Source organism: Strix aluco, chromosome 7, assembly GCF_031877795.1.
Source record: "Strix aluco isolate bStrAlu1 chromosome 7, bStrAlu1.hap1, whole genome shotgun sequence".
Classification (NCBI taxonomy): domain Eukaryota; kingdom Metazoa; phylum Chordata; class Aves; order Strigiformes; family Strigidae; genus Strix; species Strix aluco.
The window spans coordinates 20,406,728-20,519,613 of record NC_133937.1 but is presented as its reverse complement, the minus strand read 5'-3'; the positions used below and the strand labels follow the sequence as shown (position 1 = coordinate 20,519,613).

The window sequence follows — 112,886 nt, the reverse complement described above, 5'->3', positions numbered from 1 at the left end:
TGCAAATCACCCACTTGGAGCTCTGGTGGTGTTTTTATTAAATGTGATATATACTTTGAAGTCTGGTGCTTTTCTGGTAGAAGCTGCTTCCTTACACAGACTGAGCAGTGCATTCTGCTGGGTCACTGCTTGCAAGTCACAGAAAATGGGGCTTACAAAGATAGATCATCTGAAAAAGAAAAATGGTTTATTTTACAGTGACTGAAGCTCTTTGGATATGGTGCACGTATATATTTGATGAGTAGCCTCACTTCTGGACTTACTTCCTTCTCTCTTAACTCACAAAGAGTCAGGGCTTTAACACTGTATGGTGCTTGTTCAGTGTTGTAACAGCTTTCAGGTGCCTGCCATGCAATTTCCATGCATCATCTAAATTCTTTCAGTTCTAAGCTGTTGCCATTTACTGTAGCAGAATACAGTTTTCAGACAGCGAGCATCTTTCAGACATCACATGTCTGAACATTCCTGGTTATAACATTGATGTTCTGGGCTGGCAAAGAAAGGAAGTGGTAGTTGCTCCTTTCCTATTCTTGAGGGAATCAGGAAAACATTTAACTCTGTATTCTTGAAACAATCTCAGCAAATAATTTTCTTCCTAAAATTGGCAAGAAAGATGCATGTAGTTTTCTTGATGTTCTAAGGGAGAGAATGGGAAAAGGTGCTCCCACCTGTCCTGTAGGGCAGACTTAAAAACAATGCTGTGTGAAGCACATTGATAACAAGTTTTAAGGAATTCCAGATCTTACAGAGGTAAGTTCTTTTCTCTCCTTTTCCTTTCAGAACCTAAAATGGTCTCCGTATGAATGAAAAACAGGAAGGACGTAAACTTTATTTTTAAAATAATAGATTCCATCTTTCTACTTGAATTTATATCAGTTTCATATCATTCATATCATATCTTCCCCTAATGCTCCTCTTTTTTCCTTCTCTTACCAGAAGGGTAGTTCCTGCACAGGCAGAAAACAGCAGAGCAACAGTGCAGGAAGGAGTGAACCCTGGGCTTACCTTCCGTAAAGCTAGGGGTCATCAGAGAACTTTTGGAGACATTCCCTTAATCTCTGCCAGTAGTGTATGTAGAAGAGAGGGAACAGATGGGACAACACCCAGCTTAGGATACGCAGGTGGAAGGAAGTAAAGAACTGAGCTGCCTTGGAGAAAAACTAGCAAAGAAAAAGCCTTAGGAGCACATTCTGTCCTGTCTGCATGCATGTCACGTTTACGCGTGTGAGCACATAGGCATATGTCTGGATTTAAAGCTTCCTAGTTGTCAGGCTTACATTCTTTTCTTTTAGTAGCTGTTATCCAGTCTAATAGATGTGTTTCTCTACATTTTAAATTGATAGCCACAGATTCACATACATGCTCATTCATTTCACGTGCATGTATGTACTTCAGTGCATGAAGGCACTTACACCTGCCTACTCTTTTCAAGGGGTCTTTTGGGGATGTGGATCTTAGGGATTTACAGTCTCCCATCAGCCCCTCACATAGGTGTGATCCCCTGCAAGACTTCTGGGGATGCTTCCAGCCCTGAGTCCATAATGGCTGTTCTGATTACAGTGATAGAAGATTGCATGGTTTTGTACAAAAAGCTGCAAGGAAGTGTTGCAGTTTCTTAAGATGTTAACAGGAGACTGGTATAGCTCATTAAATATATGGTAGCGGTAGTTTCAATTTATACTTGGAAACAAATTTTCCCAAGAAAAATTTAAATAACTTTGTAGACCCAAACCACAGTGGAATTCTAAGGTAATCCCCTAAAGTATTGTGGAGTTGCTATGGAAACATGCAGGTGCTCAGACTGATATTGTTGAATAAAATCATTTTATAATTATCTGGGGAAAAAATAATTATTCTTCTCCACGTAACTACTGTATGTATTGTCATAACTAAAGACAAAACAAAGAGGGCACAGTTGTACAATAGTTTTTACTATTTGGGGTTTCTGCCCCACAATACTTTTCAGGTCTTCTACTAAAAGGAGTAAAAGTATTTCTGAAAAACATAGTCTTAATAACTGTGCTAGATCTGTGCTGCTTCTAGAGAGAATTGGAGTCTCCTGGGCACAGAGGTACTTCTGCTGTTGTGACTTGAAACAAACTGAATTTATTGTTGATGGCAAGTATTTACAAAGGCCACATGTGTACGCTCACAGTCCAGATCCTGTGTGCAGGGCACCCAGGCAGCTCTTCCTACAGACCCATCAGTATCTTCAGCTAAGGGTGACATGCATTTCTAGGTGCATATTCCCTAACTACAGTTCTCCCTTAACTTTGAGCCATAGATGGCTAGTTAGCAAAGTGGAGAAGTTCTGTTCCCATAATTTTTTTAAAACCTTGTATCTCCTAGCCAGCTAGAAGAATTTAAGATTTCCATTTGACTACTGGCCTTTAGCTTAAGTTTATTCTTTCCTAGTTTTTAAATTAGCTGTAAATTGGGGGGGGGTGTGGGGTGTGTCACATTTGCAGAAGCTTAGGTTTGCATTTTGTACTGAGGGCTGTGAGGCATGCAGGGAGGAGTTCCACAGTAGTGCTTGCTCTTCAGCATTGAGGCTTTAGTTCTAGCTCTGCAGTCCTGCGTTCAGGAGGTTGTTCCTGAGACTCAAGAACAGCAATATGTCTTAAAATACTAGACAAGATTTCTGGGGAAACATAGTAGGCTGTGAAGTAATAATTACAAAACACAGGAAAGGCTTAGATATGCAAAGAAATTTAAACACTTTGCTCCCCTTGAGAATTAAGGGTGTTGTACTGGTGGCTTATTGCAGCTTCTTTCATTCCAGGCCAAATCATTAGTTACTCTAGTTTGCCTGGAAAATCTGCCCTCTGTGCAACTGTATTTCTGTATAATTTCTACTTCTATTCCAGTTGTATCTACAGGCCCATTTCCTAGTCTGGCACACAGTACTGGGTGGTGAGCTATGCTGTTCCCACAGTGGGATACAATCCTAGCCTGACAATTTTTAAAAACCACAACAAAATGGACTGGGGGTATGAAGAAAACAGCCTCCTCTGAGGATATCCCTGTGGCCACAAGGTAAGGCAGCAGTAGAGCTTGGGATGGAAACTGATTCTCTTTACAAGCCAGCATTACCATACACTGCCTATGAAGAGGATGTGAGTATCTATCACATAGGCATGTTAGCATACCTTATCATAAGGCGATACAATCTAAGTATCTTTTTTTAGCTTCAGTCTACACAGGACTAAATAGGAGTTGTAGACACACTCTCCTCTTCCCGGGAAGACCCACTGTGTACTCTGGGGGGGGTGTTTCTCCCACCTCCACTACATGGGTGTTCCGAGTCCTACCTCTGAAATGTATTGACAGAATTTCAGCCCAGCTTCTCTGTGTTCCGAAAACCTATTGTAACGTCATTTTTCTGTAGGGGGTGGTTGTACTCTGCATCAAAAGGAGTCACTCATTTTATGCTTTTCTCACTGTTCTCTAAAGGCACACCTCCCCGGAGCCCTGTAAATTATTGATGTGAAAAAGTGCATCTTCAGCTTAATAACCTTGACTAGGTTTAGTGAATGAACTTGTGTGTCAAGTCAGGAGCTTTTGTTGTTTTCTATCTTTCTCTTAATAGTATCTGCTTTCTTGTCTGTGCTGCACTGACAGAAACAGTTCAGTGAGGCTGCCTGGCTGCCTGTTCTTTTTCACTTATTCCCAAGTGGGATAGATGGTATGTCTGGACAGAGTAGATCTCTCCGTTTGCATTTTCTCGTAAAACTCTCACTTTGCTTTTTTCTCTGTATAATTCACCTCAATACATACACGTGCATAGCATACAAAACACCTCATAAACCATACATAGATTTTTTAAAAGTTAAATGGCATCTTATGGAGCTAGTTTAGCTGTTTTCTTCTAATTCTGCTAAAGAGCAAGCCCTTTTCCCTGCTCAGAAGGAGGCAAGGATGAGAGCAACGCTCAAATCAGCTAGAGACCACTCGCTTCGCTGCTGATTTTCACCTCTCGGTTCCCGGTAAGTCGCTGCCCCTGCCTGGCCGCGGCCTCCCCGCTCGCGCAGGTGCCAGGAGCCCTCCCGGCGCCGCGGCGGCCGCTGCGAACACGCGCGGCGTGTTTGTGGTGGAAGGTGCCCCGAGGACCAGGGAGGGGGGCGTATCTCCGCCTCCTAAGAGCAGAGGAAAGCGTAACCGGGAGGCGGCCGGGCCGGGCCCTGCCCCGCCGCGCCGGAGGCAGCCGCGTCCCGGGCGCGGGGCGGCCGCCTCGCTTCCCCGTCCTCCTCCGGGCCATGGCGGCGGGGGCGGGCCGGGGCGGGGCGGCGCGCTGACAGGCAGCCCGGCCGGGGAGCCGCGGTAAACAGGAGCCGAGCGAGAAAGCCGGGGGTGCCCCGGCCCCGCAGGAGCCTCCCAGCCCGTCGGCGCCACGGCCCGCCGCCTCCCGGCCCCCCGCCTCCCGGCCCCGGGCATGGGCAGCAGCAGCCGCCGCAGCCGGAGGAGGAGCCGCCGGCCCGGGCCCTGTGCGGGGCACCAAGGTAGGCTCGGCCGCCGCCCTGGCCGTGGGGAGCCGCCGCCGCTTGCTCCGCCGGGTCCGCCGGCCCTCCGGCGCGGGGAGCGAGGCCGGGCCGCGGGGGTGGTTCGGGGCGGGGCTGCCCGCCCGCCCGCGGGGCCGCTCGGCTGGCGCGGGGGCCGCCTGCCCCGGGGGGCGCTGCCCTGCGGCCGCCGGTCGTCCCGCCCCCGTGGGCACCGCCTCGCCCCTCGGGCACCGCCTCGCCCCTCGGGTCCGGCGACGGGACCGCCCGCCCGCAGGTGAGGCTCCTCCTGGAAGCCGGCCGGTGCCGGCGGCGAGCAACAGGCAGCTGTGCGGGGGCGGCGCGGCCCGGCCCGCGGCTGCCCGCTGTGGTACCGGCCGCCGTGGCGTGGCGTGTCGGCCGGGGCAGGAGGGAGCGCGGCGCGGCCGCGGGCATCGCCTCCGCCGGCCGTGGGGCGGGGGCTGCGGCGGAGCCTCCTGTGGTTGGCCGATGCGGAGGCTGGGCTCGGAGAGTTCCGGGCCGTTCCTCTGCCAGAGCTGAGGAAGAGTCACCTAATTCACCGGTAAGAGGCTTTCCCACCTCCGGCGTCTTTGTCTGCTCAGCCTCAGCTCGGCTGCGTGCGCGCTGGTGCTGGGAGCACTGGTATGGACTGGGAGAAACCGAGCGCGGATCAGCCGGGTGGGAAAGGCGCTGTGTTGGCACTAGGTGCTCGGTTTGGAGGAGGACCCGAATTTGCATTCAGTTAGCGAACTGAAGGGAGATACACCAGAGGTAGAACTGTGCGCAAGACGTGCTGGTCACGACGTGTTCCTAAACGAATCGTGAAGTTTCACGGTAGACTGAGAAATAGCCCGAATTCCTTCATGCTTCCCGGAGCTACCTGGCAGATAGAGTAATGCTCGAGTTGTTCTGACCTGTAGCACTTTTAACTTTTGCTCTTTTTAGTACGCTAGAAGTACATGCAACACTAGAATTATAACATGCTAATGAGAAATCAGTTTGTTTCAAGCTGCAGTGCAAGAGGGCACACAGCTCAGGCTCTGCAGTTGGTGAAGGGCTTGTGTACTTCTAAGCACAGCGAATTTGTGAAATAACTCAGCAGCATAAACACAGAAGGGACGATTTAGGTGGAACTTGAGTGGAGGTGGAAAGAAATCTTGGAAGGAAGATGGGGGTGGAAGAGGAGAGCTGGCCTGACAGTAACACTTCAGCTGAGGCAGCAGCACTCTTTATGAACTTTTGGTGCTGAAATTAGTTCTGGAGTAGTGTCAGATGAGGCTGAGGTTGATCCAGTAATAGACTTAGTCAAAAATTTTCAGAGAAAGTAAGTTTTCTTTGAAAAATGCTTGTTTATCAAGCCTAAGATGTTTTCTGTGAAAACTATCAACGCTGATGAATTCCCTCTGATGCAGAGTTCTGCCGAGGCTGCTTCTGACCAGGATTGCTGGAAACATCAAGGGTCCTGGCTCAAGGGTATGCTCAGCACCCAGGGTAATACCTGCTGAGGGGTGTTGGCAGCTTCTCAGCTGTGACCCAAACTGTTTGGTGCCAGACTCCCCCAAGCACCCCTGTAGCTGCTCGGAGAAAGTGAGACAAACGTTGCCCAGGATTTAATTTCGCTATGGTTGCTGAAACTAATAGGACGACTGAAGTCTGAACAACTGCCCCTTTGCTGGGAACTTCGTGTGACTCTGTGAACTTAAAAAATTCACAATTCACCGAATATTTGTTGTTATGGTGTTGGGTTTTTTGTTGTTGTTCTGATTTTTTAACTTGGCTTTCCGCTAGCCCTAGTCAGCATTTTTGCTTATAGGGGTAAACGAGCTGAAAAGAAGTGACTTTCTGTTTTGGGGTGTCACATTGGAAGAAAGGCTGCAACCCTTTTATGCCTCAGTGTATGGATATGTGGCCAGAATTGGTTGAAGTGTCCAGACAAGGCAGCTGTGATTCCAGTGCTAGAAAATCCACCTGTTCCCTGGCTGGTTTTGCCCAGTCTTAAGTGTTATGAGGATAGATTAATTCAGCACGCCAGATGAGCTTTCTATATTTTCAGGATGAATTTAAAAAAAAAAAAAAATCTGTTATTTTAGGCCTAACCTTTTGGACTAGCAACTCTCCTGTGTTCAAGGGTGGAAGGACTGAATCTTCCCAGCTGCTGAGTCTGTCACGCATACTTTGGGCAATGTACCAAAGTCTCTTCTCTGCCAGCCTGATTTCCTTATTGCTCTTCCAAACACTGATATTAGTGGGGGATGCAGGTCATAGCAGGAGTGTGGCAGCTCCCAGTAGTAATGCTGCTCAAGGAAGGGGTGAGAGGTGGTTCTTACAAGTCCTGAATTGATTCTGCTGCCTAAGAAAAAGGAGTGTGCTGCTATGGGTCTTTCCTGCCATACACCTCAGAAGCAGTCAGCCCTAATGTGACTGATAGCCAGCTTCACAAATGGTGAAGAATAGAGTGAGCATGACCATTTACCAGGAAAAACGAAAACAAGAATGAAGCGTCCTTTTTTTCTTATTTATTTTATTTTTTGCTTTGTTTTGCTCTGATCCTGCCCTTCCTCCCCCCCACCCCCCCCAAATATAAGGAATGCTTGATCCGGTAGAAGTGTCTTAACTAGTATTCTGTATGAGGCTGCAGCTGGGCTACTTTAAAAAATGAACAGGCTCTGAAGGAAGGAGCTTGCAGGAGCCCTGAACATCATTGTGCTTGGACTGTGTCTGCATATGACAGACAGATAGTGAATAACAAAGCTGTAGAAGGCTCTAAAGAATGGAAAACTTCAAGTCCGGGAAAAACTTCACTTCTAGGGCAGAAGGTATTAGAGGGGAAATCTTACTGGGAAATAAGCTATCTCGTTCCTGCCTGCTCAAGTTCTTTCTCTGGAGTGTCTAGTCCTAGCTGCTGCAGGAACTGAGCAAACCACGTAAACCACACATCTAATTCACTGTATTAATTTCCATAATGAAACAGAACTCGTGCAGGGTTTACTGTGACTTCTGATTTGCTGACTTGTGCACTGACTGCAAAGATCTGGTGGCAGCTTGCTTTGGCATAGCAGAGCTGGCATTAAACTTGCTGGGTGGGCTTTGTTCATTGTGAAGTTTCACGGCGTCAGGTCCTTGAAACCCTCTTCACTAAGTTAAGGCTAGTTTTATTAGTTCTGTTGTCTGGCTTTTAATGAAAACACCACTTGTCCAAAGAACTCATCATTTCCAAAATAGACCCTTTTTCAATGCTTCCTACAGTATTTTTGTGGGTCTTTTATAAAGATGTCTAACCACATTCATGTGGAGCATTAAAAAAACAAATAACAGGTTACGTTGTGTTTATTGATTGTGTGTTAGGTAAATGGCTAAGAGCCCTTGAAAGCAGAGTCTTTTTGCAGTTAAAAATGTGCTTTAAGAGCTGTGTTATTCTTAAGTGTAACTCATCACCAGACAGTTCACAAACAGCAACAGATATCTCAACCATTAGCAGTTTCTAGTGCTTGCAGTTTCTTTCCCCAGGGACCAGGGGGAAGGTTGGTGTTTATTATATGCCCAGCTGGTTATTGGGTTTGGGCCATTTTAGATGAAAGATATATGTAAATGTCAGTTGAACTTCTCTTTTAAAATAGACATCTCTCTGGAGTTCACCTTTTGTACCTGCTAGGCAAGTAGGGGAGCTTGGCAGCATGTATTGAATTTAACCAGAGACCTGGCAGAATGTCCTGGTTGACTGAACTCAACTGAAAAGAGTGTTGGAAATTTTGATGCCATGATACATCTAATAGGTGGAAAATACTAAAAGAGTCTAGAAATTGTGGCTGAGATTTTTCCATAGTTTGATGAAATCAAGTCAACTAGTAGATGAGCACTTTATTCCTGGAGACTTGTTTAAGGATGCCAGTTGTAAACCTTGCAGAATATGTGGCCAAAAAAATATAGAATATAAATATTGTATATTTTGGGGTAGGTAAATCCTACATATCAGTTAAGTATGCCTTGATATTTGCCCCTTAAAGCTTCTGTGTGTCCTTCAGAAGGCATCAGGAGGACAGAATCCAGGTTACCAGTCCAATCTGCAGGTGAGGCTGGTCACGAACAGCTGCACCAGAGTTTCTCCTTGGGAAAACAAGCATTGGATTTAGGAATGTCATTTAACGGGTGACTGAAAACCAGTAAGGGTGAATTTGTCTCTCAGTTTGGTTGCGGCTTCAGTAAGATCATGTGTTTACACACCATCAAGGATAAGAGTTTCATTACAAGGAATAAAAATATTCCCAGCTGTTTTTTCCCTGAGCAGGTAGCTTGACTCTGTCATGTTCTGGACACAGGATGAAAAACATTTGTCTTTGAATCAGAGGGTCAGTTGGATAAGAGAGAGGGGAAGGAAAGAAAAATAGAAGGATCTAGGGTGACAAACCAAAAAATAAGAAAAAAAAAAAAAAAAAAAAAGGAAAAAAACCCCAACTTTGTGTGTAATCTTGCACCCCAACTTTTAAAAAAGCATACAAATCCTTGGTGCCTCTCTTCCTCTCAAATGTACTTTATTTTTAAAAAGCCTTTCAGTTCCTCTTTATTCTGTGTACTGATCCTGCAAGGAAAAGTATCTGTAGAAAAAAACCAACACTTCTTAATAAACAAATAGGCTTCCCCTGGGTCTGATCTCCTGATTCTAATGACCAGAATAATTTGTCACTCAAGACTTACTTACTGCTAATAACTCTGTGCTAGCAGTACAGCTTGAGGAGGGGGGATGTGCTTCTGGTCTTGTTGCCAGAGCTGGGCTTTAAGTTCCTCTTTCTTGTTACACAAGAATTTGTGTGAGAATGGCAGTGTGGGTTCACGTATTGCTGTGACTCCTGGCACCAGAGGTTACTGACTTCTAGACACGGCTTTTGGGTGAATTTTGCCTGTAGAGAATCATTTGAGTAGTATTAACTGAACAGAAAGCAACAGACTCGCTGTGTACCACCTGCCCTATACCACTAATTAAGTACTGAGGAAGTATTCAGTCAAATCTTGGTACCGTTAAGTGCTTATCTTGGCAGCAGGGCTGAACCTGGCCTTTACCTTGCTGGGAGAGGGAAGGTGATGTCACGGGGATTATTAGTGGGAGCTCCTCCTCTCCCAGTTGCTGCAGGGCTTACAAAAGGGATGCCTTTGTTTCATTTCATTTCATTCATAATGACCTCTTAAGGCATCTCTTGGTGGAAGAGCCTCCTTCAAAACTAAAGGGGGCTGTAGCAAGACAAAGTGCCTTCTCTGCTTATTTGTATTTGCTTTCACTGTCACTGGCTTCTCATGTCATCCAGGACAGAGGATTAATCTCTCTGATCCCTCTATTTCTAGTTGTAAAAGCGCAGTGTACTCTTGAGGGTGATTCACTACTAGGCCAATCCTTGTTATAATCTCTTGTAACTGCAAATGCATCAGAAGAGGAAGGCTAATGGAAAAATGTGACATATTTCTGTATGTGTACATATTTACATCTTTTCTGTGTGTGTATATATATATTTATGGGAAGATTGATGGATTGAAATACAGGGAGTGATGCAATACAGGGCTCTGCCATGCTTTCATAACACGGGCCACATTATAGCAAGAAGTTCTTGCATATGCCTCCTCTTCCCCTACCTGAGTGTGTTTTTATCCACTTCTCACCTGTTTCCCATGGCCTCCTTCAGCGAACCACTCTTAAGGGACTTGCACTTAACAACATGATGAACTCTGCTACAATAAATAGAAAGTGAAAGTTGGCAGTGACTTTTCTGTTCTTTATAAGCCTGGTGAAGTCTGACATACCAGAGCAATGTGAAGAGCACTAGGTAATAGTTTACCGTAGGTGATGACAGGGAGGAAAATACACATGGGAGCAGTCTTGTTCTTTCTAAAGTTAACAGTAGGCTTTGTTTTTTATTTCCTTTCTGGTAAATGAAGTGAGTTTCCCTTGTAGTTGTGCATACAGAATGTTGTTCGATTAAATGTAATTATTGTGATCATAGCTTTCAGGATCACTTTCATCTGGACCTTGCCTGCCAATTCTGAACTAGAAGTGTCAGGACTGGAAAGTACAGTTGTTGTCAGTGTTTTTTCTCTAGCACAATCTGTGACCAATCATTTACATTGAAGCTGCTTCTATAAGATGTGTTTATATGTGTGTGTGTATATGTGCATCCATATAATACATAAAAAACAGGTAGACTGAAGACTTGCCAAGGAGCTGCTACCCTTTCACATTGCAAATGATCTCTAGATGAGAGGTTTTCTTATATCAAACAGCATAAATGCATACTGAAGTAAATGCTGTCTTGCAAAAAAAGAAAAAAAGTCTGCTTAGCTCTAAGAGGAAGAGGAAGTTCACTTACAGCTAAAGGTTTGTTGTGAGAGACAGGAAATCTGAGTCTGGTTCCTGCTTCTGGCCTCTATTTTCTGGTTTAAGCTACTTCACCTATGCGTACCTTAGTTTTCTGCAACTCAGTTGTCATCTGTATCATGTTTTTTGTAAGGTTCTTGTATTTTTTTTTAAATCTTTTTTTTAGCCTGCTTTCCAAGAGGAAGTGGGCTTATGCAATCACACTGCAAGCAACTTCTGAACCTGTTGGCTAAATGTCAAATATTTGTGGGAACTTTAGACAACACAGGAAGAAGGGAATGTTAATTGCAATGTCACAACTTAGAGCTGCAGCCTCACCCTGCGCCAAAGCCTGTGGAGATAGCACTGTTTTAAACACAAGATAGTTCATGTGGGTGAGTGGCCCTTACAAAGCCTGTAACCATAGAATATCAAACTGTAGGATATCAGACTGAGCTAATCCTTCTATCCCTGGGATGGCCTTCTGAGAGCCTAGGGGAAAAGGTTAAGTATTGTTACTAAATTAGAGGTGGCACAGTGCAGCAGACTCTTCACAAAATTAATATGGCACGGTGCAGCAGACTCCACAAAATTAATGTTTGATAACATAAGGGGGTGGAGGGAGGAGAGATTCCCTTGTGAAATTACAGGAGTCTTGTCAGGCTGGCTTGATCTTGGGAGTTAACAAAAAAAAAGTAGCATGTTTGATTAAAAGATGGAAGGGGATTTTAACTTTGCTCTTGGCATAACAAAGCAGAAGCCAATAAAAATGAGATCAAATTTCAGCCTTCTAAATGCATCAGTGTTCTTACACAGTGTAGCCTTGAAATATTGCTTTTGGACATGAAAACTCTATATATTGCCTTTTAGCAGTTCCTTTGCATGAGGTGTGTATCTTGTTTCTGTGATTCTCGTGACAGCGATGTTCAGCTATTTTCTACCCTTCATCCTAGGGTTAGAGAGGATAACTTCTGACTGAGACCGCTAGAGTTAAGTCTTTCAAATATTGCAGAAATATCCACCAAGTTGCTTTCATCACAGAATTGCAAGGCTTGAAATGTCTCTGTGTTGTTCTGTACAAGCTGCTACATGCTTTGGCAGGTGTGTGAGAAAAAGTCCTGCTCTGGTGCACCTGCGGAGCCCTGGAGCTTCCAAGGCCTTTTAGAAACGAGATTCTTTTTATGTGCCTTCCTGGGAGTGTAGGCAAACTGCACTGTGATGGTTTTTAGGCAAATCACTGAGAAGGTGGGGTTCACAACTCTATTTTACAAATGACAAAAGGTTCAAAATCATTCCTATTTGACCCTTCCTGATCCATCTGATTACTTTCTTAAATGAAATGTGTGGCTTTGTTTCTAGCGAGGCAATGTGATAGATTAGAACTGCATCTTCAAAGCTATGTGTTCAAAGCAGCAGAAGATGGCCCTGCCAGAGCCCTGTGCTTTGTACCAGGGTTGCCTAAGTGCTCCTTGCTTTTTACCCCTGCTCAGTAAGGCTGCATCTGAGATGCACATTCTGAAGTGTGGAAGCATCTCCTCTACATACCTACATGCCAAATGCAGCAGGATTAGTTTGATGTATGCTTTGTAGTCTTTTGTGTGGTTTTCTTCCTCTCAGGATCACAGTCTCCCATGGTCAACATCTGGTATTTTGGGGACCCTGAGGGACTTACATCTGCACCAGGCCTAGCCTTTTATTCACTAGTGGTGTTGATATCAACTTCTCCAACCACAAGGCTGTTGTCAGTTGCTGTTGAACATGTTTGAATCAAGATAAGATTTCTCACTCACTTTCCTTAGTTAGTGATACCCTGGCAAGAAGCAAACATAGCGTTGTGTGGTCCAGCTGCCTGAGAGCAAGAAAGCTGACTCAGGATCAGTTCCTTATATAGAAAGGGAATTAGATACATCATGCATTTTATTCTTGGCTGTGATCTTCCATTGTGTCTGTTAGACATTTGTTATGCTTGTTTGCTTTCTCTGTGTACTTGAGCTCTACTTGTCAGCTGGGACATGTGTTCAGTCTGTCTTATCCATCTCTGAATGCCTACTGGGAAGTTTTTCAGTTGACGTGTTCTTATTGTACAGTGCTACAGGTGATCTGCACAGACTTGGTAGGCTGTGATGCCCTGCAGGCATCCTGCTGGTAGGCTGATGGTTGGCTGCTTGTCAGCTGCCTTTTCAAGTCCTCCATAGCTCCTGTATTTAGGCTCTCCAGTTTGTAAGACCTGCATGGGTTTGACTTAGCCTGTCTTTACTGGCCATGCCTGGTACAGGGGTTGTGGGAGGAAGCTGCAGGGATGGTTCTGCTCCAGGGTGGATGCTCTTCTCAGGGAAGGTATGTTTGCCAGTTGCATCTTGGTACTTTGGTATTATCTGCCTTTCCATATGACCCCACAAAGCATATGCTTATCCCTTGCCACACAGTTTTCATTGCTGTTTCTGTGAATAAGGGAGGAGAGACTCAGACAACTGATGATCCAGCCTCTGACTGGCCTCCTTTGAGCGGTATCCTCTGTGGCTCATGGACAGGTCTTCATGGTTGATGTAATCTAACTAATGCATATGAGAGAAATCTGAGCCAGGAACAGGGAATTTAATAAGATGATGAAACTTGGGTTTCAAGACTGAAAGTAATTGTCAGCAGGGGATGGGAGTGGAAAGCAGCTTGACTGTACACAGCACATCCCACTGAGGCCAGTAACATGGACATACTGCAGCACAGACCTGTTTTTCTGAGATGCTGTTTATCCTCAGTCGCCAGCAACCCCTGTGAGTCAAGGAGAGTCAGCAAGTTTTTGAGCTGAGCCTTTCTTCCCTGGGCCTCTTCTTCTTCCCTTATTGGAACGTGACAGAAAAAGAAGAAAATCACTAGCAGGCTAAGTCATGCTTTAACCTGGTGAGCAATAAAACAGCACAGTATGCTGTTGCTGGGCCTTCTACAACCGCTTCTATAAAAGATGCCACTCTAACATGACAGCTGTCAGAGGGATGAGTTACTTGAGCTTGTATCTTCACCACTGGTGTGTGAAGATGGCAGTGCCTTTCCAGACCTCTTCATCTCCCCTTGCCATTCTTTCTAGGCTTTCAGTGAGAAACCTGAAGATCTTAAGAAGTCTCTTCTCAGCTCTATGATAGCTGCTTCCTCTTTCCTCTCTTCCCTGCAAGATGACTGATAGATGATGGCTTTTGAAGAGATACTAAATGTTGCATTGGAAGTTGGTGTGTAAAATGTAGTCATAGAAAACACAGTGACTAATTTGCAACTGACTGCAGCTCCAGCTCAATCAGACAATTGCTAAAAATAATGCACCTTCTAATTCCACAGTTGATCTCTAATTAGAGAAGTATTCTAATTCATAACCTGCAGATAGGACAAGATCAGAGACTGAAGTGATATCTCAGTTTTGCTAGTTGGGAAAGTCTGGGCAGAATCAGTGTTTGGAAAGGAATTTCAGGGGTAAACCAGGTGCTGTAAGGCTGATGGTACTGACTTTGCGCTGGATTCATGCTGCGCCTTCACCCCAGCTAAATGCTGTAGGGTGCAGTTTTGCCAGCAGTGCCTTTTTTTCAGGCAGAGAAGATGCCCCTTCCTAGGGACTTTTTTTTTCTTTAAAAAAACACCACCCACCCCAAAAAACCCTATCCTTGAGCACACAAATGATGATGTTGTTTCCTGCTTGAAGCTGTTAGGTAGCATTGGTTGCGCATTGTAAGACAGCTGCCTAGCTTTGCTGCAGAAGCGGCACAACAAGAAAGAGCAGGAGCCTTCCACCGAGATATTTAACATTTCCTAAGATTGGGGTCTGAATACTTTTTAGCCTCGTTTTGGTTTCATTTCTAAGTTAGATGGTTACTGTCATCAGCAACAGGGCAATGAGAGATCAGCTGCCCTTGCTGAGCTGTGAATCTTCTGTTAACTCTGCAGGAAATGTAGTTGATATGAGATTCTATCAAATTACTTCTTTGACAAAGGATAGTAATGGGAGCTTTTGCCATTGCCAGGTAATATAATTCGCTGAATAGCACGTGTCCGTGTAAAACAAGAAGCGTAACTTCCTCCAGAACCAAGGCTTTTTGCCTCATTGAGAGAGAGCACAGCTAATGGAGAAGGACTGTGACAGGCATGAGGTCACTTGTGACACAGAGGGGACTGTGCCTGTTTCTAAGCACAGTGCTGCTTCTTCTAGAAGTCAGAGACTGAAGGGAGTGATTTGGTTCTCCAAGGAGAAAGCAGCAGTGTTTTGGTCACTTGTGGATTCTGTCACTTCAAAAATAGCAGAATTCATATCCTTTGTCTTTAAATACTTTATAACCATGTTGATGCTGCTGTACGCCCATGTGTGGAAGCCTGTGCCAAAGATGGGACTGCCTGTGGAGTAGAACATGCCAACTGTTTTAAGTGAGCAGAAAACTGATGAGATTTTGTCTTGATTTTCTAACATCTGTTGCATTTGGAGTAGGGAGTAGTTTTCTTTCAGTTAAAAGAAAAAATAAATCTTGCATTTGCCATTTAAAAATGGTTAATAAAGAAATATGTCCTTATCTCTCCATTAGCCTAATTCAGCAGACATTCAAATTATTTGTTTGTAGTAGTTTTTATCTACTCTTTGGAAGAGCAAACATCCCTGAATATTATTGTAATTGTAACTACTTAGAGAAGGAAACCGCATGGTCAGCAGGTATGGATCCTGGTAAATATGAAGGAGAGTAGGGTGAGGTCAGGTGGGTTTTTCTCACTGCAGCTCTGAATGCAGTTAATGCAGAATTCTGTTGCGACCTCAGCAGGTTTGATGCTCCCCTATTTCCAACGGTACATTTTCGTCCAGGACTGATAAGATTTTTAGCTTAAAAAAAAAAAAAAGTTTTTCTTCTTACCTTTGATTTCAACAGATGCCTGATAGAAACTGCTGTTCCTTCCAGGTTTTGTCTTCATGAGTGTTTCAGATTTTACAATAGTGCTCATGTGCACCTAAATTGCAAGGGCCTTATTTAGCACACTTGGCTCATCTCTCTGGCTCCTGTCTAAACTAATTTAAAACAAAGAGCATCTGTTAGGGGAGAAGACAGAAAAGCCACTTCTAAATGTGGTTGGGTTGAAAAATGTGTATCACTGATGTGGCCATGATCCTGAATTTTATTTTAAGCCTTTCCCTGTTTGGACAACTTTCCATATCAACTTCTTTTACTTGCCCAGTGGATATGCAACATTCTCCCAGAATCCATTTCACTGTGTTGTCCCAGTTATCACCAGGTTCCTTCTAAACCATCTTTTGAAAGAAAAGAAAGGACTAATACTGGATGGGACAGAAAGGGTCAACACTTGATTACTGAACTGAGAACAAGGACGAGTGAGGATGCAACTGCTGGATGCTGGTTTCTTGTCCATGTAAGAAGGCAACAATTTAAAGGAATCCACAGTCATGTATTCATCTCGTGATCACATCCAGTGTCGATTTTAAGTTCAGTGGGGATGAATGGCCCTTTATAGACTGTGGTAAGGGATGCCTTGTCTGTGGGGTTCAGTAATGCCAGTCGCTTCTTTTCAGGTGGCACAGAGCACTGTTGTGGGGGGAAGACTAGCAGAACTGACATACGCGTGCCAGCACGCTTGTGTGAAATAATACCCTAATGAAGGGAAACTGTTTGTGCTGATGCTTCTCCGCTGCCAGCGCATGTTGGTGTCGGTGCTGGAGTGGGGAGCTGGGATAAGGGAAGCCAGGCTGTTTGACAGCCCTCTGAAATCGGTTGCCTGGCCTTTACACCAGGGGCACTTGCGATAAGAAGAGCACATGCATCCTTTCTAACTACATAACATACCCCATGATAAAGTTGCAGCTGGAAGAGGCCGACTTGTTCTGGCACTAGAGGAGAATTAATTCTGTTCACAGGCATGGACTCTGTCTATAAGCTATATACAGCTTTACTTTTTAATGATAATGCTGTGACACAGAGGTTCTTAAACTGTTCCTAGCATGATTTTCGTGTTGAAATTGATGAGAAATACCACGTTCATCTGGCTAGCAACTGTATCAAATCAAGATCTGCCAATTTTTGGTGAGAATGCAGGTATGAAACTGAAGGAGCGACTCAGATGTGTACTGCTCTTACTGTGTGTATTACTGTAGCACTTTAGTCTGTGCTCTGGGTTGTACCAGGTACCATACATTGCCATGATAAGGAGCAATGCCACCCCCACAGAAGCTAGCTGTGCGGCTGTTTCAGGGGTAGAGGGGTAAGTGTAAGTACTGTTATCCTTCCATTGCACAGAAGTGACTAAACTGAAGAACTTAAATGATTTGCCTTACTGAACCACAGCCAGTGAGCACACCTCTGTACTTGTGATACTTGGAATAAAATTAAATTGGCTTTATGTCTATGGGGCTGTGGACCCTCCCGCCCCAGCTGGTTATTTCTGCCTGGAGCACAACTTCTTGTGCAGCCGGCGGTGCTGGTCCTTCTCATGTTGCCCTCTGGAGAGGGGGTTGTTGGACACTGGCAAATGTATCAAGAAGGTATCAGCATGGAAAAAGATGGAAACAAAAAGCCATAAAGTGGACATGCTATGCCTGAATATACTTCCTTATAAAAAGCTCTCACAGTAATCTGTTATACTTAAATGACTTGTAGTATTCCCCTGTATTTAAAATGTATTTAAAATCTGAAAGTTTTAACTTTGGGGGACAGCAGATTACTTCTGATAGCTAGTTTTGCATCAGAAGTTCAGATTGCTTTAAAATGTGAGAAATTACGGTTGAAAACATAATTACCGATGTCAGTCAAGTTTGGAAGAATTGGGTACAGCATGCTTGGTACGTTGCCCTTTTTACTCTGTGCTTAAACTTTAGAAATTGGGTTTGGACTCTCCAATTGCATCACACAAGTCCTGAAGAATGTGGTTTATACCTATTTCCTCAGAAAGAGTTAAAAGGTTTGTCATAATGATCCAGAAATCTAGATTTTATTAAGACTTCCGAGCAAAGATATGCTGTAACTTAAGCCTGTGAATAAAGAGTTACCTGACATTTAACTCATAAATCATTCAAAAGAAATACATTCTTATGTGCACCACTTTGGAAATTTCTCACCCAGAGACAAAGGAGGAATGATTTCATACTTCTTCAAAACACAGAATCATTTAGTCAATAGTATATTCTTTTTACTCTAGCTTAAGAGGAATGTTTTGCCTGGTGGCAGTTAGACAATAGTGAAGAATGTTGCTTAGGCGCCTGTTGTTCATAAATAGCTTTTACAACTGTTAGCCTCTGATGTAATGGAAAGTAAGTGATGTAGCACAGGATTTTCCTAAAAATGCATCATTGTTATCAGTGTACAGTACAGAATGTGAGCAATGTCCTCACTGAACAATGATGAGATTGTTTTGTTTCATCACTATCTTCTGTTGTAAATATTTACACTGTTTGAGAAACACAGGCTTTCATTGTCTTCGATGTAAATGTATGCATTTGTGTTAATAGTCCTTATTGATTTTTAAGATAAAAATACAGAGGAATTTTTTGCTGGGTTTCGGAAATGATTTAGTGTTTCATGAACCCCAAAAGGATTATAGTAGAGAATGGGAAGTGATTAAAAATTATCCATAGGTGTTACAATATCATGTTGACTTGTCCTAGACTAGAAATTTGCCTGCAAATATATGTTGATGCAGATTTCTCTCATGGTCTATACATGTATTAGTATGTCCCTCTTTCCATTTGATTATAACCTTCGCTAACATTTTCTTTTAAAAACTTACCAATCATCATACAGAGTGCTTTGCCAAATCATAACGATCGTGTGAGCGTTTTCCCCAATAGATTTGCTATTATTCTGGAGGTCTGGGGTGTTGCCTTGTCCTTGACATCACTTGCTGTCTTTCCCTGGCATGTCATAGTTTTGTGGGTTTTGGCTTTTGCCCATGAATAGTGGGGAGGGGAGTGTTTTTTGTATCCAGAAGATGTACTGTGGACACTTCTGTGCTGACTGCAGGGTGATCTACAATTGCAGGGGACCAGCTGTGGCAATCTTAGTGGGCCATTCCCAAACCTGTGTTCACAGTAATCTGACCTTTTTTATTTTCCTTTAATTTAAGAATATCGAATTGTATGAAACCCCATCACTGTGCTCTCTAACCCTTTCTGTGTGTTAGTAAGGAAAAGATGCATCAACCATTGCGTCACCAGTGTGCACAGTGATGGAATCCATGTAGGTTATTGCTGTGCAGTGCTTTTGGACATGTGATGAAGAAGGAAAAATAGCTTTTCTCCGAAACTGTAGCAATAGGTACTGTGACATGTTGTCATCTGACAATGAATATTATGAACGAAGTCATCATCTGTATCTTTAAGAAAAATTTCATTTGAGCCATGTGATTAAGACAGCCTAATTTTTGCTCTGCAGCTTGGCTTCAGTGCCACATCGGAGGGAAGAATGCCTCTTCTGGAGAGGGGCATTTATTTCTCAGGAAGCCAGTCTCTGCTCATTGTGGGAGTTGATGGGATCATGGCTAAGAGTGATAACAAGGCAAGTCCGGTACATGCTGTGATATTACATCCTGCTTGCAGCAAATCTGTAAAGATTCACAGCTTGTGGTGTGATTCATGTGCTAGACCTGCTCTGTTCAGAAGCACCTCGGGGCAGGAAGATGTGTTTAATGTGAAGGGGTGAGGTGAAATGGTGATTATCTAGGCGAAAGAATTATTGTCATCCCCTTATGCAAATGGATTTGGAAATTCAGTGGAGCAGGTAGAGCAACTTGCTGGCTGAGAAGACAGCAGCCCTGACTGTTGACTTCTCCCAGGCCCCCACCATTAGGGCTTCCCAGTGTAGGGAATGAAACTTCTGCTTTACCTCTGTTTCTTTTTTTGTGTTATAGTTACTGTCCCAGGGTTTATTGCTGATGTTGTTATGGACTGTTTCATCAACAAATATACAGGGGAGTACTTAAAAATGTGTATTACCTAGCAGACCACTGATGTAGTTAAAGAAGTTTTGCCTCTGTAGCAGGAGCTTACTGCTCATGTGTGTGTGGAGAGCGCCTGGTGCTTTGTTCTTTCCACAGGACATCAGGAATGATCATGATGCTTGCTGATGCGGGTAACTTGCTATTAGTAGCATAAGCAGACACAAGTAATTTCTTTTTTCTCAAGGGACTGTAATGACTATTATTTTGTTATCAGAACAGAGGGAAGTGACATTTTCTTCTGAATGCTACTAAGCTAGTTTATAATTGCATTTAGCAGCTGCTTTGATTTGAAGGGGACAGATTTTAAGGAATCTGTTTTTCAGAGGTGCAGATCCTGCTCAGCTTCCATTAAAATCAAGGGAGGGTTGCTGAGAGCTCTGGGACCATTATTATTGATGCTGTAGTTTAACAGCTTGCTTGTCAAGTTGTATTATGTTTGTAAAAACAATCATATTCCTATTTTGAGAGGAGTCAGCCAGATCCGGCAGATACTTCTGTTTCTCTGTGTTGTGTGTAGTCTACAGCTATATATTCCTGTACATTGAGAAACTTGCAAAGGGAACGTGGGTAACATGCAGAAGGATCTCTTGTCCCATTTCTAAGCCTTTCTTTTGATTTCAACTACATAACATTTTTTTAAAAAAATTATTTGAAGAGAAATGTTTTTAAGTCTTGAAGCTGATTATTTTTAGGACACTTAACAGGTGGAGGAAAGGAGGAACTGAGATAATAAAGGGAGAAGTTGCAGCTGAACTAGTAAACAATGCAAGATACATGGGCAGAGGCATAGCTGTAAATAGCAATAATCCAGAATTATATCTTCCTGCTCTGAGTACAAGGGTTCTTTTCACTTCTGATGTTGTACTAGCCCTGAAATGTGAAAGGTACTGCAGGGAAAGAAGTATTAGTTTCTCTCCCTTAAGCTTCCTTGATTAGGTTTGTTTGTCAAGTTGACAAATGCATGTGAAGTGTATGAGGCTTGATAACATCTCCTAAATAATGCTGTTAACAAAGTACTGATTAAGCTACAGTAAAACAAAATGAGATGCAGATGCAGGATCCTCTTTTTGAAAATGCACATCTGTCATCTCTAGAAAAGGATTATGTAAGCTACACTAGTAGGGGAGGAGTCTGGACAAGCTCAAAATACAATAAATAAAAGCTTCAAACTGGAGCCAACACAAGCTAATAGGATTGGAAATATTTGCAAATATGGAAAATGTAGCATCCAGAAAATAGACATAAGCTATATCCAGCTGAAATGTCAGGGTAGGTAAGGAAAGTTAAGATGCACACAGGAATTTGCTAAGGTCACTGGATGAGGGCTTCTGTTACCTTCAGAACAACAACAACAAAAAAAACCCAAACCAAACCTTTTTTTTTTTATGGGGCTTTGAGATTTCACATCAATACCTCTAGCAGAAAACCAGATTCCAAATCTGCGTTAATAGATTATTTCAAGTCTCACTAGGAGAAGGAAAGCCAGCTGATGAAGACAACACCATCTAGCAGCAGTCAGAGGTTTCTTCAGAGGGTTTCCATTCCTGTTTGGGTTGGTCAGTCTTTGTGCTACATAGAGGGGAAGTTTCAGAAGGCCAGGCACAGCAGTGGTACACGAAGCCTCTGGATGGCACTTTCCAGCCTGCAGCTGGTAGGTCCCCTGAAGTCCAAAGGCTGCATCCATTCCATGGCAGGATTGTCACAGCAATGCACAGCGCTGCAGTGTCTGGATTATATGGGTATCAGCAATCTGTTGCTTTATTTTTAACCTGCCCACCCTGCAACAGATTATCAGACCATTGACCTATGTGGTACAGCTTGCTGTCATTGATGGGGGCTAGGGGAGTTGAAGAAAAGTGTAAGAAGCTTTGGGGCAGACCAGAATGACTCACAGGTGAAATTCCTTCCAGTTCCCTTCTGTTAGTGACTATCCTCTTGCTTCTGCCACAGGTTCCAGGGTTTATCTTTCAAGCACATGAAGACAGATTCTTTTATAATCCAGAATACCTATTGTACTTTAAATAGGAAAACAACTGACGTATCTGACTGCTATTTTTTTTCCCCTCCTATGAGTAATGCAAAGCATGTGTACACACCTACATACATCCTCAGGATGCTTTTCTTTTGGTAAGGCCTGTGTACATCTGCAGCCAGTGCCACTACATCTCCAGAGCTTCTGCTGAAGTTCTCCAGCATATGCCATGGAGCAAGGGAATACGGTGGAGTTTCTGAAGTGTAAATGACCTAATAAAATCTGCAGTTCGTATTGCATATTTTACATTCTGGTATATACTGAACCACAGACAGGAGACCATGATTTGTGCTTACTTGACCCAGTTAAGCTGGGAATCTTTGGCAAAGAGCAATTTAGCCTTTATTTTGAAACGTGTAGTGGGTAGAGAAGCTGCAGTGGATGGCAGGTGAGAGACGACAGAATAGCTTCCTCCACCTGGATTCTTCCAATGGCACTTCTCACTGTAACAATCCAGCAATTTACAGACTGTTAGGTTCATCTCGTGGTGGATTTATGTTCTTGTTTTGTCACTTGGGAAACTGAGGTCCTGACAAGGTGGATGATGGAAGTGGAGTTTCAAGTGGTCTCCCTCCTCCTTCTGCTATAGTGAGGTTACCTGTTGTTGTTGGTTGTCCCTTCTCATGTACTTAATACTGATAACCCCAGGGGAACCTAATTTTCTGCTTCTGTTGCTGTCAGGAGATTTACTGCTCAGGGGAATGCCCCAGCCACCAGGCCCAAGTCACGTGCATGCTTTTCTTTCCTTTTTTCTTCTTCTCAACTACCTTTAGAGAGTCTTTGTCTCATTTCCTCTGAATCTGACAGGTCTTGCTGCAGCTTCATTGTTCTAGCAATGTAATGAGGACCCAGCTGATGTGGTTCTAGGTGTCTGCTGGCATTTTTAGTAACTGTTTTGCCTGCCTTGCAGAAAGCAAAACTGAACTACCTGGGTGGGCAAAATCTTAGCTGCTCTGAGGCCAGGATTTTGACCTCTTTTGTCTTTTGAAATGGTAGTAGTTTCTGAAGGCTCTCTGCAATGGCAATATGGCTGGAATCCATTTTGCAGGAACCAATGTGGCTATAGATAAGGGGATCAGTAGAGCTTCATGCTGTCCTCTGTCTGGCATTTCCATGTGTCCCAGCCAGGTTTGCAGGAAACCTCCCTAGTCTGTATTTGTGGCTTATTGACTGTTGGCAGCATTAGAAAAGAAATCTCTAAAGGGTCCAGCTATGAAAACAGGCTTAACTTTTATTATAGTTTGCTGAATGCCCAAACTCCTAAGAGAGGTTTTAAGTATTTTACTCCAGTGAATGATATGTGAACAGTCATGAGGGCAGGAGGAGAATAGGATCCCTCCTCCTTCACAGGCAGATAGGACCTGTCTATGGGACCTGGCTGGTGCATGTGCCCTCTCTTCCTATCCTTTCATCCCACAAGTACTTCAGCATTCCAGGCAAAAAGGAGCTGGAAAATCCTTCCTCTGTGAACAGAATGGCATCTACACCAGTGGTCATGGGACTTCCCTTGCATGTGTGGTTTATGAACCAAATACCACACATGGGAGGAGGAAGTTGAGCCCTTATATGCCACTTCCTGGGTGAGTTTACTCAGCTGTTGGGTGGAGTTGCTGTAGTAATGAGGAACCCTCACTTTGTGTGGGGGATGGCCTGAACATCTGACTGGAATCCTGAAAAGAAGGGAGTATCTAGGAGCAGTCCCCTTACCTTAGCATTTCTTCCCTGGAGGCCCTTCCCTTTTTGTGAGGCCCCCAGTTTGATGTGCTTGAAGCTTGGAGCCCTATTAATGGGTGCCCAACTCCTCACCCCTGGATTTGAGGTGCATGTGGTGTTAATTTAGCTGTGAAAAATGTCCTGTGGAGCTTGTCATAACTTGCTTTGTGTTGAGTGGCATTGCTTTTCTGGCATCCTTGTCTGTTTGTACTTGGTACTGCAGATGGTCCGTTGATTCATGTAACTTTATCCTTTCATTAGCGCTGTGGAGTTAACATGCTTCAGGTTGATACAGACAGGTTTTGAGTGTGTGCCTTGATGGGGACCTTCCAGATTGGGGGTGCTACAGTGTGGCATCTGGGTTAAGTTTAGAGTTTATTCTAAGCCACCCTTGAACAAAGGCAGGCTTTGTTAGAGTGTCTGCCAGGCTTTTTTTACCAGAGGAGGGCTGTTTCACATAGTCTTTGAATATCTAATTGGATTATATCTGCTGCTTGAGCTCTTTCAAAGAATTCTAACACTCTATCTTCAAAGTACCTGTAGAAAAACTGGTTTTACTTGTTGGTCATCATCAGAGGGGTTTAACTGTGTTTTCTAGTAATTTTCCGTGTTCTCTTTATGGTAATAATATGTCCTTGCCTGCAAGCCCAGAACCCTTTCTGAGGGGGACACAGACCAGGGTCCTTTCTCCTCCTTCTTGGCTCAGCTATCACTGGCAGTAGCACAGAACATATTATCTGGCATATTTTCATTGGAGCTTAATGTTCTCTGGATTTCATTTCCTTATGTTTTCTTGGGAAAATACCTTCCCTTCCTGCTTTGTTTATTGCAGTTTGATATTTCTGTCTCAGCCCACATTTATCTCTCCTCTGGCTTGGCTCCTTTAGAGGATGCAGCTAAACAGGTGTGTAGAGGACCTGGGGAGGTTCTGTGTTTTCTCTTTATGCTTTATAGTGCTGCTAAGTCCCGTGTTTCCCTCTGTCCTCCAATAAGGGATTGTCCTTGTTGTTGCTTGTTTATGCATATAGATGTGTTTTATTTTTAAAATCAGTAATGCCTAGAAGTTATGGAGGCATTGCCTTCAAAGCTTTCATGCATGCTTTATGATGCACTGTCTTGGCACTTATGGAATTATTACAAATCCTGACCACGTGTCAGTAAGGCTTCTGAATTTGGCTGAGCACTCCAATGGGCAGATAGCATCATCCAGCAAATGGAGTGTGTGATTGGGAAGCAGCAGGCATTGCCTGCATTTTTGTTTTTGCTCATGACTTGCTCTATGAACTTTGATAACTCTCCCCCTCAGTGCAGAGATGATACTGAACTATCATTCCCCGTATAAAGTGCCTTGGGATATGTAATTATTTTTTTCTTCTGTTTAATCAAAAGCAGTTGAAAGTTTTGATCCTGTTTTCATTTTACACAACTGCAGTGCTCTTGTGGAGTCTAACGGAAATAGAACCAGACTGGTATCTCTTACAGAATCAAAAACCTAGGAACCTTGGCCTATCTTTAAAACTTCCAATTAATAAATATTCAATAAGAAATGTGTGCAATGTAAGTTAAGGATATGTACTAAGTCCTAGGCTATACTACTTCCAAATTGTTAAGCAACATAATATATAGGGCCATCTATCCTCTGTTTTCTGCTTTCACAGATTCAAAATCAAAAAGTTGATATGTTATGGAAACAGAAGAACAGTGCAGTGCATCATCCAGGTGCCCTATTTAATACAGTCCCTGCTGTGTTAATTCCCCTCTAATCCTTTCTTTAAACGCAATTGATTGTGTCTCATTTGCAGCAGGTTACATTTCAAATAAACACTCCACGATCCTACATGTTTCAAAAAGCTTTTTATTTAACGTAACTTCACTAATCTAATAAAATGTTTGGCTAATTATGCCTGCCTTTCAGATTAGTGTTGCCAATTTTGGCTAATTTAGGTCTATCACTGTCTTTCCTATGTGTAATGCTTCCCTGTTGTATTAGTAAAAGAAGGATAAAGTGTGTGTAGTCCAATAGATTCCCGATTTCTAGCAAGGGATTTTGATTATATTATTCTCTAATAGCCTTAAGAAAGGAACAGCTCATGTGATGCATCTTCCTATTGCCAGCTGGTACGTGTTTATATGAACGACGGGAGCCAAATTCAGGCCATGGACTGTTTTTAACCACAGCTATGGCATTCAGCCTGATTCAGTATGATGCCTGAGGGGCAGTTTGGGAAACTACCTGCATGAACTTTGCTCTTTGTACCCCCAGGTAGCATGCTCCCACTGCTCAGCTTGGAGAGCTGCTCTTCCTCCTCCTCCCTATCCGTGCAGACGGGAGCATGATCCTTGCCCTCTGGCTTTGCTCTCGGACTACTTTCAGAACTGGTTGATAATTTATTTATGCATTAATTTGCATAAATTGTGCTCTGACCTGTCTAGTTCTAGCTCTTTAAAACTCCTGTGTCTTTTCTCACCCAGCCAGTGCACCAAACTCTCTTCTGTTCAGAATTCAGAGAGAAGATAAGAGGTGCATCTTGGTCCAATTGACGTCTTAGCTTTGATTTAGAAATAATTGCATTTCAAGCTACTTTAACATCACCTAATATTTTTATTTTTCAGGTGCAAGGCCTGACAATGGCACTGAATAAACACTGCCTTCAAGCCTCCTTCCTGTAAATGATAGGACCAAACAAGGCGGTGTGATGAACATGCCACTGCATCAAATCTCTGTCATTCCAGCTCAGGATGTTACCTCTTCCAGAGTCTCCAGGAGCAAGACCAAAGAAAAAGAGGAACAGGTACTGTCAGATATGCAGGAAGTTATCTAAGTATAAAATGATAGGGGTTATCAAATTAGGCCTGATACCATTCCAGAGCCCCAACTCCTTGCATGACTGCTGCTTTTAGTGAAGATGAATGTTACCAAATTATTTCTTTATTCTCATATTTACTATTTTAAAGCAGCTGACTGCAAAATTCTAGTGGTTGTTGAATAACTTCTGCAAAATGCAAGCTATGACCTTCTATTTTGCGTCAGAGTTCAAGGCAGATAGGGATTTTGGATGATGGCTCTAGTACTGTTGTCACGGAAACCTACAGGTGTATGTTACCTTTCTAAAAGAAAAATAATATGGGGTGTGAACCCCTATATGCAGCCATGGATCTTGGCAGCATTTAATAGCTGTGTTTGTGGTTCATATTGACTGGAATATCACAAGGAAGGAAATAGACACCTATATGTATACTTACTGTGCTGTTTTCTGGAGATATGATTTGTATTCTTAACTTGGGAGCATATGTGTGAATGCAATCATTTTGAGGTCTTGTTGTGGAGAACAGGAATGCAAAATTATCCCAAGTATCTAATGCTTTTAAGTCTAATAGAACCTAATTAATAGGCTACTTAACAATTTTTAATAGCATACTGTGTCTAGTCTTCACATGTCAACCTTATTTACCCCTGGACTATGTCTCTGATCCAGCCCAAAGACCGTAGTGTGCATCATGCTTTAGTGTACACTGTACTGCATTGAATTTTACATTATCTGTCAGTTCCACAGAAACCTCTTTGTGTTTTTTTAGCTTTACTCTAACATAAAATCAGGTCAAGAGAACATTCACATTATGCTACAACTGCTGGGCTTGTTTTGTGGACTGCTCAGCAGTGGTTACTTCTGAGGAGATGGAGGGTGATACTGAATACAGATAGAGTGTGGCTTAAGTATAAAGGACTAGAAAGGCACTGTCGTTTTACAGAAGAGGATTCACTAAGTAACTTTGGGTAGGATAAAAAGACGTTGCTTCTGATGTGTTAGGATCATCTGCCCTGGCCACCTTTCTCACCTGTCAGCTGTCCAAATTGTACCTACCAAAGTCACCAGTGAGTCAGTAAAAATAAATTGTCCCATTGTTGGTTTTTGGAGTCTTCTCCTTAGTAACATCTTAAAGTGGATTCTAGCCCTTCAGATTCTTAAACTAGTAATTAATTAGGCTGGCACTCTGATGCTTTTGGTTGCCAGGACTAGACAAGAAGTTATCTTCACAGATAAGGTGCTCTAAATCCCTAAAGCAACTGTCTCAGGAGTCTGCTGGAATCTCTTACTTCCCACCTATTGCATGTGGTCACTGTCTGGGCAGCTCTCTAGGTAAGAGGACTCTGCTGTTTCTTCCCTTTGGTCCCTTCCCACATGGAAACCGTATGTACTGAGAGAGAGTGAAACAGCCCCTCTACCAAATGCAGGGCAGTGCTGTGAATTAGCTACCCACCCCTGGGGCAATGGGGATTAGGAGTCATCAGATCAGAACAACTTGTGGTAACTGACCATGCAGTGAGCCCAGAAATGGGAGTCCCAAGTCTCCTTCTAAACCTGTTCTTCATTTCTGACACAGTGACTTCAGTGTTAACAAATCTCCCCTGTGTTTTCTTCATGATAACTACTTGAAATGTTGATTATTGTTTCCCTTGCCAGGCTGCTGTTGTGCTTTCATGCCTTGGGACATTTGAAACAGAACAGAATATTTATTTAAATACATGCAGTATTGCAGAAGAAATAATGGGGACAGAGACTATGCAAGCAATAGATTAGGCTAACCTGGAAACACTTCACATTTCCCAAGTCTTGTCCTTCCTGTCTCCATCAGCATATTCATTCATCCCCCACGTGTCCTGTATTCTGCCAAATTCACAACTGGAACAGCTGGAGTGCCAGGTGATCTGCCTGCTGTCCTTGATGCCCAGCTGTACTGACACTGCATCTGCTCCTGTGCACTCAAGCCACAGCCTGGCCCTCGTACGCTCTTCCCTGCTCCTGCAAACTGCATTACTTCTGGTGTTAACCTTTAGTGCTGGATAGAACAAATGAGCTGGAGGGCAGTCAAGTTGTTAATGTGCTGACTTTGACCAATCCAGTCAAATTTTCGTATTGCATCAGTTAGGACATTCAAGGCTACTTGCTAGTCAGAGTCCCTGTTAACTCTTGGATGCAATCAGGACCTGCTGGCCATGACTGTGAGTTTTGCTTATATTTAAAGTATATAGTAAAGGGGAGATAAGGTGCAATAGAAAGAAATTGTTGATTATTACTGCCATAGTTTTAATCACTTCAAAATGCCTGTTTTCTGTTTGAGATAGAAACCACTGCAAGATAAAGAGCAGCATGCAGAGCGAGCATGATCCTGTGTTGAGCAAATCTGCTGAGCAGTTGTAGATGACTTTTGTGCCCTAGGTAACATCTGTTGTACAAAGAGAAGGGCACTAGGTAAAACTGAGAAAGAAGGCATTTGCACTTCAATTTTTTACTTCATTACAGAGTCAGTGTAACTTCAGTACTGTCATATTTCAGTTGTGTGACTTTCCACTATCCAAGACAGCTTGCAGTTATTTCTTCATGTTGTGGATGGCCTAGACACAGTTCTCGTGGATTTCTGCAAAAACATGTAATAGTTTCTCAGGAGCAAGTGCAACGTTTAATGATTTGATTCAAGTTCCATGATTTTCTTACCTTATCTTTACTACGTATTAGAAACACTCCTTACCTTTTCTGTGTAGGAACAACAGTAAGCACCTCAAATACATACACTGTGGCCTTAACATGTTTTGAGTTGTACAGAGCCACTTGCCAATCTGAACAAAATCAGACAAACCCCAAACCACAATCAAAATCAATATTACTACCACAGAGATAAATATGTAGGTTTGCTTTGTAATACTAGGCTATGTTCTTAGACCAAGTGCATTGCCAGGTGTGTGCTTTGTAGACTGAGCAGACTCATGTACATATCTGCCCTGTTTATTACCAAGCTCTAGCTAAAGCCAAGGTGAATAAAGGTAGAGTGTCAACTAGCAGATGAAATTTTGTCTTGCTTTTGTTCTTGCTATTTCAAACTAGACCTTTGGCTTGTTTGTACCTGCATCATAAGAAGTCCTTCAGAAAAAAGGCTCAAGAAGCACAGCAGCAGATGAAGTACCAAAGTGCCTAGAGAGAGAACTTTGCCAGTCTGTGAAATATCAGTGTTTGTCCTATTTCCCAGAAGGAATATGCTTTATATATTGCTATGTTATCTTTTGTGTTTATGGATGTGTCTAATTGTCCAGATTTGTAGTAGAGGTGCAGAGGAAGAATTGTCAAACTGAACAGTTCAGATCTCTTACTATTTTTTCTCTTTCATGCTGCTGGTCAAGATGTAGCTCTTGTATTTCAGGTTAAGGCTTGACTGGTTTCAGTAACAGTTCTCCTTGCTACAAGAGCAAGTTTTCTGGGCTAGTGATTTGTGATTAACAGTGAAAACCAACAAGAAATCCTTACCACCTTTATCATTGCAATCCAGTTTCTCAAATTGGGTGATCTGTAGTCCCTAGACATGCCTCATGGCAGATTAACTTGCAGATTCAATACCTATAGAAGTCTGGGGCAAAAGTCCTACTGAATTTGAAGAGGTGGTAAAAGGCAAAGCTCCTACCTACCATTTCTGGTTTAAGTCCTCAGTGATATATATAAATAGCAGAGTCTGGTAGATTCTCATTCAGGTTAGTGTAATTTTCAAGATTTAAAATAGTTGAAAACTGGTTGACAGCAGTCTTTCATGAAATTTTGTCTATTTCCCCAGTAAAAATGGGGAAGGTCATAAAGGGATTATTACTCTTGCATTTAACTCAGATGAACTGTTAGCTTTAAGGGCTATTAATAACCATCATTAGCTTCTTACTTATCCTTCTCTAGGAATAGCTTCATACTTACCTGATTTAAAGGGAGAGTCACTCTATTCTTTGTGAGATGCTACAACCCTCCCATTCCTGTTTCATGGGTAACACACTGACAGTGATGTTTTCTAACGTATCTAAAAGCTAACAGCTCTCAGGATTTGGACTGGAAATGAGGAACCGACACTGGCATGTGGTTCAGGTGTTGCTCTGGTTTTGTTTTGTTACAGTACAGCATTGTCTATTTTAAGGGCTTTGTGCCTAGCTTGCTGAAGCGGACTGATGTGTACCACAACTTCTTAGTAAATGTTACTGTAGTGAGTGAAGCTCCCCAAGTAATAGCTTTTACCCTGCTCTTCTAAAAATGTGTGAGTAACTTCCCAACTGTGGCCTCCTGTGCTATGATCTCCGCACATCTCATAAGCGGATCAGGGATAGATGGGATCAGTGTGTTTGAATGAGAGATCATGAGATGTTGGTGCATGTCATTTTGGATGCACAGTATTCTTTCTTCTCAACAGTCTGGACCTGGGAAGCAATACTGAATTGTCATCAGAGATCATGTAGCATTTATCACAGAAGCAGGTGAACATTCTAGTCGAATTTAAACTTGCTAATTCCACTTGATCAACTGAAACTCCCTTCTGTCCTCTGCTCTGGAGGAACTACCTTCTTGTCTTCCAAGTGCTGTGTAGTATTACTGACTGCTATGTGCTCAGCAGAGATGCTATGATCATCTCAAACATTTCCAGGTGCATCTCAAAGCTGTCATCTTGGAGACACTGACTACCTAATTTGTCTGGATGAAATTATGGTGAGAGAAGTACGTTGTGCTGCGCCTTGCTAAATTTCTTCTGCCTTCTTAATGGTCTCTTGCATCCTGTAACAGGAAAGGCACTGTAGCCTATTGATTCAAATATGCCATGTCTTACTGCAAAAGCAGAACATGAAAAAGAAAAAAAAAAAAGGCAATAGATGCATTTGCAAGAATTTTCAGTCATAGATCAGTAGCGCAATATAAAGGTGCATGCTTTACATTGTTGAATCCAGTGTGACACTTTGAGAGCTATTATATTGTTTTTAAGGTACAGAAGCACTCTGTGACCTTTTCTATTCACTTTTTGGACTTTGAGCTGTGAATGTAGGCTCTGACTGGCTGAACTTGATCCAAACACTCAGGCATTTGTGAGGCTATGTGTGTGTGTTTGGTTTTGCTTGCCCATTGAACCAAATCATTCATTAAGCAGCCAGCTGCGAATCCTTTGAGAATTTCACCCCTTATTATTTTTATATTGAGATTTGTTTATTTATGTGTAGCTATGTCATGTATTAACACTGGGCCTGACATTTTTCCTTTATTAAATTTGCTTTGTATAGAAACTGGTTAACTATGGAAGACTTTTTGTCTGAGTATTGTTTAACTCTTCCATGAGAAGCAGAGTGTGTCTCCTGCTGTACTGCTTATAGGCTTAGCCTCAAAGTGGGAATTGCAAAGTCTTTTCCTGACAATTCAAACCTTGACTTTTACTTAGTGTGTTTTTCAATGTATCATAAAGCATTTTTCAGAAACAGTTGATGTCACACTTCCCACTTTTTAAAAAGTAGCAATTAGTCAATTTTTTGACAGAGCAGACAACCTGTGACAGAAGCACCCCTGAAGAGCTGCAGTGAAAATGCTTTTGTTTCTGCAGTCTGGGGCAGGTAGGAATATTTCCTAGACCTCGTCATTTGAGAATATGCCAGATGACTGAGACGATTGTAACGTCCTTCCTAATTGTATCCCTGCAGCAATGCTGTCGTGCTGAGAGCATGTTATTTCCATGGCTGATTTCTGTGCTACAACAGACATTCTGGTGCATGTCTGTGTAGGAGTAGGTGCTGAACATACTCCCACTCCGATTACCTTTAGCAGGTAAACAGTCTAGTGAGGAGCACTGAGTAGTTAGGAAAATTGCTTGAGAAACTGCTTAACGCCAAATGCCTCTCTCTACTCCACAGGTGCATTGAACACCACCCTGCTTGTGATCTCTCCTTTTGGTTATTAGGAGAGTTGTTCTTGTGCTTGTCAAGACAACAGTTAGTTGCATCAAACCCGTCCTGGGCACAGCGTGTTGCAGTTGCTGTCGAGTGCCTCTGTGAACGTGTTCTCAGGAGGCATTGCCTGTTTCTTTACTCCTATGAGCATCTTGGTGACTGACAGTGGTGTGGGTGCCTGAGGTGCTCCTGCCCTTGCCTGCCTTCCTTCTCCCCATATGCAGTCACCACTATTCCTGCCCCTTGCTACCTTCAGCACTTTCATCTTCTCTCCCACGTGTTCCTGCCAAGACCACCCTTCTGTGTGGTACCTGAAAAACTGGCAAGAAGCACACAAAGTGCAGCCAGGCCTGGATTAAACCAGTGGTCTGGAATTTGGGATTTCTTTGTCTCTTACTGCCTTGCTAGATGGTGTTGGGCAAGTCCCTCAGGTGCCTGCCCTATCCTTCCTCCCATCTGTGAAAGAGGGCAGCTAGCACTGCTGACTAGCCTTGTAACGGGCTTCAGGCATATGGATAAAAGCTGAGCAGCCGGAACCATTTGTCACTAGGTCCTTTGAGATGACTGCTTTGCCAGAGTCCCACTCTGCAGCCAGATCTGCTGAGCTGTCCCAGAGTTCTGCTGCAGAACGTGGTGGGCACAGGGTGCGTGGAGAGCAGAGGGGTCTTCCTCCTGCAGGTAGGCATTGATTGATCGCGGTCGTGGTGAATGTGCAAAATGATGTGACCTTCCCAAATCTGATCAGCTCTTCGTGCATAAGCTGGTCCTCTTGAGCCCTGCTCTTGGAAGTTAGAGCATGCTGCTTCCCAGCAAACCCCGGCGAAGGGGAAAGAGAGGAGGCAGGAAGTAGGTGGGAGGGAATGAGATGGGAGGGAGCTGCTCCCGCTCGAGCAGTCCTAACAAAAAAAAGTCGAATCATGCCGCTTGATTCTGCATTGTGTTTGTCTTGGAGTGTGTACAGCATGTGTGTGTGAGGAAAGGAGCAGATGGCTTCTAAGTGGAGATAAATTACGAAAGGCAAACTGTGGGAAGTGGTTTCTGAAAGGGATTTGAAGGAGAAGAGGAGAAAACCCTTTCTTTTAAAAATTCAGCACACATAAAAACTAACAGCAGTTGATACAGCAGCGCAGTTTTATGTAGTGATGCTTCAGAGAAGAAACTTTGGAAGTTTCAGGTTTTGCTGTTTACTTATAATCAGACTCGTTTATATACAATCTTCGTTTTGGTTTTGTCTGCTTATTGTGTGTGATCTTCTTGCTTTGGTGTCTCAAGACCAGCAACTTAGAGTTAATTATTATGATCTGTAGCTGTTGCATTAACCTGAATTTTTAAACCACCTCTCTGATATTAACACAATCTCTGTCTAGCTTTCACAAGCAGTTTGCTCAAGCAAGCAGAGAGTCGCTATTTGAAAAATATGATTTTTCTAAAAGAAATGCTGGTGCTGTTTAATTATGTGATAGCCAAGTATGTTTTGGTGGTGGTGTTTTGCAGGTCTGTTGATGTTTCTGGTGTGTGTTAATGTGCAACAGCTTTCCATAAAGGGAGCCCCCTGGATCTGAGCTTGTGATTTTAGAGTTTATATTTTCTCTTCCCTGGCAAAAGTGTACTTGCTTGTTTGCTTTCTGACAAGAAGTATGTGTGAGCCACGATCCCACCATGATCTGTATGTGCGTATAAATATCTATGTCGGTGCAGAGTGCCACTGAAATCATCGCAGCTCCACAAAGACATGAGTCAAGACTCTGATCGTACTTCGCAGTGATTTTTATCATCCAGTGGCTATACGGTTTCTTTAAAGTGATGCTGTCATGTTCCTGCTTTTAAAGTTCTTGGTTTATTAAAGGTAATTCCTGTAAATGAGAGACATGAGAGATACAGGGGTTTTTCCTCCTGTAGGATGTTTTGCCTCGTGCATTGATGCATAGTGAGTGACTTTGTTGGTTGGCTCTTTGACAGGTGTGTTTCTTTACCTGGTGAAATACTTAAAGTACATTGGGTTTTGGGTTGTTCCGGGCTTTTTTGGTTTTGCTTAGATATTTTTTTTGAGAGAAGAACAGACTAACAATTCTGCCATAGAGACATGCTGTGGTGTGGTACCCTTAAAGTACTTGAGCTTCAGAGTTTTTAAAACTGTGTCTAGCTTTCAGGTTGCTGATTTCCCTTTAAACCCTACATCCCAGCGGTTCTGAGAAGTTGTATGTAGACTTAGATTTGCACCCCTGAACTTAAGTAATTCTGCTTGGTCTTTATGCCATTTAGAAAGAATTCTTCACTGGGGCAGGGGGAATTTATTGTTTACAAATTGCTCCTCTATGTTTTGCTGAAATCTAACCTTTTAGTAATACAGCTTTCTGAGTCAATAGTCCTCACACCTAGAAACAAAATCCACCTTTGGGATCCATTCAGCTTCTCTTGGTCCCAGAAGTGATGGTCTCTCATCTGCTACTAAACATGTTTCTCTTTGGTAGCAGACATTGCTCCTGCTTTAGGAAGTTGCTTCTGGAGATTTTTGATGACAGCCACAAGTCAAAGCACGCTTTTATTACTGAGCAAGCCCAAATGTGTGTTCTGTGAGGTCAATGGCTGAAATTCAGAATTTCATTTTCTAGGAGTCAAGAACCGAGTTTTGATATCTTCAAAGACAAAGGGAAGAAAGGGATCACGTATTTGTGGAGGTTTATTTACAACCCAATTCTCTCTTCCTGTAAATAACCACTACTTTTGACATTAATGCAAATGAGTAAAAGTGATCCGTTTATAATTTTTTCATACGTTTAAATGTAGACTGCATCTGATTCCTTGTGGACCTAGCAACAGATGGCTGTGTGGGTCAGGGAGAGGATTGTCCTCACATCTCATCACTTGGCTTCACCCCTGTGCTAAGTGAGTGCTGTGTGTTTCCACCATGTTCTTTAAGGGTGCAGCATCTATGGTGTTCCTGGAGGCGAGAGTCTGGACCATGTCAGTAAATGCTTTGTATTCACATTATGCATCTGTCAGTGTAACTGCAAGTGTGCATGTCAAGCATAGATATTCATAAGCTCAGATTCTATGAGTGTGGAAACAGTTTGTGGTATAGTTTTAACATTAGAACATTTTCAGTAATAAGTTTGTATCTTATGCTTAGGTTTTTCAGGGACCTTATAGTAAAGAAATGGGATGTACATCTAAATTTTTTGTGAACCTACTTCAGTCTATCAGAACTGGATTTGGAGATGCAGATTTCTAGTGTGCCTCACTGCCTTGAAGAATAATTGCAATTCCTACTCTTAAGCACATATACCTTGGAAAAATCACTACTCTAGATCTCACAGACATTGAAGTATTTATGACTATTTATCTCTAAAAATTCAATCAGATTTTTTTCTAACTTTGAAGTCAAATTCACTCTCTGTGTTAACTGGAACTAGTGTGTGGTCGTGTTCATTTAGTTAAGTGTATTGTACTTGACCCCACAGGTTAATTGAGATATTTTTGGAGGAATTTTTAGCTCCGTTTTTATTTTTAAAGTACACTCTAAATTGCTTCAGGTGAGAAAAATTACTTGCTGCTTGATGTTCTTGAATCAGCTTATAAGCAGACACTTGTAGTTGTTACCTGTTCTCCTCATGCACTTCCGACATGAGATGAAACCTTAGAGATCTACAATATCTTCATATAAAAGTCAAAAGACTTCTTTTGCCTTTGCTTTCACCTTCAAGACCATTCTTCAAGGAATGAAGAAAAAAAAGTGTCTATGTTCTGTTCCTTATTTAATGGCTTTTTAGCACATTGTTTGTGCCAAATGTTTTTCCTTTAAATGGTATGCTGTAACATTGGAGAGTATATCATCCAGTCTACAGAGCATAGGACTGAGAGTTGTCTTTTGGTTGTGTCCTGGTTTAACCAGGATAGGGTTAAGTTTCCCCAGCAGTGGGGGGGGGAGCTCTAGCCGGGTTATTCAGATACCATGTGGACGTCACATCCTGGCAGGTCACATTTTTTCCTGGCGCGGGAGCACGGTGCACTCGTGGTTTTGTACATCGTGCTTCAAACTGCTGTATTTGGTAGCTATTTTGCTCTGTTAATTGCTATCACTATTACTGTTATTGTTATTGTTGTTTGTTGTGTTGCTATTGCACTGTTGTATTAAACCTTTCCTTATTTCAGTCTTGGGGCTTTGTATTTCACTCCCTTTGTGGGGGAGGGGCAGCGGCCGCGTGGTCTCAGACCCCGGCAGGGGCTAAACCACCACAGGTTGTGATTCTGTTGTGGTTTTGTAACCCCTATCACGTTCCTATTGCAAACAAACGCCAGGGATCTTGTCAATGGGGAGGGAAGTATCTTACTGGTCTTTCAATTCATTCATTCTTCTGATTGCAGGTTTAACTTTTATTGCAGAGGTTATATTCTAGGTTTGTACATTACTAGCAACTGTCTTCATGTAGGATTGTCTGTGCAAGGTACCCACAACTTTGATAGACATTTTGATCCTTCCACAAAGGAGACAGGTTTATGTGGCACGTCAACTAATTTCACACATGGTTACTATATGTATGTAGGGTTCTTTGTAACAGTACTGTGTTTACCCTTTGTCCCAACCTTCTTGGACAAGCTTTGGTATGTCCAGGAAGTGAGGCAACAGTATATAATCACATAATTAAATACCATCACCCACACATATGCAATTTATCCAAGAGATTGTCTGCTGCTCCAGGATGTACCAAATTGTTTCCCAACCTAGAGGTTAAGACTGCCAGTATAAATTTGGAGCGAAGAGGCACGTGATGCTTCCCTGCAAGCCAGGATTATCCCATTACTTCATAACGCAGTACTTTCCAGCACCCTCTAGGTTGACACTGAGTGGGAGCCCCTCCTGGGAGTCCCTGCCTTCCTCTGACACCAGCATCCAGCTGTGTGTAGGCCACTCGACACCTTCCAGCTCTGTCTCTCCAGCTCACATGCTGGCAGTCACCACTTCAACTAACTCACCCTTCAGATCTTTTGTCTGCACAGTTGTATCAGGAGGATTGTTCACATTAGCTAATATGTGTAATGGGCTTGAGATTCACAGACAAAGATACAAAGAGCAGTGGGTGACATTAGTAGGTAGGAAACTTGCAGAACAGAGGAGGTGGAAGAAATCCTTGAGATGCTGATCTTAGTTCAGGTGCACTTTTAAATGTACAGTCTCACAGTTACAGCAGTGAATTAGTAGATGTTGAGGGCTGAGTTGTGAATGCTGCACAGCCATGGTGGTAGATCAAAAGAGAGGTGACCTCAACCAGCAAGGCCAGGCTAGGAGCCATTTCAGCAACAGATGTAGTAGGCTTGAGTGCACTGGGAAGTGAGAACCCAGAATAAATATTAGAAACACCCCAGCACACCTGAGATTGTGGCTCCTGAGGATGCTGATTAGTTAGCTCTAATTTCTAGAAGTATGATTAAAGAGGACTTGATTCATGATGCTGGTGGAAGAAATGAGTACAGAAAGGAGGGATAGAAACATGTACACCAGTAATCAGGTGTGGACTTTCTTCCTTGAATTTACATTAGTCATGGAAATCTTTTGCAACAAAGTAGTTGATCTTTCTTCTGCTAGTGGAGCTTTGTATTACTGTTTAATTAATAGATTAGTTTCTATAGAGCTGTTAAAAATGGACATTAAAAGCTTGTCCATGTTATACTGCAAACCTGTGTGGAGGCAGGTTATTCTTAAATGATTTTCTGAGCCAATATACTATCCTTTCTTCAGTACTTTGTCACTAGGAAAACAATAAATGATTTAGAAGAATGGCACCCTATGCTGTCCCTTCTTATTTTCATGCTATTTCAGGACAGCTTTTCAGACAGTACCAGGACTCATTTCAGAGATGGCTATCGAGTTTGACCTATTGTGAAGCATCTCCCATGCTAGATTTGTGCTTCCCTGTGGGGGATGTTAACCTCTCTTAAATAGAGAAAACAATGCTTGCTAGAAACAAGAGACATATCTCTGCATATCTCGTAGTGTTTGGGAAGTGGTTGTATACAACGGAAAGTTGTAGTTCCATAGTTCAGTACTATCTTTTCAGGGCAGATACAAGCAGGCATGTCTGTAAGTCCTGAGGCCTTACAGGGATTCATACAAGAGAAGTTGTCCTGTCACTGCTGCAGTGTACGTTGATGACAAACTTTACCATACAGCCCATGGAAGTGACTAGTGTACAATACTTTTATTTTTTTCTTCTGTAGCTTTTCTATTCTCTTTCTATGCTGTATTTTAAATCCCACAACCACATGTTGATCAGAATTATAGATTGGCATCAAATTCTTAAAAGAAGTATGAGATTATACTTTCCTTAGGAATTAGAGAGAGGAGCCTAAAAAATACAGTTTAAAAGTTGTAGGGGCTGCTTCTGGCTTTTCTGAATACCAACTAATCAGTTGATTTTTATTTTTCCTTTAAAGTGGTCAAGGAACAGCCTTGTAACACATGGGTAACTTTTCCTGAATGGAAAGTTTCAGAGCAGGAAATGTTTTTGTCAGCTCTGACTGGATGCACAAACCCCACGTTAGTTGTAAAGTTTTTTCTGGCGATCATATGCCTGCCTATTTCCAGTAACTATTCCCAAGCAGTAGATGCCAGAGGAGGTGGTTTCTGGGTTGTCCAGTTTGAAACATCACTGTACCTTTCCCTCAGCAAGCAGCTTACATGATATTTCATCCCAGAGAATAAGAAAGAGTTGTTTGTTAGGTTTTTTTTTTTCCCCTTTAGTCCTCTTTAGTTATGCTTACTGTAATGCAGATTATCTGACAGCATATTATTTAGGTAAAGATTGCAAGGCAGGCTTGTATGCAACAAAGTGAAAAACATTCACTAATTTTTGCATCCTAGTATCTCTGAGCTGGTTAATGTAACAGTAGTTAAACCACTTCATTCCACATGAAATGCAGCAGTGTGACTTCCCCTTTAGCTGCCAACAAGCATCAGGTACTCCAGAAACGCTGGAGTTACTGAAACATCCACAGGCAGAAATGTGGAAGTGACCCCTAAATAGGATATTTCTGTTTTCAGACACCAAGGTTGGAACATTTGGGAAAAGGGAAGCACAGCTACTGCATACCTGTAAACTTTAAACCATAGCTATTTTAAGTTAAGCACTTAAAAGGGAAGCACTAGGGTACTTAATGGAGACATTTGCAAATTAGGGCCACTGGGTACTGCCAGTGTTAATTTGTGCTTAAACAAGTATAAGATACCCTCTCCCCTTACAGCTGGCAATAAAACTGAACTGGTTCTATTCTGCGATTAATACAAAAACCTTGACTATTGGGCTTATATTGCTTCAAATAGGCAAGTGAAAAATCTGTATCATCATGCAATGATGAATTTCATGTGGAAGAGGGAAAGGCATGTTGGAGCACAGATTAAATTTTTTAAAAGCAGCTATTTTGTATGTAATGTTTTAATATGCAAAGCAGAACATAGCTATCTAAAATAAAGTTATATTCATGTATTTCTAGGCACTGGTAATAAAGGGCTGATTGTCCCGGTTCATAACTGAAGTCAGCAGCATAAAAGTAGCACCTCCCATCTTCAAACCCTTTCCATCAGTCTGGTTGAGAACAGCTTGTTTTATTTTGATGACTCCTTTGAAGTTTGTGATGCTGAAGGCCAGCAGGGATGGCCACATCTGACTTGTAATGACCTGTATTACAGGCGTAACTAGATGCAACATACATTGAACCCAAACTCATGGTATTTGGAAGAGGCACTTTAGCCTCCAGCCTTGACTTGAAGGGTAAATCTTCTGTCTTCCTCGGTTATTTGTTTCCATGCCAACCACCATCACATTTTACAGAAACCACATTCAACTTTTTTTATTTTTTAATTCTGAATTTTTCTGGCTTCAGGTCCCAGCTACTGGTTGTTGGTGACTCTTTCTCCATTCATTGAAACAGGCTCTTAAATTGTGCTTTTAGACCTATTGGTGTGTTACAAACAAGTTAGGTCATCCACTTTTTAGATAAACTTACAGATAAAGTTGTTGAGTCTCTCCCAGTAGGGTGTTTCCTGCAGCCTTGAAAATGTTTAAGGGGAGTGAAGAATGGAAAAAGATCCTTTTCAGCCCCTTCTCCTTCTATTTGAAAGGAAGGACTGGGACACTGAAGGTTCAAGTGTCTTAATTTAAAAGGCAAGCTGTGCTACTCTTGCTTTTAGGGTTTTGGTGGTGTTCCAGTTGTCCTCCCTCAGTTCTCTTTCACCTACCTTGGCAGTGCTGAACTTCAGGGGGAAAACTGATTTCTACTTGCTGTAATGCAGGGATGAATGCCATTGATCCTGTCCTCAAGCCCCATTCAGGTTCTCATCTCCAGTCATCACTTCACTGCAACTTCCTAAATCCTTTACTGTACTCCTGCTTTATAGGCTGAAGCCTGTATAACTTTCGGTTACAGCTTGTATTACTTTGATATGGTGAAAATAAAATGCAGTTTGAGTAGTTTTCTTTCTCCCAAATGAATTTCAGATGCTAAGTGTCTGTGAGGTGGCTGTAAGCCTCATCATTTTACCACCCTGCTAAGCTTTGTGTGACCTGTGAATGTAACTGACAGCAACTTTCCTATGGTTCTTTTAAAAATTCATTTCCAGATGGTTATTGAAAATACTGACTAATGCCTGTCGTAACCAACGATCTTGTGGAACCAGCAGGAACATCTTCATTTGATTCTCTGTTGGCAAGACTAGCTTCAGATCTGTCAGGAGTCAGGTCTTCACCATTTAACATGTTTTCTATCAGTATCATTTGTTCCATTTTTAGATGGAAACATTTGGGAAAAGAAGTAAAAGGGAACACTCTACCATATCAGACATAGTAAAGGTGGGAGTTTTAGTGAGCTAAAACAGACTGCTAGGGAAATGTTAATAGGAGACAATAAGCTGGCAAAAAAAAACCCCCACCAAACAACAAAATCAACAGATGGGACGAGCATGTCTGCAGTGAGAGCGCTTTCTTGCAGTTGCATCCTGAGCTCAGTTGGTGTGAGGGATGTTTCTTCTGCAAGAGTTAGCGGGCAGAATTTTGGGAGTGAGTATGCCCAGGTATTGGGGCCGCCTTCTACACCGTTTGTTCTGTGTGTTTTGGAGCCTGAATAAATAATGCCATTTTGAAAGATTCTTTCTAATGGTTACTAGAATGAACTGACTGAAGTATAGGAGCTTGCAGTTTCCATGGGAAACTGAGCCTTTCCCAAGAATGCATCTAGGGAGAAAGACCGTCAACCTGCATGGCTGGGCTGTGTTGTGCCCCTCAGAGCTTTGGTTTCTGTTGTATCGTATCCTTGCCACACTTGTTTTGTTCTGGTTTTTTTCCCCTTACCATCTATAAATGTTGCTTCTGGGTTTATGAGCATTGTGAACTCCCCCCAGTCTACCCAGTCTCACACTGAGTAGGACTGGTGGCCGCTGCTTGTGTCCTGAAAGCATTCCCAGTTTTAGCCTCTGGCCAGCCCCACTGCTCGGCTTCCAAACTGCCAGGAATCATCCTGCTGTTCTTAGTAGAGATCAGGAATATGTATTGAATGTGCTAGACATCACCTCCAGATCCAAATACTTGCTTTCAGGAGCTCTAATATCTGGGTCTAAATGTTTTAGCAACTTTGTTGGTTTCAGTCTGACCTTTGCGACACAAGCCCACCTGTAAAGCAGCTAGCTAATCGTTACGAGAGCCTTGCAGTTCCTTGAAGACTTCTCTTTGACCTCTCCCCAGCTCTGGTACTACAGCTACTCATTCAAAGGAACTGCTTTAAAAGTGTCATTCCCCAGTACCTCATCCAGCAAAACCCAGGTATCTTTCTTCTGGTCCCCTCTGAAATGCACTCTCACGATTTATCCTCTTCCAGAAAATGTCCACCGTCTTTCTGCTCACACGTCCACTACCAGCAATTCAACAGCAGGCACTGATGCCCCCATGACATCTGTCCCCACAGATGATGTGGGGGTAACCAACTGGAACACAAGAAGTAGATTGCTGAAGTCCTTCTTTAAGATCGACTTCTGTCTGGCTACTTGTAGTAAACCTATCTGAGGCACTCACAAGTCTCGGTGGGTTACAGAGTGAAGAAAGGCAGATGAGATCAACCCATTTTTATGGCCCTGCTGTTTTTCTGTTCAGTCATTAAAACAGAAATAACTGTAAATTCTGAGATTCTGGTTTATAACCAGAATTTTTGGGGGTGTTTAATGCAGAGCCCTGACCCCCATGTCTGTTGCGTCCTTTCTGGTGAATTCCTCTTGTGCAATATTTAGGTGGGTTTTAGCTGTCGTGAGTTTTGAATCTGTTTTTTTTTGAGGAACATCTGAGGAAGCTCTTACAGTTCCTCTTTGTAACAAAGTTCTGGTTTTTATGTTTTTTTCTTAGATTTCTCAAATGTTTGTGAAAGTGTCTTAACAAGTTCCTGCATGTGCAGCTTTGTTGGGGAGAACTTGTGTGCAATCCACTATTCTGAACTTGGCTATATTTTCTGAGGCCAAAAAGCAGAACAACCAACCAAAACCGTAGATGTGAGGGGAAATAAAACCATTTAGGAAGCTCAATATGCCCCTTAGTTGCTTGGCCTTTTCATTTTATGTTCAATCACCCAGTTTTCTCTAGTCTGAAGTGCTTTTTGTGGATTTGGGAGGCGTGTCTGCAATCTACCTTTTAATGCTTTTTGAAAAAATTCTTCAGGCCATATTGTTATACCCCACTACTGTTTTGTAGGTGCATTAGTGACACCCACAGTACTCAGGTAAGCACCATTATATTGCTTTGCAGCATTGTCAATTTACTGTTGCAGTGACAAGCATTTGAATTATGCACAGGCAGCAGCCAAAAGTCAGCTCCTACCTGCAGGTACTGCTGTCTTTCTGCCTATTCCATGGAAACTTAGGATGTCATGTAGTATTTGTTAACACTTGGTACAGGGTTTGAATACTGGTGCTAATTTCCTTAAAAATAGATACAAAATCCTCACTTTTTTTTCCTACTGTGAATTCGCATTAGCTAGGAGAAACATCTGCTGGATCAGTCTGTTAGTTTCTTCAGTGTGTGCCTGATTGCTGCAACTCCCTCCAGCCTTGTTTGTTTGGAAAAAGTCTGGTGTAACATTGGGTCTGTGCAGCCTGCAGCATTTCACAAGCCAAAGAGCAGCAGTGCAGCACTTGCACAAGCATGATTATGCGAATTCACAGACAGAAAACACTGCTTGGTATTTAACATCTCCTTATTCCATCTTTCCCCCATTACGCTTTTGCCAGCCAAATTGGTTCTTCCTTCCCTCCACCTTCCTTTGGGGTTAGACCTGGGAAGTGCCATCAGTTGTTCCCAGGCAGTACCAACTGAGATAGTCACAAACAAAGTGCTTGGGCACGCAGAAACATTGGAGAGAATATGACAAGCTAAAAATTTAGAGATAGATTGTCCCTGGATAGTGACCATCCTTTCCTAACCTGTGGCCAGGGAGGACCATAAGTGCTCATCCCACTGAGGGTGTATCTGCTGCTTGAGATGCACTACAGAGAAATGACTCGCTTTGCTTTCATTATTTTACTGATCAGGGGATAATTAATCTTTTTGTACTGCAGGTTTCAGTTCAGAATAGTTGGGTTTTTTTTCACTGAGACATCAAAGAAGTCCTGATTGGCAGCTCGGAAATTTGCGTAAGGTCTGAAAGGAGGATTTATAGGAAAAGAGCAGATGGTCTACTAGAGAATTTCCCCAGGAGGTTGCAGTTATTTAAAAATGGGAGAAACTAAATAGACTGTTCAAAATTTGACTGTAAAATTAACTGGCCAGCCAGTAGCTAAATACTTAACAAAATGATTCAGCTTGGCCCCTAGCATAAGTGTGTAATGAAGTGATGTGTCTGTGAGCTGACACCGCACACATTATTTCAAGTTTCACCTAATAAGTGCACATGAATGAAAGATGATTTTGCTATGTATGGTTCTTGCTGTGGTAAGGCCTCTCCTGCATCTCTTCCTTTCACAGTGGCAACATGATTGTTCAGGCATGCAGGAGAATGCTACAAAATGCTGTTCATTTTAAATTAAATACAAAGCTGTTCAGCAGAACACCTTTACTTTTTAGCCTCGTAAGAATTAACATATTAGTTAAATTCCAATATTTGATTAATCAATTATTTAATATTTGAGGGGGAAAAAATACCAAACTGCTTTATTTTGGGGATGCAAGACTCCAGAGTATGTTAACCTGAAGTAGTCAAACATCACGTCACTTTAAAAAAAAAATCCATGAACTCAGGTCACTTGGGAGTTGTTTGGCATGTGACTTTAGACTTTCAAAATACATGTTTCCAATGTGTTTTTTTTCTCAAGCTGTGATACATAGAAGTTGGGGGATTTGTGTACAGTGGGTGTTTTTAAATCGACAGTCAGATTTTTAGTGCAAATCTCATCATTTCAGATGCTAAGGTTTTAAGAAACCCAAACTTTGTATGCTACGTTAAACGAACAGATGAATTCAGAAACTGAGTTCATTATTCTTTAAAAAGTTAGGAAAACATTTTTTTTTTTATTTAAATCCCTATGAAGAACCCTTTTTAGAAGATTGATACGTTTTAATTGTCTCATGTTATGTTTTAAATTGAATACCCAGTGGAGAGAACTGTCTGAAATAATAAAAAGTGTTTAATTACTCTCATGCTCATCTGTTTGTGTTCTGGTTTGCTTCTCCCAGAAACTTACTCATAACACCTGGTATCATGGGAGTAGTCCCATGAGCCATGTGCAGACATAGTTCTGCTGAGAGTCCACTGACGTAAGGCTGGTGCAGAATGTAATTAAACCAGATTTCTCTTCCAGCTTGCTGTGTTTGCATATTTCTTCATAATGGTAGTAATACACCTATTGAATTTAGAAACCAACCTTCATAACCTTTGACCTAACCTCCTGAAGTACCAAGAGGAAAAGGGTAAGTATCCAAAGGGCTATGTGAAATTCTTAACTGAGCCTAGATATGTTCTTCCCTATATATAAAGCCTTACGAGTGTGTGTTTATGGCAGATTTTCTCCCTCCCTCCTGTGATTAATTTTCATTAGCCCCAGAGTTAGAGCCTCTGGGGAAAAAAAAAAAAAAATCTCTGAATTCAACACTATCTTCCAGATATTAAAGAAAACATCTGGAGAGTGAATTCATGACAGTGTAGTTGCCCAGCTTGAGCCAAGGCAGAAATTTTGTTTGTGAAGGGCTTGTTCTCACTAGTCCCATATGAACCAAACCCAGGCAAGAGTATTCTGTTGTTTAACCAAAGCTCATCTGATATGAAAATACTTAGATGAGGTTTGAACCCTGCCACTGATAGAGCTAATCTTGCATCTTACTATTTACTATTTGCTGGGGTTACTGAAATTAAGTCAGTTGAATAGAAATGAACATAACATACCCTGTTTCAAAACTATTAAATGTGTTGCACTCTAATGATTTATTTCAGATGTTTATCCTGCTACTGTTTGTTTATAGTGTAGAATCTGAGTATGCCTTTCCTCTAACAAGATGTAGTTCTTTTTGGTTTCGTTTGCAGAAACAGAAGATCTCGCTATGAAGTCGTCCTCCTGCATGTCATATTCAGCCCTGTTGCTTATCTTGTAGTTCATGGTGTACAAGGCTGAGTTTATGCAGAGCCCCTGCCTTCTCACTTTGGGCAGCCCTTCTAATTCTCTGAAAGCTGCTTGGTTCCAATTTTTAAAATCATGGTGGAAGAGCTGAAGGAAGACATTAAGGCTCTGGATTTTAAATGTTAAGAACCTTTTCCTCCTTGAGGTTTATCCATAGGACATTGTAAGTGAAGTATTTCCATAGCTTTTGTTATGGATCTGATAATGTTTGTGTGGATTTGATTTTGTATTGGACTTTCCCTTTTTAAAAAGGAATATTCTGTCTGGGGGGAGGGAGAAACAGCAAGTTGTGCAGAGTGCTCAGGATATGGAACCAGCTGTGGTGGATGAGACAAAAGGTCCATCTAGCTCAGGGTGTTGTCCTTAACAATGAGTAAGGGAATATGAGAAACAAGGTATGTATAGAGTGGTCCTGGCCACAAGATTTGTACCATATAATTTTGTGGTAAAACTGAATTTTGAATGGGGTGCAGTCATCTGCAAACCTGTTTAAAAATGGATATGGCAGGGAACTGATGAAGATGAGAAGATGGAGTTTGTCTGGGAAAAAAGTGCAGTTGAAGAGAAAGGAAATACTCTCCTCTGCCTTGTGGTGTGTATAGCATTCCCAGAGTCAGAAGGTATCCCAGGGAAGGCATGACAGTAAATGCAACTGTCTGGATAATGTTGTCTGGAGAGTCCTAAAGTTAGCTTTGATCCTTGCAGGAGGATCACCCTTAGCAGAAGTGAAAGAGGAGTCCTTCGAAAGTAACAACAGGTCATGACTGAGCACTAATGTGTTGAATATCCCTTTCTCTTTGGTCTCTCTCAGTTGTCTTCACCTTTTATCTCTCATTTTCTGCGTAAGTCACCTGAGGTGGGGGTAAAAAGCAGGGATTGTCTCTGAGTTTTGATGTGACCTGAGAAATGCGACCTCAGAGATGTCTAGAGAGTTATGCCCAAACTGAAGAGCCACGGTTCAGGATTTAGGAAGCCACATGCACTCTCTCACTGTAAATGATACATTAAAGCTGCATTTCATTTACAGGGAAGTAAGGGCTTGTGAGAGCCTTGTCAGTTGTGTTTGTATGGCTGTGTCACTTGGATTGCAGCAGGTAACTGATAAAGAGGTGCCAAATAATTTGTTGTGTATGTAATGACAAAATCAAAGCAAAACAATTCTGAGAAATAGAACTGAATCTGCAAGTGGTGTGTATTGACATTTGCCTGTTGCAGTAATTGCACTTGCAAATAAAGTACTTGCAAATTAGTCCTGTGTTTGTTCACTCTTTGGAAGAATATCTGAAAGTAAGTGATTTTTGCAGTTAGCTTGCAAAGTTGTACTGACATAGCGGAATTTACTGCTCAAGAGAAGCAGCATGTGAATTTATCCCCCATATTCTTCCACCCACTAAGTTCTCCTAAGCAATCTCTTTTCTCTGTAAACAGTCAACTGAACTTGCCAGTTACAGCAAGCATTTTCTTTTTCCACCTTCTTTGTGCTGTATTATTTTCTGGTCTGTCACATTCTTTCTCTGTCTTTGGTTTTCATCTTTATACAGCTTCTCCTGCATCACAGACCTTAAGAAGAAAAAGTAATTACCAAGCAACTGAACTAGTACTGGGGTAGTCCAGAATATGGCTCTGCGCTTATCATGCTTTCTTTGACTTCTAGCTGCATAGATTTTTATCTTTAAAAAAAAAAAAATCATCAGATCTATTGGTTTGACTAATAAGTAGAGGAAAGAAAATGGATCTGGGAGAGGCATCCTCCTTGCTTTTTGGACATTGGGAGAATTTTTATGCTTCATAGCACAAAAACTGCTGGGGATTGCTTTCAAGAAGTGGGGAGAGGTGGACATCAGCTGCTGCAAGGAATGGAGCGTGTTCATAGGAGCTCTCATGCATTATTCATCACAAGCTCTTTTCACTGGGATCAGCTGGAGGAAGTAGTTAGTCTAGTTTGAGCTACACTAGTATTATATTTAGGGGGCTTAAACAAGCCCAGGCAAGTACAGCACCAACTCTTTCTCTTCATCCGCAGGCAAATGTAGGGCAGTTAGCAGCTCTGCTTACACAGCTCCGTCTCTTTAGTCTGGGTAACAGGAGTCATGCAACCAGGGGAAGCTACACTGAGGATACATATATGCATTCATGCTGGAAAATGAAGCTTCAGGTAGGAGAATGCCTTGTCTGCAGAGTATCTTAGCTTTACAGTTCATTGTAGGGATGCTGTTAAGCCCTGCAAAATAAATATGTACCTCAAGGCAGCCTGTCAAGAGAGGCTGCTGTAGAGGCTCATCATTAGAGTGCTACGTGAATGATCCCTTTTAGTGTGATACTTTGTTCAGTTCTAATTGTGAAGCAGCTTTTTTTTTAAGCACCTTTCCTTCATTCACGTTAATGTTCTTCTGAAGGTGCTGGGGATTGAAAGCAGAGACACAACTTGCTGGGTTTTGGAAATTTTTTTGATTGCTTTTATTTAAGCTGGCTTTTTACTTTTATTGGTATTAACACTTTTATTTGGGGGGATGTAACTATAAGAGATTCTGTTAAAACACAGCTGGGGGTGATAAGCCTTAAGATCCAATTGTGTCCTTTCAGAGTGTCTGCATTTGAATGGCTGCAGTATTTACTACCTTTTTTTTTTTTAATTTTCTGAATCAAGATGCTTGCAAATTGGGGCTTCTGTTTTCAAAAGCTTGTCTGTGTTTTCTAATGTTATCAATTGTTCTAAAAGAAATCTATATTCCTTCTCTGTACAAGCTTTGTATATTTAGATCATCAGGGCTTGAGCAACACTATTAGTTCAGTTTTAGACAAAGAAGGGGATTTGGAAAACCTTATGGAACAATAACAAAGGGTCTTTGTTCCGTTCTGTGAGCATTATTTGCTGTGTAATGTGTGGGTTTGTGCATGTGTGAGAGAGGAAGGTATACAAACACATAATCTCATTTGGCAAGAATGTTCAAATGTTATTTGCTTTGTGTGTCTTAAGTATGTATGCTGCTTTTGGCTGCTGACCGCACTGGTGCATGTGTGTGTGTCCTGCCTGCCTGCCTTCCCTGGTTGGGGGGTTTGTTTTGGTTTGAGGAGGATTTTATTTATTTATTTATTTATTTAGGTGGGCTGCTAAAAACCCCCGAGCTTGAAAGTGTAAAAATCAAGAGTCCCTGCTAGACAACTAAGATGAAATGGTGCTTTGCTGTGCAGACAAGTTGTTTTCTTTTCAAAATGATAGCTTGAAGTCCAATCCAGGGTTTAGTAAATAAGCATTACTGGTGGAAGCAGAAATTGTCAGCTTTATGTGAAATCCCCCAGGAGGAGATTAATAACCACGTGCTTCTGGTGAAGCTTAAAAGTACGCTGCCTGCCAGGATGTTGTCTTCCAAGATGACTTGATCACCTAAATAGAATTTGCCTGTACACAAGAACATATTTAGTGACATTTCTTTTTCCATTTGGTTAACAATTGGGAGTGACAATAGTTTGTCACAAACACTATCAGTCTGTGGCTTGGGGAGGGGCACATCAGTACCTTTGGGAGTCCTAAATAACTTGAAATGTTGACTTAAAAACTTAAAAAGCTCCTTTTGACTTTACATGTTAAAGTTCTTGACATTTATATGCTGTACGTACAGCAAGAATTGATCTGCTACTTGAATTTTGCACATGCTTCAATATTTGTTGTGAGATAAAGAGGTGACAGTCTAATACTCTTTTACAACAGATTGTATGACCTTTCAATGCATAAGATCCCTGTTTCATGGAAGCTCGCTAGCAGGATTCTTTATCTGATTTTATTAGACTTGTGAGGTCCCATGCGTTCAGTTAGTTGGTTGAAGTCAGTGGAATTAAGAGATGGATTTGGGATTATGTGATTTAAACTTTAAGATTTTTTTCTTTTCTTTTTAACATTAGAGTGTATTTTACTGCTTTACTACTCAGTTACACCTGGAGTCCAGAGTTGTGTTGTCTATAGCGAAGGAAGAATTGTTTCTGCGCTTGCATGTTTAATGTACTGGGTGGATGTGTTGATAGTTTAAAATTAAGTTTTCTAAAAGAATCTCTGTGGTGTTCTTTTTCAACTATCCACATTCAGATTTTTGTCTGTACTCAGCCCACCCGCCATCCACTCAGCTGATTTTTTTTTTCTTTTTTAAATAATCAAATAAAATTTAATACTATCACTGTAGCACAAAACAGAAATTACAGCTTTATTGGCACAGAGAGGACTCAAGCATATTCACCTCCAGATTAAACCAATTTGGGCCCAAATCAGAGTGTCATGTTTGACATGCCATCTGAAAGTTCTCAAGCTTATGCCCATGCTTCAGAAATTCCTCATGCAGCTGAAGCATAAGGGACCTGGGTGGACTGTGACACTAGATCATAAAATCTCACTCTTGGAGAAAGGAGTTTTATTCTGGTGTTAACAATTTTTTAAAATTCAGATTTTTTTATTTTTTAAAAAAGAACTTTCACATGTCTGGGAAATGTTCTGGATCGAAGTATCTACAAAAGTTGCCAAGCTCCATCAGCTAAGAGTGAGGAAAATATTTGGACTGAACAGAGCACTTCAGGCATTACTTACAGATCCAGGAAGGTGAGAGTTTGCACTGAACAAAAAAATCCAGCTAACGAATAAGAGGGAAGAAGGGCACAAATCCAACTTTTGGTTATTTTTCTGTAGATCACTGTGAAGAGCTGGAATCAAACCAGAACAGGAAACATAATACTCTGTGTTCAGACTGTGGCAGAGAGCAGGACTAAGACTTATTTGATAAAACTCCTTACTGGTTTTAGCTCTTATCTCAGTGTCTCTTTGTAATGGAATATAAAGGTTCCTAATGGCAGAGTCAGAAATACAATTAAAATATTCAGTATTTGGCAGCAGCAAGAAATTACATAAACTGAAATGAAGAGTATGCTTATGTTGGTATTAAAGAAGTGAATGGAAGAGGAGTTATCAGCCAGTTCTATGGTATAGGCAGCATCATATTGTAACAAGGTTTAAATTGAATGGTTGCAGCTGTGATGATGTCCTTGGGAAAAGTAGTGAAAAACAGGAAAGGCTAAGCATGGTGGCCTCTTTGTAGGACCTATGAAGCAGTGGAGAAACTTTGGGGGTTTTTATTTCTCAGCTGACAAGGAATTTTAAAGGTAGGTCTATGGTGAGAACAGATACAAGTTTGCATTTCTGGGGTTTTTTATTTTAAAATATAGCCAAAGCATAAATTTAGATTGAAAATCAATTTTTCAGTAGTGCAAAATGAAAATATTTTCAGTCCATGACCTTCTGCCACTAGGCTGTCTCCTAGAAACCTTAATGGTGGGCAGTATTCTGGTGCCATGGCGGGGCTGCAGTCAAGCTGCAAATGATGTAAAATTGATTTAGAGCATATATTACCATGTGTTCATGATGTCAGTTTTGTAGCCTGCTCTATGCCATCTAATCTTTTCTCAGTGTCAGCCAGCTTCCTTATGGTTTTGCGGCTCTCTCTTCCCCCAGAGAGGGGTGGCCCTCTGCCTACCTCCTTTGCCAGCAGTGGGGAGGGGACAGTGTCTGGCCTCCTCCCATGGATGTGGCTCAGGGGGAAAACAACAGTGAGGCTGGAGGAAGGAGGATCCTCTGCACCTCCTTGAGGAAGTGCAGCATGGCAGGCTGGAGATCACTGCACCTTGGTCTGGTGAAGGAGGGCAAAGGGGTGCCATCATCTCCTTGTGCTTTAGCCTCAACACCACAATGGATTTGGCCACTTCATCATGGGTATGGCTTGGCTACTGGTAACAAGTGAGGGTAAGAGACTATTTCCCCCCAAACAGAGCTCCCCAAACCTCTGAATCTCATTGCCCTAAAGGCACAGGATGTGCTGATACCTGAGCAGAAACGACTGAAACTGTTGTCCGCCCATTCCTGCCTCCTGGGAATGACTGCAGGGCAGGCAGAAATACAAAGCTTCCAGTAGGGATGTGACCCTGTGTAAGATTTGGTGGTGACAGAGGGATATCGGGCAACCACGTGCATCTCCATGGATTGACTGCAAGTCAAGTAAGTCAGGAGTTCACTGCCGATACAGACAAGCCCAGTCCAAAAGCGGTATCAGCATGTTAGTGCGGAGATGTGCCAACCCAGACATCACCTCTCTCTGAGCAAGTCTCTGGCACAGGGCTCAGCGATGTGCTATCTTGGCTATACAGCTCTGGTTTGGTCTGGTTTATTTGTGCATTCATATTAAAGTAACAGCAAATTAACAGGTTGGAGGTAAAGTAGTGTTTTGATGTTTTGCAAGGTTTTGTGTACAATAAATGGTAGTGTGTATTGCAGTTGTGCTTTGGAGCTCCCCAGTTGTGTATTTGCCCTTCAGCAATGTTTGAGAACAGTCTTGAAGTGAGATGACTGTAGACACACACAACATCCGAGCTTAAAGCTAACAGAAAGACGTTTCAACACAGTTTGTAAATGTTGGCATACAGATGTTTATGACCTTGGGCTTAGATACAAAATCATGAATACAGATAGGCCTGTTAGACCTCTCAGAGTCAGACCACCTAACGTGTTGATCTCTGCAGAGAGCTTTAGCTGTTGTGCCTTTCCCATGTGTCTGCAGGAGTTTGTGTGAAGCTAGTGAAGGCTGGCAGCCTGAAAGCACTGAGAAAGTGGAGTTCAGGAAGGACCTGATAGCAACTATTGCAGTCTGGGATCCACTTCTGTTTTGCCACCTTGCAGAGGGTAGCACAGTCCTCTTTACAGGGTCATCCTAGGGCAGTTTCATCTGACTGGATCCCTGCACTATAGGTATTTGATGCTCTGGTGGCATTTTTTTTTTCCCCTGCTCGCTTCCTGTCATGCATTGTTGTTTTTCTCATTTGCCTATTTTTTACTAAGGTCTAAATTAATTTTCTGTAGAGAATAGTCTCCTATATGGGAGTATGAAATAATGGGGGTTTTGAGCCCTTCAGCACTAAGTGCATATCTCATGAATGATGATTATTCCAGAGAACTGACACAAAGACCCAAACAGCCCCTTATGCTCACAATAACAGGGATGCTAAAGTTATCAACAAAGTCAAGATCATATGTAGAGTCGAGAACATAAGAATTGCTGTACCAGCTTGGACCAAAGCACTTTGTGGCAGTGTGCAACAGGAGATGCTTAGGGACTGGTGTAAAAACAGGCGTGTAATTATGTAATATGTCTAAAAGCAGGCATATCACCAACTATATAATGATGCCTCCCCACAAAGCTCTCCCAGCCTTTGCTGATTTATAGCTCAAGGACTCTTCTGTATTTGTATTTAATAGTTCTCAAGAGATTCCTGTTCCACTGATCTCTCCAATAGCTTGTTCTGAACCCAAATAAAACTTCAGTCATCCAAAACCACCTAAGGCAAAGAGTCCCACCATTAACAATGGACTGTGCAAAAAATAGCATCTTTTTTGTTCTGAAATGCTTGTTTCATTGGATGTTCCGTGTTTCTTTTACTGGAGAGATGGGAGATTGTTTCCTAGTGATTTTCTGAGTGACCATCGTGATTCTGTTATCTCTTTTCCATGTTGAAGAGCCCCACAGTCTATTTAGTCATTTCTTGCATGGAAACCATTCATACACTCAGTCACCCATTACCGTTTTTATATCCTTTTCAGTCTTATTAACTCTTGTTTGAGTTCTGTGGTATGAGAACTGCACACAGTATTTAAAATAGCATTTCTGGATTTGTAGAAGAAAGTGGTTTCCTGGTTTGTTTTTTTGTCCTTAATAATTACAAACACTTGGGGGTTTTTATTCCACTATCAAGCACTGAGCTGATGTTTCTGTAAAATTGTTTTTATAACCTGAAGATTGTATTCCTAAGTACCTGGACCCCAGCCTTGAATATGTAAAATTAAGATTGTCACCTGACATTTATCCAGCCTGCATGTCATCTGCTGTTTTACTAGCTGGTACAATTAGGTGGTTCTGCACCTTGTCTTGGCTAATGACAGAAAGCTGTACAGGAAGTAAACTTTGCCACCTCATTATTAACCTTGGTTTTCAGACTGTTCTGCATTAACTTTCTCTCTGTGACACTCCACTGGTGACTTCACTGGTGACTTTCTTCTACTGCAAAAACTGATTTTATTTAAAAAAAAAAAAAAAACACCAAACCTAAAAACCTGTCTCCTAACATTTAGTCAGATATTTACCATGTGATAGCCTTTCCTTCTGTCTATAGTAGCTTAGAAAACACAGAACTTGTCAGCCTACACTACCTGGTTTACAGAAAGAATCTGACAAAATCCCATCCCAAAATATCTTAGAGTCTATGTCTTATGGATGCTTTCAAGGGAAGAGGAGAATAATTCCAAAACTATTTAATTTGTGAAGTACGTTTCCTTTACAAAAGCTGCAATATATAAGATTTATTCACTAGCAGTCTAGTGAATGATTGACTGAACTTGCCCAGTATAGAGGTTGGCTGCCTTACTCCGTAGTTTTCTGAATATTTACTGGCACCTTTGCTAAAAACTGTTGTTGCACTACTCATCTTCCACTCCCCTGTTACTAAAGCAGTTTTAAGCAAGAGGTGATGCTCTACAGTGATTAACGGAACTGTATTCTATCAGTCCTTAGCTTTGGGACTAGGCTACATCTAGGATTTCAAAACCAGTTACTACTGATTTTAGAAATATCTTCTTGACCAAACATCTGTGTGCAGATAGATAAAACAATCAAGTATTCACTTTAAAATTATATATCTGACAATTACTTTAAACTTACTTCACTTTTTTTTTTTTTTTTTTTAAAAGGCAGTAAAAAATCTCCCAGCTTATTTACCTCATATGATTGTGCTAAATTTTTGGTAACTTCATGTATCTAAAAAAAATCTTGACTATTTTCCTTTGGATTTTTTTGTTTGGGTTTTTTTTTTTCCCTAGACTACTAGACTTTCTCAGACCTGGTTCAAAAATGAGTTTAAGTAATAAGAGTGTTGGAAGTTTTCTTGTTTTTTCTCCCATGCTGAAGATGGAAGAATTTAAAGGAAAATGAGCACAGCCAGAGTGGCAGTTCTCAAAAAAAACTTCTTCATATTTAGTAAATTTTTTAGAAAACTCCATTTGAAATTTATTTCTTCCTTGAAATATCTTTAGTAAAAGTTTAGTCCAAAATGTTTGGTGTCTGATTTGGAATATGAATTCAATCAATCAGTAATACTGATTTGTTGTTTGTTGGGGTTTTTTTTCCCCTGTGGGGATGGAAATAGAAGTACAGGTTTGGTCTGTCAAACAGCTGTGAAAATAATAAGGCCTGGGCTTTTTATGTAAAGATCTCAAGAGAAAATTCAACTTCTAATTGAAAATTAAGTAGCTTCCCTGCCCTGCTGCCCCAATAACTTTAGCCTGACAAACCATCTCAGCAGGAGGGTAACACCATCTTCAAGTATATCAGAGAGTGAGACGTTAAAAGCATTTTCTTCTTTTGCTGGTTGGAAGAGTCATGTTTGCCTATTATAATCTCTTTCCAATAAAATGAGGAGTCAGGAATGCAGGCTTAGGAGAGATTCTGACTTAGTACAAAACCTGTCTATTATGTATGAGTGCCTTTCCTTCTTAAACTAAGGTTGGTTTCATTGGGGTATCACTGTAGAGCTGTCTGACAGTATGCTTCTTTCGAAAGGTTAAACCTTGGCATTGGTCATGGCAAGGTAATTCTTATTACTATTGATTTTTCCAGAAATATTTTTTATCCTCTATGTTTTAAACTCTTACAGATACTCCTTTGGACTTCTGGCAGCCAAACTCAGCTCTTGGTGTTGTCCTTGCCTACTCCACTTTCAGTTTCTGGTGACATTTAGTCTCTGTGGGGTTTATAGCAAGGCTTCACTTAAAGTCACTTTTGAGAGCAAGTATTTTCAGTCTTCAAGCAATTTTTTGGTGTCATTGTGTGACAGTGGCACTGAAGAATCCTTATGTTATGTCCTGGTTTATTAGGTATTGTAGATATGTAGAAAAAGGACACCTCAGGTCTCTCAAAACTTTCAGTCTAAAAAAGTAAGCCCATGTGGCAAGAACAAGTTTTTTTTGCTCCGTTTTACTCCCGAGAATCTGAAGTATAAACTTAAGTGGCTTGCCCAAGGAGTGTGCAAAACCAATGATGAAACCATGAATGTGTAGCTCCCTGACTCAAAAATCAGTGATGTATCCTTGACTACTTCCTTCACTAGAACTGGTGTTGGGCTAGTCCCTTCTGAGGCCTAAATTGTCTTTCAACAGGGGTACTAGAAGTACCTGGAAATGCAGGGAGAGGGCTTGTCTCCAGGTTTACCCATTTTGCTCTTGTTTAAGCTTCCTGTTAAATAATCATATGTGATTACTGTAATTCTCAAAGCTTTGATGTCTTGATTTCTGAGTGGTGTCCATGGATTTTAACTGCACCTGTTGAAGACAGCCTGGCCCTAACTAGCATTGGTGATTCTGATTAGAACAGTTTTTTGCCTCTTCATGAAAATGACTCAACTGATGTCTGGCCACACTTTCCTCCTTTCAAGAGATAAATGTACCACCATGGTTTTCAGTAAGGGTGTCTTGTAGTAACTTTTTAGAAGGTGATGCAAATTGCTAAAACTTTTGCGATAAGAGTAATTTGACAGAGAATTGTCTGTCTTCATGTAGAGCGTGGCCAGAAATGTTATAGCTACCAGCTATACCTTCTGTATTTGTTAATAAAGCTTCACATGCCACACAGACTCCTTCACTCTGAGCCATGTTAAAGGACTACAAAGGTTTTGGAAGAGCAGGAGTCCTGTCAGCTATAATAGAAATGAGTCAGCCTTGATGGGGAAACCCCACCACTGCCTGATAATGGTGTTAGAAGAGCATTTGGAGAAAGGCAAAAATTGCCAGTTGTCAACAGACAATTCAGTCAGAACTATAGAGCAGAGCGAAACTTTGCTAGGTTTACTATTACATTAAGTTGTTGAGAAAACCAAGACACCAGAAAAAAAAAACCCAACCTTTTCTATCTGGATCTTTAACAATCATCTGTAAATAACAGGCAGAATTTCAGGTTGTGCTGTTCTTCCCACTTCCTCTCCTTTCTGATGTCTTTTTGTGACTTGCTCTCCTTCCTCTTCATGATCTACTTTTGACGCCAGGATTTAATTTTTGTTAAATGTTATGACTTCTGGGTATGTTGTTTTTGCTTACAGATTCTTTCCACTTGTTGCTAAAGCTACACGTTTCTTTCTTATGGTTGCATTTGCTAAAAATATTCTTTTGTAATGTGTCTTGGAATCCATACGTTTCTTTGTTAGCAACAACCTTTTCTCATCTGTCTGCTATGCATGGATGAAAGACAAAGCCATAATCAGGGACTTTCCTGGTGCTACTTTATTACCTTGACTTCAAGCTCACCAAATAACCAGTGCTGCTAAATGTATTTGCTTGATGGCTATTATAGATGTGTGAGAACCTTCCATGGCTTAAACAAAGATGATCAAGAACAGCCAAGCAATTAATGCCTTTGCCAGTCATCTCAGAAACTAGGCTTTAATGAGTCAGATTGGCTGAAGAAAAGTAGGTCTCTGAAGATCTATGTTGTAAAGTTCCTCTGCCTCTCTTAGGAGCAAAACCTGTGAGGTTCATGTCACCTTTTATTCTCACTGAAGTGATTTAGCTTCTCACAAGAGCAGTTCCACAATGGGTTTGAAGGATGTAGCAGTTGTCTCTGCCAGTATGGTTTCACAGGCTCTGTAAAGTCTGACTGGGAGCTGCCCTTCTTGAAATGAGTTAAAATACTCTTGCCCTGAACTTTGTCTCCTGCTTGGTAGTGAATAATTTTTCATTCATTTGAATTAATTAAATGAATGTGGTTTCTTTGTGAGGCTAGCCATGAGGAAATGAGAAGGGCCCAACTCAAGCCTTTCATCATACGGCTGGACAGAGCATATCCACAGATGCTGTTTCTTCCAAGTTCTCTTATTTTGTTGTTATCTGCAGACACCAGAAGAGTACTGTAAAGCTGTCCAGAAGTGCCTAAAGACACAGGATGTGCTCCAAAGAGCTTACTGTCTCAGGGAAGGTGAGGTAATGTAGAAGAGCACTGCAAGAGGGTGATTTTTTCCATTCTTCGGTTAAGCAGTTCAGGCTGAAAGACTACACAGATTATTCCCTGCACGCAACCCCCACCCCACCCCCGACTCTATCTCATCCCTTGTTTCTCCATTTTGCCTTGTGGCAAAGGACAGAATGACTTCAACCTATTGGCTAGGTGATAATCTCACACAGCCTTGCCTCTGTGAATGGCAGCCTCATTTGGTGGAAAAAAACCCACCCTGAATTTCAGTCCCAGTAAAGAAAAAAAACAACCGAACAAAAAAACCCAAAGCACTGTTGCCACCCCCCAGCCAAAACAAAAGCGTGTACTGTTAGTTCTTCCTCGGCTGTAACAGAATCACAGAATCATCTAGGTTGGAAAAGACCTTGAAGATCATCTAGTCCAACCGTTAACCTAGCATTGGCAGTTTCCAACTACACCATATCCCTCAGCGCTATGTTGACCCAACTCTTAAACACCTCCAGGGATGGGGACTCCACCACCTCCCTGGGCAGCCCATTCCTATGCCTAATAACCCGTTCTGTAAAGAAATGCTTCCTAATATCCAGTCTAAACCTTTCCTGGCACAACTTGAGGCCATTACCTCTTGTCCTATCACTTGTTACTTGGCTAAAGAGACTCATCCCCAGCTCTCTGCAACCTCCTTTCAGGTAGTTGTAGAGGGCGATGAGGTCTCCCCTCAGCAGAATCTGAACAGTGGTACTGAAATGATGATTATGTTAAAAGGAATGGTAATTTTGTGATCTCTGGATTGAGCATGGAAGCACCATACCCATGCATCTGGCCTGCATATCACTGAAAGAAAGGTTATGAAGATAAAGTTCCTTAGGTTTTTTAAATCTTACTCAGATTTATTATTTTTTTTTAACTAATGCTTGAAGCATGTATATTTAAGATTTTCTTCCTGTCTCTTGCAGTTACTAGGCAGTGTTGCTGACTTATTTTTATCGTGTGTATTTTGGTGTACTCAGTATCTGTGATTGGGGATGTGCGCACTTGTTTTATAAATTTTAAGCTAATTTAATTATTTTGAAACTTGACTCACGGTTTTTTTGTGTATCAGAGGTTGACGAAACTGAATTGTAGTTGTTTAAAAAGTGATGAACAGTTGGATTCTGAGCACTAGAGACAATGGTGCTTCAGTGGCAATTTGGTGACTCAAATTAGCATATTCCTAGACAGAGCTTATACTAGGTCCTAGTGTGGACTGTGGAGATGCATGATTCCTTTGCCTTTTTTTTTTTTTTTTTGATTCTGTAGAAGTGAATCTGAAGCTCTTCAGTAATAGAAATCAGCAGTTCAAAAGAGAAGGTGGCACTGAGGTAGCAGTGTTGGGAAGAGGAAGAAATGTCTTTAAAATGTTCTTCCAGGACCTGGTTTCTGCACCTTCTGTTGGGCAGCTGGGCTGCTGTCAACATGAGGTTTTTTGTTTCTCTTGTTTGGGGATCTTTTTTCCCCTTTCTTTCTAATTTAACGTCAAGTTCCCAGCTTAGCCTAGCATAACAGGAAGCAATCTCAAAACCAACCAATTTAAGCTCCCTTATGTTGAGCTTGATGGTTGGTTGGCCTCCATATTGGGACGTTTTGTGGTTACTACACAGTGTTATTTCTTTCTCTTGATATTAAGTTAATAGTTTTCTTTGAATAGTTTTTGCCATTCCATCTGGTTTCTGTTAACGGCTAATTTTGTTGTTGTTTCTTGTCATCAGTTTCTCTCTTGCTGTCTAATGGAAAATTAGTATTTTATGACTCATTGGGGTGCTTGTTTTATCTCCATTGACAGTCAGTGGTTAACATTAGGACTCTGAAATGTGACAACACTCTTCCCCAAGGAAGTATTTGTCTCAAAGGGGTCAGATTAGTTTGAAGAACCAGATGTAATACCTTAGGCTATTTGAGGATTTTAAATCCAGGCTGGGCCATCATGGTTAGAGTAATAATCCTTGTGTTTTCTTGGTCTCCTTTTTTCAGGAACTATGCTTCTGCTAAAACTTTTTTTTTTTCAGTTCTTCCCTCTCCCATCATTGTGGCCCTGAACCCGGTCTGGTCTTCATGAAAACACTGTGCATTATTCGCCCTACAAATATTCCTTGTTTCAAGTCAAATTAGTCTCCTGACTTCTGTTGGCTTTCCATTTCCCAGGTAGCAATCAAGGGTCAGAGTAGGAGTTGACTTATTGACAGTTGATCATCATGTCCTGTAGTCTGTTGTAGTTACTACAGTTGGACAGAAGCTCTTAAATTAAGAAACAATGAGCCCAGCTGCAGTCCACATCCCTGAAATGGCTTTGTGTATGGGAAATTGTGGGAGCTGCTGGATTCAAAGGGGCAACGGTTTGTAACTGTCCCTGTTGTTTTTCATCAACCTTAAAGTAATGAACTTTGGTGGCAAGTTATTGTTCCTATACTCCGTCATTGACACATCAGCATTTCGGCTGAATGGCTTGCCCCCACTTGACCAGCTGTTTCAGGCTGCCTGTGTATTTCAGCTGGAAGCATTTTCACAATGAAAAGACTTTTTATCAGTTTTTTCTTGTGACTGTAAGGGTAAGAGAGCTAGAAACCTGAGCTGTGCTTTGAAGGCTCATGATTTACCACAATACCTGTACTCAAATGGCAAACACACTGTAGACAGGCAAAAGAAAAACTGAAAAAGATCTCTCTGTCCATATAACTTACCTTGATTGGTAAACTAACACTGGCTGTGCAAGGTAGTGAGTTTTGTGGGGATATAAGTTGCTTTCACCATGGCTTTTCATGGCATACCAGCAACATTTAAACAAATCACAACCCCATGCAAGCTCTTAATTATGCATTGGGCGTTTTCTCTTCTGCCAAAAAATGCTGTGTTAAATGTAAAGGGAGGTTGAAGAGTGGTGCCAGGACCAAGTCAATTCCTAAGTAAGATAGCCTTTAACATACACAGTGTGATTTTAAAAATAAGAGGATATCAGTCCTCCTAATAAACTGTAAGTGCCAGTGTTAATATAATGAGAATTCTAGCTCATTACAAGCTGAATAAACCATTTCTAGAAACCATTTTTTTCCTTCTCTGTTTCCTTCAGCTCTACTGGAGCAAAACCCTTTCAGGGGTAAGATTGAGACATCTCCAGGTTATCTAGCATACAGTGTCACTAGCTGACCTGGGTGGAGAGGAACGGGTGTAAAGCAATGTATGTGATAATTTGAGAAATAAACCAAAGGTAGCCTTTTTAAAAAACAAATAGAACAGAGGCCAAATTCATATAATGCCATAGAAAAATCAAGCTAGGTAAATGCAGTGATAATCTGACTCAAAGGCAGATTTTTGTCTCATGTTTTTTTAAAAGACAATGTCTTTTAATCAAGGAACTCTGTGTATTCCACAAACTCACTGTAATATTATGGCAGATGACAACTGGAAGAGACTTAGTGGTGGGAGCTGAGATTCTTTTGTCAAATGATTTCTGAGATGAAACAGCTGTAGGATGGATGTTAACAGTCTCATTTCTGCAGTCCATTATCTTGAAAGTGGTCAAGGACTTTCCTTGGGTGGGTAGAGTTGGAAAGGGAATTCCTCATTCTCCGTTGCCATTAGATATTCTCCCCTAGCCCATGAAGAAGCATGTGAAGCAGGCCCCTCGGTCCACTTTTTCTTGGTGCTTCTAACTGTTAATGGTTTCTGCATCAAACTGTTAATGGTCTCTCATCAGAAGACCTACATTTCTCATCCCAAATTCAACAAAGAAATGTAAGAGTCATCTTGCCATTAAAAAAAAACAAGACAGAACAAAAAATTAGGGGGAGAGGAGGATTGTTTCTTTTGTTTTTCTCTTCCTCAGTTGTATTGCAGGTTATATTGCTTATTACTTGCTCTATCCTCCTTTCCCCTTTTTGCTCTTCTGCTTTTTATTTAAAAGAGTTTTCACTTCTGCCATGCCATGCCACATAGCAGGTGCTTTTGATTTGTGGGGGCACAAGTAGAAACCTTCTCACATGTCTGACTCCAGGGAAGATGTCAACATGCTCTTCACTGAAAGAAAAAGAAAGATGAACACAGATATATTTGAAATGCAAACAGAGCATCTGCAATATCAAGAGGTGTGAATGTAACAAGAAGGAAACATGAGCTCCTGAACAGCACTGGGAAGGGAATTTAAGTATGTTCATTGTAATGCAAGCATTTTAGCAAGTTTTCCTTTACCATTTATAGATATGAACCAGTTTTACCTGTCAGCACTTTTCAGAAGTGATCTCTGACTTCCTGTCCCATTCTTTGCAGCTGAGCTTTGGGAAGGTTTAGTATCTAAGGTCGTAAAGGTCTGACTACACAAAGTACACCTCCTGGTTCCCCAGCCCTGGCTCAGTGGTCATCCTAACCTTTCCTCTTCTTTGATGCCATCTAATACAAATGAAATCATCTACCTTGTTATTAAAATTCAGGTGACACTTGCAGGACTTCTCTTTTGAGAGGGTTTCTTTGTCTTAGTTTACTGTAGCCTTTGGGATTTGGCATTGTTTGGTGCAGATTCTTTCCATTAAATGAAAACAAAATGTAGTTGGCGGGATGTTTAATATATATAAGTATATACGTGTATGTGTGTGTATTTTAATGCATTTGACATAAATATGCCTGGCAGCTTTTACTCAATACACCAGTATACATCCCTCTTAGTGTCTGTTGTCAGGTTGCTGTAGTCATCTTTAAATTTTCTTGTATTGAGTTATAAGTTTTCTGAAGCAGTTCCAGCCTTTTGCCACGTGTTATAATGCTCAGCACCACACAGCCCCGCTCCTGAATTCTCTTCTTTCTTGAAAGTATCAGTTGAATTTGGCGCATTTTTCTGATTTCTGAGTTACGTCCAGATCGGATGTTCCAGTCATGCTAGGCCCTTCAGCATTTCTAACTCTTGTTAGTGAGTTTAACTCCATATCTTTCAGGGAATAAAACCACCACTTCTGTATTTGTTAGAAGGGCATATTGAACTGGAAGCCAAATCTAATGCTCTACTTTTGAGGAGTGTTAGCTAGGAGAAAAATAAAATCCTCCTGGATTTAAAAATGATTGCAGTCCTCTTTTCTAAAGCTTACAGGAGTTCCCCTTTGTACCCAGGATTAGATCTTATAAAGACAGCTATACTTCTATCTATTCTAGTTTCTTGATATGGAAATCACCCTTCTTTATATAGCATCCCAACATCCTTTTCTTGCATACAATTAAAAAATATTTTCAAATTGTTTTCCAGTTGTGATGGGGAATGATACAGAGAAAGACAATATAAATAATAATAGAAAGACAGGAGAAAAGGGATGGTTCATGTGGGAAGATTATCAGCTAAGAAGGGTGATAAAAGGCACAAGAAGACAGAAAATGCAGGTGCTGGGGACAGTGGAGGTGGCTGAAGATGCAGTTGATGTGGCCACTGGTTCATGTGCTGTTCTACTCACTGTATCTCTCTGCTGCTGAAGGATATGAAGCAATGCTTACTTATAGGCAGTGTTAATGTGTGGGCTTTGCTGTTTTTCACCCTGTCACTCTGGGAAGCAGTTCCTATCTTTTAATCCCCTTAAGCCTCTAGTCTCGCACCAAAACATGTCCCTCCTGAAATGTAATCCTCTTACCTCAGTTCCACTGCTATGCTCCAGTTATGCCTGTGTGATTGGGAGCACAGGCAGCAGGGTTTCTGCACATGCCAAAGGTTGGAAAAATTTAAATATCAAAGTACCTAAATGAGGAGACCCCACACAACTATTGTCCAAAGTAGTGTTTCTTAATCTTGAATCCCAAAATCCCATCAACTCCCAAGATCCCAAATCCCAACTTTTTTGGAATAGCCTGTAGATTCTTTATGCTGTGGTGCCTCACCTGTAACCAAAACCAAATTAGGCATCTTTGAACGTTAATTTATTGTTTGTATTACCCTCGGTTTGCTTGCCTCCGTGCACGGGAATGAGAGTGTCATGGAGCACCTTTTGCATTCTCATGGACCACCATGCTTAGAGATCTAAAGGCCATAGTACAGCCAGGGAAGTGCAAGGAGAATTTAGGATCACATTTAGAGATCGTGGAACAAATAGAAAAGTTTTGGGGGGGAAGACTGGTGGGATGAATGAGACCGTTCTTCTGACTTGGAGGAAGCACTGACTTAAGATGTAGTTAGTGCTTTGCCAGATGGTGGGCTCCGGAGGCAGCTCTTTAGGCGGATCCCAAAGTCTGATACTCCATGTGAAAATCAATACTCTGACAAGATCCAGCTTGGAGCTTTACATTCTGCAACTGAGAAGAATGGAAGGTAGAGATCTCGATTATGTTCTTGCTTTGGCATGGCTTCACTGTACATGAAATTCATCCTGTGCAAACCACATGCTCTGTTCAGCCATGTGCCTGTAACAGGACACAGCTGCTGGCTGTGACACTGAGCAACACTGCATGTAGGAGTAGGACAAGTAGGGATGATTTTCATTCAGGGCAGCATGATTTTCCTGTGCCTCAGGTTTCTCCTCTGCCAAGTGACCACCACATTTGCCTACTTCAGGATACTGATGTCAAGCTCTGGGACTGTATTTCACTCACAAGAGGCAGTAAATTGCAAACTGGCTTCATCATGACCCTCCTACAGTTCATCTTGGATATCGTCTTCTTCGGCTCTTACTTTGAGCTGCTCCCTAGTGCTGTTCAGCATGTCCTTGCTGTTAAGCATCATGTCCCTTTGGAGAAGGAATACTGTTTTGGAGGAAAGATGCTATATAAGAAGCACGTTGATTGTATGCTAAATTCTCAACCCTGTGGTATAGCCTTATTTTCAGTGACAATTTGGGTGTTACCTAAATGCATGTTTGCATTAAGAGTGGTTCTTCCAATTTTACATCCTCTTTTTGATGTCATCTGTTCTGTCCTCCAAGGTACTAGTAGCAGATGGTATTAAGGAATCTTGCAAGAAAAGTACTAGTTTTTCTGAGTGTTTTTATAGAGAATTGACCACTTGTCCCTTTGAACTCTTGCTTTTGTTATTTACCTCTCTGCTGTCCTACTTTGTTCTTAGCTGCAGGATAAGACTGCCTATTTCACTACTTTGAGTTTTAAGTGACTGGAAGAAGTTTGTCCAGCTGCTTTTCACTAGAGAGGAGATGTTTTCTTCCCTTCCACATGCTGAACAAGAGTTTGCAAGGGAAGCTTACTTAGAGCCTACCAGGAACATGTCCAGGGAGCCACAGGCTTTTTCCAGACCTGATATTTAAACATCCCCATCTCCCTATTTTCAAGATTTTAAAAAACTAATCTGTAAGATTAATAGGTAGCGGTCATAACTACAGGGTAAACTGTACCTTTTGATCAGTTTTTAAGTGTCTACCCTTTCCAAGCACCAGCTCTTCCTGCATTTTCCTCTGGGTTGGTTTCCATTGCGTTGATGCTTGTTTTGTTGCAGGAATCCCTGTTCATCAGCCTCAGATCTTGTCTGACCTAACAAATTATTTAATCCTATTGATGAATTTCCTCCTGGATGCCTGTGAAAACAGTGACATTTGTAACTTCCTCAAAGCAGAGCACTTATGTATGGAATGGTGACAGGGAAGCAAAAGGTTAAAATTCAAAGGGCATGGTGTAAACCATATCTAACCCTCAGCTTTTCTTTACAAATCTACATCAGTTTTGCTCACCTGTGGTAAATGTCTGTATTGAAACCTGAAATTGTGAATCTCCAATATGGGGGAGTCTGAATATGAAGCAGGATGTTCTGGTTTGAGTTTTCATGCTTTTAAATCTCTGTATCTCACATCACAATCCAGTTGTTCTTGCAGGTTGCATCCTTATCCCATGCTACTGTTTTATCAGTCCCACTGCCTGCACTGCAAGATGAAGCTCAGCAACATCTAATCCTTCCCCCTGCACTCCCGCCTTTCCCCAGAGTGCTTATCTGGCCAAATCATCTATTTCATCTTTTAAAGAATGCCTGCACATTATCTGATATTTCTTTTTGTGGCTGGATGCCTTCTGAAAGGTTCCTTTAAAACTAAAATCTCATGAAGAATTTTGACATTTTGTAATGTCCAGATAGGCAATGTTGCTTGCCTGGGGTTTGGCCTTTAAGAAAAATGGATTTCCAAAGCAGCAGTTACTTATTCTTTAATCTCCTGGAAAATACTTCAGTGGTCATTTCAAACTGGAAGGATAGTACTTACATTTAGAGATAATTTTATCTTTTGTATTTCCAAAACTAAGAGGAATCAGAAGTAGATTTGGGGAAAGGGGTGTGTGGACTGGGAAGTTCCAGTTCTGGATCAGAACCTTGTTGTAATGGGATCAGCAAACATGATGTCAATGTGATGCCCCAGGAATAAAAGCTTGCAAACTGAGGATCCTACCCCCTAAGTGAATCCTCTCTGCTGGATTCTAGAGCCTGTGGTGAAACCCTTCTTTTATTGCTTCAGCTTCTCACTCAATTACAAGTGTAGAGCTTAAGAGAAAACAGCCTCCTAGTGTATGTATTTTCAGAAAGTATAGAGAAATACCTTTAATAATGTAGTGGTTCTTTATGGCTTTTTAAAAGTTACTTTTAAAAAAATACAAAATGTATTTTAATAAAATCTATTATCTTCTAAAACAGCTGCAGATTTCATAGGTGTCGAGTGATTTCTGCGGACAATGAATGTGTAGAGCGGTGAGCATAGAGAAGGTTGAAACAGCTTTTAAAATCTAGCTTTGGTGGGGATGAATTTAAAGGCAGTTTGATAAAAGCAAATCATATAAGCTAATACACTTTTTCTGAAAACTTTGATGCAATTTCCTGTGACAAAAAAACCACCCTCAAAGCTCTAGGGAATGAAGGGCAGGAGATTTACTGAGAATATAAGACTTATTTATAACCCTTTCCCCTTGGGAAATAAACTTGAGAAAAAGCTATGTCAGTGCATGTGCAGGAATGCAGTGCAGTCCCCAGTAGGTCAGCCAGCACTCTGATAGCTGCAGTTCATTTTCTGTTTCATAGGAATAAATACAAGCGACAGAGGTACCCAGTGAAGTGAATTGTTTAATACTACTCGCATAATATTGGTACTTTTGAGTTGATGTGTGTGTGTTTCCATAAAAAAACCTCTGAAACCAAGCAGGATTTTACTGGAACTGGAGCATGAGAGTTGCAGGAAGAGAATGAGTAAATGTCTTCAGTTAAGTGGAAAAGCTTCTATTCCAATAGGCCCAGAGATTTTATTTTAGCAGAAAATGCAGGCGTTCCTGGGACTGCAGCGGTAAATTTAGTTCTTACGCAGCTGCTGGCATTCAGCTCATTCAGACACACAGAAACCTCAATCCTCCTTATTAGACGGTGACTGTGCTGAAGTTTCCCAACTGGGTGAAGAGCAGTGCTCTTCTGGAAGGCTTCTTCTCTTCAGCTGGTAGGTTTTGTGAGTCACCCATCTGATTGCCTCAGACAGTCTTCCCTGATTGCCTCAGACAGTCTTCCGCTGTAATCTGATGGTTTTAGGATTACAGTGATGGGAAACAAGGCTGCCTACACAGAGCATCCCTCTTTCAGCTGCAGCTGCCCTGACCAAATAGTTAGGGGTGCTCTGAGCACCATACTTCTTTTTTTTTTTTTTTTCTTTTACAATTTGTTGGCCTTCAGATTGTCTGCCCTACTGTGCTGGGTCACAGGGCTCATCCCTACTTTATTCAGCCAGTGCAGCTCCATTGGCTTGGATGTTGCTCAGCATTAGCACTGCCCAGCAGTCCCTTCCTGCACAGGGCTTCATGTAGAAGTGCTCCTGCTTCTCACTGCTGAACGTGAAGTAAATGTAGATTTCCATGTGCAAAGGCAAATACATTTTTCTAGCTGACTCTCGTTGCAATCTCTTCTTCTCTGCTTCTCATGCTTCAAGGCAAATTAGTATTGTTAAAAATACTTTAGGTCCTGATCTGCTGAAGTGCACCTACTACCAGTTGCAGTTACTGAAATACTTTTTTTTCAGATCATGGTGTTGATAGTGACTCAGTCTGAGTCTTCCTGACACCACAGGCATTCTTGTTGGTTTTGGTGGGACCACTGTGTCCACACGGAGTACTGGTTTATTGCTTCCTCCAGGAAATAATTCATCCAAGTGCATGTGTCTTAGCCTGCAATAGCTGGCTTGAGTCACCTGCTTCCTTGTGGTGTTCTGAAGGTGTGGGACACAACTGTGAAGTCTTGTTATGTAGCTACATGTCTTTTCTTCACTTCATCTTATTTATTTACTTTCTCTTTTAATAATCTTTTGCTTCAACTCTCTTCATATAAAGACTTGTCTTATCATTGATCACCCCAGTTGTCTGTTGCTGAACTCTGCATCTCTGCGGCATCTCTTACTAACAGAGGCCAAATTCCTGACCCAATTGATGTTAGTGGTGGAATTCCCCCTGACTTCTATATAGCCAGGATTCATTTCAGTATTCATTTCCACCCATTCCTTTTCCATGTTGGCATTTTGTTTGCACTGCTACATTTTGAAGAGAGAAAAGATCTGATATGGTCTCCTTTTTGAGAAGCACTGCTAGTGAATACAGAACTAAAAAAGATGTCCCTGACAGAATGGGGCTTGTAGTTTTCTTTTGGTGCCATTGTGGAAGACTTTCCACTTACTCTATATGACCATACCATCTTTTTTTCTTCAATAACTTTTTTAAATAAAAAAGTTGAAATGACCTTCCTGAACAAGCATAAATCTCCTGTAGGATTTTATTTTTATCCTGTTGGCCTCCTGTGTGGTGCTTATCTTCTCTGAGAATAGCAAAAGTATCAAAAATACAGAAAATCTTCTGAGCACTTGTCTTCCACCAGAAACATTTCTTTAATCAATTGGGCATAAGCTATTGTGACAGACACAGCAAAGAAGGTGGGAACATGGTGTACACATATATTAGTGATCGATATCAGTAGACTGGATAGCATCAGCTGTTAGACATGGATTTAGGTGGTGTTAACTGACTTACAGATAGATGCTGAATTCTTATCCTGCTCCTCTATCAGGGACACACTTAATGAGTGATATACAGGAAAGACTTACGGAGGACATTAAAAATCTGCTCTGTCCTTTACTTTCCCTGCATTTTAATTTTTCTTCCCATGATACCTGTGATATATGGTGCTATACTTTCCGTGTTCCCACTGTATGGTTGGAAGGTAACCAGAATCAGCAGGATTTTCTCCTATGAGGAACAGGTCCTAAACATCCTCTGAGAGAGAGAGCCAGAGTATCTGCTTGTGACTGAAGAATGCAGTATTTCTCAGCACACTCCTTGTTTGCTGGTGTCTGAAACTTGTTTATCTGTGACTCTTGGTAACCTGCACCCTCAGTTCCTTTAACGTTACTGAATATGTTGACATTTCAAGTGCAACACCCCAAATGTGGAAATGAAGTTAATGACTACAGATTTTTAGGCTAAAAAAGAAGTACATTTAGAGTGTGTTAAATCGTCTTGGTTTTAGAAGAGGCTTTTTCAGCTTTTAGCACTGTACAAATCATAGAATCACTTTGTCAGTGAGAAATGGACATCTTGAGTCACTGTTGTTCATAGAGGACTGTAAGCAAAGGGAATATTCCTGAAAGACAGACAGGTGAAAGCAAGAGACATTTGGAGAAAGTCCTGATGCAGTAGCAAAAAATGTCCTGTCTGGGCTGCAGTGCGGGAAGGGATGGTTAGCAATAGCATAGTAGGCTGGGGATGTAGCCCAGTGTCTCCAAGCACTGCCTTACCAGGTTCTTGCCATACACTGGTACTCTAATAGTATAATGACTTTAAGTGTTCACAGCACCAAACAGTGCAGAATGCTGATAGCACCAGTAGGTGCTCATGAATGATGTTGACCCCAGTACTGGTCTTCTGCCTGGTCCTATGTAGCTTTCTCTGGACACGCACTAGTTGGTTGCATCCCAAAGCATCAGGTGAGGCCCCATGTAAGATCAACTGTGCTTCCCTGACAAAATGACATAAAAGGCGCTTGGGTTACTTCTTAGAGTAGCCTGCTACACCTAGAGAGATTTTTCCCTTTGTTTCTGGTATCAGGGGTTGTGTTTTGGGGAGAGAGAGGGTAGTTGGCTCAGAGTGTGCTTTCCGTAGTTTTTTTATTAAAAAACTTAATGTATGTAAATGTGTGCATTCACACATGCATGACTTGGGGTAAATAGTTGACACCTAAATTTCTGGGATAATTAGCCAGGAATGCTGAATGGTCACTTAGTATAATTTTTTATTAGCAGATTTATGCTTTAAAGGATTGTCGTTTTGCAGTTTAAATGCGCTACCCTTTAAATGAAGAGTACCTTTTCTCTTAGCTTTGAGTCATCTTTCTTCCCAGTGTTTTCCTTAAGTAGCTTTTGGTTTATTTCTGTAGGGGTAGTTGAATGTACTGTTTTTCTTAGATATTATCCTTTGTGTGTTTTCTGACCTTAGAAACAACTGTTGTAAGAAATGTAATGTGTTTAAAGCTCTCCAGAACATCACAGGTTAGATTTTGACAAGGATCTTCCTCTAACCAGTGTATGGCTAAGTAACTTTAATGGGATCTGTAGGGCCCAGTTCATCATTTACCTAAATTTGTGTGATCGTTTAAGTGAGTTTGAAATGCTGCAGGTCAGAATATTTTGCAAACTGCACTGATAAAAACAGGAAGATGAAATTTCAGGCAAAACCAAGCTGGTCTGTACTGAGTAGGTATTACTAAACGGATCTGATATCTACAAGTGCTCTTTCAAGAGCTCTTTTGTCATGTGCTTTTGGCCATATCATGTTAAATGTTACCAAAAATCCCTGAATGCTTTCCCAGCATCCTTTGGGAAGTGATTTCTCTAATTGCTAGGGGGAATATAATTTGCTCTTATGGTCCGTGCAGTCAAAAATAGGTTAATAAGCAATCAATATCTCTTAAGATGGAAAGGAAGGAAAAGATGAAACCCTTGAGCAAAATAGAAGCAACTTGAACTATCAAATTTGCTTTGGGAAGTATCCAGTTTTCTAGTATTGTTCTGAATCTGGTTTTAGATTCAGGAGGCCTTTGTAACCTTGGCTAAGTGATGATTCTGTGATTCACTGTTTTAACAGTGTACTTTGATGTCATGAGTTGGAAATTAGAAAGTCTTTGTGGACCTTCTTAGTTGAGCAGAGGCAGTGATTCAGACACATGCATTGTATCCAAGTTGTAAACTTCACAGCCTCCTGCTATCCTGCGCAGGGAGTGTGTGCTTGCACGCATCCTGGTCCTGCAACAAGCGACTGAACCTGTAAAGTCATGTAGACACCAAGAAAGGCCAGTTCTGTGGAGAGTCCATCTAAGTCTCAGGCTTCTGTGTCTGTGGGCAGCTTGAGAGATTCCAAATTGTCAATTGCCTAGAGGGTTTTTTAATCTGTGAATGTTTAAAATAGCCAATTGCTTTGGCATATTGACACGTGCAGTGTACCATGAGAATTCCAGCAGTTGCATTAAATGCAGTTACTTCACAAAAGATAGAATGTTATTCCTTTTAATCTGTTTATAATAGCTGGCTTCCTCAGTGTTTGTATCTCTCTCTCTCTCTGCTGTTAAATACATTAAATTGTTTGAAACGGCATTTTTGCTGTCACACAGGTAAGCTTAAAGTGTACTGCTTCCATTATCAAGAAAGGTGTATATTTTTGGATCATGTCATTTGTAGTTCATATAATTTTTTCCCTGAGGGAAGGATTATTTTTTATGTATTGCATCACATAAAGGAATGCATCCATTTTAGGCAGGTTGTCTGGCAACAGTAAGATAAGAACATCCATAAAACATGTTGGATGCCAAACTTTGCAGTCTACTTTCTTTGTTAGAAATTGGGCACGTGGCATGTGAATATAGTAAGTGTGTAAATGAATGTAATTTTAATGAAATGTACCAGACTGTGATGGTCTTATGCAGAAATTAAAATTCGCTCTTACAGGTGAGGCAGCCTCAGCTCAGCAAGAGGAAGGCTCTTACGTCATCTTCTAGCTCAAGCAATTAAAGAGAGGAGATGGAGATCAGATCTCCATTTTAAAATGGCAGTTGGAGATGCAGGTTATCCAGAATCAGATTCACTTTGTGGAGCCTTTGGAAGTAAAGCAAAGCAGTGCAAAAACCACAAAAATGGTATGTTGAAAAAAGTCGGGAAAACAAAGCCATGGAGAAGAGGGCCTTTTTGAAGAGAATGCTCTCCTCATCCAGTGTATGGTTGGACTCAAGAATGGATCCAAGCATTGCATGCCACGTACTCCTAAAACCAAACTGTCAAGATTGAGCACACAGCAATATACAATGATAAGGACTCAGGTGGCCCATGTCTGGAACATGTAGGGAGGGACCTGCGTGTCTGTCAGGTTTGCATAGTATCAGGCCTATCCGTGCAAGCTCTTGAGAGCTATTCACAAGGTGGACTAGAGGTGAATTGCATTCTGCTTCTGACCACACTGTGGTGCAGACACAGGCTAGAGATTCTTATTTAACTTCAACGTTCTGCTGTGTTTGCCTTGTTCTTTGAATTTCCTCTCATTTATATTTTTTTGCTTGTGATCTGTTAGCCTTCTTGACTGCCTTCCCCAAACCCCCAAGGGGCCTGTTCTTCGAATTCCTTGAACTCTGCCATTAAAGCCATTCAGTCTATCGTCTTCCTTTCATTGGTCTCACTTTTCTGTTAAAGCTATATGATCTTGTGATTTTATTTCTGTTGCTGATGTTTTCAGGCACAGCTGTAAGTTCAGCACCTGGAATAAAGCTTGTTAATTCTCCTATGTTTTACTTACAGCCTAGTTTTTTGCCTTCAGGTTGTTTTTCTGAGTTTGCTCCCACTATGTGAAGTGGCTTGATGAGAACGTGAATGTGAGCAAGTTAGTGAGCTGAGTAATCCACAGTGAACTTGCTATAGATTTTCCACTGTGATGGAAGATCTGAAATCTTATATTAGGTTTCTGCACTCATTTGTGAATTGCAGGTCCCAGAGAATAAAGTGGGATCATCCAATAACAGAAGGTACTGGGCTAGATGGATAGGGTGGATTGTTTGGATTCCTTTTTCAGAATTTATACTGGGTCTCCAGGAAAGCAAAAAAAGGAAATAGGTGGTGTGATTTCCATCACACCCCTCTGTTTTCAATGTCCAGGGGTAAATAGGTGCACAAGTGCAGAGATGCAAGGCATAGATGCCATTAGTGTTCTTTGATTAGATGCCATTATTCTTCCTTTCATTATTCTTCTACCTGCATGCAAAAACCATCGATGAACCTTGAGGATATTTCATCATATTTTATGGACAAAATTTTGAAATGAGCAAGGTTTAAGAAGTTTGTCAAGCACCAGCTTTATAAACCGTTAGTAAGTTTATTGCTCTTCCATGATGACCTGGTGACTGCCAAAGAAATAAAAGCCATATTCAATTGATATGATGCAAAATACCATTTCCTACTGAAGTAATTAAATGTTGGGTTCTGTCAGTCATGAGATCTAGTGCTGAAAAAGCTTTTGTAATTTAACAGTCCATTGGTTTTGACAGATGAAGAAAATAATTCAGAAAGTCTTCTCCTATTTCTTTCTTCTTATTCTATCTACTTCAGACTATTAAGTGCACATGCCAATATTGTCAACAACCACCCCTCTCCCCAAACAAAAAGTGTATGTTCTTTTAAATTTCTACTGTTCAGGTACAGAGTTGCAGTGCAAGATTTGCAGAAATTGTGGGAAGAGTTTGTTAGGAAATCTGACACATTTATGAAACCTGAAACAATACTTGGGTGTGTACGGCTGCATGTTTGTAGAGCAACTGTGCATTCATACTCTGGTGATGGGACTAGATGGAAGAACTGAGTTTCACTCCTGTCTTGCTGCTTTGCTATGCAAGGGTCATTCAGCTACTCAGTACTTCAGCACCTCGCCATTTCAAGCAATGCCATTCTGTGTCCCATTCTGTAATTCTCATGATATCTAAGAATGAGAATTGCTGTATGAATGGGAGTAATTACTACTTATTCATTCTCTTCTGCAAAGTTTTTTATTAAGGAAAGCAACCATTTACCCAGAAGACTTTGTTGAAATGGTGCCCATGCAACTTACTGTTGATGACAGTAAGTGATTTTTACTAGATATCGATCTTGTGGTTAAACTGTCATTGTAAAATGCAATGGCAATGCACAAAATGAGATTAAAATGGCTTTGAGAATCCAGGTGGAAAGCCCCAAGTAGGCAGTGCCCTAGCCAGTCAGCCCTGGTTTGTTTAACTGTGTCTCTGTTGGGCTGAGGCATTAGTACTTACCTTGTAGGGTATCTGTGTCTGGGGCATTACAGTAACATCATCATCAAAACAAAGGGCTCTACTCTTCATTACTAAGACTTTAGTTGGAGAACTCTTATTATTAGATGAAGATCTTAACCTATTTTATCATGTAAGATAATTTAACATAAAAGTTGTATTGCAAAATAGGGAATATAGTGCCCTATCTGGTCACTGGTGTTAGAGAATTGAGGCTTCACAAAGCAGGCATGTGCTAGGTTCACCCATAGCCATAGGTTGCTTGAGGAGGAAGGAGGACCCTCTTCTGGTGCCCTCCATCCTTCTTTCCCAGAGGGAAAGAGAGTTAAAAATCATCTTGCTAAACTATTGGGATCTAGCTTGCTGTTTCTTCTCCAGGTCTATGAGCAGAGATGAAGATGGGTTTAATATTAGCCATACTTAGGACTGAACTGTAGGTATGTAGTTAGGGATGTATCCAGAAGAAGGCTACACAAGCTATGAGACTGCTTCCTGTATTGTCTTCTATTTACCTGCCTTAATGACTGAAAACCAAAATGTTAGAAACACAAAATCCAAACCATTTTACCAAGATATTTTTCTCCTTCTATCCTGGCAAGGACAGCCAAGTCGCATTTCTTTAGGGTGCCCGCTTGCTGAGGCTGCATTAATTCTACAGCTGAGTTTGGAGAAATGTCAGAACGATACATCGGTATTGTAAGTGCACAGGAGCAGCTATGGCTGCCTAAAGTGTTACCAGTAACTGGGGACCCTCCTTCTGGCTCAGGTGGTAGGAATGGTTGTTTTGGGGTTCATAGGGCTTCTGGGTTTGGTTTTGTAAATTACATAGGTGTTGGGCTTAGTGGAAAATGGATATGTTATGGTAGGGAAGCAAGGGTAAAATAATGTGAAGTGCTGAACATGGAAGACTGAGGTAAAAGGGAGATGGGAGGGAGGTGTCGGCTTCTAGATCTCTGAACTGAGAAGGAAGAGGTGTCATGCAAGAGTAATCAAGGAATGGTGGCAGAAGGGAAAATGAGCCAGCAAGGTGGAGAAGGCAAGATGAACAGCCCTACAGGAAAGCAGATGTGAGCTGAAGCAACTGCTGAAGGAAGGAGGCAGCTCTATTGCTCACAGTAGGGAGCAAATTCAAGGGGAAGATAGAAGAAGAAAGTTGGGAGGGGGACACAGACAATTGCAAGCAAGTGCATCCGAAGTTTACAGAAATGTGTCACTGTAGGAATGGGTGGCAGTTTTTCTGTTTTCCAGTCATTTTACTGCTTCTGCCTTCCTCTTTGTTTTCCTAGAGCCAGGCTCTGATTGAGACCACAGAGCAGCAGCTGGCAGTGAGTGGCTCAGGAGAAGTTACAAGTTGCACTTGTAGTTTTTTCCTACCTAGATTTTTTTTTTTAAGTGCCTACCAGGCACTCAACCACTTCTAGTTGAGTAGGATGATTTTGAAAGGCAGGATTCCCATTATCCCATATAGAAAGACTGATCTACTAAAGTAGAGTGACACTTGCTTTAACTGTTGATAATTGTATGGTCAATGCTGGCAGATGTTGCATTTGTTATGACCTTTCATTCAAATGCAAAGACTAAAGCTTTTGCAGGAGGGGAGGAGAGCTTGTTTGGAGCTGTAATTACCAGACTAGAATATATCTTACTGTGCAATGGGAACATACTAGAAAAAGTCTCTGAAGACCTTTATTTGTTGGATAGTGATAGTACCATAATAGAAGCTTAGGCTTGCTACTCCTATGTCAGTGTTAATTTGTGAATCATTGGTAAAAAATCCCAGGATTAATGTATCAGTGATGGATATAGTGTGAAAAGTGAGCTTTTGTTTGTTTGTTTGCCTTTAAAACTAATTTTTATCTATTTAACAGTTCTGTTCCTCACTTAGTAATTGTGCCTAATCTACCTATTCCAGGAGTTCCTTTCATGGCTTTACAGCTCTTTTCTCTCTTAATGACTAGAAAACATATGGCATCCTTAATGTATTGCAGCATGGGAAACACCAGCAAGCACTGGCTCTATTTAATGGCTTCCATAGTGCTTTTTCCTGAAGGATGGATGTTTATTATTTTATTTGTGAAAGAGAATTAAACAGCAGAGATTGACTTTGTGGACTGTGCTACTTAGAGGTGTTTCTGTTGCTGTTTAATGAATTTTAAAAAAATAAAATAATTTTTTTGGTCCTTTGCAGAAGCTGTCAAGAAAGCACTGGAAATTGCTGATGCACAGTGAAACTCAATTGTTTATTTTTTTTCAGCCCAACACATTTTGAAGTCTGTGTGTATGTAAACTGTGAGACTTGGAGCAGCTGTTTCAAAAAATGTCCCTGATTTGAAGACAGAGTCAGTTGGTGTCCAACGACTGAAGCAATTTTATCTGGGTGATGGGGCTGCTTGGTAGTTGATGGTCCAACCAGACTGGAAAATGTGTGTATTGTTTGCAGGTCTGTGTTGGATCTGGTAGGGGCTATTGGTCAGTTGTCACTCCTTGAAAATATGGCTGAGTTGGTGCTTCTCCTCCTTGTTGGTGTAAGTAACTCTTTAGAGTACAGATTTTGGCCAACCTGATCTAAAGCTGTAGTTAATATCCTGTTGACTTTATGGATGTACCTGCTTTGTGTGATAAGGAAACTGAGACGTGAAAGAGCACTTGGGTGGCTAGGAGTCCTTTAGAAATAACACCTGTACTTAAATATGTGTGCATGCACTCTGTATCCCTTAAGGGAATATTTTTCAAGACCGCTTTCTTGTTTAAAAATGTCTCTTTGAAAGGTCTCTTTCGATAACAAAACCAACTGTACATAGTCATCTACTGACTGAAACCTCTGATAGGTATGTTTCCAACAGTAGATCAATAAAGATAATATGAGCATCTGTCTCTTAGAGGCTCCTGGCATCCATCAGTTTGAAATCAGTTCTGGGAGCAGAAGCAGAAAGACTAGTTTCTGTGGTGCACCTAAGAGTATCTGCATCATTTACTGTGTGTGCAAATGCAAGTCTTGTCCTCCAGCCTGTTCATGCTTATTGAATTTTAGCACATCCTTTTCAATACAGGTGCCTGTGTAGGTTCAGTCATTCTCCCTTGCAGGCAATTTCTTCAGCTAGACAGCAGTATTTGGGGAGCACTGATTTAATGTGAAGAAACCTCTGTTCAGTTTAATTTTGTCTTTAGGAATTTCACCTAGTCTTCGGCACCTAGGGCTGGATTTGAGACTGTTACCTCTGTGGAGCTGTATGTGTTGCTTCAGGCAGACTTCTTGGCCACAGGTCCTGCTCTTCATTTTCCCTGGTCCCACATAGCCTTGCTTTGTTTACCTTCCACACGTCCCTACAAGGCCACGCATTCCCCCACACCTCACACATGCAATGACAAGCCTGTGCTTGCCAGCTTGTGTTGGTCTCTTTTCATCATCGCTTGAGAACATGTCCCTGCCCCCTTTTTTCTTCCTCCCGTCTTCTATAGCTTCAATGAATTTTTTTTTCTCTCTGTTGCTATAGTTACACTGCCTTTGATGAAATCAGCTAGGTCCTTCCCTTACAGTTAGAGTCAATTCTTAGCCATGCTGGTTCTGGCAGTAGTCCCGTCCAATGTTAGTCTTCACATAAGCATCATGTCCATATTTTTGGGGGTCTTTACGTGTTTGTTTCTGTTCCAGAAATACTGTTGTCTGTATAACAAAAGCTCGTAGTCATCTCAAATATCAAACTCAGCCCTGCAGTATTCAAATCTGGCATTCAAGTCAATGATAATTTAGGCCACAACTCTTCCAGGTCTTAAAATGATCCGTGCTGGTTTTTAGTTTGGCTATCAGTCAAAACTGGCATGGAGTTCCCTGATTGCTTCTCCTCTGTTCTTCTGAAACACTATTTTACTGTCTTTTGGGTACACAAATTCCTACATACAGAGGGTTTGAGAACACTGTATTTGCTTCCTCACGTTTTTAAGGGAGGAAGTGCATATTATATCTGTCAACTGAGGCAGTGCCCAGGGCTGTTGAGAGGCAACTGGTGGTGTAAGGAAGGGACAGCCTGCTTTTGTGAGCACATGTTGCAGTTTTTGCCTTGCCTTCTCTTTTCTCAACACAAAGCTTTATGTTGCTCTGGGGATGTGCTGTAGGAAGAAGTGTCTGGGAGTTCAGGAATGTCAAAATGTAGGTGCCCAGCCAGCTGGGCTGACTTGATGTGGGATTTAGTCATTGAAGGTCACTTGAACTCTAACGTGCCTCCACAGGCAGGAGGTCTGAAACCAGTGTGCCATATCCAAACTGATCTAGAAGTAACAGCAGTTGACTGGTTCGGGGTTTTTTTTATGTCCCCATTTGTTATATATACAGGACTTCTGATCTCAAGCTCTGTTCGATCAGTCAGTGGAAATGAAAACTGGAAGAGAGTGCTGTCAAAGTGTCTCTGTTAGGTTAAATTCTCTTGGGGAATCAAGTGAAAGAGTTTGCTTCCTAAAATCCCAGATGAAAAGATGCACTTCTAGAAACTCTTACCCAGTATAAAGCCCAGAGGAGAAAGTAGTAAATTTACCCTTTTTTCAGAGGGTTTAAATCTCAAACCAATATACATCCCAGCTTCACAGACTTAGAGGAACATAGATACTGATTTGTAACCAGATGTTATGACTTCTCCTGTTTGTAATATTTGATTAGAAAAAAGTATTTCTTGTTGGATTTTATTCAGAAGAGTTTTTTCAGAGCAATTCCCAGGCTCTTTCCAGTGGAGCAATCGTGTCCTGTTACACTTCATAGTAAACTGATGTTCAGAAACCAGAAACCAATTCAGAAACCTTAAAGGATGAAATATCTTGGTGAAACCTGTGGGGTTTTTTGGTAGGAGATAATATTGTCATCCTTAGCAGTCAGGGTCTGTACACTGAAAAGTTAGTAACAGATAGAGTCATCACCAATTTCAGTTTTGAGAATTGCAGCTTCTGCATTTCAATCTTGTATGATATTTCCAGTTTAATTCTGAGTTCTGTGATAAATAGGAAGTTCCTCAGTGATTCAGCTTTGTCTTCTGAAATGACATGCATGTGGTTATTCACAATTGTTTCCTGACATCACTATGATACTTTTGTTTTTCTTTAAGCAAGAGCTTTTGGTTTTAGTGGTTGGATGTTAGCCTTTAGATGTAGATGAAGCAGGGCTGAGAAATATCCTTTCCAAAATAGCTGCCACCTGAGAAAAGGGCTTTGCAGTATTCATAGCGAGAATAAATCATTGTTCTAGTATTTTTCAGTTTGTACTTGTCTTGCCTGTGTGATTTTCTGCAATGTAATACCTTGTTAAGCAAGCAAAGCAATTTAGTGATTATCATAAATCAGGCTGATGTCAATAGAAGCATCATCCTTAAAAGCCACAGCTGTAAGACTTTCTCCATGGAATTTGGTTTCTAATACCAGCTTTAAAATATTCTCATAACTGTGATTTGTTGCTGCAGTGATCCTGTTCTTCCTCTTTCAGAATGAGAAGGCTTTGGGGCATTCCATGAGCCGCTCTAGTAACATCTCAAAGGTATGTTCCTGGATATAACTCAGTCTTTGATAAACTTGGGGATACTGGGATTTCTTTCACTTCAAAACTGGGGTCATTCATGTGACAATGTGACCGGTAGAAAATACTTCTTATGCCTGTCTGTCATTGATAGTCACTCCTGAAACAGTAGAACTCTCTGGTGTTTTGCAGACTCTCTTTACAAGTCAAATGAAATGGAAGCTACAGTAGGTTTTCTCTTTCACACTGTCAGCCTCCTTAGCTTGGTAGGAGCAAGATAGATGACAGATGCCTGAGATCTTATCTTGGGGGAAAAAATCACTCCAAAAGCATCACTCAAGTATGTTCTTTTATACTATAAGCTATCTGATGTAATGTTCTCTGTAAGATATGTATAGCCATGCATCCCGTAATATGTATTGGATATGTGGTTAAACATTATTTTATTGTCACTTCAACCTGAGTTATTGTTATCAGGGCATGACTATGTAAGTATTTTAAAATGTTTTCTATTACAGGCCCTGATCTTGTAAGCGGAGCTTGATGCTCTACCTGCTTTAGTCACACTTCAGTATAGCTGATGGACACATCAAAAGCACAATTGCTTTGTTATGCCATTAGGAAAAAAGTATCTTCTGTCCAAGATAACTTATTACAATACATACCCTGCTCCTACTTCTGCATTACAAATAAAAAGATTTTTAATTCACTGGAAGCCTGATACCTTTTTGCTTACCCAAGTACAATTGCTTAAAGCCTTCATGAAAGCAAGGTTGTGGGGTTGACCAGTGTTTTTCATGGGGTGCATAAGCCTCAACCCCTCATTGCCATAGTTGATGTTGCTGGTAACAATGACTTTTAATGAGAGACTGAGTCATTATGGCTGTGACAAACTCAAGTCCCTTTTCAGGATATAGGATGCTATTCATGCCTATCTCCAGCAGAGGAAACAGTGGCTGCACTTAATTTATAGTTTATATAGGGACAGAGTGCTTTCACTTTGGAGCAGAAAGATGAGATTACTGGGTGTCTTAAATAATGAGCAGGGCAACTGTCCAGTGCACAAGGTATTGACCAAGCTGAAGGTGGTGTTACGGAGTGATGCGGGATTGTGTTTTGCATTCAGCATCAGAAAATGTGCATTCACAGAAAGGGTTTTGAAATAAATACCATGTGAGTATAGCTTCTCATCTGTGCTTTTCTAAAATGGGACTGTGCCTGTTCCTTCTTACCCTGGCTCTTCTGTTCTTAGGGACCCTTAACTGGATTTTCAGGCACTGTTCAGCAGAGACGGTAGTTGTTGCACTTTTCCCAGAGTGTCTGAAATTCAGCACAACAAGCCCTTTGGCAGCAGCAGTTTGGTACCCATACGAAGCTGCGCAGTTCATTTTTAATTCATCGAGAACTGGTAGTGTGGCAGTGCAGTGGGAAGGACCTTGCACTCTGGCAAAGCTCTCCCTGGGAGTGCTGGCAAGCAAGACATCAATATTTGCATTCATCTTGAAACACTGAAATATTCAACATGATTTCTGTGTGTTGCAAAAGCTAAAGTTCTCAAGGGGAGCAAAAGTCAACTTTGCCAGTTCCATGGGTGAGGCTTTTTGGTTGGAAACATGAGCTTCACATGGGTATTGATGTTCTTACTGCTCCTCTGTCACCTCTGTGTCTGATCTATTCCATGCACCTACTTCACTCTGGAGATAGCTTCTAAGAAGGGCAAGAGGTGGAAGTCCCATTGGTGAAATCAGTCCCCAGATTTGCCTCATACATCTGAATGATGCCTTACCATCCAGGCAGTTCAGTGCTAAGCTGCAACAATTTATTTTGCAGTCTACAGGTGGGTTGGCTGTTGCAAGCAGTTCATAGGACAAACCGGGAAAGATTATAGTATTGGGATGCTGTGTGGAAGCTGAAGTATGTGGAAGATTTTTCCTTAGTTCTGAGGCTTAATAGGAAAATGCCTTTTATTTTTGTTCAGAATAGTATAACAACCTGGCCAATAAGGCAGATCGAATACATGTAAAGGAAGAAGTATGAAAATGCTTGGCTGCCTGTATAGCCCTTTCTGAAATCCACAGAGCTTGTTGATACTACACCATTTTAAGAGGAGCTATTTAACCAAAACTGAGTTTAATCAATTATATGCTGCATTCCCAGATATGTTGGGGGGGGGGGGTTGTCTACAGAAATAATGATCATGCTTCCTGCAAATGACTGTTTCAGCTATTATTTTTCCACCCAAATCAAGCTCACAGTGTAGCAGTGTAGCAAATCTGCTACAAACGCTTGGCACTGACACTTGATTCAAAGCCTTTCTGGTGCTGATATGTCATTATGAACCTGCTGTGATTATTGCTGTGTATCTTTCCACTGCTCTCAGTGCACAGTGCAATGAGTGGAAAGGATTGAGTCAGAACTCAGCCTTTAGCCAAGAGAGGATGCTGTGTTACTCAGTGTGACCAAGGAAAGCAATGCCCTAGGGCTAAAAGTAATCAAGCAGGAAGGCAGACAGATGGTGCCACTGAAAATGAGATCAGCTGGTAGAGGTAGCAGGACCTCTCCAAACATAGACCCCAAGTGTTGGGGCCAGTTGGAGCCATCCCTTAGGAGGAAGGGGCAAAAAGCAGTTCTCCAAGAGGCAGATGCTAAGAGAGGCTGAAGAGATGCTAGTACATGTGGCCAGGCCAAGAAAAAACAATCACCTGAATATTTGGCTAGGGATGGAAGCCAGAAGCAGCAGAAAAAGGAGTAGGGAATAAGATGTAGGAGGATCTTCATATGGTGCCATTAGGTTTTGTGCAGTCTGTTGCACGCTGGGGGATGTGGCATTCCTCCAGGCCCTTCTTTGCTTTTTGGTGTGTGTATTTCAAACACTCCTTTTAAATCTGCTCCACGTGAAACATTTGAATTTTTGGAATCTTTTCTATGTTTGTTTTGAAATTAAAAATAGTGTTGAAGGCAGGTTGAATTGATTTAGTCATGGGACTTGGACACAACCTGATTCCCAATTTGCCCTGTTCAAGCACAGTGATGCTGATTGAAAGACACCCAGTTGGCACAGGGGTATACAGCCCAGATCCACATCTCAACTGTTTACCCTAAGCCAGCATTTTTCCCAAGAAACCACCATTCACCGGTAAGTGCCTTCGTCATACAAGCCACACAGAGAAATAATGAAGCTTTATAGAAGCTTCATCCTCTAAATATAGATTAAATTGACCCTAAAACACAGCTAGTCACTGAGAGCAGCTAAAAAAGGGTTTTTCACAGTGGTGATAATTCATGCCCTCTGCTCTTAGATAAAATAATTGTGCTTACAAGCAAATTAAATGAGGTCACTAACAAAGCTGGTCTGTAAACAGTTATCCTCAAATTAATGATATTGTTTAGCTTTAAAGTCTCCAGTATATCCTCAAACTGATGATGTGACATATGGAAATATCTTCAGGTCATCTGTGTGCTGTTCCTGTCATCTGATTGCTCTGGAGGGCTGATTTTAGCGGAAGCACATTGTAGTCTTATTTTCATGGCCCTCTAAGGGGTAAACTTTGAAAATGCTAATACTGGGATCACAGCAAAGGAATCAGAAGTGCACTCCTTTAAAAAATGTAAATGCCTTGTCCTTTCTGAAGGCCTGTACAGTTTTATCTTTTGAGCAGAAGCACACTGTAAAGTATTAAATTATTCTTGGGCTGAATGGCAGCCAGTGCAGACGCAAAGTGGTAGCCTAAGCTTGCTATAAAATTTAAAATCCATTTAGGCTGTTCATCAGCTTGGAACAGATTTAGAAAAGCATATGAATACACACGTCCACTGTTGCCTGAAGCTTTGATGGATTCAGTGAGCGTTCGTCCATAGAAAAGCAGTCCAGGTTTTTCAGTCGCAAAGCTTAGCTGTGCTGTAGTCTATCAGATGACCAAGGCTTACTGAAAAGAACTGCTGCTCAGAGGACTTCTGTTCAGGTACATGAGCCTGGGGGTAGGGAAAGAGAAGTTGCTTAAAAAAAAATTTTTAAAAATCCTTCTACTGAGCTATTGGAGAGAGGAAAAGAGGAAAAATTGTATAGTGTGAAGATTAAGGTATACTCTTTTCCCCACTCACAAGAGCAAATAATCCCATGCTGGGGCATGGTGCAGTCGTGTTCATAAGGAGGGTGATAGTCTCCCTGTGCTGTGATAAATCCCCTCTCCTGGGGCTGGATTCTTGCTTCGTATAGGCACAAGGGCACCCTGTGAAGGAGGAACCTGTTTCTTTTCCTTTTTTGTTCCCACAGTCCATTCAAGGTATTTTGAAGAAGATATTTTCAATTCAAAGGGCCATACATTTTTTTTTCTTCTTCTTCCTACAGAACCTGCGCAGTAGTTACTGGGTTTAGTCAACATTAATCCTATGCTATAGGCGGGTTGAATTAAGCTTGGGGAGATTTTGAAAGGATAGATAGCCTCCTTTCTCTAGTGCCTTCAGCTCTGGTATCTTTAGAAAAGGTTCCTGCCTTTAGATTTCTTCAGGAAGAATGAGGAGAAGCTGACTTCAGCTTCGCTCCTAGTTTCTAGACATAATTTTCATTGTTGTCATATACAATATATAAAGTATGGAACAAAGTTCTTCCAGCAGCTGACTGCTGTTTCCTATCGAACTGTTGCCAAAATTATATGGTGGAGTTGATCATCCTGAAAATTTCAGATGCCTCTTTCCCGTATCTTCTTTTTCTTTTTCCCCAGTTTTTTTAACCACTTTCCATTGTAATAATGCATCTTATCCCAGCTAAAGACACTTGATTTTAATATGCGCTGGAAGTCAAAATGGCATGAGTAGGGAGAATTTGATGGAGAAGACCAGAAGTACTGATGTTTGATGCTGCCGTGTTGGTATTTCGGAAAAGCTTTCAAATCCAGCCTGTCAGCAGGGCTGTCTGCCCTTCACAACATCCAGTCTGTCTGTAGGTGGCCTGTTCTGGCTATCTCAAGTGTTACGTTAGTACACTCAGCACGGCTGGTTGGTCTCCTTGCACTGCTGCCTGGGTGTGCTAGTTCAGCTGGAGGCCTCCTTTGACGTGCATGTGGTGAAACAGCCACGTCTGTTCCACAGATGAGCTTTGGAGGCTTTACAGTTGCAGTGCACTTCCGCAAGAGCCATCAGCCAGCATGTGCATGGAATACAGCACTTGCTGAAAGCATAGAAACACGAATATGTTGCATCCTCGTAGATAGCTGGAGCCACGCAATTATATTTGTTCTGTAGTAGCTTGAGAGAAATGATGGATGTGTTCCTTGGGTTTAATCGAGTCCTCCCTGCCTGCCTTCAGCCCAAGCTCGGGACTTCTCACACAGCAGGCAGAACTGAATTTTTATGCTGTGGATGAGGCAGGGCTAGGGCTGCCCCTGTCAAAGGGAGGGGAGGTGAAGGGGGCAGCAGTGGCACAAACAGAGTCAGATTCCCTGGATCTCTTCATAGATGTCCTTTCCCTATGTGAAGACTAGCCAGGTTAGCTATGGAGCGCCTTGCGGTGGCACTTGGTGCCTTTTTTCACAAGGCCCCCATCACTGTTATTTTCTTTCCTAGATCCCTGTTTATACCTAGATCCTTCCAAAGGAACAAGTATGGAGTAGTTGCTCTTGGTTCCTGTGGTGCAGGCTAAGTGGGGAGCAGCGCCTGGGGCTTTCACTGCCTCTGGAGATGTACCATGCAAGATAAGTGGCTGCCATGTCCATGTCTAGCAGCAGCCTTGCCTTCTTAATATACATTTAAATAGTATCTGTGTGTGAGAGAGACGATAGCTCTTTGGCAATGAGTTCTTTTAAAACGCAGGGTGTGATAACCATTCCTCCAGTTCTGCACTTCCTGTGTGCTTCTGCCACATTCATCATTGTGGTGTGTTAATACCAGGAGAGACAAATCTGATTGAAACAAAACTCCCAGTGACCCATTGCAGATCACAGCACTATGATCTTGGTGCTGAAAAAGCATCACAGTGCAGGGGGATTGCTTGGGGCAGGGAGGAATTAAAGGTAGTGGACCTTGATCACTGGTTGTGCTTGGGACAGTACAATTCCAGGGCAGTGGTGGGAGGTGTCTCCACTTAGCCAACACCTACTATGCTTATCTGTGTCTCTTTAATCCCCAGAGGGACTGGTGATAGTTGGAGTTGGCTCAGTGGAGAAGACCATCACTGTGCTCCCTTTGTTCTTAGGGGGAACAGATGCAGACAGAAACTGCTGCAGTGGTCTAGTGGTGCTTGAGACATCTTTTAGCATCAGTCTTTTCGACAGCAAGTGCAGCCACCTTTTAGGATTTTTATTGCTCTCTTATTTTATATGTATTTTTAGCCCAACAGAAGAGCATAGTTTTGGAATGGGTTCATCACAATGTAAAATAAAGGCAAACCCATAATCGAAATGCCAGGTTGAAATTTGGGTTGTGGAGTGTTTGGCTCCATGCTCTACTGCTAAATTTGTATTTGTCTGAAGCTCCTTGTGCTGCAGTTCATCCTGAGTACAAGACTTAAAATTGTGCTTCTTTTCTCTAACTCTTTGTCTGCCCAAAGGAGAGGTGTGCTCTATTATTAAATGTGTATAGTGTATGTTAATTCCAGGTCCTTAGCTGAGACTTTTAGGTGGTTTTGTAGCACAAATAGTAGGGTCACAGTATTAGTCCTATTCATGTGCCACCTAGAAATGATGAATTTTGAAGGTGTGGGGGAAAACCTTTCTTTGCTTCCTTCAGACTTTCAGTCAGTGGAGGAATTCTTCTGGAGATGAGCTCTTTCTAACTTTTTACCTTCAGTGAATAATTTAATAAGGTTTTTAGAATGCGACTGGCCCTGTTCTTTAAAATGAGGTATAACTGCTACTATTGAAGTGCAGCCCAGAGTGAGATGACAGCAACTATACATAGAAGTGCCATCTCAGATAAGCAGGTTATCTTGGAACATACCCAAGCCATTGGCACATTGACTATGGCTCACTTCAAAGATGACTTTATTTTCTAAGGCAGGGTGGGTTTTTTGGGTTTTGGTGTGCAGCATGTAACCATAAGTAGGTAATCAGAAAGGCAGAGTTCTTTCACCAACAGATCACACTGTTCTTGGAGTGGGGGCAGAGTGAGAACAACCAGCTATGGCAGCACATACATATGTATATATATACGTGTGTGTGTGTGTATATATGTGCATACGTACACATATATATATAAAAAAAAATAGATATATATATATATCTTCCTGATGGCAGCCCTCCAGAGAGCTGTAGGCTTCCAGGGATTGCTACCTTCAGAGTTGCTGTGATTATCTAAACACCAGTGCAGAAGGTCACACTGTGACCTCACTGAATTGCATTAGATGGGAATGTCAATATACACAATTAACTAACTATTGACCTTTAGTCCTGAGCTATTTTAGGCAACCAGTCGGGCTGTACAGGGTAACTCTCTAGCACATAGCTCCAAGGCTTGTCACTGGAGGTGGTATTTCTCCATACAAAGGGGATGAAAGTCCACAGAGATTCAGCAAGTGATTCTGTGAGTTAGAAGGATTGAATTCAGGCTGTCAAGGCTTAGGCTACCCATCCCATAATGAGCATGGCAGAAACCTCCTATGACAGGGAGTGCTTAAAACCTACTACTGCTGTTGCCATTGTAAATAGCTAGTTCAACCAAAGGTGCTACTATTTGGAGGCTGCTGCTGGGGCATTAAGGATGGTGTGTGTGCCAGAAGCTACAGAGTGGTGAAAGCTTTCATTGCTTATTTTCTCAGCCTCTTCAGAGCTGAGCCATGCGTGGAAGCAACATCAGAACTCCAAGCTAGCTGGATTCGCCTCTCTGTTACATTCACCCATCACATTGCTGCTTCTTTGCCCTATTCTGGCCCAAGGCTGCAAAGTGTTTCTTCTTCTCTGTGGCATATCTCTGCCTGACAGCTGCTGTATCTGAGTCAGTAAACCCAGACAAGCTGTGTGGACTGGCCAGTGTCAGCTGCATGCACCTCTGCTTCTAGAAGGGGCAGAACTTACTTCTTGGGCTCTTGGCAGCAGCTTGCATTTTAGTATACTCTTCTCTTGTTTGTCAGTTGTTTCTTGCCGTTAGAGTTCCTCTGATGTTCCTCTGGCAGCTGAAGCTAGGGAAGTGACTAGCATTAAACCAACTCAGTAAAATAAGTGGTTAGTTTTACCTCACCTCGCTACCCTAATCTGATTTGCAATGCAGCTCTGTGAATAGTTTCACAAGCAAAAAGCATGGGAGGAAGAGAAGAGAGGCTGAGAGGCTAGAGGCTTATTGAACCATGGCTTTTGGTGGTAGCCACAGCTCATATTAGCTCAAACCGAGGGTGGGGCGTAACTTCCTCCAGTGTTTTGTTGCTCCACTTTGTGGTGCCTTTCCAAGTGCATTAGCTTCTGTTCATATTTTGGTTGCATTTGCATTATGTATGAAGATGGAGCAAAGGACCTTCTGTTTTGAAGCAGGAAGATAGGAGGGAAAGGAAATGTGCCTTAGATGTGGGGTTTTTGCAGGCTGTCCTGAACAGTGCTGGCATCTAGAAAGAGAATAGTAAACTTGAAATGCAAATGAAATCCCACAATTTCTCGTTTTCTTGTCCCAGCCTTTTGATTTCCCACTGTCTTGGTGCCAGGCAAGTGTATCAAGAAACCAGTAACATGGTTTCAGAAGGGAAATTTTGGATCATTGAATCTAGTCATCTGCTATTAGACTGTCACATCATATATACCACCGTCTGGTTTTGGAAAGCTTCATTGTTAAAGTGAAGGAGTAGAGAAATTGGATTCATTCTAAGCAGGTTACCTTCTGTGATTTGCTAATAACATAAAACCTGAGACAGATTTATTAATTGGTTTGTGACCAGTTCCAACAATATATGGCTCTGTTTCCATGACAGAATGCAACATGCTGTTTTACTGGTTCAATATTTTGTTTTTAGAAGATTGCTAAATATGTCTTTTTAAATAATTCATTATTTAAGTCATATTAATTTTCATTTGCATAATTATAGCAGCAGATCATAGTGTGTCAGGTCTTTCACTAATTTGTCAGTCTTTCTTTAAAAAAAAAAGTAATTACTGTACGAAGTCTTTAAAAGATAAGATGTGAAGTCAGAGATGTACCTGCTTTTAGGAGAGGTTAAGCATCAAATAGCAAATTTCTAAGTAATACCTGAATTTACCTGACTGTATGATCAGCATCCTATATCATTAGCATGTGCAAGTGGTGTAAAATATAAAGAACCATAGTTTCCAGGATAAAGCAAATAACTGATCTTTAAGTCTTTAATTTGTTTTGTTACATCATAACATAGTTCAAATTGTTTTCTGTCCCAAGGTTATTCTCTTGGTTTTTATTCTGTACATGTAACTAGCTGGGTAGGATGGGAAATAAGTTACAGTATCTTGCTACAGATCAAGAGATGTGGTTTGAGTCTTGCCCTCTTGCAGACCTAGCTGTAAATGGATACCTGTTTTTTCAGGCTCAGTGCACCTGAAACATCCCAACATGAGGCCAGATACACTGCGCTCTGTAGTGCTCTCGGCTAGAGAAACAAAACCTTAACATGAGTCCTGTAACTCATGATGGTTGTATCTGTATTTATAGAGTGGCATGTGTATCCTAGTATACCCATCTTCTCTCACAAAGAAAGAAGAGTATATTGTGTGACAAGGAACCTTGCTTTTGCTATGAGTGTAAAAGCTTGCAGCAGCTGTGTTTAAATGTACCATAGGGGCTTTTAATAAATTAAGTATAGGATTGAAGAGTTCTGAGATTGTGTGTGTGTTGCACCATGACCAGAGATCATCAAAGCAGTGATGACTGAGCTAGCTCTGGCACCTCAAGCTGAAGTACAGGGCTGGGCACAGTGTGCTTCTATGGCAACACAACTTTCATGACCTGAGGTCTCTCCTAGTCTGGCGTTTCACACTTGACTAGCCCAGGGCTGTGTTGGCTGTGCTGGTTTTTGTGCAGCCCAGTGTGGTGTCGACACTTCTGTTGTTGTGCTGGTTGCATTGTTCCTTCCTGGGCTTCAGCCTTTGCTTTGCAGATCAAAAGAGCTGTAAACCTTTTGTCTGAATTTTGAAATGCAAGCAGTGTTCTACAGCAGTGGGTGAGCTGCACAGCCTATCCAGCAGACATGGGAGAACCAGGTTTAAAGATTCTCTATTACAAGGTTATCAACACAGGCTTCCTACTCACCAAAGCCTCTAGGAAGAGTCAAGAAGTTTCTGTTGGTGACCCACAGAAGATAGCAGCAGCAAAGGCCTGTAATAATAGCCCATCGAGCCCCAACTCTGAGACAGTGACTGTTCTTACCATATTGCTTCTAGAGGCTTCTCTGTTAAGTGCCAAATAAGCCAAGAGCTTAGCTTTATTTTTTTCAGTTAGTTCAGCTATTTCTGAATTCTTCAGTTATTCTATTTCTCACTCTGCTCTTATTGGGTCTTATGAATGTGACTGCTGCCACACCTCTTCTCCAAGTAGATGGAAGACCCTGTCAGAGTAAGAGCAGGATGAAAGGCCTCACAAAGTACAAAGAGTACTTCAGGGAATGGTCTGGTTTGGCAGATGGTGCTCATATGCATATGCTAGTACAGAAAATAAGTCTCCAAACAGTGTTTGAGTTACCAAATTACTGATGGTTCTGTTTTGTGAAAAAAACCTCAAGCCTGTAATCTCTTGTCATCATTATAAGTGGAAGGATTAGCTATTATGTAGTAGCTAAATTCCAACTAGTCTATACACACACCTCCATCTAATTATTCTAATTACCATAGCATTGCTCATTTCCCAAGCTATTGTTCTGTGCAGTGTTTGACAGCTGGCAGGTTCCGCTCCAGAGACGGCTGCATTTAACCTTGGGGGGAAAATGTTTCTGTTCTGATTACTACTTTCCCAAGGATGAGGCTGTGTGACCTCCCTTTCTAGCATTTGACAGTAAAGCCACTTTCTTGCAACTAGCCCGTAAATATCTGATGTAGAGTGATATCTGACTGTATACTGTGTTTAACCCTGAAGTTGATTACTGTGCATACCAAACTCTTTCAACTTGTGACTTGCTTTGTTTGTTTTAATTTCACTGCAGGCTGGAAGTCCAACCTCTATCTCTGCCCCTCATAGCTTCTCTCGGACTTCTGTTACACCATCCAACCAGGACATCTGCAGGTAAAGTGTGTTGTTTGCATGGCTACAGTGAGGCTCATGCAAGGTTCAAATTAAGAGAAAACAAAACTGAAAAACCATGTGTATGGGGAAGTAAGTGATGTGGGGTTCCCATATGAAGCATCCCATTTGTTTGACTCGACTGCTGTCTAACACTGCTTTGTTGAATCCCACTGACTGGCCCTGCTATGTTTGCCATTCCCACACTAGCCGTAATTCTCATTTCTTCACTTTTAATTATATGTGTTCTCTTTTGTAACTGTTTTTTACTTTCTGTGCTTTTATTCCACTGTTCTGCATGCAGTTCCAGTGCAGTGTTTTCTGAGTGTTGTCATCACAGTCCAGTGCAGTCTGCTGTTGTCTTGAAAAATCCTCACTGCCAGAGCCCTCTGACACAAGGGGTCACTGTGACAGTAATCTGTCAGGACACGTTACATGCAGCAAAAAGAAACTCCCGTGGGCAGGATCGGGGCCAGGCACTCAGGTCTGCTAAGAATATAAAGCCCACCCGCACTCTGAAATTCTCCAAGTCCCTCAATGATGTGGACCAGAAGGCGCAGAGCACTAGTGAGTGCTTTGACTATGTGGAGCGAACATGCTCAGAAGGCAGATTGACCCCGACTCAAGAGCAGTGTTTAAGGATTAACAAATTTCATCTTAAAGAGAGAAAACCGCTGAATCTCAGGCCTCTTTCTTTTAGCAATTCTAAGCATTCCTATATCCGTTCCCTTTCCAACTACTCGAGTGCATCGGGAGGAGCAGAAAACCACAGCGCTGTACATATCCCCTTGCTGGAGGACAAAGTGGACCATGACACGTCAAGAAGCAAAAAACTGTTGCGTTACCTTTTTTCCTTCTCCCACACCTCCAGCATCAGCAGCCTGCATAAGTTTCACGAACTGGAGAGCTATTCTAGTCACTTCCAAGCTGAGAAATCCTCCAGCGTGCTGGTGGAAAGCACAGACTTCTGCTCTGATGATATGGGAGATGATGACGTCTTTGAGGACAGCACCTCAGTGAAACTGAAAATAAAAGAGCAGCGGGCACCGCTCTGTTCAGTTGAGAATGACAGTGACCTTGACTGCCCTTCCCCCCTCTCAGAAAAATTCCCCCCTCTCTCCCCTGTGTCCACATCAGGGGATACCTGCAGGTTGGTTTACCAGAGAACCACCTACCTTTGAGCCCTCCCATGTGCAGTGGTGAATGTTCTGCTTTCCCCTGCCTTTGTGCTGCTTCTGTCTTTTCTTTCACCCTGTCACCTTGCTTTAATATGTGCCATTTGAAGCATGCAGCCTTCTGTCTGCTGTTCTGCACCCCTCTGATGCACTTAACAAGGCTACTAAGCAAAAGAATTTCCTTTGGAGTCAAATTCTTTTGCCGTTTGTTTCATGTTTGGGTTTCCGAGATGGTATTTTTCTCTTATCAGACAGATACTCCCAGCCCAAGGTGGGAATATCATGAGAAAATCAGCTATGCATATTAAAAGCCAAGCTGAAGTCTTAGCTTCTAATGAACAATGTGTTGTCCTGACAGTCACTGCTGGTTTAGTCAGGGGGTGGGGAGTCAGGAGGAAAACAGGCTGTTTGAAAATTGCTTCTGCGATCAAGTCAGTATAGTTTAGGATTATTTTTTTTTCTTCATCTTTTTCTCACAGTTTGTATCCCACCACAGTCTTTTATTTTTGTAGGGCTTTCTGGATGCCTTAGTCAAAAAGGGGATCTGAGTGCTGGGTGTTAGTGGTGGGCCTGTGTGATGTTTATAGTGTGAGGTCCAAAAAGGATGAGTATCCTTGTTCCAACTACAGAGGATTAATCATTTACAGGTGGTGGGAACAGCCAGTTCTGGACTGTCTTCATGGTGAACTTCTTTGCAGGTCTGCCCCATCCCAGCTCCAAAATGTGACTGAGGAGCAGGAGTCATCAAGTATAGGACCAAACGTCCCACCCCTCTACCTAGCGCTTTACTATCCTAATCTTTCTCCTCTCTGACAGCACTTTCTGAAGCTGGCTTTGTTAGTACTTGCCAAATATTATTTGATTCCCCCCCTTATTACCAGCAAAATCTAGTTCCGTACTGGCTTGTCATCAACAAGACACTGTTGTAATCCACCCACTCCTCCATTTCCACTTGCCAGCTATCAGCAAGGTCACAAGAGGCAAGATGCTACACATCAGTAAGAAATTTCAGTAATAGACAGGGATGGCAGCATGCCAGGTTGTACTTCACATATGCTTAGTAATTTAAATTCATTCCCCGAGCTCCTTACCATCCCCCTTTCAATTCATGACCTCTTCCACATGGTTAGAAGGACTTAGTGATGTCTGATGCAACCCAAGGGCTGTGTATAAGTTGAAGCTGGAAATCAAATGCCAGCACCTGGTAGTAACACTATATCGGGTGTCCTTGCTGTCTGCACAGTTAGGCTGTGAGGGAAATGGGAAATTTTGCAGAGCTGATGCTTCCTTAAGTGGCTCTTGCAAAGTAAGAATTGGAGAGCAAAACCATTAGTCCATTTAGAGTAGGTGTATTTTGGGGAGATTCAGTGCTGTAGCTTTACAGTGTGGATCTGTCTCTTAGCAATTGGCACTAGAAATAATCACTTTTCTTGTGCAAAATCCAGGTTAAATTAACTCTTCATGATACTGGGGTTGGCTGCTTCACCACTGGTTTGGGAATTTTGTTTTATCTTCTGTTTCAGATCATAAGCCATGAGTAGCTGTACCTCTCTGAGCATATTTTGTCTTGGAAAGTGCTGTCTGATCTGTTTAAATGCTATTTTCAGTTAAGTGCTATTGTTCTAGATGAAGCGTTGTCATTTCTTACCCTGTTTTTTCTTTTGGATGCTGCATTTGTGCCAGGCTCTGTGTGTCCGCCTCATCTGTTAGAAAGCAGCTGTCTAGTTAGCAGTGTCTGTGCTCAATTATTCCATGCCTCTGTGTGTGCTTGTGCAGCAATGGAGTTCTTTAGTTTTAGCTCCTTTATGAACACATTCCTTTGATATGTATGTCTCAGGATCCTCAATGGACAACCGTCTGTGATCACAGATATTACATGCCTCTTCCACATCCTTTCTGCTTCCTCTTCTCCTAATGAGCAGCTTTGCTTCTGATTCAGGATATGTCACTGTGAAGGAGATGATGAGAGCCCTTTGATTACCCCCTGCCACTGCACGGGAAGTCTTCATTTTGTGCACCAAGCCTGCCTGCAGCAATGGATCAAGAGCTCAGATACACGATGTTGTGAGCTGTGCAAGTATGAGTTCATCATGGAAACAAAACTGAAGCCTTTGCGAAAGGTAAGTACAAGACCTGCTTCCCCAAGGAGATGCTTTGTTAAACACAAATCCACTCTGAAAAGAAAAGAGGCTGTCCTTGCCCATGGGCCTGCAGCCACTGCAGGCACGCCCCCCACCCCCATATTTATCATGTTTCTGTGGCTCCGTAGTAAGTCTGGTCAGTTTTGTATAGTTGCAAAAGGATATAAATTAACAATCAGCCTGGCAAGTTCAACATCAGCAGAATCCAGCTCTGAGAGTTAGCTATTGTAGCCTGGCAGCTCTCTGTGTGTAAATGTATGTACATACACACACACATATATATATGTGCATGCAGCAACCTGCTTTTTTTCTTTTCAGTTACATTTTAGACTTGATGCACAAAAGTGTTTGTATTTGTTCTGCAGTTATCCACTTTAAAAAAAAAAAAAACAACGGAGGTTTGTATTAACTGTTATCTGCTTTAGCTTGCTGCTCTGAGATCCACATGGCTTTTAAGTTCTCTTGAAAATATGAGGATTTCAGGTTAAACTTATTTTAAATCATGCTTTCTGAGTGTAATTTGGTTAAGATTTGTAGCACTTTTTCTTTTTAAAGGAGCAAACCTGTTTTAAATTAAAATACTACAGTGTAAGTAGAAGAAGGTTCACCAATACATGTGTTTTCATTTTTAGCTTTTCTTAAACTGTGAATGTCTAGGTTTTAGTACTTCAGGTTGCTAGAACCTGTATTTTTGTTTTAGAGAAAAATACCTTTCATAAATCTGGTGACTTAAAGTATAGGTACTTAAATGCTACTTGTAAGGCCAGTTTTGCACTTGTACCCTTTTTGTTCTCTCACATCCTCCAGGCTTTCAATTTCGGTTGGTCCTTACCATCAGGATTTTGAGATGGAAGTCACTGGTGTTCTTGGCACAGACAAATCTTGCCACATCTACCGAAGTGTAAGAGGTTAATAACAATAACCTCAGTCTGGAACTAGAATAAATGAGAAACATTAAATTCAGTTGTGATGAACCTAAGTAATGTAGGGTGAGAAGTCTGGACTGCAGCCGTCTGAAAGCTGTTATAATAACTTGTCCAATTCCTAAAAGTGACTCCTAGCAAAAAATAGAGCAGATTTCAAACACCTCTTATTTTTTTACAAACATGTACAGTCTGCGAAGTATATAGCTTAGCATGTCAGGTTGATAGGACAAACTCTGCTTATGACTGCCGTGTATTGTTGCCTTCTAAGAACTGCAGATTTTTCCTTGGTAGCCCCTTGGCACAGAGTGTAGTACCTCTGAGCTGCAATACTGACTGTCATAAGCTCTGTTATCTGCACAGACAATACTTTGCGCTGCCCAGCCGTAGGACATTAAAGAAATTACTCTAGAGAGTACCAAGTAAAAAGAGTTGCTATAGTTGGTAATTGGCTGCTGTTTTTTCTGTGCTTTCTCTGCCTGGAGTGGGTGGGAAACGTTTTCTGAGTATTTGTACCCTGTGAGAAAAAGCTGTTGGACACCTCCAGAAATGAGTCACTCAGCATCATTAGTTATATCTGAACAGGTCATCTGTGGGAAAGAGACCAGATGCCAGAAGTTAGGGACAGAGCCATAAAAAGAAGGAGAAGAAGGAATTTACCTCTCAAATATGTCTAAAGAGTCTTTTTAGTGGTTCAGCTGCAGCCAGAAGATAAGCTGCCTCTGTATCTTCAACACAGCCTTTATGGTATCCTGTCAGTCAGGAGAAAACAGTCTGGAACTGGCGATTATGAACAGGATGGGACAAATAATAGGGCTTGTGTTTGTCTGTAGGGTAGAAATGGAATTAAACTTCCTCAGCATCATAAGGTTGTATTGCAGCATTGGGCTGTTCAAACAAGTTACTAAGGAAGGAGGATGAGAAACAAAACGTGTCATGGTTCAAGTGCAGATGAGGGGAGACAAGAGAGGTTGCTCCATTTTAAAATTTCAATGGAAAAAAATGACAACATTAAATCTAAATTTTCTGCTGAATTTTTTCTTTTAACAACACTTCAAAACCCCAGAACTGCTGACTATTTTAATTGGGAAATGCCACATGCTGTGTCATGGGAATAATGCAGCAGGGACTTACAGATTCTAGTTTCTTCTCCGGGCTCTTGCATAGTTTGCAGAATATCTTCTCTTTTGCTGTGCCGTCATATCTCTTGAAGAGATGAGGTGGTGCAGGTTGGTTTGATGGCTGTGTAGACAGCAGTTACAGGACATATTGTGCAGCGGAGGAGCTCAAGCTGTGGAACAGAAAAGAGAAATATAAATTAGTCAAAACACAAGTCCTCGTGGCTTTGTAAAAGCATTCACAAGTAGATTTCACGTGCTTAATTTTTGACAAAATAAATTAATTAATTCATACTTTCTATCAAAAGTAAACACCTTTGTTTAGATGCAAAAGCAAATTTCTGTTTAAAAGATAACATCCAAAGGGAATGTTCTGTCTAATCTTTTTCTAAGATTGAAAGAATATAGCTTTCTAGCATGTTATTGCTGGAAGTCTTCAGTTCGTGTGCTGTGCTGAGATTTGGATGCCCACAGAACTGGACATGTGGTTTGGACTGGCCAAAGATATTGTTGGCAAGACAGAGGATCCCTAAGTCTCTGTTTCATGTTTGTAGCAGTAGAAACAATGATTCAATACAATGAGTGATCTCAGTCATATCAGTCAGGTCATCCTCACTCTCTTCCACAGTATTGCTCCTTTTCAAAGTCCTCTTCTTGTACAGTTTATTCTAGGAAACATCAAATGCATCTCCCTAGAAACTCACAGATATGTGTGAGAAGCTTATGTGCCCCAGCATATAGTTTGTGAAAGTGTCAGAAAAGCCCATCTTAACTCTCTGTTCCAAGCAGATATGCTGAGAGATGTGTACCCCACATGCAAAAACTTTCGTCATATACATAGGGGAAATTGCAAAAAAATAATTAAAAGAAAAAAGCTTCTGGGTGTCTCGGGTGAAAAAAATAAAAGCTGTTTTTGAAAAATTTATTAGAATTATTATGCGTATTAGAAGCATCTATAATAATTGTCTAGTTTCTTTGTATCTTCCCTAAATGACAACAACCTGACTTTGTGGTTTCTATTTGGGCTGTATAAACATTATTGATAGATGCAAGTCTGGGGATTTAGTTTGCTGCATCCTCTCACTTAAAAAGCTGTCTAAACAGCCTTGACTGTGCACTAAGGGAATCTAGCAGAGCTCAGCATGAGATGTCTTAACACTCACTGGCCAGTTGGATCATGTACCACTTTTATTGCAGTGTTTTATTGAATGCCTGCCTGAGCAAGGGTACCCTTTGCCACTCACGATGATCAGCTGTGACTGTGGGTACCCACTGCTGAGTGGGGAACACATGAAAGAGCAGCCTTGCTTGCACTGCACAGGGCCTCGCGTTAGGAGCCTTCTGTGCTGGAGTTGCCCCGGCGTGGGTAAGCAGGGTGCGGTGACATTGTGCTGAGGCTCCGGGTGGGTGCTGAGCACTGAAGGTCTGCTCTGGCTTTGGGATGGCTCCCCTCACTGCAGGACGAGCTGCCAGCTGTTGCATGCATGCTGTGGTCAGGGGAACAATGCCATCTGACTTTCAAAATCCGAGTTAGGAAACTGGTCTCCTGTCTGGTTTTTGTTCTTATCAATGATCTCTTTTTATACTCTCTAGTAATGAGAATAAACACCTAATCTCTTGCTCTGCTTGCGGGTTTCTTGCCAGTGGGAGAAGCTGCAGATGACGGCCAGCGAGAGGAGGAAGATCATGTGCTCTGTAACATTCCATGTCATTGCCATCACCTGCGTTGTGTGGTCTCTCTATGTCCTGATAGACAGGACCGCTGAAGAGATTAAACAAGGACAGACTACTGGTATGTTACTTGCTTATCTTCCCACTTATTCTCTTGGAGTAATTATTTATCCTGAATGCAGAGAGGATGCAACGCATGAGTGTGCAGGTAATGTTTATACTTAGACTAGTCAGCTTTAGCCTGAGGTTGGGTTGGTTTAAAAGCACAGTTCTAAAATGATTTTGTTAAATGAGTGTAAATTCATCTGTGGATGCTTTTTATGTCTATTTGAAGTTAATTTAGTTTGCACTTGTGAAGTGCACAGATATGAGAGCTAGTCCGCTGGAGCCAGACACAAGATTACACTGTATTAACTAATATGGTTTTGAATTGTAACACTTACTGAACAGATAAGGTTGTAAGCATTTGTTTGCTGCTATGGCTACCTTTTAACTGGGCAAAACCAGAACAGTTTTTAAAAAAAGAAGTAGTAAGACGAACCTAAATCCAGACCTTTGAGGTAAATCTGTGAGGTGAGTTAGCCCAAGTTTCCTGTGAGAGCCATGTTAGACTGGGGAAATTTTTCTGAGTAGTTGTGACTGAAACAGAAGAAATTGAGGTTGATTCTTAGGACTCAATTCACACAAGTGCGATGAGGTGCACTGCAATTTGTGTAGTGGCTGCCACCCCACTGCAGGGATGTCTTAACTTCTTGAATAGTAGGTTTTCTTTAGTATGCCAGCTGTAAACTTACCAACTGGAATCTTTACCTGGGTATGCTGGGCTGCAAATTTGCAGCTGTCACAGAACTGTTTCTCAGCCAGCTGAGCTGTCCCTGAAGGTGGGGATAGAAAGGATATGGGGTATTTGCGAAGGCTGGGAGCAAGCTGTCCTTGTTCACAGGGCATTGCATGCCAACGAGACATGCAGGTGGAAAATGTTTTGCTGGTGATTGAAGAGCATCATCTGGGAACATAGCTGAACATCAATAAACCTGCAAATCCACAGAGCTGTTACAGTCTCTTCAGAGCAGAATCACACTTCAAACTGAACAGTTTTGCTGTCATTTCTCATTTGGGCTGTAGTTTGATTGTTCATGACTTCAGTCAGGAAGCTGCTTTGAATGAAATTTTAGTTTCTGTTCCGTCCAACCCCATCTCTTCCATGTATGGTGAAAATTGTTGACCTTTCAGTGTAAGGTATCCATATGATAATGAAAAGCATATGCTTTCAAAGCTTTATCATTTCTAGGTAATTTTAGTCAATAAATATATTAGATGAACATGAATAGGAGGAATAGTGTGAATATTTAGTGCCTTCTTTGCCCCCTTCATTTGGATTCTAAATCTGGGGAGCACTGTGATGTGCTGTGGAGTGTGGAGAGTGTGTGTGGGTATACATTCATGTCTGCAACAGAGGCAAGCATATACTATCACTGCCTACAGATGGCATCAAATAGCTCACCTGTGGATCAGAGGTCCCCTATTAATCACAGGTGGGATTTCATCAGTAATCACGCTGCAGTGCCCTTTGCATTTTGGAACTAAAATATTTTCATTCCTCCCACACTACCATGCATTTCCAAAAGAACACTGGCCTGTATCTTGGTAAAAACTTTGAAGACTTGAAAGGCCATAATTATTCTCTGAGAAACCCGATAGTGGGTGATTCAGCATGGTTTCATATCCATCTTGTGATGCTTCTTATCTTTAAAGAGGAGAGAGGCTGGGTGGATACAAGACCTATGTAAGCAGATGATGTATAGAATGTATGGTGTCTCATTTAAAAGTAATTGATAGAATTATAACAAGATCCAATGTCCAAAAGTTCAAGCTAGACAAATTCAGGAAAGGTAATGATGGAGGGTAAGCTTCCAAGGATGCTTGAGCATCTTCAACACTTGCAGTTTTGCATTGGAAGGGACTCTCTCGTTCAGCTACAAGTTACTGAGTCTGATGCAGATAAAATTGTCTGGTCTGCATAATGAACATACCAAGCTAGATAGTAACAATCATTCCCTTTTGAGTTCAAAGACTACGACTCCATGTACTGTGTCATCACAGAGTGGAAACTCAACACTGAGTTCAGTCTCCTGCTATGAAGAGGAAAACATGCCATAGAATCCCTTTCATGGTCTGATGCAATTTTTGTTTAAAAACAGGTGTAAAGGACCTAAACATATTACTGGCTGTTATCCTTGACTCTGTTTGTGATTGTGCTGCACAAGGGCTCAGACACAGAGCATCAGTTATTTTCTTTTTCCTCTGGTGGGTGAGAATAAATGTGATATCTGAAGTAAAAGTCTGCGTGTGTTTGACTTGAGGGGGAAAATAAAAAAAGGCCTAACAAGAAAAATAGCAAAATAAGAATAGTTTGCATGGCTTAAACTCTGTGACAGTTTCCTTACAGAATGTTTTTGAGAGATCCAGTGTAGTCCAGCCAATATTGACCAGGTCCTTTTTCTTCTTTTTTGTTTTCTTTCTTCCAGGGATTCTAGAGTGGCCATTTTGGACTAAGCTGGTGGTTGTGGCTATTGGTTTCACTGGAGGACTTCTGTTCATGTATGTACAATGCAAAGTGTACGTACAGCTGTGGAAGAGACTTAAAGCTTATAACCGAGTAATATATGTACAAAACTGTCCAGAAACTAGCAAAAAGAATATTTTTGAAAAACCTGCACTAATGGAGCCAAACTTTGAAAATAAAGAAATGCTTGGGGTTCACCATTCAGACACAAACTCTTCACATTACACAGAGCCAGAAGACTGTGCTGCAGAAATCCTTCACGTCTGATTGCTGGGTGGGAGGGGTGTTTCTGTATGTCCTTGAAGATTTAAAATATCATTGTTTACTGCAAACTGCTCTACCTTTTTAAAATCAGCTAACAGCTGAGGGCTGGTGGATGAATTTTTTTACATTTGTTTTTTGTTGGAATTTTTTAAAATCGCTTTGGCATATCTCTCAATGCCATCATGGTTGCATACCTCTCAACGTTTTGTCTCTCGTACTGGCTGATCAAAGAGCCACAGGATACTGAGTAGAATGAACCTTGGGTTTGGTATCAAGCAAGCCAATAGTGAATTGTCATCAGCTTCATGGAGTCTGTTACTTTAGAAAGTGACTCTAAATGATTCTGAAATACATGTAGAGTGGGGTTGGTTGGTTTCTTCGTTCTTTAAGTGTGATGAAGGAGGTTGTCCCAGACATTGAGGGAAATGAGAGAGCTAGAGTCTAATCTACCACTAACACTGCCACTAACATTTTGTCTTAGGCAGCAGATGTAAAATTTTGCTTTACATATTGTGATGAGACTTACAAAGCATATAGCACTTTTAAAAATCTTTATTTTGTAATATGTATGTCAAATGAGAATGAAACTTGAAAGAATGTGTCATTTTCAAAACAGTTCTTCATTCTTTACTCCATCTATTCTTCTGGAACATAAACCTCTTGCCTTATAAAAAAAAAAATTAAAAAAAATTCCAACCTGTGGTTTCCAACACATGCCCACATTATCTTACTAAACATAACACTAAAAAACTCTGCCTCTTTGGGTTTCCTTTGAGGAGCAATTTTTTTCAAAGGATATTGCACTTGTGACTTGTGTATTGGGAGTAGTGGATGTGTACAGTGCGTAATGGTTTCAGTGCTCTGTTTCGGGCATTTTTGCTTTTCTTTTTCAACAGGTTGGACCATCAACACACCTGAACGTACATACCTGATGTAACTTTCATTCCAAACCATTGGCAAAGGATTTGTTGCTATATTGGTAAAAATGTGAGCTGTTATGGAAAAAAAGATACTTAGTCAATACAGCTGAAATTGGTTTCCCTTCTTTAGTGCTGTGTCATGTGTAAATTACCCAAGAATTTGATGATGTCAGAGGAGATGCTGAGGTCAAAGTCTAGGTAGTAAATGTTGCATTAAGTGGATGAGTTTAAAAATACCTGCCTGGTTTTAGTCCTAATGTGATGCATTACGTGGTCAGAGAATAGTTTTGTCTGTGCTTTTGAACTTGGGACTGGCTTTTTAATCAGTCAGCCTTAATGAAAAGAGAGGGACAGCTTTAAAATCTGTTTGCAGGGCTTTAGACGGAGTTGCCCAAGGCTTGGGGTGTCTGCTGTTAATTCGCTTGACCAATCTGCTTCACTGAACCACTGTCCAGCTTCAAGCCTATATTTAACCAAAGTCTTAGTGTCACTGGAGCAGAAATTAAGCCCCACAAAGAGTCAGCACATGAGGCCTCTGCATCTGAAAGATGACTTTCCCTACCTGAGCCCTATCTAAATCTCTGTAAAGTCAATGATAATGTTCTGGTTGGTCTTAGTAGGAGTTGCCTGGACTTCTCAGTTAGGGAAAAACTGTTTACTTATTGAGATACTGAACTAAATCCCCAGCTCAGGTTCAGGTTTTAGTTAGTCTTTTTCAAGTACAGTTTTCATTGGGCACGTTCTTTTCATAATAAAAGTTGCTTTAAGACTTTCCAAAGAATAACAGTAAGAGATCAGTTATTTTTTTCCTTAAAATGTAATATTAATTTATTTCTAAATTAATATTTTAAAAGAAGGTGGAGAAGGGACTATGGTAAGAGAACACGCACCAGTGGTTTCTGAAAGCTGTTAAAAGCATGTGTTTGCATGCGTGCCTCTGCGTGATCTCATGCTTGAAGCTTACTGGCTGTGATCTTCATGAACAACATGGTACCATGTTCTTGAGATGTTTTAAAATACCCAGACCTCTAAGTAGTCCTAGCACAGCTGCACTGGCATGGGTTATGTACTGTGCTAGATATCAGAATGTCCCATGCTTACATGATACAGGCAGACAAACCCTGCATACCCTGCTAGTATGAGGGCAGCAGTCTTCATGACCATACGGATGTAGAGTTTGTTGCCTATGCCTGACATAATTTGAAGTGCAATTACTCGGGCCCTTTCCTGAACTCTGCTGTGGGTGATCCTCTTCTGTTATGAGAACTCAGATAATACACTGCTTTGTTTTGTTTTCTGTTTTGTTCTGTGAAAAGATTTACTAGATAAACTCAGGTGGGTTAAATATCAGGTCTTGCACACCTTCATCATGTTCTTCTGAAATGCCCAAATGCACAAGACTTATATGTCTGCAAGATGCTCACGTTACAGCTGCAAGATGCACAGAATCAGCTGCTGATTGATGCTGTGCACATTCTCATCCGATCTGTGGCCAATAGGTGAAATGAAAATGGACGAGTTCTGCTGTGAAACCTGCTTGTTCTCCAGCTCACACCTGAGAGGCACTGGTGTCTGACTGATGTTCTGACAAGTGCTAGTATGGCCTACTGTAACATGCTGGCCCTGTTTCAGTCACTGTCATATGTGATTCTTGGTGAAACATTGTGAAATCTCATTTGGTGTTTCGGAAGCTCCATGTGGCACATGCCAGGTAGTGTTCAGTGTATGCAGGATACTGAAGGTTTTTGCTGTGCCCCTGTGTATCTTAACTTGGAAAGAAAAGTTGTCTCCAGCAAAATCATCTGGGGAAGAATATTTACAGATGAAACTCTTTTAGCCAGTGTTGCTGCTAACCATACCCTGTCCCAGCAGGTCTTTTCTGAATGAAAGTTAAGGCCTAATATTTAAATTCTTTATACTGCTTAGGAATGCTCATACCAGGAAGGGCTGCAGAAGAGATCTGCCAGGGGTTTTCATTTGTGCTGGTTACACCTCTCATGCTGATTCTTGCTTGGTGTTAATAGTGGTCTTCTGGAGCTGCAGTTCTCTGCTTCTGCATGGTGCCATCAAATGGTGTGAGAAGGCTGAATGGTGCTTTTTCCTTCTTTCTCCTCAAGGAGATAATGTTGACTTGTTTTCAGCTCCCAGCTGCAAGGCACTGATGCTAGCTCAGGTGAGCTCTGTCTTTTCTACCAAGATGTCAGTAAGGGGAACAACCACCCCCTGTCAGATCAGAGTTTCCAACACTTCCTTCTGGCACCTTTTGAAATGACTGAAATAGAAGACTGACTTTTTTTGGTCTTTGTTCCTTGGCCAAAGTTAGTGCAGGTTGCCTGGGACTTTTCTAAGACCAGAATTTAAGTAGGAGGGAATACAAGCTTAATACCATCTACCACAATCCTTCCCCTAGATTGCCAGAGCCTTTGCTGATATGTCCCGTGCCCTAGACATCTGACCAGATTCCCATTCTATTGACTTAAATCCTGTCCAAAAAAGCTCTGGCTGTGCCAAGGAAATTTCCCCGTCGTGTCATATTTGGTATGTCTGCCAGGTCATGAACATGCATTATATTAGAAATACAAGTGTGTGCTGCAGAAGGTTGACCCCATTTAAGAGATCGTGAGACATTAAATTCCTATGAATTCTCAGGACTTTCTTCAGCTGTAACCCTGTATTTTGGAAGTGGGGGTGGTGTTTAAAATGTTGCCCTGTGTTCCGAAAAGATGACCAGACCTGGGGCCAGCTTCCTCTGGTTGAATGTCATTGAGATTGGCTTTGCTTCAGCAGGAGGGATTCAACAAAGGTTGCACTGAGCCTGCAAGGGGTTAGAGAAGTGCAGGGCCTCTGTGCTGTACCTGGGAAATCCTGGGAAGCAATAGTAACTCCCTGTCCAAGCCCACTTCTGCCAACCCCTGTACTGATCAAAGCATCAATCCCACTTGTGGCGGTGCTTTAAGGAAGGGGTCTGCTTGGCGCACCGCTCTTCGGAAACCTTTGGAGTGATGCATGGATATGGCCATGCATGGGAGCTGGTTGATTCTGCCCTGTGTTTGACTGGGTGAGTATCTGTTACAAAGTGGGACCCATGTCCAAATTTCTTCTAAAGCTGAAGTGTGTTAAGATACAGATTTCTGGTGTAGTCTGCTGTGGAGATTGTGGCCAGCAGTGAAAGGGAGATTGGTGACTCTGGGTTGGGTCCCTCTCAAATATGGGTGAAACAGGGCAAATACAAAAGCAAGGATATTGCTGCTGGATTTTCACAGCGTTATGTTAGATATGCAAAGAAAATTTTTAAGCAGGACCTTTTATTTTGTGATTATTTTTTAGTTTTGAGATATGCAGTGTCTGTATATTCGAATGAAGTACTGAAAGCACTTGTCTTTGTATAGAAGATAACTGTTTAAAAATTGCAGCTGATCTTGTATTTAGCTAAAACATTTGTAGATAGGTAATTGTATAACCTTAAACAACTTTACACTGGCATGTGTTGTACAGTTTATACAAGACACCACACTTCTGCAGAATTTTTTAGTTAGTAAATTTCTAGTAACTTAAATGTATAGTTTTGTATCCTTTCGTGTATGTTCATTTTCTCAGTATTACCACTTGCAGAATTATTTTTAGTTTCTTAAACTGTAATTGGTTATTTGTGTGTGATACACAGGGTTATTGACTGCAGCAATAAAGTGTTTCTATAAAAAAAACAGAACAAAACCAAATCCTTATAGTATCCATTTTGTTTGAAAAAGCGTTAGAGGCCCATGTGAGAGAAAAATTGAGCTCTCCAGTAGTAAGATGATGATCAAAGTGAGTTACATCACTAGAGTAAATATGGAACTTGGTGGCTCTTCAGTATAGCAGCCCAACGCAGAGTAGCATCCCATGACAATCTGATGTTAAAATTATTCATAATGTTAAAGAGATAGTTAACCATCAGAATACGTAAGCACCTCCTTCGATGCAGTGAGAAGATATGACTGTGCAGGTGCTTTGGGCTCAGATGCAGGAATCGTGGAGAATTTTCTGGCTTGTGCCATGCAAGAGGTGGGGAGAGAGGGTTCCTGTGGTCCTTAAAATCTGGAGCTTCTGGAATGGACACTTGAGTGTTGCTATGAATGCTTCACATCTGAAGTCAGTGTTCTCACGTGCATCGGTTTCTATGCAGAGTTGCAGAGCAGATGATGTTCATTACTATGATTCTCCTTCAAGAAGAAAAATAATTTTGTGTAAGTGTGGAGTGGTGGATGGCTGCTTATCCTTCACTGCTGGTGACATGAGCATGATTGCAGTGCTGTGTGTGTTTTCATGCCAGGACCAAGTCTCAGAACGGGAAGTTTTCAGCAGTTTCTCTTCAATAGGTTTCTGTCACCAGTAGGTCAAGGAAAACAGCTATCTGTGCTGCTGTGAGAAAGCTTGTAACAAAAGCATAAATGCCAAAGTGCAAGTAAGATCTGGAAAGTTACATCTGTAACAGACACAAGGGGGCTCAAAGAAAATCTTTTAATTTGTATTTCTTTGGAGTGATTAGTTTTTAATTTTCTTTTAGGTAAGAAAGGGGAGGAAATCTTAATACTATAACCCTAGAGAGGTGCCTTCCATGCAAAACAAAAGCCTGTCCTGTATTCCCTTAGTGAAGCAAGTCAGGTTGTAGTAAATTAAGCTACTTACATAAAGTTTGCAAACCCACCATAAAGACCTCTATACAAAAATACCATGCTGGAGAGATGGTAAGATAATTTCCAGGGCCTGCTGTTTGACTGACAGTATCTGGGATGAAAAGCTGATAGACGGTTTAAGGAACAGAGCCTGTAGAGCCATCTGGCTGCTGGTTAAAAAGTGCTCCTTGTCTTGGGTTCAGGCACCTCGAATTAATTATAAAATAACTTCCCTCTTATAAACCTAATTTTCATCTGAAAAGAATATTCTTGTCACTGTGTGAAGTGTGTCCATTTCCAAGGCAGAGCAGAACAATGGTTCAGGGGCACATGGCACAGCTGTGACTCCAGGAACAGGATTTTTCAGCTGGTCCCCAGGAACTGGAGCTGTCTGGTGAGTAGTTACTGGTATCTGGCCAGCAGGACCAGCATGACTTTCCTCTCAGAGCAGGACAGAGGGAGGTGGTCGGAAAGCAGGAGGGCAGCAGCAGGGGTTGGCAATATCCACCTGAGAGCCCTTCGGAGGCTACAGAGGTGTCAAATGGTGTAACTCAGCTGGTGACTCCGAAAACTGAGTCTCAAGAGCCAGGCTTGTGCCTGCACTGCTGCTCAGCCCATCCCGCAGGGACTCCTTCTCTTCCCACAGCCACCCTGTGGACCACTCTCCTGTCACCCACCCCCTCCATTTCTGATTTCCCTATCCCCAGCCTGTTCACCCATATCATAGTGTGTTTGCCCTCTTCCATTTGTTCTACTTATGCAGCCCAAATTTCCTTCCTCTTCCCATGCCGCCTTCTTTCACCACTGTCGTTATTTCTGTCACTCAGCTTGCCTCTGGGCAAGTCTGGAGAGAGAGGGTTGTGCTAGGAGGAACCAAATTACAATCAGCATGTGATTCATGGAAATGACTATGGAAAAATCCAAAAGTGTCACCGTGCAAATACAGCTCAATGTCCACCTGCAATCCCAGTTTCTCCTGTAAATCCCCTAGGCTCCAGACTCTGATGTGTAGGATGCGATATTTTGGGATTGTATTGTGTTACCACAATACTGACAGTCAGAAGAGGATGCTTTTTCACAGTCTTGGGATGGATAGATGACATCAGAAAAATCAGGCAAGAATATCTCAGCATAGAACAAGAACTGAACAGAGGAAAAATTAATTCGTCTTGGCTAAATGGAGAGAGAGGGGAATATAATTCAGAAAAGAGGCAGAGGAGGTCTTTTAAAAAAATCAAAAAATCTGGGTAAAGGAAACGGGGAGCAAGTTCAGTACATTACACAGGTGGAATAATTGGAAATGTAGTACTGCTCAGACAGGGTCAAGTTATGGCAAACTTTAAGAATACTCTTTTAAAGTGTATTTGAGGGAAGAAAGATTGGTGGCAGAGGAACTGAAAGCTGAAAACAGAGAGGAGACCTTGCTTGAGAGTGTTGAAGAGATGAATGATGTTGTCTCAAAGGCTTTAACATCAGAGGAGGGTTTGAAATAACTGAATAAACCACCAGAAGGCTGCACAGAGCAGAGGAGGGAGATCAGTCAGGGTGTTCTTGTTAAATTCTGAAACTTCAAGGAATCAGGTTTGCAATTCCTAACATTTTAAAACTTACACTAAAATTAACCTCCCAGTCATTTTTGCTGGCAGCCCCTTGCTGTGCTGGTTTGCTCTGATACTCTCTGTCTCAAAGGCCACCTGCAAACAAGGCAGGCCACGCAGGCTTAGGAGAATTCATCCCTGTTAGAGCTGTAGGGTCTGGTGCTGGGGACAGCAGGTTCCTTTGTCAAGCAAAACAGTTATCCTTGTGGTTGGGAAAGAATAGGAAGTGTCTCGGGCTGTTGACGATCCCAACTGAGAAGGCGCAGCTGTCTTAGTGTATGTAGTATTTCATATCTGCTTTACCCCTGAGCAACCCAAATTAACTCATAAAGTACCATTGTTCCCTTCCTGTGGATAAACTGAGGTCTCTCTAGAGTCTGGCTTGCTACTTGTCTTGGTCTCATGTTCTTGCTTTTGAAAGTGCTGTATTAAAGGAGAACTGATTCTGATCATGGGATTAGCTAAACCAGTGTTTCTCATGCCAGCAAGATGATGGTTTATTTTATCCCAAAGCTGTGCTTTCAGGACCATGCTACATTCACGGCCACACCTAAGCAGTTGATGTACACCAGAGAAATCAGATGAAAATTAAACCATTCCATTAAGCAGCTTTCTTTCTGCCCTGGACCAAACTAAGCTGTGGCAGAAGTTTCAGGTATTGTTTCAGGGATGAATTTGGACCTGCCTGGCTTCAGATTAGAGCTGATATTGCATAATACTCTGTCAGGACTCTACCTTTGCTGCTGAGACTTACAACTTTTGCACCAGTCTTCAGTCTCCCATTGCTATTCTAGTTTTGCAGTTCTCAAACATGTACAGCACTAAATGATACCAAAGGAGTAGCCACTAATGCAGCTGTATTCCTTGTGCTTGTCTTGTCCATGGCTTACCTGTCCCATGCCTCTGCTCTCCCCTCCTCTTTAGGAGTGTTACCTGTGCAGCCTCCCAGCACTGATTTGGGGAGGGGAAGCCTGAAGGCAGGCTGCCTTCTCTCTGTCTCCCTCCTCTTCTCTTCTTGCAAAGTGCCAGAGTAGCACAGCTATATCCGCGGAGGCAGTGAGAGGATCTGCAGATTTAGGGGGAAGTGCTGAGGTGAGGTGGTCCCAGATCCCGTGGTTCTCAGGACTGAGGAAGGTGTCCTGAATTCACACTAAATGGGATGGAAGATCCAAGGAAAACTACCTCAAAAAGGAGGAAGTTCATGGGCAGAGAGAGACTCTTAGCCCCTTGGCAATCTGGATGATCTCTTGCACAACAGGTATAAAGACACCATAGTAAGTGTTGATATAGCAACCCCGTTGGGGCTTTGTGAGAGATTCAGCCGGTGTCAGAATTGCTACTGCCTGGATGGCAGAGCAAGGACACTCTGTGCTGAGCTTTGCAATCCTAGAGTTAATTTCTGGACACTCTGAGCTGGCACAGAGGCAGGTTTATGAACAAGGAGCTTTTTCTTCCCGTTGTGGTGGAGCAATATACATATGTTCTCAGCTATTAAACCCATGCCCCTTAGATTATTTATGTAGCTTGGAAATTTCTGTAGGCTCTACTGATCCCCTCCATCATTTGTTAATTACTATGTTGTATCATTCCTCCCCAATCCCAGTCCTTATTAGCATATTTCAGGAGAGCCATCTGCCCACCCAAATTGCCTGTAGCCTCAGGAGAGCTATAAGATATGTGACATCTTCACAAAACAGCCTTGTTTTTCATTGGCATTGCAAGGAGATAAAGAGGGACAGCAGCTGACTTCTGCTTCAAATTTCCATGTAGTAAAACTGAGTGATGCTTAGGCAAATGGGAGCTGTGAATAACAAGCAGCAAAATTCATGGCAGAGTAGATGTGCCCCCCTGCAGGGGCCTGTCCTAGCCCCCCACTAACACACAGCCAGCTCAGGTAGAGCAGCTGCTTGTGTTTGAAGGGCCCAGTTTCCCACCTCCCTGCTTCTGAGGGCACAGATCCAACCACTGCCTTGGGAAACCATCTTCAAGTGAGGAGTGAGGTGGCTGAGATGCACAGGGTCTTGAGTGCAGAGGTGATGCAGGGAGCAGTTACTGCCTCCCCAGGAAAGCAGCTTGGGGAGAAATAAGGCCGGGCTGGCTGCCTGCAGTGGGTCACGAATTGGGCAGGACTGCCTGGTTTTGCAAGCAAGTGCCAGAAACCAGCAGTGGGTCTCAGCAGCTGTGCACACAAGCGCTGTCTGGTATGAAGACAGTTATTCATAGCGATTAGAGATCGATTACTCTGACACCTTTTGCGTTCTTCAAGCTGATGAAGGAGGCAATATTACACTCCCCTAACAGTAGCCCCATCTTAAAATAGAGTGCAAAAGAGAAAACAAAAAAGGTGGTTTTTTTCTATTTTTATTCTATTTTTCACACTGGCAAGGGAGGAAACGTACCCTACTTACAACAGCACCCCCGCCTCCCCCGGTGCCCCCCGGCCCCGCCGCCTCCGGGCTGGTCCTCGCCGAGCTGCGGGCCGGGCCGGGCCCGGCAGGGGGCGCTGCTGCCCCGCGCGGCACCGCCGCCTCTCGCGTTTCCCGCCAGGTCGGGGCCCGGTGCCGCGGGCAGCAGGGGTGCGGGCAGCAGGGGTGCGGGCAGCAGGGGTGCCGACACTCTCAGCGCGGCTCATTCCCGTGGCGATCACGGACCCTGCTCGCTCCCGGGCTTGGGCGTCGCGGGGGCTCTGGCCTATCCGAGGTGCAGCGGGAACGGGGGGTTCTCAGCTTGGTCCCTTGCTGGCCGAAAGCCTTCGGGATTAGACGCGCAGAGGTGGAGGAGCGCCTGGCCTCTGCGCGGGCGGCGGGTCCGCCGTGCCCGGAGCAGGTGTGCAGGCTGGCGCTTGGCCAGGAAGGCCCTGGTCCCACAGCGTGTCTTAGAGGCTGCACCTCCATGCCTTCATGCCCCCCACCGTCTTGCCAAAGGGCTCGATTGTCTGCTTTAAAATGCAGCAGCTGCAAGTGGTGAGGACGGCCCTGTGCCTTAAGCGGGTTGGTGGTTTCAGAAAGGAAACCAGAAACCCGGGGTCCGGCTCTTCCTCGGCCTGGATGGTTCAAACCTCCCTCTCCATCCCTGGGAGATGTGCCATGTGCAGGCTGCAGCGTGATCTTCCCCTTGCAGCTTAGCCACTACGCCAAGAGGAATCCAGGGTGGTGTTGGGAGAGCAGGGGAAACCCTGCAATGCAAGCCTGTGTCTGATCCCATAGCCTAGTATTTAGGACACACCTTGGATCCAGCTGTGGGATCCAATTGCTATTTCCGAGAGTGGTTTCCTAGTTCAACATCAAGCAGCCATCAGATACAACACAGAAGAGAATTGTGCTGGGGTCTCATACAGCGTGGGTCTCCTCCGGGGTGAAATAATGTAGTGCCTTGATAAAACGGCTGGGTGTGTTTTTTGCATATCCTGCCACTTTGTTTGACAGGATTTTGATGAAGCATTTGAAATTCTATCAACAGTAAATATTATCAATAAACCTTTGAAGGTGGAAATCACCATAGAAGTGAGAGGTGCTAAATGAACAGGCTAAAAAACAAAAGACAGACATAGCTGTGAAGGGGCTGGTGAGAGGTAACAAATGCACTCCTACAAATCTCATGTACAGCACTGAGCTTATCTAGTATTTTTAATGAGTTGGTAAGAGGAGTTGTAATGCTGCAGGGAGACTCCCCAGTCGCACCTCTGTACAGAAGAGAACCAAATGGTCTGAAAACAGAACTGATGACCCAGGGGAACGGGACAGGGTTCAAACGCTGTATGGGAGCTGAAACACAAAGAAACATGGAAACCCACCGATCAAGGTTTGAATACCACTTTGCTCCATGTTTACAGCAAAAATGAAGGTGCCCAGAAGGTGGCCTTGTGTCTGACAAAAGCTGGTTCTGAAGCACGTGACATGTTAAAAGAGTTTCAGATTATGTCTTTCAACTAAGGTTGTGAACCCAAATTTAGAAACTTTGGGGCTGATAGCACTCATGAATGAGTGAAATGAATGAAACATGAATGAAACTGATGTATGATTTCTTTGAAATCTTATGTAAAGGAAAGATCATAGCAAGGAAGAACTTACAAGTTTATGGTGCACTTTTATGGGATAACATTATCGATGGAAGGGATCGCAGTGCAGCAGGAAGGATCCCTTGCTGGTTAAATCTCAGGAGGAGAGATCAGATTTCTGGGCTGGGATTCTGCAGCTACCCCGGGTGTGAGCCATGCAACAGTTGGCAGTCTTGCACTTCTGGATGTTATTTAAAAAGTAGCAGCAGACTAGAAATTCATGCTGAGCCATTCATTAGATTCAAGGCAGACATGGTGAATTTTTTATATGCCTATATGTAAATATATATGCTGAATGTGGGAGAGCCTTGAAATCTAAGTTGCAATATAGCAAACGGTTGAGTTTCTACTTGTACAGAAGAGATGTAGGAGATCTTCCCTGAGTTGTCTGAGTGAGTGTAGCCCAGTGTCATCACACTTCTGTGAAAGAAGAACAGGATCCTTTCCAGGGCATCACAGGCTGTCCCCATTGTTGTGTGGCCACCACTGCCCACAGTGTGTAAGAAAGACAGGCCACAACGCATCTTGGGTAGCTGCAATTTTAGATACTGAAGCAGAGACTCGATAGGCATATCTTGCAGTGTTGCCCAGCAGTCCAAGATGCAGCAGCCATGCTGGAGTGAGGCATGAGGCACTTCGCAACTGGGCTTGCTAGAACAGAAACAGGCAGAGCCAGCAATAACTTCCAACTGGTGACATTAATTGGTCTCTTCTGTATTTGGAGGTTGTTGGCTTCACCTGTGGACAAAAGGTGCCTCAGACTGAAAGTGCTACCAAAGTATGATTAGATAGTGTCATACGCTAACTAATTCAGCACAGCACCTGAGGTGAAAGTGTACCACCAGTAAAGCACTTCTGAGATAGTTTTAATTTAGCTTGCTCTATGTACCTGTCACTAGAAATTTGCAAGAGCACAGA

General features: G+C 41.9%; 1 protein-coding gene across 11 annotated transcripts; it reads left to right on the top strand.

The window, feature by feature from the left end:
• Positions 1-4,325: 4,325 nt before the first annotated feature.
• On the top strand, positions 4,326-105,377 carry MARCHF8 (membrane associated ring-CH-type finger 8). 11 transcript variants are annotated; one of them, XM_074830817.1, is made up of 10 exons: positions 26,254-26,334; positions 45,097-45,205; positions 45,816-46,072; positions 76,670-76,754; positions 79,694-79,744; positions 90,804-90,883; positions 91,185-92,030; positions 93,995-94,175; positions 97,882-98,029; positions 100,437-105,377. In XM_074830817.1, exons 3-10 carry the CDS (start codon positions 46,029-46,031, stop codon positions 100,739-100,741), a joined length of 1,740 nt encoding a protein of 579 aa, XP_074686918.1. In that variant the 5' UTR covers positions 26,254-26,334; positions 45,097-45,205; positions 45,816-46,028; the 3' UTR covers positions 100,742-105,377. The 11 variants fall into 11 exon arrangements, with proteins under 11 accessions (XP_074686920.1, XP_074686922.1, XP_074686927.1 ...); XM_074830825.1 differs by lacking the exons at positions 45,097-45,205; positions 45,816-46,072 and having other exon boundaries at positions 26,160-26,334; positions 100,437-100,509; positions 101,635-105,377; XM_074830823.1 differs by lacking the exon at positions 76,670-76,754.
• The last annotated feature ends 7,509 nt before the right edge of the window (positions 105,378-112,886 follow it).

Bases quoted from the DNA above. Each gene is read 5' to 3' on its own strand.
- MARCHF8 (XM_074830816.1), top strand. From the start codon at position 26,282: ATGTTACCTCTTCCAGAGTCTCCAGGAGCAAGACCAAAGAAAAAGAGG. The intron at 92,031-93,994 runs GTTGGTTTACCA...CTTCTGATTCAG, and splicing joins ACATCAGGGGATACCTGCAG to GATATGTCACTGTGAAGGAG. The intron at 94,176-97,881 runs GTAAGTACAAGA...GTTTCTTGCCAG, and splicing joins AACTGAAGCCTTTGCGAAAG to TGGGAGAAGCTGCAGATGAC.